The sequence below is a fragment of the Mobula hypostoma genome, chromosome 2 (assembly GCF_963921235.1).
Source record: "Mobula hypostoma chromosome 2, sMobHyp1.1, whole genome shotgun sequence".
Taxonomy (NCBI): domain Eukaryota; kingdom Metazoa; phylum Chordata; class Chondrichthyes; order Myliobatiformes; family Myliobatidae; genus Mobula; species Mobula hypostoma.
The window spans coordinates 167,165,315-167,309,493 of record NC_086098.1 but is presented as its reverse complement, the minus strand read 5'-3'; the positions used below and the strand labels follow the sequence as shown (position 1 = coordinate 167,309,493).

The 144,179-nt window shown below is 43.6% G+C and overlaps 1 protein-coding gene across 1 annotated transcript; it reads right to left on the bottom strand.

The window, feature by feature from the left end:
- Positions 1-57,195: 57,195 nt before the first annotated feature.
- psmf1 (proteasome inhibitor subunit 1) lies at positions 57,196-139,655 on the bottom strand. The gene is made up of 7 exons (XM_063041027.1): positions 139,480-139,655; positions 134,012-134,164; positions 131,259-131,341; positions 123,076-123,273; positions 87,320-87,373; positions 62,544-62,702; positions 57,196-57,608 (listed from the first exon to the last, which is right to left on the bottom strand). Exons 1-7 carry the CDS (start codon positions 139,606-139,608, stop codon positions 57,557-57,559), a joined length of 828 nt encoding a protein of 275 aa, XP_062897097.1. The 5' UTR covers positions 139,609-139,655; the 3' UTR covers positions 57,196-57,556.
- Positions 139,656-144,179: the final 4,524 nt, after the last annotated feature.

Below are 144,179 nucleotides of genomic sequence, written 5' to 3'. Positions count from 1 at the left end.
ATAATTTTGGACTTAAACGTTGATGCATTATATGCACTTTCAGTATAATGGACAGACAGCTCAACATAATCTAAACAATTCTCTTAATTAAAAACTGAAACAATGACATTTTTTGTTTTGGAGTGAGAAGCCTCACCTTTTTCAGCAGCTAGTCTGCATTGAATGGCACTATGTGTTAGGTATCAGCTCACATAAGAACAGCTTAAACAATTTCCCTCTAATTAAATTAGTAACAAAATCAATGTCATATTTAATGAAAATTCACACTTTATTTATTCAAGGAACATGGTCTGAAAGTTAACTACTGGAAGTTTACAACAAACTGCGCCTCGCGCTCTTTCAGCACCACGGACAGCTCACGTAAGGCCTGGAGAGCGAACAGGAGAGTAAGAGAGAGAGGGGACCCAAGCGGGAGAGAGAAATTACGATTTGTGGAAACACCACCTAATCGCCTGTACACATTTTGAGTGAAATATGTGGTCTATTTTATTATTTTAATTATAAACTTTATTTCTGCTAAAAATGTGTTAAAAGACTTACCACTAGAACTTCACCACCCTCCTATGCTTGAGTGCTGAGAATGCTTTAATGAGCTCATCTTTGTCCAGCGATCTTGTTATTTCATGCTCAATTGATATCTGAGCCAGAGCTGACAGATGCTCCTGAAGCGTGGTTGTCCTCAGATGCGTTTTGATGAGCTTTAGCCTCAAGAAACTTCTCTCTCCACTCGCTACAGTCAAAGGCACTGTCAGCATGAGTCTTAGAGCAGTGGTGAGGTTAGGATACAGTTCAACCAGATTGTTGCTGTAAATGTAGCTCAGAATCTGCAGGCCAGTGGTTTCTTTTGCAGGCACGGCACTGACAGCAGCCGACACCTGGCGCAAAAGGTCCTCAGCATCCACATCACCAAGTGTCCTCTCCATGTTTACGCAGCTGTCTTTCAGTATGCCACTTTGGGTGGCTTTTTTCATTCCCTCTCTTCCATAAATGAAGCCAAACAGACCGCAAAATGACTCCATCAGCTTGAAGCGCTCACTAATGCCTGTGATGGCAGAGTCTAGTGAAAGGAAAACTTCTTTCTTGTACCGTTCCTTGGGTGCCATTGTCAGGGAAGGATCTGCACTTTGGCTCTCGTACTGGAACTGGCGTTTTGGTTTTCTGATTCGTGCAGTAGGAAAGACTATAGGCATCCCTATCTCTTCAGCTATGTCCCTGGCATCTGTTTGGGTGGATGAAAGGCCATTTCCTCTGTATTCCTTGAGGAATTTCGGAACATATTCCACCTCGCGCTGTAGCACATCGATTCCCACGTGGGCTCCGGAGCAGCTTGCTGACACGATTCACCTCATGTAAAACGTTGTACCAGATGATAACAGTCAGCAGGAATTTCCATGACATGATCTCCTGTTCTAGGCCTCTGGCTGCAGATGTGGTTTCACTGTCAGCTTTTTGTGTGGCATGTTCAGTCAGTGACAGGAGCGCATTGCCAACATCGGGAAGCTGGTAGTGCAGGACTTTCACACTTTCCACGCGGCACTCCCATCGCGTGTTGGATACGGCCTTGAGGGTCATCTGTGGCATGTTCTCCTTGAAAAGCTCCCATCTCTGTGTCAATGAGCTGAATAGTGAATATAGATGTTGCAGCACCCCAAAGAAGCTCACAGACTCCACTGTTGATTTTCCAGCATCGACAATGACTAGGTTTAGGCTGTGTCTGGCCAATGGCATGAACAGTGCTTTTTTGTATATCTACTACCCTCTTCTGCACCCTGCTATTTTCCTCCCGCATATTGCTCCTATTATCATATACCTGCCCCCTGCATTTTGAGATACCTAATCCTAACTTCTCCATGTGCGTTAAGAAAACGTTGGTTAGGCCTGCATCTGTTGTGTCAAGCACTGGTAGGAAACCGACAAAATGCTCACTAACGGTAGCTCCACCATTTACTTGGCATGTGACAATGCGCAGTGTCACAGAGAGCTGCTCTCTGTGTGCAGCGTCAGTGGTGCAGTCCATTATCACCGAGTAGTAATGTGATTGTTTTGCTCTCTCTGTTATCGCTTCTAGTGTCTTGTCTCCAATAAGTGTGATTAACTCATTTTGTATGGTTTTCCCCATGTAGTGGTCAGCAATCTCTTTTTTCTCTGCTCGTCTGACATGTTCGCTCATCACTGGGTCGAACTCAGCAAGCAGCTCCACCAGACCTAGAAAGTTTCCATTGTTTGGTTCATGTAGGGTGGAATTGTGGCCACGGAAAGCAAGGTTTCATTCTGCAAGGTGACAGACTATGGCAATGAACCTCTTCATGACATCATTCCAGTGTTTTTTTCCAACATTTGCATTTCTTGGTACGTGCTGTCAATGGCACTGTGCGTTCTTAAGCACGTTTCCAGCTCACGCCAGCTATCCATGTTGGAATGGTGCGCATTTGACTTCTCATGATCCTGGAGTGTGAGAGTCAGTCACTCTCACACTCTGAAACCTCCACAAGTGAGACTGTAATTTCGCTTACCAAATAGGATACAGCAGAAACAGAAGATTGAATCAGATGATTCTGAGTACACTAACCATGACCTACGAATGGTTTCGCAATTTTTCATCTTCATAAGATATCTGTCCTTGGTAAAACAACGGCATGATCGGCTCTGTGGAAAGTTAATGTTCTCTAACTGAACGGGACCTTTCCTAACAATGTCGATCCGTTGGTCACTGGTAATATGCGTTGGCCAATGTGCCGGATCGGTCTCTATGAACGTTAGTGGGGCTTTCTCTCTGTCTGGTCTGCTGGCGGCATCATCTCCTTCACCTGTCTCAGTTGTAGAACTTTCATCATGCTGTGTTGCTTGTTCATCAAACGAAGTTTGGTCATCATTATCACCATCTGTTTGAGTAGCATTGTTCTTCTCATTTTCATTGCTCTGATTATCAACATCTCCCGTACTGCTTACACTGTCACTTGGCACTGCAGCCCCATGCTGTGATGATGGTGCAGCAGCAACTGCAGTCGGGGGGCCTTTTACAGATGCTGAACCAAAGAAAGATGTAACTTTTGGGAGACTATTTAGATGTTTTGTTTTGTTGTCTAATATCTTCTGTTTTTCAGCACCACTAGGATAGGAGTGTTTCATTTTCCTCTCATTGAAAAGTAGCCTTCTTTGCTAAAGCAATGTTTACAAGTGAAGTAAATATTTTAATGTATTTTCTCAGATGTCAGTCAGCGAGCACCCACTGGTGGTTCGGCTAGCAATGGCAGGAGAATATTGTGGCATATGGGAGCTGTGCATTAAATTTTTGCATGTCAGTCGGGGGCCCCTGGGAGGGCAGGACCTGTTTCAGTTGAAGTGGGTGAAACATAGCTAAGGCCGCCTATGGCAAGAAGGCAGGTGTATGGGGTTGTGTGGGATTTGGGATCAGCCATGATGGAATGGCAGAGCAGACTCGATGGGCTGAGTGGCCTAATTCTGCTCCTATGTTTTATGGCCATATGATCTTAAGATTCAAGATTGTTTATATTCAATCTTCAGTACACAAATGTAAAGGAGAATGAAATGATCAGTACTCCAAATCCAATGCAGCATTTAAAACACAATGAGTATAAAGAGCATAATTAAAAACACACTAAATATAAATACATAAGATAGCTTATATACATAGATTGATTGTATGTCCACAGAGTGATGTTGGGGACAGGAATATATGTACATAAGGTGACTCTGACAGGAAATGATACAGTAGTGGGGGCTGGGGGTGTAGAGGGGTGGGTCAGTGGGTGAAGGTGTTGATCAGGCTTACTGCTTGGGGAAAGTCACTGTTTATGAGTCCAGAGGTCCTGGTGTGGATGCCTCATAGGCTCCTCCCTGATGGAAGTGGGATAAACAATCTGTGAGCAGGGTGGGTGGGATGTTCCTGGCCATTTTCTGGTACACTTCTGTATAAATGTTGATGGCTGGTAGGCTGTGGTCAGTGATGCGCTGGGCAATTTTAACTACCATTGTAGAGCTCTTCTGTCTGCTGCAGTGTGGTTTCTATACAGTTGTTTTACCAGAGCAGCTGAACAAATACAGTACTATTTGTGAAAGGCTTCAAATATTCATCCAGCTTTAATTGACCCATAACTCCAATTTGATATGATTGACCCAAACCCTTCCCGCCTGAAGCCTAATTAAACCATCACAATAGCAATCTTCATTCAATTTTAAAATATTACTAGATGGCAAAGATTAAAAACTGTAGTGCAGTTTCTCACCTCCCTGGGGCCTGTTAATACACATCTCATTGTGAAGGCCTGGTTCATTTCTAGTACATCATAAATTACTAACAAGAACTTCATGCAATGAAATAGTCACAGCATTATTAAGTCAGAAAGGGCCCTACTGCTGGTTCCTCCACCTACTGAAAAGTCAGATGATGCTCCAAACTCTCATTAAAATTATGAATATTTAACAACCAGAAGCAGGAAATTAATCATTGAAGTAATAATTCGGAAGGCAACACGTTAAATGCAGACAACAGCATTTACATCAGTGGATAAAGAAGTGAAGAATAATGAGAGGCAGACTGAGGCTGAGATTTAAAATTGTCACAAATTTAAAGATTAACCGTTCTGCTCAGAGGATTGCTTTCGGAACTTGGAATATTTTGCCTTGGGGAGCAGTCAAGGCAGCAGTTGTTTTAAGTGTTAATATCAGCGACTATGAGAGGGGTAATTGGCCAGAGTTTTTTAATGCCAGGGTAGACAGCTGGCACAGACAGAATGGATTAGATGGCCATAAGAGATTCTGCAGATGCTGAAGTTCCAGAGTAACACACACAAATTGCAGGAGGAACTCAGCAGGTCAGGCAGCATCTATGGAGAGCCCCTTTACTCCCAACCTCAACCGGCAGAATTTCTCAGTGAGCAATCATTTTAATTCTACTCCCCATTCCCATCACGACATATTGGTTCATCAGTTCCTCTACTGCCACGATGAGGCCATTCTCAGGTTGAAGGAGCAACATCTCATATTTTGGCTGGGGAGCCTCCAACCTGATGGCATGAACATTGATTTCTCTAACTTCAGGAAAATTCTCCCTTTCCCTCTTCTCTCTTTTTCCATTCCCCATTCTGGCTCCCTTCTTACCCCTCTCTTCTTACCAGCCCATCACCACCCTCTGGTCTCCCTCTTCCTTCTCTTGCTCCCATGGTCCACTGTCCTCTCCTATCAGGTTCCTTCCTCTTCAGCCCTTTACCTTTCCCACCTATTTCCACTCCCAGTTTCCCATTTTGTAACCACCCCCCCCCCAACCCCAGCATCCTATTCTGGCTTCTTCCTCCTTCCTTTCCAATCCTGATGAAGAGTCTCAGTCCAAAACATCAACTGCTAATTCCCCTCCATAGCTGCTGCCTGACCTGCTGAGTTTCACCAGCATTTTGTATGTGCATTAGATGGCCTTCTTCAATCCTATAGGTTTCACTGTTCAATGTGCTCATTTTGTTATCAAGACCAGATGTTTTTAGAGTCATAGAGCAATACAACATCAATACAGGCCCCTCGGCCCAACTAGACTACGCTGGTCACTACGTCCACCCAGCTGATCCCAATTTCCTGTATTTGGTCCATGTCCCTCCATGAAACATAGAAACATAGAAACATAGAAAATAGGTGCAGGAGTAGGCCATTCGGCCCTTCGAGCCTGCACCGCCATTTATTATGATCATGGCTGATCATCCAACTCAGAACCCAGCCTTCCCTCCATACCCCCTGACCCCTGTAGCCACAAGGGCCATATCTAACTTCCTTTTAAACATAGCTAATGAACTGGCCTCAACAGTTTGCTGTGGCAGAGAATTCCACAGATTCACCACTCTCTGTGTGAAGAAGTTTTTCCTAACCTCGGTCCTAAAAGGCTTCCCCTCTATCCTCAAACTGTGACCCCTCGTTCTAGACCTCCCCAACATCGGGAACAATCTTCCTGCATCTAGCCTGTCCAATCCCTTTAGGATCTTATACGTTTCAATCAGATCCCCCCTCAATCTTCTAAATTCCAACGAGTACAAGCCCAGTTCATCCAGTCTTTCTTCATATGAAAGACCTGCCATCCCAGGAATCAATCTGGTGAACCTTCTTTGTACTCCCTCTATGGCAAAGATGTCTTTCCTCAGATTAGGGGACCAAAACTGCACACAATACTCCAGGTGTGGTCTCACCAAGGCCTTGTACAACTGCAGTAGAACCTCCCTGCTCCTGTACTCGAATCCTCTCGCTATAAATGCCAGCATACCGTTCGCCTTTTCACCGCCTGCTGTACCTGCATGCCCACTTTCAATGACTGGTGTATAATGACACCCAGGTCTCGTTGCACCTCCCCTTTTCCTAATCGGCCACCATTCAGATAATAATCTGTTTTCCTATTTTTGCCACCAAAGTGGATAACTTCACATTTATCCACATTAAATTGCATCTGCCATGAGTTTGCCCACTCACCCAACCTATCCAAGTCACCCTGCATCCTCTTAGCATCCTCCTCACTGCTAACACTGCCACCCAGCTTCGTGTCATCCGCAAACTTGGAGATGCTGCATTTAATTCCCTCATCCAAGTCATTAATATATATTGTAAACAACTGGGGTCCCAGCACTGAGCCTTGCGGTACCCCACTAGTCACCGCCTGCCATTCTGAAAAGGTCCCGTTTATTCCCACTCTTTGCTTCCTGTCTGCTAACCAATTCTCCACCCACACCAATACCTTACCCCCAATACCGTGTGCTTTAAGTTTGCACACTAATCTCCTATGTGGGACCTTGTCAAAAGCCTTTTGAAAATCCAAATATACCACATCCACTGGTTCTCCCCTATCCACTCTACTAGTTACATCCTCAAAAAATTCTATGAGATTCGTCAGACATGATTTTCCTTTCACAAATCCATGCTGACTTTGTCCGATCATTTCACCGCTTTCCAAATGTGCTGTTATCACATCCTTGATAACTGACTCCAGCAGTTTCCCCACCACCGACGTTAGGCTAACCGGCCTATAATTCCCCGGTTTCTCTCTCCCTCCTTTTTTAAAAAGTGGGGTTACATTAGCCACCCTCCAATCCTCAGGAACTAGTCCAGAATCTAACGAGTTTTGAAAAATTATCACTAATGCATCCACTATTTCTTGGGCCACTTCCTTAAGCACTCTGGGATGCAGACCATCTGGCCCTGGGGATTTATCTGCCTTCAATCCCTTCAATTTACCTAACACCACTTCCCTACTAACATGTATTTCGCTCAGTTCCTCCATCTCACTGGACCCTCTGTCCCTTACTATTTCTGGAAGATTATTTATGTCCTCCTTAGTGAAGACAGAACCAAAGTAATTATTCAATTGGTCTGCCATGTCCTTGCTCCCCATAATCAATTCACCTGTTTCTGTTTGCAGGGGACCTACATTTGTCTTTATCAGTCTTTTCCTTTTTACATATCTATAAAAGCTTTTACAGTCCGTTTTTATGTTCTCTGCCAGTTTTCTCTCATAATCTTTTTTCCCCTTCCTAATTAAGCCCTTTGTCCTCCTCTGCTGAACTCTGAATTTCTCCCAGTCCTCAGGTGAGCCACTTTCTCTGGCTAATTTGTATGCTACTTCTTTGGAATTGATACTATCCCTAATTTCTCTTGTCAGCCACGGGTGCACTACCTTCCTTGATTTATTCTTTTGCCAAACTGGGATGAACAATTGTTGTAGTTCATCCATGCAACCTTTAAATGCCTGCCATTGCATATCCACCGTCAATCCTTGAAGTGTCATTTGCCAGTCTATCTTAGCTAATTCATGTCTCATACCTTCAAAGTTACCCCTCTTTAAGTTCAGAACCTTTGTTTCTGAATTAACTACGTCACTCTCCATGTTAATGAAGAATTCCACCATATTATGGTCACTCTTACCCAAGGGGCCTCTCACGACAAGATCGCTAATTAACCCTTCCTCATTGCTCAAAACCCAGTCCAGAATAGCCTGCTCTCTAGTCGGTTCCTCGACATGTTGGTTCAAAAAACCATCCCGCATACATTCCAAGAAATCCTCTTCCTCAGCACCTTTACCAATTTGGTTCACCCAGTCTACATGTAGATTGAAGTCACCCATTATAACTGCTGTTCCTTTATTGCACACATTTCTAATTTCCTGTTTAATACCATCTCCGACCTCACTACTACTGTTAGGTGGCCTGTACACAACTCCCACCAGCGTCTTCTGCCCCTTAGTGTTACGCAGCTCTACCCATATCGATTCCACATCTTCCCGGCTTATGTCCTTCCTTTCTATTGCGTTAATCTCTTTTTTAACCAGCAACGCCACCCCACCTCCCCTTCCTTCGTGTCTATCCCTCCTGAATATTGAATATCCCTGAACGTTGAGCTCCCATCCCTGGTCACCCTGGAGCCATGTCTCTGTGATCCCAACTATATCATAATCATTAATAACAATCTGCACTTTCAATTCATCCACCTTATTACGAATGCTCCTTGCATTGACACATAAAGCCTTCAGGCACTCTTTTACAACTCTCTTAGCCCTTTTTAATGCTTGCCCTGGATTTGTCGGCCTGCCACTTTTACTTTTCCCCTTTGTACTTTTTGCTTCTACGCTCACTTTACACCCCTCTGTCTCTCTGCACTGGTTCCCATCCCTCTGTTGTGAACTAACCTCCTCACACCTAGCCGCTTTAATTTGATTCCCACCCCCCAACCATTCTAGTTTAAAGTCACCTCAGTAGCCCCCGCTAATCTCCCTGCCAGGATATTGGTCCCCCGAGGATTTAAGTGTAACCCGTCCTTTTTGTACAGGTCACACCTGCGCCAAAAGAGGTCCCAATGATCCAAAAACTTGAATCCCTGCCCCCTGCTCCAATCCCTCAGCCACGCATTTATCCTCCACCTCATCGCATTCCTACTCTCACTGTCGCGTGGCACAGGCAGTAATCCCGAGATTACTACCTTTGCGGTCCTTTTTCTCAACTCCCTTCCTAGCTCCCTATATTCTTCTTTCAGGACCTCATCCCTTTTCCTACCTATGTCATTGGTACCTATATGTACCAGGACCTCTGGCTCTTCACCCTCCCACTTCAGGATATCTTGGACACGATCAGAAATATCCCGGACCCTGGCACCAGGGAGGCAAACTACCATCCGAGTCTCTGGACTGCGTCCACAGAATCGCCTATCTGACCCCCTTACTATCGAGTCCCCTATCACAACTGCCCTCCTCTTCCTTGCCCTACCCTTCTGAGCTACAGGGCCAGACTCTGTGCCGGAGGCAGGGCCACTGTCGCTTCCCCCGGGTAAGCTGTCCCCCCCAACAGTACTCAAACAGGAGTACCTGTTGTTAAGGGGCACAGCCGCCGGGGTACTCCCCATCACCTTCCTTTTCCCCTTCCCCCTCCTAACCGTGACCCACTTGTCTGCCTCCCGTGGCCCCGGCGTGACCACATCCAAGTGCTTCTTAAATGATACAACTGTACCTGCCTGAACCACTTCCACTGGCAGTTCACTCCATATACTGACAACCCTTTTGGTGAAAAGGCTGCCCTTCAGGTCTATTTTGAATCTTTCCCCTCTCTTCCTAGACCTATGCCCCCTATATTTGGACTCTCCTACCCAGGAGAATAGACTCTTACCATTCATCTTAACTATGGCTCTCATTATTTTAAACATTTCCATGTGGTCACCCCTCACTCTTCTACGTTCCAGGGAATAAAGCCCTAGCCTGGCAATGTCATGTCCTCTCATGTTCTGGCAATATCATTCTCTGCATGTTCATGATCATTTCCATAAGAACAACGCCACTTATATTTTATATCTATTATTAGACAACGTTGATTCCCACAATTATCATTTTTGTAACTATGCAATTTTGAAAGCCCAAGGTATTACAGAAAAGATTCTAGCATGGATAGAGCATTGGCTGATTGGCAGGGGGCAGCAAGTGGGAATAAAAGGAGTCTTTTCTGGCCGGCTTCTGGTGACTAGTGGTGTTCCAAAAGGGTCTGTGTTGGAACCGATTCTTTTTACACTATATGTCAATGATTTGGATCATTGAATTGATGGCTTTGTGGCCAAGTTTGCAGACAATATGAAGACAGGTATAGAGGCATGTAGATCTGAGGCAGCTGGGAGGCTACAGAATGACTTAGACTGATTAGGAGAATGGGCAAAGAGGTGTCAGATGGAATACAATGTTGAGGAGTGTACGGTCATGCACTTTGGTAAAAGAGGGCCTTGGAGGGGGTTCAGAGGAGGTTCACAAGAATGATTCCAAGTATGAGGTATTCAACATTTCAGAAACGGTTGGTGTCTCTGAGTCTGCACTTGCTGGAGTTCAGAAGGATGAAGGGAGATACATTGAAACTTACTTGATACTGAAATGCCTAGAAAAAGTGGATATGGAGAGGATGTTTTCATTAGCTGGAGAGTCTACAATCCATGGATACAGCCTCAGAATAGAGGCATGTCCATTTAGAATGGAGATGAGGAGAAATTTCTTTATCCAGAGGGTGGTGAATTTGTGGAGTTCATTTCCACATACAGTGGTGGAGGAAAAGTCATTGGGTGGTATTTAAGGCAGAGGTTGATATGTCCATGATTGGTGAGGGGCTAAGGATTACAGGGAGAATTTTGATTTATTATTGTCATATGTACTGAGGTATCATAAAAAAACTTTGTTTTGTATACTACCTGACAGATTTTTCATTATGGAGTTGTGCTTTGAGTTTAGTACAAGGGAAAAGCAATACTGTAACAGAATGCAGAATAAGCTGTTTCAGTTGTAGAGAAAGTGCAGAGCAGGCAGACATTCAGGCCCAAGGTCATAACAAGGTAGACTGAACCCAAGAGTCCATTTATCATACTAGCGACCATTCAATAGTCATATAGGTATGCTAATGCTCCAGAGGCAGAACGTTGACCTCACTGCTGAAAAGCAGCACCTCTGGCTGTGATCCCTTGTTTTACACTGCTTACACCTCAATGATCTGTTCCAGTGTCTGGAATGAGGCTGAAACCCAGCACCTCTTGTCTCACAGGCAAGGTGATGAACACTGATCACAAGACCATTGGACAACCGTTCCTGTGTCCGGCAGTGGCGAGGTGGAGAAAGGTCTCTATCGAGGAAGGTCTGAGGTGCTCCTTCCCTCCACAGGTCACCCTTGGGCAAGGTGTAGCACCAGCTTACACCACCCCCCCACCCCCCGGATCAGGGTCACGTGAAGCCATGGGAGCAGGTGGTGGATGGTCATACGAGCAGCTGGTGCATATCACAAGTCCTGGTTATGTGACCACTGACTCCAGGCAGGCAATCTCTGATAAGTAGTCATAATGGCTGGGGTCACCCGTCTTGTAAAGACTCTGCCCAGAAGAAGGCAATGGCAAATTGTTTCTGTGGTAAAATTTGCCAAGAACAATCATGATTGCCCACATCATATGCCATGGCACATAATGATGGTGATGTTTGGCAGTTAGCTGAAAGATATTAGAGCATAAGATAGGAGCAGAATTAGGCCATTTGGCCCATTGAGTCTCCTGTACCTCTCGATCAAGGCTGATTTATTATCACTCTCAACCCCATTTTCCTGTCTTCCTGTAACCTTTGATGCCCTTACTAATCAAGAAACTATCAGCCTCCACTTTAAATATACCCAATGACTTGGCCTCCATTGTGGCAATGAATCCCATAGGTTTACCACCCTCTAGCTAAAGAAATTCTTCATCCCCTCCATTTTAAATGGACATCACTCTATGCTCTCTGGTCCTAGACCCTCCCACTATAAGAAATATCCTCTCCATGTCCACTGTACCTAGACCTTTCAATATTTACAAATGTATCTTAGATTAGATTATGAGAACACTCAGTCCTCTTTTATTGTCATTTAGAAATGCATATATGCATTAAGAAATGATACAATGTTTCTCCGGAGTGATATCACAGAAAACAGGACAGACCAAAGACTAACACTGACAGAACCACATAATTATAACATATAGTTACAGCAGTGAAAAGCAATACCATAATTTGATAAAGAACAGACCATGGGCACAGTAAAAAAAAATCTCAAAGTCCCCGAGTCGATCGACTCCCGAGTCCCCGATAGCAAGCGGCAAAAGGGAGAAACTCCCTACCGTAAACCTCCAGGCACCGTCAACTTGCTGATACCTTGGAAGCAGCTGACCCCAGGCGACACTGAGTCCATCTGTCCGAAAACTTCGAGCTTCCGACCAGCCTCTGTGATACAGCCTCCTGAGCGCCATCCTCTGCCGAGCGCCTTCGACCTCTCCCCGGCCACTGAAACATGCAAAGCCGAGAATTTCGGGGCCTTCAGCTCCAGAGATTCCGGTTACTACACAGTAGCAGTGGCAGCAAAGCGGACATTTCTGAAGTTTTCCAGATGTTCTGCATTGCTCTCACGTCCGTCTCCATCAAATCAGAATTGTGCACGGTCCCCTACTTGATAGATAACAGATATTCATCACTGAAGTGGCCGTGCGCGCTGCCGTCGCGCCACCATCTTCCCCCCCTCCCAGGAGGATTTTTGATGGGTTTCAATAAGATCCCCTCTCATGAATCTCCAGTGAATACAGACCCAGAGACATCAAACACTCCTCGTATGCTCATCTTTCTCATACCTCAAGTGTACAGTGAAATCTCAGAATAGACTTGTCCAAACATATTTTCCCAGTCAGTGAATTTTTTGACTGTATTGATATTACAGTGGTGTTATTAGCAATAAAAATATCTGCACTCTCATCGCCAGTGTCAAGTACATTGAAATGAACAGCGGATGGATGATAAATTATCAGCACCAGCTAAGGGTCATTACTCTGATGCCTAAGTGTGCATGGAATTCATAAACATAAAAACTTTAAATGTCAATTATGCTCAATATCCATTTAGTGAACTGAAAAGTGAATCAAAAAATACTAACTTTAAAAGAGATATTAATTAAAGAATATTGTGATTTGTATCAATGGGATGAAGGATACTCTTAAATTATATTTGAATTTAAATACACACAGTTGAAAGATTAAACGTGCATTGGCTAACACCTCAGTAATAAATGAGCTCTAAAATCCTAATTACTGCATGGATTGTGACGCCTGATCTACAGTACATTGTTTTGAAGGCTAATATTCTATTGGTTACTGCAGCCGTGAGCTACACAGAACAAACATCTGTGGAAGAACTACCAAGCTTCCATTGCCATGGAGATATCATCCCAAGAGAACTACCTTCAAATTTTAATAACCATGATACCCTTAGGAGGGCACACCAAGTGCTCTCAAAGGACAAATAAATATAACGGATACCGAGAATACCCAAAATGACCGACAGTATCTGTAGAGAAGGAAATTGGGCTCACTTTTCAATTCAAGGACTTGTTTTCAGAAATGGAAGGGATTCAAATTTCAAAGTAAATTTATTATCTCTTTCAGTTCGGATTGGCAACAACATCTCCACAATCTCCATCGGCACAGGTGCACCACAAGGCTGTGTGCTCAGCCCCCTGCTCTACTCACTTTATACATGACTGTGAGGCTAAGTACATCTTCAATGCCATATTATAAACACAAGAAATGCTGCAGGTGCTGGAATCCGGAGCAACCCACACAAAATGCTGGAGGAACTCAGCAGGCCGGGCAGCATCTAGGGAAATGAATAAACAGTCGATGTTTCCGGCTGAGACCCTTCATCAGGATATAAAGAATCCTGAAGGCAGCTCTCAGCCTGAAACATCAACTGTTTCCATAGATGCTGGCTGACCTGCTGAGTTCCTCTAGCATTTTGTGTGTATTGATCCATTGCCATATTTAAGTTTGCTAACAACACTACTGTTGTAGGCCAAATCAACGGTGGTGATGAATCAGCATATAGGAGGGAGATTAAAAATCTGGCAGAGTGGTGCCACAACAACCTCTCACTCAGTGTCAAAACCAGCAAAGTGATTATTGACTGCAGGAGGAGGAACCTGGGGGTTCATGAGCCAGTCCGTGTTAGAGGATTGGAGGTAAAGAGGATGAGTAATTTTAAATTCCTTTCTTCATGAGGCCCAGAGCCATCTAATGCTCTTCATATGACAAGCTGTTGAATCTTTGAATCATTTTTGTGAACCTCCCTTGAATCCTATCCAGAGTCAGCAAAACTTTCTAAGATAAGGGGCCCAAAACTGCTCACAATACTCGCCAGTCTACACTGATCCCACTTTTCGACTCATAACCCTGCAGGTGAGACATTTCAAATGTTCATCCTGGTACATTTACCCGCAATGTTCCGGCCTTCCCCACACCCAGACCCTCACACCCAAAATGCTGGAGGAATCCAGCAGATCAGGCAGCGTCTAAGGAGAGGAATAAACAGTTTCGGGCTGAGACCCTTCATCAGGACTCATTTTGTGAGCTGCCCTAGATTTCTAGTATCTGCAGAATCTTTTGACATAGTCGCTGACCTCCCTGGTAGCCTATTAAGGCCTTTCATAATCTCGCACCAGGGGGTGGCACAATAGTGTAGCAGTAATCACAATCATGTTACTGCATCGGTCATCACCGATCAGGGTTCATTTCCTGCTGATGTCTGTAAGAAGATCATACGTTCTCCCCAAAACCATAGGTTACCTGTGGATATTCCAGATACCTCCCTCATTCCAAAAATGGACAGCTTAGCGTAAGGAAGTTGCAGCCGTCCTATGCTAGTGCCAGAAGCATGGTGACACTTGCAGGCAGTCTCCAGAACAATCTTCTTTTCACTGTACATTTTGATTACATGTGACAAATTGTGGTAAACCATATGTATATATATGTTGTAACTGGGTTACCTCTCTGGACACACCCCTCTGCTGACTGCTCCTGTGGCTCCTCCCACAGACCCCTGAATAAAGGCGATTTCCAATGCTTCACCTCGCAGTCCAGGACAGATACTCAGCATGGACGAGGTCCCATTTTACTGCTAATAAAAGCCTTTCAGTATTTACTCTACTTCCAGTCTTTTGGAGTAATTGATAGTGCATCAATTTTATTAACAGTAATTTTAAAGTATGGAACACGTCCTGAGACCCGACAAGCTAGACCTCGACCTGCAAACTCCTGAAGCCGGAAACACTTTCGAACTCTGGCTGGCCTACTTCGAATCACACCTGGAGGAGATTGAAGTGACCGAGTCCACCGCGAAGCGCAGAGTTCTCCTCTCCAGGGTCAGTCCACGGGTCTACTCAATGATTAGAGACCAGCCGAGCTACGACGGCGCGATAAGTGCCCTCAAAAAACAATATCTGCGGCCAGTAAACACTGTCTATGCGCAACATCGCTTAGCGACGCGGCAGCAGCGGCCCGGAGAGTCGAGCGCTGAGTTTGTCCGGACCCTACAGACACTCGTGCGGACCTGTGACTGCCGAGAACTGATAGCTGAACAGCATGTGGAGCTCCTAGTGAGAGACGCCTTCGCCACGGGGACCAGGTCAGTGTATGTGCGCCAGCGGCTGCTGGAACACGCCGATCTTACCTTATGTTCGGCGATTGAGCTGGCCAACACACTGGAGGCCGCTCTGCACAACTCTGATGCTCTCCAGGCATGCGATCTCCTGACAGCCTCATGGACGCCATAGACCCCGCAACCTGCCAGCGAATCGACCATGGCTGCTGCCAGTCGCGAGTCCGCGAAGTGCTATTTCTGCGGACTCAAGAAGCACCCCCGGAAGTGCTGCCCGGCCCAAGAAGCTACCTGCTCCAGCTGCGGAAAGAAGGGCCACTTCGCCATGGTCTGTAAGTCCAAACCGCGAGCGGGATTGAGCAGCGCCGCGTGCGAGGCATGAGCGTCGCCATCTTGCCTGCACACAGCCACCCAGTGCGAGACATGAGGGCGGCCATCTTGGGTGGTGCCACCTCGCACCGCCTACGACCCACGGCTGCTCACGGGGCACCCCACCGAGCCGGACCAAGACAATGACTCAACTCTGGCCTCCGTGACCCTCGACCAAAGCGCTCCCCCCAGCTCGCAAGGTCAATGATGGGCATCCTGGTGGAGGGACGCAGGACAAGCTGCCTGTTTGACACGGGTAGCACGGAGAGTTTTATCCACCCGGGCACGGTACAGCGTTGCGGACTCGTGATACGGCCGGTAAGACAGAAGGTCACCATGGCTTTTGGGTGGCATACAACAGACATCCGGGGTGGGGGGTTGTGCAGCGATGCTAGTGGTGCAGGGCACGGAATATCGAGACTTTACATTACTGGTCATGCCTCAACTGTGTGCCCCTGTGCTATTGGGGCTCGACTTCCAGAGCCACCTGAAAAGCGTGACAATGGAGTATGATGGGCCCCTCCCACCAATCACTGTCAGAAATCCCCAGTTTTGTAGGAATACGTCACGTACCCCGCTACTTACCACACCCACACTCCGACCCGCATATCCCACCCACCACCATGCCAACAGCTGCACTACGGACTCCACCCTTAAGATCCCTCCCCACCGCTGTTCGCCAACCTGACCCCCGACTGTAAACCTGTGGCAACTAAAAGCAGGAGGTACAGCGCGGGGGACAGAGCTTTCATTAAGTCGGAGGTGCAGCAGCTGCTCAGGGAGGGGGTCATTGAGGCAAGCACAAGCCCTTGGAGGACCCAGGGGGTCATTATTCGGAACAGGGAGTAAAATAGGATGGTCGTGGACTATAGTCAGAGCATCAATAGGTTCACACAACTCGACGCCTACCCTCTACCCCGCATCGCGGATAGGGTCAATCAGAGAGCACAGTACAAGGTGTACTCAACCATAGACCTAAAATCCGCTTACCATCAGCTCCCCATCCGCCGGGAGGACCGCCCTTACACTGCCTTCGAGGCGGACGGCAGGCTTTATCAATTCCTACGCGTCCCCTTCGGTGTCACGAATGGTGTATCTGTCTTCCAGAAGGCAATGGACCGGATGGTGGACCAGTGCCAACTGAAGGCCACGTTCCCATATCTGGATAACATCACCATCTGTGGTCACGACCGGCAGGATCACGACAACAACCTCCAAAAATTTCTCCAAGCGGCCAAAGCTTTCAACCTCACCTATAACAAAGACAAGTGTGTGTTGGGAACCACCCGACTTGCTATCCTTGGGTGTGTCGTGGAGAATGGAGTCATTGGCCCTGACCCCGACGGTATGTGCCCCCTGTTGGAACTCCCTCTTCCCAACACCCTCAGAGCCCTCAAAAGGTGCCTGGGCTTCTTTTCATATTACGCCCAATGGGTCTCTAACTACGCAGACAAGGCCCGCCCCCGGTCAAGTCCACCACATTTCCCCTCTCAGCCGAGACCCACACAGCCTTCAGCTGCATTAAAGGGGACATTACCAAAGCAGTAATGCATGTGGTGGACGAGGCCATTCCCTTCCAAGTAGAGAGTGATGCCTCCGACTTCGTGCTGGCTGCTACCCTCAACCAGGCAGGAAGACCAGTGGCGTTCTTCTCCCGTACCCTTCAAGGCTCTGAAATTCGGCACTCGATGGTGAAGAAAGAGGCCCGGGCCATAGTGGAAGCTATTAGGCACTGGAGGTACTATCTCGCCGGCAAAAAGTTCACCCTGCTGACTGACCAGCGCTCAGTCGCACTCATGTTTAATAATCAGCAGCGGAGCAAAATCAAAAATGATAAAATTCTGAGGTGGAGAATCGAACTCTCCACCTACAACTATGACATCATGTACAGGCCTGGGAAGCTCAACGAACCCTCCGATGCCCTATCCCGGGGAACATGCGCCAGCGCGCAGATCGACCGGCTATACGCCCTACATGTAGATCTTTGCCACCCGGGGGTCACCCGGCTTTTCCACTTCGTGAAAGCCCAGAACCTGCCTTACTCCCTTGAGGAGATCAGGACGATGGCCAGGGACTGCCAAGTCTGCGCAGAGCGCAAACCACACTTCTACCAACCTGAAAACGCACAACTCATCAAGGCCACCCACCCCATTGAGCGACTGAGTGTCGACTTTAGGGCCCCCTTCCCTCCACCGACCGCAATGTGTACTTTTTTAATGTTATCGACGAGTACTTGCGGTTCCCCTTCGCCATCCCCTGCCCCGACACCACTACCACGTCAGTTATAAAAGCCCTGCGCAAGCTCTTCACTCTGTTCGGATACCCATGTTATATTCACAGTGACAGAGGGTCACCGTTTATGAGTGATGAGCTGTGCTAATACCTACTGGCTCGGGGAATTGCAACTAGCAGGACCACGAGCTATAATCCCCGGGGGAATGGACAGGTGGAGAAGGAGAATACCACCGTGTGGAAAGCCACACTCTTAGCCCTCAGGTCAAAGGGACTGCCGGTCTCCCGCTGGCAGGAGGTCCTTCCTGAGGCACTCCACTCCATCCGCTCCCTGTTATGCACGGCCACCAATGCCATTCCTCATGAGCGACTCCTTTCCCAGAAAGTCAACCACTGGGACCACCCTACCAACTGAGCTGACGTCCCCGGGGCCAGTGCTGTTCCGGAAACATGCGAGGAGCAATAAATACTCCCCGATGGTCGAGAAGGTTCACTTACTTCATGCGAACCCCCAGTATGCCTATGTGGTTTTACCTGGTGGGCGGGAGGACACAGTCTCCATCCGCGACTTGGTGCCTGCAGGAGCTCCAGGCCCCTACCCTGAACACTCCATGGTGACTATTAACCCCGTACCCACTGATACACATACCCACGAGACACCGCACACTCCAAGCCCTACACAGACACCACATGACACTCCCATACCAGTTGCGACACATACGCACAAGGGATTACCGACGCCTAACGTGCTGACACCTCAGTCAGGCCGGAGCCAGCACAACCACCGTCGCCGGTGCAATCACCACCGGTGCTACGTAGATCACAGCGACGGACTCGACCACCTGATAGACTTAACCTGTAAATATACTTGTTTTAAATATTGTCAGTCACTTCACCCCTGTCTGGACACGCCCCTTTGCTGACTGCTCCTGTGGCTCCTCCCACAGACCCTGAACAAAGGCGATTGTGTCACTGCTCCTCCACTCAGTCCAGGGCAGATACTCAGCGTGGTCGAAGTCACATTTTACTGCTAATAAAATCCTTTCAGTATTTACTGTACTTCCAGTCTTTTGGAGTAATTAACAGTGCATCACAAATAAAGCTAATCTTTATTTTTACTCACCAATTAAATCTTCCCTCCGGCGCCTTCATTGCAAAGACAACAATACCCGACGAGGTCTGCCCTACGTATTGTACATTTCTAACACACTTCCCTGCTTTTGTATTCTAAGTTTTGGCCAATAATGACAACTGCCCTGTCTGCCTTTTTTTAAACCACCTTATTTACCTGACCTGCTTTCTTAAAGGAATCACAATGGAAGGAGATCATTTGGCCTATCAAAACCTTGTCAGTTATTTGCAAAATTGACTTTGTTGGTCCCACTCTCCTACCCTCTCCCCAAAGCCCGCCAATTTTCTTCCTCTTCAGGTTGTTACGTAACCGGCAACAATGAATATTAATCGAGACAAGTTTTATGAAAACAATCAAACATGTATTAAACACATATAAACTTTAAGGGAAAAAAAAAACAGAGGAAAACTTTAACCGGAGGTTAAACAGGTACGCAGCCATTCATCAACTCCACTCGGCTCTGGTTCTTAAAGTGTTAAATGCGAAAACAGTTCTTAAAGCGATACAACAGGAATTCTGCAGATGCAATACAGTCAGATATAGTTCTTAAAGCGATAACTTCGAAAGTCCAACAGTTTTACACATTCAATCGGGAGAGACTTCTCTGGAGAAGGATTTCTTCACTGACGCACCTTTACTGCTGGTTCTGTCCACAGGATTCCCAATGCCGAAAATAAACAGTTTAAATCGAATGACCTTAAATTCCTTTAGAAAGAGAGAGCCTTTTTGCATAAACTCATTGCGCTATTGCAAGAGTTATCTCAATGCAGATTCTCTTCAACAAAGACTCAATAAGGTCGATCCTTTATTAAACTGCCAAACAATGCCAACTTCTCTCGATCCTTCACTTCGATGAATTCTTCACTCTCCCTTCAAAACTGTCGGAATTGATTAAATTGGCACTTCCAGCCACAAATTTCCAGTCCAAATGCAATATCTTGTAAGAGAACGCACCTTCCGTTTTAAAAATGAAACTGTGTCACAAAAACAAACACGCAACAAAAACGGAGGCACAACACGTTCTACCTGGAAATCTACAAACTCAAAAAACCTACTGCGTCACCTGGGTTGACCCTTATATAGTCACGGGGGCACATGTCATCATGTGACCTCACATCGGCGGGAAAATCACATCAGGTGACCTCTAAAAGACCATTACATCATTCTCACAAAAAAAACGGATCTCCTTGAGCATGTAACAAAGTATTTATTCAGTTTCACTGCTTTAACCAGATTCTATGACTGAATCTGCCACCGCTCTCTCCATCAATCCATGTCCATTCCACATCCTAACTACTGACTGAAGTTCCTCCCTGTGTCACTTACGGCTCTTTAGCCTGTCAGCTTCACCCATCCTCTGATTATTTAGCCTTTCACCAATCTATCTCCTCTCCAGTACATCTCCTCACAGATTCAAAATCATGTTCTTCGAAACATACAGTGAAATGCATTCATTGCCTCAACAACTACCACACCCAGGGGTGTGTTGGGGAAAGCCCACGTCACCATCCATCCTGGCACTAATATTACATGCCCACAATGCTCGGCAGAACAACACAGGACGGAGCCAAGCAGAACATACCAAGCAACTAAGAAACAAGAGCAAAACAAGCCAATTCCTCTCTCCCTCCCACCCACGCTCACACACAGTCTTCTCACCCCAGCACAGACCATCGTCATCCTCCAGTCTCCAGAAGACTCAAATTTGCAGATATTGGGTCTTCACCTTCCCCAGTGGATTTGCAGAGATTTGCAGACTTTGGGCTCAGTCATCGGGTCTTGACTTCTGGACTACTGATTGACCTTCAGGCTTTGATCTTCGATATCAATCCAGCAATCACCTATGATAATGAATGAAGTCCCTGGATGAGGACCCAAACTTGAGTTCTTGTTCCAAGAACAAGCACAGCTTCTCCATTCTGTCCAGGTTACTGAAGTCCCTCATACCTGGAGTCATTCTAGTGAAACTTCCCTGCAATCTTCCCAGGGCTGTAACATCTTTTCTCATGCTCTGGGCTGGACACGATACAGAAGAGACAACAGAGATGGCAGATACTGGAACCTGGAGCAACAAACAATCTGCTGGAGGAACTCAGCGGATTAGGCAGCATCAGTGGGAGGAACTGAATTGTTGATATTTAGGTCAGAGTCCTGAATCAGGACCTTACAACCATCAGGCTCCTGAACTGGAGTGTTTAACTTCACTCACCACAACTCTGAACTGATTCCACAACCTACAGACTCACTTTCAAGGACTCTACAACTCATGTTGGGGAGGAGCCAAGATGATGCCAGAGGGCAATTTCTTCAAGGTCATCTGCGAAACAGTTTAAATTCCTTCCTTTTTCATTTCCTAGGTGGCTGGGGTTCTGTCAGAGTCCATGATCTACAGCTGCACTCAAACAGCATTTCTTCATGGTGCTGGGAACCTATTCTCAGTGCTCACCAGCTGGCAGTTTTCGATATCTCCAGGAGCTGCCTGGAAGGTGTGTGCCTTCAGGGTTCAGGGTGCGGCCCCTGTGGACCTGATTTCTCGCCAGTGTCGCCAACTGAAGCATCGTGTGAGATTGGAACGTCAAGACAGCAGTTGTGGCTGTTGGAGGTCTGTGCACTCAAGTGATCTCTCTCTCTCTCCCCCTCTCCCTCTCTCCCCCTCTCTCTCCCGCCCCTTCAATAGGGGTGGGGGAAGAATCAGCTGGATCTTGAGCTGGGAGAGCTTGAATAGTCTCATTTCAGACTGCAACATCGATCTATTTGTCTTCCCTCTTGCTGTAGAAGGAGCAATCTATTTGTCTCCCCCTTGTTAGTGAGAGAGAGAGCCTGTGGCATCTCGAACTGTTGGGTAAAAATTGTTTTTTGTTGTACTACAGATCATCGTATCTTTTTGAGGGCTTTGCTTGGTAGGTGGTGGGTGTTAATGTTTCCTACTGGAACAAGTGAGGGGTGGAGTGGGGAGGGGGCAAGGTTGATGCTATTTTTGCTGCAAAAGTGGGGAGAGGGACTTTGGGGTCCTAATGTTATTCTGTCATTCTTTCTTTGGTGGTTTCTCTTCTGTTTTGTGGATGTCTGTGAAGAGTAAGAATTTCAAGTTGTATTTAGTATACATTCTCTGATATCAAATGGAACCATTGAACCAAAGAACCATGTTCTTAGAGTTATTTATTGACTGATTTATTGTTATTATTTGTTTTGTTTTTGTATTTTCAGTTTGTCTTTTTTATGCATTGGTTGTCAGTCTTTGTGTATAGTATTTCATTGATTATACTGTATTTCTTTGTTCTACTATGAATGCTTGCAAGAAAATGAATCTCAGGGTAGTATCTGGTGGCAAAACTGTACGTACTTTAATAATAAGTTTACTTTGAACATTGGAATGAACACAATACTCCAGCTGTGCAGTAATTCAGATTAAACATGGGTTACTTGGTTTTGTTGTGTATGTAATATTATGGGTTATATAAATATATGAACTGCATACGTCATCAAACTAGCAAATGATACTTGGTCTGGAATTGGGTGGCATGGTAGCATAGTAGCTAGTACAATACTTCGCACTGCTGCCTGTAAGGAATTTGTATTTTCTCTCTGTGACTGCATGGGTTTCCCCCGGCTGCCGCAATTTCCTCCCAAATTTCAAAGGCCTACAGGTTGGTAGGTTAGAAACATAGAAACAGAGAAAACCTACAGCCCAATACAGGCCCTTCGGCCCACAATGCTGTGCTGAACATGTACTTACTTTAGAAATTACCTAGGATTACCCATAGGGCTCTATTTTTCCAAGCTCTACGTAGCTATCCAGGAGTCTCTTAAAAGACCCTATCGTATCCGCCTCCACCACCGTCACCGGCAGCCCATTCCACGCACTCACCACTCTCTGCGTAAAAAAAAAACTTACCCCTGACATCTCCTCTGTACCTACTTCCAAGCACCTTAAAACTGTGCCCCCATGTGCTAGCCATTTCAGCCCTGGGGAAAAGCCTCTGACTATCCACACGATCAATGCCTCTCATCATCTTATACACCTCTATCAGGTCACCTCTCACCCTCCGTTGCTCCAAGGAGAAAAGGCCAAGTTCACTCAATCTATTCTCATAAGGCATGCTCCCCAATCCGGGCAACATCCTCGTAAATCTCCTCTGCACCCTTTCTATGGTTTCCACATCCTTCCTGTAGTGAGGTGACCAGAATTGAGCACAGTACTCCAAGTGGGGTCTGACCAGGGTCCTATATAGCTGTAACATTACCTCTCAGCACTTAAACTCAATCCCATAGTTGATGAAGGCCAATGCACTGTATGCCTTCTTAACCACAGAGTCAACCTGTGCAGCAGCTTTGAGTGTTCTATGGACTCGGACCCCAAGATCCCTCTGATCCTCCACACTGCCAAGAGTCTTACCATTAATACTATATTCTGCCATCATGTTTGACCTACCAAAATGAATCACCTCACACTTATTTGGTCCATCTGCAACTTCTCAGCCTGGTTTTGCATCCTATCGATGTCTCGCTGTAACCTCAGACAGCCCTCCACACTATCCACAACAACCCCACCCTTTGTGTCATCACAAATTTACTAACCCGTCCCTCCACTTCCTCAGCCAGGTCTTATAAAAATCACGAAGAGTAGGGGTCCCGGAACAGATCCCTGAGGCACACCACTGGTCACCAACCTCCATGCAGAATATGACCTGTCTACAACCACTCTTTGCCTTCTGTGGGCAAGGCAGTTTTGAATCCACAAAACAAGGTCCCCTTGGATCCCATGTCTCCTTACTTTCTCAATAAGCCTTGCATGAGGCACCTTATCAAATGCCTTGCTGAAATCCATATACACTACATCTACTACTTTACCTTTATCAACGTGTTTGTTACATCCTCAAAAAATTCAATCAGGCTCATAAGGCACGACCTGCCTTTGACAAAGGCATGCTGACTATTCCTAATCATATTATGCCTCTCCAAATGTTCATGAATTCTGCCTCTCAGGATCTTCCCCATCAACTTACCAACCACTGAAGTAAGGCTCACTGGTCTATAATTTCCTGGGCAATTTCTACTCCCTTTCTTTTTTTTTATTAAGTGCCATCGTGAACAACAGCCGGATCAGAAATGCTGATCAAGTCAACTAGTTCCCAAAGAGAACTCTGATAGGCCAATCAAATGGGTCACTGCTGCTCAGCACAGATAATAAAATAACAGGCACAAGGGTCACTAGCCCCTGAAACACACCTGAGCAGGGCGGCAGAGGTATGTGCTATGCATGACCTGATCTGAAAGCATCATGTTGACTCATGACAGATCGTGTTCACGGTGGAACAGTTTAGTCCCAGAATGTGTTATTTCACTTGATGCCGAGAAGGCGTTTGATAGAGTTGAATGGGAATATTTATTTAACTTCCTTGAGAAATTTAATTTTAGCCCAAAATTCATATCTTGGATTAAATTGATATATCATATACCTTTGGCTTCTGTACTTACTAATAATCAGAGATCCCCCTTTTTTAGGCTTTTTCGAGGTACTAGACAGGGCTGGCCTTTAAGCCCTTTACTATTTGATATTGCCTTGGAACCCTTGGCAATCACTCTTTGTGATTCACCCAATATATTTGGCATTATTCGTGGGAATGAGACGCATAAGGTATCATTATATGCAGATGACCGGTTACTATATACCTCTAATCCAGAGGAATCCATCCCTGCAGTAATATTACCACTTGCTCAGTTTAGTAGTTTTTCTGGTTATAAATTGAATCTTAATAAGAGTGAGCTTTCTCCATTAAATATGCAAGTTCCAATCTATAGACAATTACCATTTAGAAAGGTTACTGATTATTTTACTTATTTGGGTGTTAAAATTACTAAGAAGCATAAGGCTCTATTTAAAGTTAACTTTTTACCCTTAATTGATCATGTTAAACAACTGCTTAATAAATGGTCCCCATTGTCCCTATCATTGATTGGTCGAATCAATGCTACTAAGATGATTATTTTACCTAAATTTCTGTATCTATTTTAGGGATGGTACCAATCTTCATCTCTAAATCCTTTTTTGATATTATTGATTCTAAAGTTTCTTCATATGTATGGCAGAATAAAAATCCTAGATTAAGTAAGAAATATTTACAGAAATCAATAAAGGATGGCAATTTGGCTTTGCCGAACTTTAGATTCTATTATTGGGCAATTAATATTCAATACCTAATGTTCTGGACGCAAGATTTGGATGAAATTCAATGTCCACGATGGGTGAACCTTGAGAGTGAGTCTGTACAGGGTTTCTCATTGGCTTCTATTTTAGGGGCTTCTCTTCCCTTTGCACTTTCTAAACTGAATAAACAAACGATTAATCCAATAATTAAACATACAATACAAATATGGTTTCAATTTTGTAAATTTTTTGGATTGAATAAATTTATCCTATCAAGTCCTATTATATCCAATTTTTTTTCTTCCAACCACCCAGAACTGATCAAGCTTTTCTTTTACAGAAAATGAAGGGAATAATATGCTTTCGTGATTTATTCATGGATAATTGTCTCATGTCCTTTAAACAGTTGTCTAATAAATACAATTTGCCTAGATCACATTTTTTTCAGATACTTACAGATTAGAAACTTTTTGAAGGTTATTTTACCTACTTTTCTGATATCACATCAAACTGAAATTACAGAAATATTTTTAGGTTTCAACCCCTATCAGAAGAGTTTAATAGCAATTGTTTATGATTTAATTACAAGAATACGTTTAGGTATGTCTGATAAAAATAAAAACGAATGGGAAAGAGAACTTCAGGTATCTTTACCCATAGAGAAATGGGAGAAAATTCTCCAACTAGTTAACACTTCTTCAATGTGTGCTGGACACGCTTTGATACAAGTTAAGGTGGTTCATAGGGCCCATATGTCTAAGGAGAAGTTAGCTCGTTTTTATGGTCATATAAATCCTGTCTGTGACAGATGTAATTCTGAGGTAGCTTCCTTGACGCATATGTTCTGGTCTTGCCCTCTTTTGGAAAAATATTGGAAAGACATTTCTGATATTATTTCAGTAGTTTTACGTATTGATTTACAACCTCATCCTATTACTGCAATTTTTGGATTACCAATGATAGACTTTATTCATTTATCCCCTTCAACTTGTCATTTGATTGCATTTGTTACATTAATAGCCAGAAGATCCATTTTATTTAAATGGAAAGATTCTAATCCCTCCTACTACATTTCAATGGTTTTCCCAAACTATAACATGTTTACATTTGGAAAAAATTAGGAGTAGTACCACTGATTCTTCGGTTAAATTTGAAGAAACTTGGAGGCCATTTATTCAACATTTTCATATGATGTAAGTAGACCTTTTCCGAATCCTTTTTAATAACTTTTTGTTTGTATATAGAGGAGCGGAGTTAATGACAAATAATTATTTCAACGGATGAAATATGGCAGCCCAGTTTCTGTTCTGTTTTGTTTAGTTTTTTTTTAGTGCAGGGGGTAAAAACTTTTTTTGAATCTTTTTCATGTTCAGTTATTAAGAGATTGGGAGATTTAAGTTAAATATGTTACTCGGGAGTCTGTGTCTATATAGGTTAACCGTTATTAATGTAATCCCGATCTCTTTGTATCATTATCATTGTTAAGTTTATCAATTTGAAACTCAATAAAAAAGATTGAAAAAGTAAGGAACAGCTTAGTCAAGGATGGGGTGATCAGCACAGATGGACAGATGGACAAATTATACTTCCACTACCCCAAAATAAGGGAACAACATCCGCAACTCTCCAATCCTCCAGAACCTCTCCTGTCCCCATTGATGATGCAAAGATCATTGCCAGAGACTTAGGAATCTCCTCCCTCACCTCCCACAGTAGCCGGGGTATATCTCATCTGGTCTCGGTGACTCATCCAACTTGATGCTTTCCAAAAGCTCTAGCACATCCTTTTTCTTAATGTCTATATGCTCAAGCTTTTCAGTGTGTAAGTCATCCCTACAATCTCCAAGATCCTTTTCCATAGTGAATATTGAAGCAAAGTATTCATTAAGTGCCTTCACTATCTCCTCTGGTTCCATGCAAACATTTCCATTGTCACACTTGATTGGTCCTATTCTCTCATGTCTTATCCTCTTGCTCTTCACATACTTGTAGAATGCCTTGGGGTTTTCTTTAATCCTGCTCACCATGGCCTTCCCATGGCCCCTACTGGCTTTCCTAATTTCATTCTTAAGCTCCTTCCTGCTAGCCTTGTAATTTTCTAGATCTCTGTCATTACCTAGTTTTTTGAAACTGTCATAAGCTTTTCTTTTCTTTTTGACAAGATTTTCAACCGCCTTTGTACACCAAGGTTCCTGTACCCTACCACCCTTTCCTTGTCTCATTAGAACATACCTATGCAGAACACCATGCAAATATCCCTTGAACATTTGCCACATTTCTGCCGTAAATTTCCCTGAGAACATCTGTTCCCAATTTATGCTTCCAAGTTCCTGCCTGATAGCCTCATATTTCCCCTTACTCCAATTAAACACTTTCTTAACTTGTCTGTTCCTATCCCTCTCCAATGCTATGGCAAAGAAGATGGAATTATGATCACTCTCTCCAAAATGCTCTCCCACTGAGAGACCTCTACAACCCACACCTCCAATCTTATCTCATTGAGTGGAACGCATGACTCCAAATAACTTTTGTAGAAGACATTACCCCAGAGGTTCACTTTCTTGTTCCAATAAATACATTTAATATTGGATAATTTTTCTTAATAAGTAAATGAACAAGTATGCTTTTTTAGATATTTATTTAATTGGGTTCTCTTATCTAGTTTTAGGACCTATTAGAAGATCTGATCACATTTTTGTTTATATTATAGAGAAAATTGTACAGGACTCACAAACTTCCTAGCATCACTGTATCCCATTAATCGATAAATAAATAAATAATCGTGCACACCGCACTTAAAGTAAAAACACGGTTAGACTCCCTTTTCCCGCTCTCTGTTTTCCTTTGAATTAGTTTTATGTTTTGAAATTACAAACCGTAACAGCATATGAAGCACAGAATTCAGAACTTTTACCTTGAACCACTTCTTCAATCTTCCCTGCCAATTTCAATGAGTTATGCACATTTACTATGTGATCTCTGCCTGGCAATCTTTTAGAATGAATATTATCTCGTTTTCCCTATCAAAATCTCACAATTAGCATGTTTCTACCTTGGTTAACCTACCCTGTGTAAATCCATTCACATGGTCGGTGAAATAATGTAGAAAAACCAACACGTCCATCATCTTGTTGAGGTCTATTACTGTCCCGGGATCAGAATCAGATTTATTAACACTGACATATAAGACCACAAGACCATAAGATACAGGAGCAGAATTAGGCCATTTGCTCTATCAAGTCTGCTCCATCATTTCACCAATTTCACCACTAATCCAATTTTCCTCTCAGCCCCAATCTCCTGCCTTCTCCCTGTATCCCTTCATGCCCCGACCAATCAAGAACCTATGAACCTTTGCCTTAAATATACATAAAAACTTTGCCTCCACAGCTGCCTGTGGCAAAGAATTCCACAGATTCACCACTCACTGGCTAAAGAAATTCCTCCTCATATCTGTTCTAAAAGGACACCCCTCTATTCTGAGGCTGTGTCCTCTGGTCTTAGACTCTTCCACCATAGGAAACATCCCCTCCACGTCCACTCTAAAGCCTTTTAGCATTTGACAGGTTTCAATGAGGTCACCCTTCATTCTTCTGAATTCTAGTGCATACAGGCCCAGAGCCTTCAGGCACTCTTCATATGATAAGCCATGCAATCCTGGAATCATTTTTGTGAACTTCCTTGCAACCCTCTCCAGTTTCAGAACACCTCTTTCTAAGATAAAGGGCTCAAACCTGCTCACAATACTCCAAGTGAGGCCTCACCAGTGCTTTATATAGTTTCAACATTACCATAAGACCATAACGCACAGGAGCAGAATTAGGCCATCTGGCCCGTCGACTCTGCTCCGCATTCAATCATGGCTGATCCTCTTTTTGTCTCCTCCTCAACCACAGTTCCCGGCCTACCCCCCGTAATCTTTGATGCCATGTCCAATCAAGAATCTATCAATCTCTGCCTTAATATACCCAACAACTTAGCCTCCACAGCTGCATGTGGCAACAAATTCCACAATTTCACCACCCTATGGCTAAAGAAATTTCTCCGCATCTCTGTTTTGAAAGGATGCCCCTCTATCCTGAGGCTGTGCCCTTTTGTCCTAGACTCTCCCACTATGGGAAACATCCTTTCCACATCTACTCTGTCTAGGCCTTTCAATATTCAAAAGGTTTCAATGAGATCCCTCCTTCTGAATTCCAGCGAGTACAGACCCAGAGCCATCAAACATTCCTCGTATGATAACCCTTTCATTCCGGGAAGCATCCTTGTGAACCTCCTCTGGATTCTCTCCAATGCCAGCACATCTTTTCTAAGATGAGGGGCCCAAAACTGTTCACAATACTCAAGGTGAGGCCTCACCAGTGCTTTTGAAGCCTCAGCATCACATCCCTGCTCTTGTCAAGACCTCCTGAAATGAATGCTAACATGGCATTTGCCTTCCTCACCAATAACTCAACCTGCAAGTTAACCTTCAGGGTGTTCTGCACAAGGACTCCCAGATCCCTCTGCATCTTAGATTTTTGGATTTTCTTCCTGTTTAGAAAATAGTCCACACATTTATTTTTACTACCAAAGTGCATGATCGTGCATTTTCCAACCTTGTATTTCATTTGCCACTTTCTTGCCCATTCTCTTAATCTGTCTAAGTCCTTCTGCATCCTATCTGTTTCCTCAACACTACCTGTCCCTCCACCAATCTTCATATCATCTGCAAACTTGGCAACAAAGCCATCTATTCCATCATCTAAATCATTTATGCACAGCATAAAAAGAAGTGGTCCCAACACCGACCCCCGCCGAACACAACCAGTCCACTAGTGTTCCTTCCTTACATCCTTGCTTTTATATTCTAGTCCTAACATTGCATTGCCTTCATCACCACAGACTGAACCTGCAAATAACCTTTAAGAAATCCTGCACAAGGACTCCCAAGTCCCAAGTCCCTTTGTGCCTCAGTTTTTTGCATTTTCTGTCCATTTAGTAAACAGTCAACCCTTTAATTTTTTCTATCAAAGTGCATGACCATACACTTCCTGACACTGCATTCCATCTGTCATTTCTTTGCCCATTTTCCTAATGTGTTTTGATGTCCTTCTGTAGCCTCTTTGCTTCCTCAAAACTACCTGTTCCTCCACCTATCTTCATACCATCTGCAAACTTTGCAACAAACTCATCAATTCCATTATCCAAATCATTGACATACAAACGTTTGTATAATGAAAAAAAATCAGTCCCAACACCTCTAGTCGCCACAATCAGTCAGAAAATGCTCCCTTTATTGCTTCCTGGCAATCAGCCACTGTTTTATCTATGCTAGAATCTTTCCAGTAATACCATGGGTTCGTAACTTGTTAAGCAGCCTCATGTGTGGAAATTCTGAAAATCCAATTACACAACATCAACCAATTCTCCTCTGTCTATCCTGCTTGTTACTTCTTCAAAGTATTCCAACAGATTTGTCAGGAAAGATTTTCTCTTCAGGAAACTATACGGACTACGGCCTATTTTATCATGTACCTCATAGTACCCTGAGACCTCATCCTTAATAATCAACTCCAACATCTTCCCAAACACATAGCTCAGACTAACTGGCCTATAGTTTCCTTTCTTCTTTCTCTCTCCCTTCTTGAAGAGTGGAGTGACATTTGCAATTTTCCAGTCTTCCGGAACCATTCCAGAATCTAGTGATTTTTGAAAGATCATTACTGATGCCTCCACAATCTCTTCAGCCACCTCCTTCAGAACTCTGGGGTGTACACCGTCTGGTCCAGGTGACTTATTACCTTCAGACCTCCCGGGTTCCCAAGAACCTTCTCTCTAATTATGGTAACTTTACACACTTCATGACCCCCGACACCTGCTAGTTTCTTCCATAGTAAAGACTGATGCAAAATACTTATTCAGTTCGTCAGCTATTTCATGGTCCTGCATTACTACTTCTCCAGCATCGCTTTCCAGTGCTCTCATATCTACCCTCAAGCTCTTTTACTCTTTATGTATCTGAAGAAACTTTTGGTATTCTCTTTAATAATATTCGCCAGCTTACTTTCGTAATCCACCTTTACCTTCTTAATGACTTTTTTACTTGCTGTCTTTTGGCTTTAATAGCTTCCCAATCCTCTAACTTCTCACTCATTTTTGCTCTATTATATGCCCTTTATTTGGCTTTTATGTTGGCTTTGACTTCTTTTGTTAGCCACAGTTGTGTCATCTTTCCTTTAGAATACTTCTTCCTCTTTGGGATGTATATATCCTGTGCCTTCCAAATTGCTTCCAGAAATTCCAGCCATTGCTGCTCTGTCATCATCCCTGCCAATGTTCTTTTCCAATCAATTCTGGCCAGCTCCCCTCTCATGCCTCTCTAATATCCTGTACTTCACTGTAATACTGATACATCTGACTTTAGCTTCTCCTTCTCAAATTTCTGGGTGAATCCGATCATAATGTGTTAACTTGGCCCTAAGGGTTCTTTTACCTGAAGCTCGCTAATGAATTCTGGTTCACTGCACAACACCAATCCAGAATACCTGACCCCCTAGCTCAACCATGAGCTACTCTAAAAAGCCATTTTGTAGGCACTCTAGAAATTTCCCCTCCTGTAATCCAGCATCAATCTGATTTTCTGATCTACCTGCATATTGAAATCCCCCATGACTGTTGTAACTTTGTCCTTTTGGTATGCATTTTCTCTCTCCCATTGTAATTTGTATGCCACATCCTTACTACTGTTTGAGGGTCTGTATACAACTCCCATAGCGTCTTTTTGCCCTTGCAGTCCCTTAGCTCTATCCACAATGATTCAACACCTTCCAACTCCATTTGTTCCTCTTTCTAATAATTTGGTTTCATTTTTTTACCAACAGAGCAATACCATCCCCTCTGACTTCCTGCCTGTCCTTTTGATACAATGTGTATCCTTGGACATTAATCTCCCAGCTATAATCTTCTTTCAGCCATGATTCCATGATGCCTACAACATCATACATGCCAATCCGTAACTGTGCTGTGTTCATCTACCTTATTCCATACACTGTGCAGATACACCTTCAGTCCTGTATTCACCCTTTTTGATTTTGTCCATCTTTTATGTTGCAATTCATCATGTCGACTGCAATTTTGCCCTATCAACAGCCTCTCTTCACTACACATTTCTTCGGTAGGTAAACCAGCGGCTTCGTTTTCAGCACGATTATTTGCCTTTCCTATAATACTTCTTGCACTGAAATATATGCAGCTCAGGAGAGCTTCAGCACCACGCTCAGCCTTTTGATTGTTAACTTTGTCTGATGTCTAACCAATTTCCCTCTGGATCAATAAAGTATGACTATGACTATGACTATGACTACCAACATCTGCCTCCACAACCTCTCCAATAACTGTTCTGGCATTCAGGTTCCCATTCCCCGACAGCATCCAAAGTGATATACCTGTTGTTGAGGGGGATGGCCACAGGAGTACTCTACACTGGCTCCTTAACCCTTTTCCTGTTCCTGACTGTCACCCAGTTTCCTGTGTCCTGCCCCTCGGGTGTAACTACCTCTCTACATGTTGGATCTGTCACCCCTTCAGCCTCCTGAATGATCTGGAGTTCATCCAGTTCCAGCTCCAACTCCTCAACATAGTTTGTTAGAAGCTGCAGCTGGATGCACTTCTCTCAAATGTAGTCGTCAGGGACACTGGAGGCCTTCCCACATCCCACAAGAGGAGTATTTCACTCTCCTGTCTGGCATCATCACTGACCTAGCTGAGCAGATATAAAGAAGAGAATGAAGAAACTTGAGCTTTTCTTTCCTTTGCTTTCTCTGACTGAAGCCTGTCTTTGATGAAGCCCTGAAGAGTTAGAGCCTTAAGATCACCACTCTGACTTTGCCCACTCAGATGATGGCCACTGTGCTTGCCCCTGCCTTCCTTTAATTTGCTCTTACTAATCAGTTCCAAACGCTGGTCAAAGCACCACTACACTGCCGCAGCCCTTTGTCCTTGAATAGTGGACTTGATTGAAGTTCCCTTCTCTCCAGCTTCCGAAGTCCAGATTGGCCACTGGTCAAAGCTCTGTTACGGTGCTGCAACCTGCTCCTGCTGTTTATCCTCAGGCAGTGGACCATATTGAGGTCCCCTCCTTTCCAAGCTTCTGATGTCCGGATTGGCTGCTGGTCAAAGCTCTATATATCGTGCAATTTGTTGTTTTGCGGCAGCAGTACAGTGCAATACCTAAAAATTACTATGACTTACAATACAAAATATAATAAACAAACAAATAAATAAATAATGCAAAAAGAGAGTAAAATAGTGAGGTTTTCATGGGTTCATGGACCATTCAGAAAGATGATGACAGAGGGGAAGAAGCTGTTTCTAAGTACTGTGCTCCTGAACTAGGGGCCGTGTACAATCTGGATTTGATGGAGAAAGCTGTGAGAAGCACGGAGGAACACCTGGAGAAACTTCTGAAATGCCCGCTTCGCTGCCGTTGCTACTGTGCGATCGAGAATCTCCGGAGGGGAAGGCCCCAAATCCTCAGCTTTGCCTATTGCCTGTTGCCGGGGCTGGGGTCGAAGCACTCGGCAGAGATGGTGCTCGGTGCTCGGTGTCGGAGAGCTGGTTGGAGGCTCGGAGTTTTCGGACGGACTCAGAGTTGGACTGTGGTCGGATGCTTCCAGGATGCTGCATCGGCAAGTTGGCGGCGCTGGAGGTTCACCGTCTGCGTGAGATGATGGGACTTCCGAGAGACTTTGAGACTTTACCGTGCCCATGGTCTGTTCTTATCAAATTACCGTGTTGCTTTGCACTGTTGTAACTATATGTTATAATTACGGGGTTTTTGTCAGTTTTTAAGTCGGTTTGTCATGTGTTTCTGTGATATCATTCTGGAAAAACATTGTATCATTTCTTAATGCATGCATTACTAAATGACAATAAAAGAGGACTGCGTGTCCTCATAATCTAATCTAATCCTGTGCCTCCTTGCTGATGGTGGCTATGAAAAGAGGGCATTTGCTGGATGATGGAGCTCCTTAATGATTTCTATCTAATTATCTATCCATCTATTTATTTACTTAGCGATACCGTGTGGAGTAGGCTTATTTGGATCTTCAAGCCACGCCACTCCAGCTACCCCACAAACCTGATTAACCTTAACCTAATCATGGGACAATTTACATCGGCAAATTAACCCACCCGGTACATCTTTGGACTGAGGGAGGAAACCAGAGCAGCCGGGGAAAACCCGAGTATTCCACATGGAGGACATACAGAGACTCCTTACAGAACTGTGTGGGAATTGAACTTCCATCTCCAGCGGCTGAAGCAATAATAGTATCACATGATCAGCTATGCCACTGCGGCATCTGATGGGTGCCACCTTTTTGAGGCATCGCCTTTTGAAGATGTCCTCAGTGCTGGGGAGTGTAGTGTCCATGATGGAGCTATCTGAGTTTACATCCCTCTGCAGCTTTTTCCAATCATGTGCTTTGGCCCCTCCGCACCAGATAATGATGCAACCAGTCAGAATGCTCTCCATGGTACATCTATAAAATATGCTAGAGTCTCTGGTGACATGCAAAATCTCCTCAAACTCCTAACAAAGTATAGCCACTGGAGTGCCTTCTTTGTGATTGCATCAATATGTTGGGCCCAGGATAGATCTTCAAAGATGTTGACGCCTATGAATTTCAGCAGGGTGGTATTTTCATCAGGTTTCAGGTTTGTAACATTGCAACATTTGGAAATGGTGCCCTGTAGACTTATGTCTAAAAATGACGTCCCTAGGTACTGACGCTGGGATCCTCCACTGTGTACTCCTTCCAGTCTGAAAAGCCTTTTATTATGGCTATTTTGTGTCACTGAGCCTATTTTCTATATATGGGCTTCCAGTCTCTTTTCTACCATGGACTTCAGTTTTGACACCGCTTAGCATCACTTCAAACAACATCTTTTTGAAAATTTGTAGATGCTACATCAACAGGGGAAAAAAAACTGTCAAATTAACTGGCTTCCCTTAATGAATCTCCATGTCTGTCAAAGTGACTGCAAATCCTGCACCTGTAAATTTCTCCCATGAACAAAGTTCATCTGGCTTACAATGTTGGACTTATCTTTAAACCCAATTTTGAACACTGAAGTAACATCGGTAGATAGCTAGGGATCATTTCCATAATTACATGCTTCAAAGATTACAACCAATTAACTCTGCAATTTCTATCCTTGTTTCCCTAAACTTTCTCTATGAAATCATGTTCTTGGAAAATAAATTGGGTGTTACGGCAATGTAGTGGCTAGCATAACACTATTACAGTGCCAGTGACCAGGGTTCAATTACTTCATTGTCTAAGGAGTTTGTACATTTTTCCCGTTACGCCGTGATCCTTTGGGTGCTCTGGTTTCCTCCTATATTTCAAAGACATCCAGGTTAGAGTTAGAAGGTTTTGGGCCATACTTCACCAGACTCAAAAATAATTACTTTTCTCAAGCAGTCCCCCAAGAAGACCACAACTTTGTCGTAGGGTTTGGAATGCTTGCCTGCTTCATTGACCCAGAGAGCTAGGGTTGGCTAGAGTAAGGGCCTTGTGCTTTGGCTCTTGATAGGTTGCCATGCCAAATAGATCAAAGGGTAGAGGCCAGACTAAGAGTGGTCCACCAGACCTCTAGGTTTGGGGGTTCAGCTCAGGGCTAACAACCCTGATTTCAGGCGTGGAAAATGACAGATGCATTGGTGGTAGCGGAAGGCAAGCAGAGCACCACCAAATGCGTTGAGTTCTTTCCCCTTGTCGGGGTTTTTTTCTTATTTTTTAAACCATAAAAGAGAGACAGGGTCCAGTGGAGTGGTCATCGTCAAAGTGGAGGCTAGAGTCAGAATGGGAACTTAGAGGTTTTGACTCAAGAGGCTTCAAAGAGAAGAGGCTGAGGCCAAAGAAACAGGTAAAAAGGGTAGGTTTTTCCTTTTGTTATTGCTGATTTGGTCTTGGTTGCCCATTGGACAGTGCAGGCAGGATGGCAGGATGGCAGTGGAATGCTCCTCCTGTAGGATGTGAGAATTCATGGAACCTGATGGTCTCCCTGATGACTACACCTGCGGGTAGTGCAGGCAACTCCAGCTTAGACCGCATTAAGGAGCTGGAGCTGGAGTTGGATGAACTTAGGATCATCCAGCAGGCAGATCAATTGATAGATATGATGTTTGAGCAGGTGGTTACACCCAGAGTGCAGAATTCAGGGAGGAGATGGGTGAACAATGAGAGAGGTAAAGGGAGAAGGAAGTCAGTGCAGGGTCCCTCTGTGGCCATTCCCCTCAGCAACAGGTATACCCCTTTGAATACTGCTGTGGGGGATGACCTATCTGGGCAAAGCAGCAGCAGCCACACCAATAGCACTGTGGTCAGCTCTGAGCCTCAGAAGGGTAGGGTGAAGTTAGGCGGAGCAATAGGGAACTCGATAGATAGGGGGACAGACAGGGGATTCTGTGATAGCAAAAGAGATGCCAAGATAGTGTGTTGCCTTCCAGATGCTAGGGGCCCGGATGTCTCTGAGCATTTGCAGAATATTCTCGAAGGGGAGGTGAGCAGTCAGAGGTTGTGGTACATATTGGTATCAATGACAGACGGGAGAGGGGTAGAGGTTCCTGTGCAGTAAGTTTAGGGATTTAGGAAGGAGGTTTTCGATGATTTTAAGTTCCCTGGCCCCCACCGCTTTATTTTCACCATGGATGTCCAGTCCTTATATACTTCCATCCCCCATCAGGAAGGTCTCAAAGCTCTACGCTTCTTTTTGGATTCCAGACCTAATCAGTTCCCCTCTACCACCACTCTGCTCCGTCTAGCGGAATTAGTCCTTACTCTTAATAATTTCTCCTTTTGCTCCTCCCATTTCCTCCAAACTAAAGGTGTAGCTATGGGCACCCGTATGGGTCCTAGCTATGCCTGCCTTTTTGTTGGGTTTGTGGAACAATCTATGTTCCGTGCCTATTCTGGTATCTGTCCCCCACTTTTCCTTCGCTACATCGACGACTGCATTGGCGCTGCTTCCTGCACGCATGCAGAACTCGTTGACTTTATTAACTTTGCCTCCAACTTTCACCCTGCCCTCAAGTTTACCTGGTCCATTTCCGACACCTCCCTCCCCTTTCTAGATCTTTCTGTCTCTGTCTCTGGAGACAGCTTATCCACTGATGTCTACTATAAGCCTACTGACTCTCACAGCTATCTGGACTATTCCTCTTCTCACCCTGTCTCTTGCAAAAACGCCATCCCCTTCTCGCAATTCCTCCGTCTCCGCCGCATCTGCTCTCAGGATGAGGCTTTTCATTCTAGGACGAGGGAGATGTCTTCATTTTTTAAAGAAAGGGGCTTCCCTTCCTCCACTATCAACTCTGCTCTTAAACGCATCTCCCCCATTTCACGTACATCTGCTCTCACTCCATCCTCCCACCACCCCACTAGGAATAGGGTTCCCCTGGTCCTCACCTACCACCCCACCAGCCTCCGGGTCCAACATATTATTCTCCGTAACTTCCGCCACCTCCAACGGGATCCCACCACTAAGCACATCTTTCCCTCTCCCCCTCTCTCTGCATTCCGCAGGGATCGCTCCCTACACAACTCCCTTGTCCATTCGTCCCCCCCATCCCTCCCCACTGATCTCCCTCCTGGCACTTATCCCTGTAAGCGGAACAAGTGCTACACATGCCCTTACACTTCCTCCCTTACCACCATTCAGGGCCCCAAACAGTCCTTCCAGGTGAGGCATCACTTCACCTGTGAGTCGACTGGGGTGATATACTGCGTCCGGTGCTCCCGATGTGGCCTTCTATATATTGGCAAGACCCGACGCAGACTGGGAGACCGCTTTGCTGAACACCTACGCTCTGTCCGCCAGAGAAAGCAGGAGCTCCCAGTGGCCACACATTTTAATTCCACATCCCATTCCCATTCTGACATGTCTATCCACGGCCTCCTCTACTGTAAAGATGAAGCCACACTCAGGTTGGAGGAACAACACCTTATATTCCGTCTGGGTAGCCTCCAACCTGATGGCATGAACATCGACTTCTCTAACTTCCGCTAAGGCCCCACCTCCCCCTCGTACCCCATCTGTTACTCATTTTTATGCACACATTCTTTCTCTCACTCTCCTTTTTCTCCCTCTGTCCCTCTGAATATACCTCTTGCCCATCCTCTGGGTCACCCCCCCCTTGTCTTTCTTCCCGGACCTCCTGTCCCATGATCCTGTCATATCCCCTTTTGCCTATCACCTGTCCAGCTCTCGGCTCCATCCCTCCCCCTCCTGTCTTCTCCTATCATTTTGCATCTCCCCCTCCCCCTCCAGCTTTCAAATCCCTTACTCACTCTTCCTTCAGTTAGTCCTGACGAAGGGTCTCGGCCTGAAACGTCGACTGCGCCTCTTCCTATAGATGCTGCTTGGCCTGCTGCGTTCACCAGCAACTTTGATGTATGTTGCTTAATCTATATATAAGCTGTCTTATGTATTGATATTAATTATATATTTTTATTATTGAGCTCCTTATCTTATTGTTTTATTTTGGGGCTGCATTGGATCGGGAGTAACAATTATTGCATTCTCCTTTACACCTGGGCACTGGAAATTGCATTAAACAATCTGGAATCGTAAGTGTTGCCTCGGGAAGTATGGTGACACTTGCGAGCTGCCCCCAGCACATTCTCCGACTGTGTTGGTCGACACAAATGACACATTTCACTGTGTGATTTGACGTTTCAATGCACAGGTGAGAAATAAAGCTAATCTTTATTTATTAATTTAAATATATTCCTGGGCAGCTGCATTTCGGACTTACAGACTGTTTGGGCAGCAAAATGGCTCTCAGGATTGGAGCCCTGTTGTAACCGACCCAGATCTGAGCTGTAGGAGTGTGTGACTCATCTTGACGCCAGCCCAACAGTAAACACTTGCTGCCTGCCCCGGCAGATCACTCAGACTGATGGTTGTTAGCACAAACGATGCATTTCACCGTATGTTTCCATGTACATGTGACCAAGAAAGCTAATCTTTAAATCTATTTTCTTTCATTTATAAATATAAACACATAATTTATGGAAGAAATCAGCACACAAGGCCACTTGCAGTTTGTACTTGTGCATCCTCTCTCTGAGAGCTCCCTGAATCTCCTACTTTTTCAGCAAAAAAAAAGTACACTCACTGGCCATTTTATTAGGTACTGTACCTCCTGTATCTAATAAAGTGGCCACTAGGTGTATGTTCGTGGTCTTCTGCTGCTGTAGCCCATCCACTTCAAGGTTCGATGTGTTGTGCGTTCAGATGCTGATCTGCACACCATTGTACAGTAATGTGGTTACTTGAGTTACTGTCACCTTCCGGTCAGCTTAACCAGTCTGGTCATTCTCCTCTGACCTCTCTCATTCACGAGGCGTTTTCACTCACAGACCTACCGCTCACAGGATGTGACTTTGATTTTCCACCAACCTCTGTGCATGAAAATCCCAGGAGATCCGCAGTTTCTGTGAAACTCAACTATCCCATCTGGCACCAACAATCATTCCATGGTCAAAGTCACTTAGATCACATTTTTCACCATTTTGATGTTTGATCTGAGCAATAATTGAATCTCTTGACCATGTCTGCATGCTTTTATGCATTGAGTTGCTGCCACATGATTGGCTGATTAGATATTTGTATTAACGAACAAGTATACAGGTGTACCTAATGAAGTATACCCACTTGTGTTTCAGACGTACCAATGAATTTCTTAATTACTCTGCTTTTGTTTTCTAAAAGGTCATCCTCTAAACGGAGGTCTTTCTTTGGTTGGCATTGACCATGGATGTTGTGTCCTTGCTGTATATGCATGCCAGGGCAGTATGATTTTGAGAGCAAGCTGTTACCCGTGCATCTGATGAATCCAAAGGAACGGCAGAAACCAATACAGTTTGGCACCAGCAGCGTTGCAGGAGTTGCCAGTCGGCATTGAACTCAATGTAGGACTGACTTAGAGACCCAGCTCCTGATGTCTCCTCGAGATTTACTCCCAAAGTCTTCCCCGTGAGTGGATATAGCTGCAAGGCGGTGGAGATTTGAGATCAGAAATTTTCCTTCTCTTACAGAAAGCGCTAACCACGGCTGATAAGCCCCAACTGCACGAAGCGGCCGGTTTTAAGGTGCCAGTAACCCACCTTTGCCCCTTCGCCTGTCAATAGAAATGGTTCCACTAGGGTTAGTAGCTAAACCACACATGAAGGCCAGGTGCTGGACTTGGTTGTCAGAGGCTATTTGAGATGCATGCCATTGGGCACATTTAACCAAAAGGGGGAGGTTATCCCCATCACCATCCCTGTCTATAACAACCTTAAAGAACCATTCTCTGAACACTAAAACAATTATCCCAGAAATGTGACATGAGATTTATGAAACGTTTTCACTTGTAACCAACAAAAGCAATTTTCTGGTGTTTTGTAGTTAGCGGCGTCCCTGCCAAGATGCAGAGAACCTGCCATTCATGGGCACGTTACTGAAAGAATGTTGCAGTATTCAAATCTTAATCCAATTAAGCTTGAAGTTAGTTCCGAACTAATCTCAGAATATTGTACCTATCAATCACTTCCTACTTAATGCCTTAACCAGCCTTTTACTAGGGGCAACATGCAGCCTCCTCTTTATCAGTAAGACTAATAATGATTGGCACCTGATTCGTTCCAGTGGTTTAGATGGGGCAGAGTTTGTTAAGTGTGTCCAGGACGGATTCCTGTCACAATATGTGGACAGGCCGACCAGGGGGAATGCCATACTAGATCTAGTACTAGGTAATGAACCAGGTCAGGTCACAGATTTCTCAGTGAGTGAGTGTCTGGGGCACAGCGACCACTGCTCCCTGGCCTTTAACATTATCATGGAAAAGGATAGAATCAGAGAGGACAGGAAAATTTTTAATTGGGGAAGGGCAAATTATGAGGCTATAAAGCTAGAACTTGCGGGTGTGAATTGGGATGAAGTATTTGCAGGGAAATGTACTATGGACATGTGGTCGATGTTTAGGGATCTCTTTCAGGATGTTAGGGATAAATAATGTATCATTTCTTAATGCATGCATTACTAAATGACAATTAAAAAGAGGACTACGTGTTCTCATAATCTATAATCTAATCTAAATTTATCCCGGTGAGGAAGATAAAGAATGGTAGGGTGAAGGAACCATGGGTGACAAGTGAGGTGGAGAATCTAGTCAGGTGGAAGAAAGCATCATACATGAGGTTTAGGAAGCAAGGATCAGATGGGTCTATTGAGGAATATAGGGTAGCAAGAAAGGAGCTTAAGAAGGGGCTGAGGAGAGCAAGAAGGGGGTGTTACGAGAATACACATAAAATTAAGATGTTTGCTGGCCTGGGCTAGCATCAGTGGCATCAGCAGTTGGTCTGCCACCTGCCCTCAGGGGAAGGAGAGATAAGGAACAATGGAGCAGCGTCTGGAGATGTGTAATGAAGGGATGTGGGAGGAAGAGCTGTCTGGAGCGGCTCCCCCCTTTGAGCCCTGAACTGTTTGAAGTGATGGACAGGCGATACCCCAGCAGGGGGATAAAAAGGGACAGGTTCGCTAAGACAGACACACACGCCACCCGAGGTAACGAGACCCTGGAAGCGGTGCGCTTCTCACGAGTGGGTGAGAAGTCCCAGACAACGACAAGGGTGGAAAGGTACGATCAGCGGGAACCCGGTGTGTGTCCGCCCTTGCCTGGGTGCCGGGTTCACTGCAGAGGATCGACCGCATCTGGAGGAGGGGTCACAGTCGGTGACCTCAGGTGACATCACCAAGGACCCGCCCAAAAGCTGTTTGTGAGCCATCTCGCTGGTCTGTGAGCCATCTTGCTGGTCTGTGAGTGAAGCCGTTCTGAATGATGAGTTGTTCCTATTCTATCTCTCTCTCCCCCCACATTGTCCACCGCCATGGCAACGATTACTGCGAACTGAACTACTAAACTGGACTGAACTTTGAGTCATTTTGAAATTGGTCATTTACCCCTAGACAACGATAGAGCTTGATTGATGCTGTTATCTTAATTCTGTGCACATGTGCGTTTATCATCGCTGAACTGTTGCATTTATTATCCTTTCGATTAATGTGTTGCTTGTTTCTTTAATAAAACTTTCTTAGTTCTAGTACTCCAGACTCCAACTGAGTGATCCATTTCTGCTGGTTTGGCAACCCAGTTACGGGGTACGTAACATAAGTGGGGTTCTCGTCCGCGATTTTGAACGCTAAATTTGGGACGGAGTAAATTGATTGGGTTAAAATTCCCGAAAGAAAGAAAAGACAAACAGCAGAAATGGAGGTTGAGGAATTTATAAAGGCGCCGACCTTGGAGGCATTAGAGGATGCCAGGAAATCGGAATTGATAGCTGTGGCAAAACGGGTGAATCTTGCTAAGGTGAAGTCGACAATGAGGAGAGAGGAGATACACAGAGCTATTGTAGAGCACTATGTATCTAAAGGTGTGTTTCCCCAAGGTGAGCTGGGGGAGGTGTCTATTGAAAAACCTGCTGGAGACGCGGTACAGGTACAGCTTGAAAAACTGAGACTCGAGCACGAGTTCCGGGTACGGCAGTTAGAAAGGCAGGAGAAAGAGAGAGAGTTAGAAAGGCAGGAGAAAGAGAGAGAGTTAGAAAGGCGGGAGAGAGAGAAAGAGGTAGAAAGGCAAGAGAGAGAAAGACAGTTGGAGAGAGAAGAGAGAGAGAGGGACAGACAGTTGGAGAGAGAGGAGAAACAGAGGGAAAGGGAATTTGAGCTGGAGAAGTTAAAGATAAGGGCCGAGCAGGGGCTCGTGCCGAACCAAGGTGGAGGGTTCCGGGCGACCCAGGAGGTTAGGCTGGTTCCCCCATTTGACGATACCGATGTGGATCGGTACTTTCTCCACTTCGAAAAAGTAGCTATAAGTCAGGAATGGCCGAGGGATAAGTGGGTTGTCTTACTTCAGAGTGTACTGAAAGGGAAAGCCCAACAAGCTTACTCCGCTTTATCCCCGGAAGATGCCCAGAAGTATGAGGTGGTGAAGGAGGCCATCCTCAGGACTTATGAGTTGGTCCCGGAGGCATACCGGCAGAGGTTCCGGAATGCGAGGAAGCGGTGGGACCGCACGTATTTGGAGTTTGCTCGTGAGATGCAAACATATTGTGAGCGTTGGTGCGCCTCGAAAGGGGTAGAGGGGGATTACGACAGACTGCTGCAACTGGTTCTGATTGAGCAGTTTAAAGGTTGTGTCCCTGAGGGTATGAGACCCTACCTCGATGAGAAAGAGGCAGCCACGTTAGCCGCAACTGCTAAGTTAGCGGATGAGTATGCGTTGACGCATAAAATGAAGGTTGCCCCGAGTAAAGGCTACCAGAAGGGTAGTCAGGACGGCGGGGAGAGTCCACCGGAAAAGTCAGAAAGTAAGCCGGGGACTAGTGAAAAGGATAAGGTAGACCGGGAGCAGTCTGGTAGGAAGTCTCCTGGAGTCGTCTGTTATAATTGTGGGAAAGTCGGACACTTTGCGTCCAGGTGCTTTGCCCCAAGGAAGGAGACGGGGAAAGGAAAAGCGGAAATTTTGAATGGCTGTATTGAGCTGTTAAGCGAACCGCTAGGGAAGGACAGGTCTGAAAAAGTCCAGGAAGGGCGCGAGAGGTTTATCTCGGCCGGACTGGTGTCAGTGAAGGAGAGGTTAAAACCAGTTCCAGTGCGGATCTGGAGAGACACGGGAGCGTGTCAGTCACTAATACTGAAGAGTGTATTAGAGTTTAGCTCAGAGACCCAGACTGGGGAGGTAGAGGTCAAAGGTGTTGGGGAAGGGACAGAGTCAGTCCCTTTGCACCAGATACATTTACAGAGCAACCTGGTCTCTGGACTAGTCACGATTGGGGTGAGGTCCGAATTACCGATGAAAGACGTGGAAGTCTTGCTCGGTAATGACATCGCCGGAGGGATCGTGTTCCCAGTCGTGAGATTGACGGGTCAGCCTGCCAGCATGGAGGCCCCGCCCGCGATGGTGAATTTGGCTGAAACATTTCTGCCAACCTTGTATGAGACAGGGTGTAGTGAGGGAGCTGGGACGGACGTAGCAGTAGCCAGGAAAGAATTTGTGCAGACGCAGGAGCGAGACGAGGGGCTGATGGTTTTGGCCGAGACAGCTCTCTCTGACACAGCCTTGACAAGGGAACTAGTAGGCTATTGTGCGGATGAGGAAGTGCTAAGGAAGAAAGGGAAATCAAGTACAGCATCCGCAGATGAGGAGTGGGGGGTGGTGCAAAAGAGTTATGGGGATGAGGTTTTTAACATGGCCCACGAGGTACCCCCCGGTGGACATTTTGCGGTGCTGGAGGAAACAGTTGGTGGAATCATGAAAGAGAGTTACCGGCTGCCCAGGGGGAAAAATGTTATTGATCATGACCGACGCGAACTGAGACGGTCACCGGCTTTTGATATGCTAACAAACCTAGTCGGTGTTAGCGTGGAAATCAATGAAGCTAGGGGCCCCTTGATAAGAGAAAAAAACCATTTTGAAAAGATTAGGATGGGATCGGTCAGATGGGAGAAGGCTATTGTTTTGGCCAGGTCTACTGATAAGGTCTCTCCCTTAATCCCCGAAGGAGTAATTAAACGACTCGCACCCATGTGTTTGATTGTCCCGAGGAAATGCAAAGAACTGGGACGTTGGGTTATGTCGGTTACAATAGGGCGGCCAAGTAAACAACACCCATATTTTTTGAGTAATTCAGTGACTAAAGGGCTGATGAACACAGAGGTGTGTATTGGCAATTTAACACGGCTGTCTGAAGCCAGCTTGATAGTGAACCTTGAAAAAAATGAATTCGGCCACGCGAATGTCACTTACCTGGGAATTGTGGTGACACAGGGGCAGCTGGCAGTGATGCAAGCTACAGTGCAGGCTATCGCTGACCTCCCAACCCCGACAGACAAGAGGGCCCTCAGAAGGCTTTTGGAGATGGTGGGGTACTGCAGGAAGTTTTGCAATAACTCTGCGGTCAATACCCGTCCCCCTCCTACTAAGCCCTTGCGAGGGAAAATTGAGTCGGAATGGGACGACCCTTGTTGTTGTGGTCCGGGACAAAACCAAATGAGAGGTTACATTGGTCGCAATTCATCAGTGTTTTTGGCCACTATGAAGTTTGCTGAGTTGGAGCCTGGTCTAAGGGATTATTAATAACACGTGTAAAAGGAACAGAAAATGTGATGACTGTCTGTCAAGGTGTTGACAATTTCAAATTCTCTGTATTAGCTAAATAACTGTTAAAGATGTATATTGTGTATGTATCAGATAATGTAGTCATGTTTGTAATTTTTACCTCCCGGTAAAAATCCTTAAAGGGGGGAAGTGTTACGAGAATACACATAAAATTAAGATGTTTGCTGGCCTGGGCTAGCATCAGTGGCATCAGCAGTTGGTCTGCCACCTGCCCTCAGGGGAAGGAGAGATAAGGAACAATGGAGCAGCGTCTGGAGATGTGTAATGAAGGGATGTGGGAGGAAGAGCTGTCTGGAGCGGCTCCCCCCTTTGAACCCTGAACTGTTTGAAGTGATGGACAGGCGATACCCCAGCAGGGGGATAAAAAGGGACAGGTTCGCTAAGACAGACACACACGCCACCCGAGGTAACGAGACCCTGGAAGCGGTGCGCTTCTCACGAGTGGGTGAGAAGTCCCAGACAACGACAAGGGTGGAAAGGTACGATCAGCGGGAACCCGGTGTGTGTCCGCCCTTGCCTGGGTGCCGGGTTCACTGCAGAGGATCGACCGCATCTGGAGGAGGGGTCACAGTCGGTGACCTCAGGTGACATCACCAAGGACCCGCCCAAAAGCTGTTTGTGAGCCATCTCGCTGGTCTGTGAGTGAAGCCGTTCTGAATGATGAGTTGTTCCTATTCTATCTCTCTCTCCCCCCACATTGTCCACCGCCATGGCAACGATTACTGCGAACTGAACTACTAAACTGGACTGAACTTTGAGTCATTTTGAAATTGGTCATTTACCCCTAGACAACGATAGAGCTTGATTGATGCTGTTATCTTAATTCTGTGCACATGTGCGTTTATCATCGCTGAACTGTTGCATTTATTATCCTTTCGATTAATGTGTTGCTTGTTTCTTTAATAAAACTTTCTTAGTTCTAGTACTCCAGACTCCAACTGAGTGATCCATTTCTGCTGGTTTGGCAACCCAGTTACGGGGTACGTAACAGGGGCATGAGAAGGCCTTGGTGAGTAGGGTAAAGGAAAACCCCAAGGCATTCTTCAATTATGTGAAGAACAAAAGGATGACAAGAATGAAGGTAGGACCAATTAGAGATAAAGGTGGGAAGATTTGCCTGGAGGCAGTGGAAGTGAACGAGGTCCTCAATGAATACTTCTGTTCGGTATTCACCAATGAGAGGGAACTTGATGATGGTGAGGACAATATGAGTGAGGTTGATGTTCTGGAGCATGTTGATATTAAGGGAGAGGAGGTATTGGATTTGTTAAAATACATTAGGATGGATAAGTCCCCGGGGCCTGACGGAATATTCCCCAGGCTGCTCCACGAGGTGAGGGAAGAGATTGCTGAGCCTCTGGCTAGGATCTTTATGTCCTCTTTGTCCACAGGAATGGTACCGGAGGATTGGAGGGAGGCGAATATTGTCTCCTTGTTCAAAAAAGGTAGTAGGGGTAGTCCGGGTAATTATACACCAGTGAGCCTTACGTCTGTGGTGGGAAGGCTGTTGGAAAAAATTCTTAGAGATAGGATCTATGGGCATTTAGAGAATCATGGTCTGATCGGGGACAGTCAGCATGGCTTTGTGAAGGGCAGATCGTGTCTAACAAGCCTGATAGAGTTCTTTGAGGAGGTGTCCAGGCATATGGATAAGGGTAGTGCAGTGGATGTAATCTACATGGACCTTAGTAAGGCATTTGACAAGGTTCCACACTGTAGGTTCATTCAGAAAGTCAGAAGGCATGGGATCCAGGGAAATTTGGCCAGGTTAATTCAGAATTGGCTTGCCTGCAGAAAGCAGAGGGTCGTAGTGGAGGGAGTACATTCGGATTGGAGGGTTGTGACTAGTGGTATCCCACAAGGATCGGTTCAGGGACCTCTACTTTTCGTGATTTTTATTAACGACCTGGATGTGGGGGTAGACAGGTGGGTTGGCAAGTTTGCAGATGACACAAAGGTTGGTGGTGTTGTAGATAGTGTAGAGGATTGTTGAAGATTGCAGAGAGACATTGATAGGATGCAGAAGTGGGCTGAGAAGTGGCAGATGGAGTTCAACCCAGAAAAGTGTGAGGTGGTACACTTTGGAAGGACAAACTCCAGGGCAGAGTACAAAGTAAATGGTAGGATACTTGGAAGTGTGGACGAGCAGAGAGATATGGGGGTACATGTTTGTCATAGTCCGGTCCGTGAAGTCCGTGTTTTGGTTCACGGTCCAGTCCATGGTTCCTTGTTCCGGGGTTTCTGGTTTTCCCCAGTTTCTGTTGTGGGCACATTTCTCGTTTTGGGGCTGAGACATAAATACCTCTGCAAACCAGGGATTCCCTGCTGAATTGTTCTGTCCCCCTCCCTGTCTTTTTCCCCCCTTGTCTGACTCTGCCTGCTCACCTAGCCTGGATACTCTGCCTGTATTGCTGAGTCTTTCCACGGGAGCTAGACTGGAGCTTTGTTAGGTCAAGGTAAGGAACTGTCTTTTGTTGTGTGGAATTGTCTCTCTGTGTCCATGCCTTTGCTAGGTGGGTCTGGCCATTTGCCACCACCTTGTGCGAGGATCTGTCTCTTCATGTTCAGTGTTCTGTGTATGAGTCCCGGCCCTACGTCCTGTTCCCAAGGAGGGTTCCTGGCTTTGTGTTCCGTGCTCATATCTCTTCTAGTCCAAGGCTCTGTGCTCTTGAAGGCCCTCGTCCAGTCTGTGCCTAGTCCAGTCCTATCCGAGTCCTGTCCATGTGCCTTTACCTGTCCTTGTGTCTCGCCCTACCCAGGAGTTCCACACCCAAGCCACATCCAGTCCTGTAGCCTCGTCTTGTCCTCGCCTAGTTCTGGAGTCTGAGCCCGAGTCAAGTTCCAGGTTATGGTTCCTTGCCCAGTCTCTGTCTTGGAGTCCATACTCAAGCCTCGAAGTACCCTAGACCCAAGACCAAGACCCCAAGCCTGTCTCCAAGCCTCAAGCCTCAAGCCTCAAGACCCCAAGCCTGTCTCCAAGCCTCAAGCCTCAAGACCCCAAGCCAGTCTCCGAGCCTCAAGGCTCAAGACCCCAAGCCTGTCTCCAAGCCTCAAGCCTCAATACCCCAAGCCTGTCTCCAAACCTCAAGGCTCAAGACCCCAAGCCTGTCTCCAAGCCTCAAGGCTCAATACCCCACCTCCAGTCCTGCAGTCATGTCATGTCCATGCCTGGCTCTGGGGCCCAAGCCGGAGGCAAGACCCTGGTTCTGGGTCTTTGTCCAGTCTCTGGCTCGGGGTCCAAGCTCTAGTCTGCGTACTTGTCCCTGCTCCTTGTCTGTATCCTGTCACGTCCCTACTCCAGTCAAGTCCTGTTCCTTGTACTTCAGTGTCTGTGTCTCGCATTTGGATCCATTCCCAATGCCCTCAGTGTGACAGAACAGCCCTGCCAGACTTGGACCCAGTGACACAGACACTGTTGTTTTACTCTTGCCTTCCTGGTTCTCTCCTGTTCAATGCCCCCCGCCCGCTGCACCCGCCCATTTCTTCCTTAGTCTGTGAAAGCTTTTTGGGTTGCCAAGAGGCTCCCGGGGTGGGGGTGGGGGTGGGGGGGTTGCTGTCATAGTCTGGTCCGTGAAGTCCATGTTCTGGTTCACAGTCCAGTCCATGGTTCCTTGTTTCGGGGTTTCTGGTTTTCCCCAGTTTCTGTTGTGGTCACACGTTTCTCGTTTTGGGGCTGAGACATAAATACCTCTGCAAACCAGGGATTCCCTGCTGGACTGTCCTGTTCCCCTCCCTGTCTTCCCTCCCCCCTCGCCTGACTCTCTGCCTGGATACCCCGCCTGTATCGCTGAAGTCTTTCCGCCGGAGCTAGACTGGAGCCTTGATAGGTCAAGATAAGGAACTGTCTTTCATTGTGTGGAATTGTTTCTGTGTCCACGCCTTCACTAGATGGGTCTGGCTGTTTGCTGCCACCTAGTGTTGGGATCTGTCTCTGTGTCCTCGCCTTCGCAAGGTGGGTCCGGCCATTTGCCACCACCTTGTGTTAGGATCTGTCTCTTCATGTTCAGTGTTCTGTGTATGAGTCCCGGCCCTATGTCCTGTTCCCAAGGAGGGGTCCCAGCCCTGTGTTATGTGTGTGAGTCCCAGCCCTACATCCTGTTCCCAAGGAGGGGTCCCGGCTCTGTGTTCCGTGCTCCTGTCTCTCCTAGTCCAAGGCTCCGTGCTCCTGAGGGCCCTCGTCCAGTCCTATCCGAGTCCTGTCCATGTGCCTTTACCTGTCCTTGTGTCTCGCCCTACCCAGGAGTTCCACGTCCAAGCCACGTCCAGTCCTGTAGCCTCGTTTTGTCCTCGTCTAGTTCTGGAGTCCGAGCCCGAGTCAAGTCCCAGGTTCTGGGTCCTTGCCCAGTCTCTTGCTCGGAGTCCATACCCAAGCCTCGAAGTACCCTAGACCCAAGACCAAGACCCCAGCCTGTCTCCAAGCTCAAGCCTCAAGACCAAGACCCCAGCCTGTCTCCAAGCTCAAGCCTCGACTAAGACCCCAGTCTGTTTCCAAGCCTCAAGCCTCAAGACCCCAAGCCTGTCTCCAAGCCTCAAGCCTCAAGACCCCAAGCCTGTCTCCAAGCCTCAAGCCTCAAGACCCCAGCCTCCAGTCCTGCAGTCATGTCATGTCCATGCCTGGTTCTGGGGCCCGAGCCCGAGGCAAGAGCCAGGTTCTGGGTCCTTGTCCAGACTCTGGCTCGGGGTCCAAGCCCTAGTCTGCGTTCTTGTCCCTGCTCCTTGTCTGTATCCTGCAACGTCCCTACTCTAATCAAGTCCTGTTCCTTGTACTTCAGTGTCTGTTCCCAACGCCCTTAGTGTGACAATGTTCACAGATCCCTGAAAGTTGCCTCACAGGTAGATAGGGTAGTTAAGAAAGCCTATGGAGGGTTAGCTTTCATAAGTGGAGGGATAGAGTTTAGGAGTCACGGGATAATAACGCAGCCACACTTGGAGTACTGTGTCCAGTTCTAGTTGCCTCACTATAGGAAGGATGTGGAAGCATTGGAAAGGGTACAGAGGAGATTTACCAGGATGCTGCCTGGTTTAGAGAGTATGCATTATGATCAGAGATTAAGGGAGTTAGGGCTTTCCTCTCTGGAGAGAAGGAGAATGAGAGGAGACATGATAGAGGTATACAAGATATTAAGAGGCATAGATAGAGTGAATGGCCAGCACCTCTTCCCCAGGGCACCACTGCTCAATACAAGAGCGCATGGCTTTAAGATAAGGGGTGGGAAGTTCAAGGGGGATATTAGAGGAAGGTTTTTTTACTCAGAGTGGTTGGTGCGTAGAATGCACTGCCTGAGTCAGTGGTGGAGGCAGATACACTAGTGAAATTTAAGGGACTATTAGACAGGTATATGGAGGAATTTAAGGTGGGTGGTTATATGGGAGGCAGGGTTTAAGGGTCAGCACAACATTGTGGGCTGAAGGGCCTGTACTATGCTGTATTGTTCTATGTACCCAATGCAGACTGGTGACCGCTCCGTCAAGCACCTTCAATCTGTCCACCACAGTGGCCACCTATTTCAATTCGACTTTCCATTCCCATTTCAACCTGACAGTCCATTGCTTCCTCAAGTCTTAATGAGGACAACCTAGGTTGGAGAAGCAACACTTCATATTCCATCTGGGTGGTCTCCAGCCTGATGGCATAAACATCACTTCCCCAACTTTCAGCAATTTCTACCACTCCCCTTAAACTCTTTTTCCCATTCTGGTTCCCTCCCTATCCATTCTCCTCACCTGCCTGTCACCTCCCTAGAGTACCCCTCCTTCTTCTTTCTCCTATGGTCAAATCTCTATTATTCTTCCTTTTTAACATAAGATTTAGGAGTAGGAGTAGGCCATCTGTCCCATCAAGCCTGCTCCATCATTCAATAAAATAATGGCTGATCTGGCCATGGACTCATCTCCACCAACCTGCCTTTTCCCCACAACCCTTAATTCCTCTACTCTTCCACCTATTCCCTCCAGCTCCTTACTTCACCCTTCACCCACCAATCTTCCCGTCCCCCACACCATCTTATTCTGGCTTCTTCTCCCTTCCTCGGCCTGAAACATCAACTGTTTATTCCCCCAACATAAATGCTGCCTGACCTGTTGAGTTCCTCCAGCATTTTAGAGACATAGAAAACCTACAGCACAATATAGGCCCTTCGGCCCACAATGCTGTGCCAAACATGTACTTACTTTAGAAATTACCTAGGGTTACCAATAGCCCTCTAATTTTTCTAAGCTCCATGTACCTATCCAGGAGTCTCTTAAAAGACCTTATCATATCCGCCTCCACCACTGTCACCGGCAGCTCATTCAACTCACTCACCACACTCTGTGTTTATAATTAATTAATAAATAAATACATACATACATACATACATACCCCTGACATCTCCTCTGTACCTACTTCCAAGCACCTTAAACCTGTGCCCTCTCATGTTAGCCATTTCAGCCCTGGGAGAAAAGCCTCTGACTATCTACATGATCAATGCCTCTCACCATCTTATACACCTCTGTCAGGTCACCTCTCATCCTCCATCATTCCAAGGAGGAAAGGCCGAGTTCACTCAACCTATTCTGATAAAGCATGCTCCCCAATCCAGGCAACATCCTTGTAAATCTCCTCTGCACCCTTTCTATGGTTTCTGCATCCTTTCTGTAGTGAGGTGACCAGAACTGAACGGAGTACTCCAAGTGGGTCTGACCAGGGTCCTATATAGCTGTAACATTACCTCTCGGGTCTTAAACTCAATCCCACGGTTGATGAAGGCCAATGCACCATATGCTTTCTTAACCACAGAGTCAACCTGCGCAGCAACTTTGAATATCCTATGGACTCGGACCCCAAGATCCCTCTGACACTGCCAAGAGTCTTACCATTAATATTATATTCTGCCATCATATTTAACCTACCAAAATGAGCCACCTCACACTTATCTGGGTTAAACTCCATCTGCCACTTCTCAGCCCAGTTTTTCATCCTATCGATGTCCCGCTGTAACCTCTGACAGCTCTCCACACTATCCAAATCACCCACAACCTTTGTGTCATCAGCAAACTTACTAACCCATCACTCCACTTCTTCATCCAGGTCACTTATAAAAATCACAAAGAGAAGGCATCCCAGAACAGATCCTGAGGCACACCACTGATCACTGACCTCGATGCAGAATATGACTCATCTACAACCACTCTTTGCCTTCTGTGGCCAAGCCAGTTCTGGATCCACAAAGCAAGCTCCCCTTGGATCCAATGCCTTCTTACTTTCTCAATAAGCCTTGCATGGGGTATTGTATCAAATGCCTTGCTGAAATCCATATACACTACATCTACTGCTCTATCTTCATCAATGTGTTTAGTCACATCCTCAAAAAATTCAATCAGGCTCATAAGGCACGACCTGCCTTTGACAAAGCCATGCTGACTATTCCTAATCATATTATACCTCTCCAAATGTTCAAAAATCCTGCCTCTCAGGATCTTTTCCATTAACTTACCAAACACTGAAGTAAGTGTCTTTGTGTGTGTTTAATAAAACAAGTATCAAAATACCTTTTATATTGAAAATTAAATTTAAAAAGCTCAGAGAAATCATACCTCTGAATACCAGGTCAGACTCATCAGGCAGAACCGTCTAATACAGGAAGTCAATTGATTCACTGAATCAATTTAACACAGTGGATTTAACAGTAAAGAAAGAGAAACTGTTTGGCTGTGGCAGGATGGGTCAGCAGCCAGAGGACATCTGTTCGTGATAGACAGCAAAAGAAAGCGGAGATGAGCAGAATCTTGATGGGGAACATACTCTTAGAGTCAGTAATCCAGCAGACATGTGCCCTTTTGCCAACCATTACCTACCCAAATACCAGCACTCACAGCAGAATCAGAATCAGGTTTAATATCTCTGGCACATGTCCTGAAATTTGTTGACAATGCAATACATAATAATAGAGAAAAAACTGAATTACAGTAAGTATATATACATGTATATTAAATAATTTAATATAGTAGTGCAAAAACAGAAATAAATAAATGAATGGGTTCATTCAGAAATCCGATGTCAGAGAGGAAGAAGCTATTCCTGAATCGTCGAGTGTGTGTCTTCATGTTTCTGTACCTCCTTCCTGATGAACAGGGCATGACCTGGGTGATGAGGATGCTTATGATGGACACCGCTTTTTTTTAGGCATTGCTCCTTGAAGATGTCCTAGATACTGCAAAGGTGAGTGTTCATGATGGAGCTGACTAAGTTTACAACTCTCTGCAGCTTACTTTGATCCGGTGCAGTGGCCTCCCCATACGAGACGGCTATAAGAACATAAGAAATAGGAACAGAAGTAGGCCATCGAGCCTGCTCCACCAGTCAGTAAGATCATGGCTTATCTGACAATGGACTCATCTCCACCTACCCGCCTTTTCCCCATGACCCTTAATTACCATACTATGCAAAATTCTATCCAACCTTGTCTTAAATATATTTACTGAGGTAGCCTCCACTGCTTCATTGGGCAGAGAATTCCAGATTCATCACTCTTTGGGAAAAGCAGCTCCTCCTCATCTCCACCCTAAAAGTATTCCCCTGAATCTTGAGCCTATGTCCTTTAGCTCTAGTCTCATTATCAGTGGAAATAACTTTCCTGCCTCTATCTTATCTATCCCTTTCATAATTTTATCTTTCTATAAGATCTCTCATTCTTCTGAATTCCAGCAAGTACAATCCCAGGTGACTCAATCTCTCCTCATAGTCTAACCCCTCATCTCTGGAATCAATCTGGTGGACCTCACCTCCACTGCCTCCAAAGCCAGGATATCCTTCCTCAAGCAAGGAGACCAGAACTGCACACAGTACTCCAAGTGCGGCCTCACCTGTACCTTACAGTTGCAGCATAACCTCCCTGATCTTAAATTCAATCTCTCTTGCAATGAAAGCCAACATTTCATTTGCCTTCTTGACAGCCTGCTACACCTGCAAACCAACCTTTTGTGATTCATGCACAAGCATTCCCAACTCCCTCTGCACAGCCGCATGCTGCAATTATTTTTTACCATTTAAATACTAATCTGCTCTTCCATTTTTTCTTTCAAAGTGGATGAACTGGCCTTTACCAACATTGTACTCCATCTGCCAGACCCTTGCCCACTCACTTAACCTATCATATGACTTTCATATGAAGAAAGACTGGATGAACTGGACTTGTACTCGTTGGAATTTAGAAGATTGAGGGGGGATCTGATTGAAACGTATAAGATCCTGCACCTATTTTCTGTGTTTCTATGTTTCTATCTATATCTCTCTGCTGATTCTCTGTATCTTCTGCGCATTTGATTTTCCACTCAATTTAGTATCAACAAACTTAGATACAATACACTCGGTCCCCTCTTCCGGATCGCTAATGTCTATCGTGAACAGTTGCAGGCCCAGCACTGACCCCTGAGGCACACCACTCACCACTGATTGCTAACCTGAGTAACACCCATGTATCCCCAACTCTGTACATCCTTATCTTGTGGATAAGTCTTTTATGCAGCATATTATTGAACGCCTTCTGGAAATCCAAGTAAATAATGTCCATCTGTTCCCTTCTATCCACTGTGTTTGTTATACCCTCAAAGAACGCCAGTAATTTTGTCAAACAAGACCTGCATTTCCTGAATCCATGCTGCATCTGCCTGATGGATCCATTTCTTTCCAGATGCCTCGCTATTTCTTCAATGATAGCTTCAAGAATTTTTCCAATTACAGATGTTAAACTAACTGGCCTATAGTTATTCTGATCCACTGGGACCTGCCCAGAGTCCAGAGGATTTTGGTAAATTATCACCAAAGCCGCTACTATGACTTCTGCCATTTCTTTCAGTACCCTATGATGCATTCCATCAGGACCAGGGGACTTATCTATCTTCAGACCCACAAGTTTGCTCAGCACTACCTCCTTGGTGATAGCTATTGTATCAAGGTCCTCACCTCCTATCGCATCCATAACATCTCTTTTTGGTATGTTAGATGTGTCCTCCACTATGAAGACTGACACAAAGTAGTCATTCAAAGGCTCTGCCATTTCTTCATTACCCAATATCAATTCCTCCTTCTCGTCCTCCAAGGGAGCTACGTTCATTTTAAGCACCCATTTCCACTTTATATAATTATAAAAACTTTTACTATGTTTTTATTTTTGTGCTAGTTTATTTTCATAATCCTGCTTCCCTTTCTTTATTGCTCACTTTGTGGTTCTTTGTTGCTTTTTAAAGTCTTCCCAATCTTCCAGTTTCCCACGACTCTTATGCATCCAGTTAGAATGCTCTCCACAGTACATCTGTAGAAATTTTCTGAGTGTCTTTGGAGACATACCAATCTTCTCAATCTCCTAATGCCTTCTTTGTAGTTGCATCAATATGTCAGATCCAGGTTAGATCCTCAGCGATATTTACACCCGGAAATTTGAAATTTCTCACTCTTTCCACTTCTGATCCCTCTGAAGACTGGTGTGTGTTCCCTCACCTTACCCTTTCTCATGACCACAATCAGTTCTTTGGTCTTACTGATGTTGACTGCAAGGTTGTTGCTACGACACCACTCAACTAGCTGATATATCTCACTCCTGTACCCCATCTCATCACCATCTGAAGTTTGCCAATAATTCTAAACCACGAAGTTCAGGAACAGTTATTACCCCTCAACCATCATGCTCTTGAACCAGAGGGGATGATTTCACTTGCCCCATCACTGAACCTTTCTCTCAACCAATGGACTCACTTTCAAGGACTCTTATCACTTTTTATTTATTACTATTACTACTTTTGTATTTGCAGTTTGTTGTCTTTTGCACATTGGTTGGTTGTCCGCCCTGTTGGTGCAGTCTTTTATTGATTCTAATATGGTTCTTGGATTTACTGAGTATGCCCACGAGAAAATAAATCTCAGGGTTGTACAGTATATGGTGACATATGTACTTTTATGATACATTTACTTTGAACTTTAAGTGGGCTGCTAGAGTGGTTAGTGGAGGTAGAATGCACTGCCAGGGCGGTGGTAGAGCTAATATGATAGAGGTGTTAAAAATGCTTTTATTTAGATTGTTGAACATGCAGAGAATGGAGGGATATGGACATTGTGCAGCCAGAGTGGATTAGAACATAGAATATTATAACAAAGCACAGTACAGGCCAGTTGGCCCATGATATTGTGCTGACCTTTTAACCTACACAAAGGTCAATCTAATCCTTCCCTCCCACATAGCCCCCATTTTCCTTTCATCCATGTGCCTATCTAAATCCCTTAAATAACCCTAATGTATCTGCCTCTACCATCACCCCTGACAGCATGCTCCGTGCACCCACCAATCTCTGTGTTTAAAAAAAACTTATCTGACACCCCCTAAACTTTCTTCCAATTACTTTAAAAGTATGATCACATTTTAAACTTGGTACTTCCCCCCACAAGTAACTGTTCCAGCAATCTCAAACTCTGCATAAAGTTAGGCACTTAATTTCTAGTTTAATAAACACAAAATGCTGGAGAAACTCAGCAGGTCAGGCAGCATCTATGGAGACAAATAAAGAGCCAATATTTCAGGCCAAGACCCTTCATCAGCTGAGTTCCTCCAGCATTTGTGTGTGTTACTCTGGATGTTCTTTACGTGAGAAATTACAGACAGTTCTCCACAAAATAATCAACACAACAGATTGGACTCAAACAGCATTCTTGTTTGTCCAGCAGTTTATTATGTTCAGGATCACTGAAACCCAAATTCTTATGCATTAAACGTCACCTGCCTTTCAAAAGAGAATCACACGCTGACAACTGATGTTTGGGTTGTTTGTAACACATCAGCAGCTAAGGGTTTTGGCTGTGCCTAGGAGCTTCACTTGTTGAGTTCATCAGCTACACTGGTTCAGCTGAAGCTGTTGTTCTTCAGAGAGAGACACACATAGAAGAGCAGGTAGCAGATTGTAAAATATTCAATTAACGTTCGCAAAAGCTACAGGATTTCCCAAATTGTGATTGACACTAGAGGTTTCCAGATGCATAAAAGGAGAGGTTGAATATCACATGAATAAATCATCGTATCCTGGAGGAGGAAGGTGGTCGGGGTCAGGGCTGAAAGAGAAAAACGTTTTGTGATCATTCAAAAATTAGAGAACAAGAACCACACATAATATATCTGAAGACACAAGGACATGAGGATGGGACTGATGGGATTGATCTATGAAAATAAACAGACTTCATGAGCAAATGGCCTCTTTCTGATTCTGTACGTATTGGATTACCGACCTTTCAAGATTATCCTGGAGACTACAGGCAATAAAATATTAACCACCTGGAGCCAAACAAACATCTCTGGGAGAAAATATAGGGAGGAAATCTCAGAGGCAAGCTTTTTTTTAAACAGAGTGTGGTGGTAGAGGCAGATACATTAGGGACATTTAAGAGACTCTTAAATTCATTGCCGCAAACAGCTGTGGAGGCCAAGTCAGTGGGTATATTTAAAGTGGAGGTTGATAGGTTCTTGACTAGAAGGCATGTCAACAGTCATGGGGAGAAGACAGGAGAATGGGTTGAGAGAGATAATAAATCAGCCATGATGGAATGGTGGAGAAGAATCGAGGGCCCAAATAATCCAATTCTGCTCCTATCCCTTGTAAAAGAAAAATGGAGGGCTATGTGGGAGAGAAGGGTTAGACTGATCTTGGAATAGGTTAAAAGATCGGCACAAAATCATGGGCCAAAGGGTCTGTACTACATTGCGATGTTCTATGTTTTAATTGTTTTTTTTTATTCGAAAATTAAGAAAAAATCTACAGATGCTGGAAATCTAAAATACAAACTGAAGGTTCTGCAAATACTCAAGCAGGTCAGGCAGCTTTGGTAGGAAGAGAAACAGAGCCAACATTTCTGGATGAAGACCCTTTACAGAACTAGGAAGGAGACAAAGGAATCTTGCTAAGTTACAGAAGCAGGAGGTTGGCAGGGGACTGTCACTGATGGGGCAGGCAGGAAGGCTCTACAGCTGGTTAACAAAACTGCCCAATAAATGTGGAAAGCCACATACACCCTTTCTGCTCCCACCTCTGATCTCATTGTTCCCTCTCCCTCTTCATTACCTAGATTTTTATCAGATCCTTCCCAGGGCAGAGGAAACAGAGACAATACAGCAATGGAGGGGGCCACGTAACCCACGATGCTGTGCCGATCTCTGTCAATTTATACTAAATGTCCGTCTTGTCTATATCCCTCCATATTCATGTGTCTCTCTAATAATACCCCGGTAACCCAGTCCAATCACCTGCCACTCTCTGCGGAAAGCTTGACCTTCACATCGTCTTTAAACTTCCCTGTCTAACCTTCAAAGCATCTTCTCCAGTTGGTTGATATTTCTATCCCAGGGAAAAAGATTTGACTGTGTACATTATCTATACTCATAATTTTAAAGACTTGTCAGGTCTCCCCTTAGCCTCTGACACTTTAGGGAGAAGAACCAAAATTTGTCCAACTTTCCCTTGTAGCTCATTCCCTCGAATCCAGTCAGCATCCTGATAAACCTAACACTCACAGCACGCTGGAGGAACTCAGCAGGTCGGGCAGCATCAGTGGAAATGATGAGGTGACGTTTCGGGCTGGAACCCTTCGTCAGGACTGAAGAAAGAAGGAGGGGGAAGGATTTGAAGAATGCTTGTAGGTACAGTTGAAAAACCAGTAATTTGAAAGATGAAGGGGTGGGGGAGGGGAAGCAGGGACGTCATAGGCAGGAAAACAATGGGTAGTAGAAGAAGGAAGCGGAACCATGAGGGAGGTGATAGGTAGCTGGGGGAGGGGGCAGAGTGAAATAGGGATAGAGGAAGGGAGAGGGAGGGAATTACCGGAAGTTGGAGAATTCTATGTTCATACCAAGGGGCTGGAGACTACCTAGATGGTATATGAGGTGTTGCTCCTCCACCCCTCTCTGCTTTCCTCAGGGATCGGTCCCTCCGTGACTCCCTTATCCGCACGTCCATCCCCACGGATCTCCCAACCGGCACTTAACCCTGTAAGCGTAAGTGCTACACCTGTCCCTATACCTCCTCTCTTGCCACCATTCAGCGCCCCAAACAGTCCTTCCAGGTGAGGCAACACTTCACTTGTGAGTCTGTTGGGGTCATCTATTGCATCCGGTGCTCCCGGTATGGCCTCCTCTACATCGGTGAAACCTGACGCAGATTGGGGGACCGCTTCGTCGAGCACCTCCACTCCGTCCGCCACAACAGACAGGATCTCCCAGTAGCCACCCACCTCAACTCTGCTTCCCATTCTCATTCAGATATGTCCATACATGGCCTCCTCTACTGCCATGATGAGGCTAAACTCAGGTTGGAGGAGCAACACCTCATATACCGTCTACGTAGTCTCCAGCCCCTTGGCATGAACATAGAATTCTCCAACTTCCGGTAATTCCCTCCCCCTCCCTTCCTCTATCCCTATTTCACTCTGCCCCTCCCCCAGCTGCCTATAACCTCCCTCATGTTTCCGCGTCCTTCTACTACCCATTGTTTTCCTGCCTATGACGTACCCGCTTCCCCTCCCCCACCCCTTTGTCTTTCAAATTACTGGTTTTTCAACTGAACCTACAAGCATTCTTCAAATCCTTCCCCCTCCTTCTTTCTTCAGTCCTGACGAAGGGTTCCGACCCGAAACGTCAACTCATCGTTTCCACTGATGCTGCCCGACCTGCTGAGTTCCTCCAGCGTGCTGTGAGTGTTGCTTTGATTCCAGCATCTGCAGATTATTTTGTGTATCCTGATAAACCTCTTCTGTGTCCTTTCCATAGTCTCCACATCCTTTCTATAATGGGTCGACCAATAAGAATATACGTGTATTCACAAGAGATTCTGCAAAAGTTGGAAATTCAGATTCATCATCATCATTATGTTGCATGTTGTACGACGTAATGATCTTCCTCCATCCCTAATCTGTGAGGGATCGCCAGTTGTGGGGAAGAACCCCTCACACTGCCATCCCATTCCTTTCTCTTTCCCTGACCATGATTGTTCTTGGCAAATTTTTCTACAGAAGTGGTGTGCCATTGCTTTCTTCTGGGCAATAGACAATAGGTGCAGGAGTAGGCCATTCGGCCCTTCAAGCCAGCACCGCCATTCACTGTGATCATGGCTGATCATCCACAATCAGTACTCCATTCCTGCCCTCTCCCCATATCCCCCGACTCTGCTATCTTTAAGAGCTCTATCTAACTCTTTCTTGAAAGAATCCAGAGAATTGGCCTCCACTGCCCTCCTAGGCAGAGCATTCCACAGATCCACAACCCTGTGTGAAAACGTTTTTCCTCAACTCCGTTCTAAATGGTCTACCTCTTATTCTTAAACTGTGGCCTCTGGTTCTGGACTCCCCCAACATCGGGAACATGTTTCCTGCCTCTAGCGTGTCCAAACCCTTAATAATCTTATATGTTCAATCAGATCCCCTCTCATCCTTCTAAATTCCAGCGTATACAAGCCCAGTTGCTCCAATCTTTCAACATATGACATTCCCGCCATCCCTGGAATTAACCCAGTGAACCTACGCTGCACTCCCTCCATAGCAAGAATGTCCTTCCTCAAATTTGGAGACCAAAACTGCACACGATACTCCAGGTGGGGTCTCACCAGGGCCTTGTACAACCGCAGAAGGACCTCTTTGCTCCTATACTCAACTCCCCTTGTTATGAAGGTCAACATGCCATTAGCTTTCTTCACTGCCTGCTGTACCTGTATGCTACTTTCAGTGGCTGATGAACAAGTACACCCAGATCTCATTGTACTTCCCCTTTTCCTAACTCGACACCATTCAGATAGTAATTTGCCTTCCTCTTCTTACCGCCAAAGTGGATAACCTCACATTTATCCACATTAAACTGCATCTGCCCACTCACCCAACCTGTCCAAGTCACCCTGTATTCTCATAACATCCTCCTCATATTTCACACTGTCACCCAGCTTTGTGTCATCTGCAAATCTGCTAATGTTACTTTTAATCCCTTCATCTAAATCATTAATGTATATTGTAAATAGCTGCGGTCCCAGCACTGAGCCTTGCGGTACCCCACTTGTCACTGCCTGCCATTCTGAAAAGGACCTGTTAATCCCTACTCTTTGTTTCCCGTCTGCCAACCAATTTTCTATCCATGTCAGTACCCTACCCCCAATACCATGTCCGCTAATTTTGCCCACTAACCTCCTATGTGGGACCTTATCAAAGGCTTTCTGAAAGTGCAGGTACACTACATCCACTGGCTTTCCCATACCCATTTTCATTTCCAGTGTCTTTACAAGACAAGTGACCCCAGCCATTATCAATACTCTTCAAAGATTGTCTGCCTGGTGTCATGGTCACATAACCAGGACTTGTGACATGCACCAGCTGCTCATACGACCATCCACCACCTGCTCCCATAGCTTCACGTGACCCTGATCGGGGTGGGGGAGGGGCTCAGCAGGTACTACACCTTGCCCAAGCATGACACACAGACTAGCAGAGGGAATGAGCACCTTTAGTGGAGATGTACCTCCACCCTACTACCCAGGAAATTCAGAATAACACACGCAAAATGCTAAAAGAACTCAGGAGATCAGGTAGCATCTACGGAAGGGAATAAACTGTTGATGATCTGGTTGAGACCCTTCGCCAGGACAATATATTTAAGTTTTTTTAAAAACTTCTCTTATTTTGTTCTTTCTCTATTTATTCTTTCATATTCTGCCTTCACTTTATCTTCCCCTTCTATCTCTCTCTCCTTCAGTTTCCATCTGACCTTCACCTGACTATTCCTTGTGTAATCTTTTGTGCCATGTGATGTTCTGTACCTGGGGAAAAAAAAACACTTTGAAATTATGTATGTGGAAGTGATGAGTGTGATACTGAACTGTGAATATTCCTCAGTGAAGGACACTGATTCAGAAATGAACGTTCCACTGGTGTAGAAGCACCTGTTCAATTAGACAACCATGTGGTAATGTGGCATTTATAAAGCTTCTGCTGAATTTTGATATAAAACATCAGACATACCCAGCACGGCCACGTCCAATTGGTCCAAACGGATCAAACCTGGCTCCAGGAGGCACGGATCCAGGAGGAAGCTGTCCTGGTATTCCCGATGATGGATCAAAGCCAGATCTTGGCATTCCGGACCTTAAAGGATCTACAATCATCCCACCTCTTCGGTCGCTGGTGAACAAAAGCAGAAACAGAGAAGCACATTGAGACCACTATTTAAAAACTTCACCTGAAACTCAGTGGAGTGGAGCTGGGAGTAAAAATATTCTACAGTCTGGGAACGGAGACTGATCCAGTAATGACTCTACTGAATATATACGCACCCCCAGGAAGTGATATTAGTTTCTTCCAGAAAATTACTAATATTATGATAACAGAAACAGAAGGTCTCTTGGTATGTGGGGGAGACTTAAATTTACAATTACAACCAAAGTTAGACTCTTCCAAAAGAAAAACCTATGAAACAAAGTCCTTACATAACAAAGTTAACACTCTTTTTGAGGATGTTGGTCTAACTGATATATGGAGGGACCTTTTCTCCGACAGAAGGGATTACACTCATTATTCTGTCCACCATTCTGTATATACAAGAATAGACTGTTTTGTAACATTTGGAAAAGATAAAGACAAAATAATCACCTGTGGAATTGGGACAATAGATGTAAGTTACCATGCACCTATATATTTATTTGCTGATTTTGACCTACAACCAAAGAATACTATATGGAAACTAAATTCAAGTCTGCTCAATGATCCCTATTTTAAGGAACAAATTAAAAAATAGATTGGTCTTTACTTAGAATTCAATGATAATGGGGAGGTTTCACCTCCCATTCTATGGGATACTCTGAAGGCTGTCTTGAGGGAAAATTATAGCGATATCTTTATATAAGAAAAAAAATAAGGAATAAAACATTAGAGGAATTACAGAATAAGCTGAAGAAACTATATAAAAAACACAAATTGAGTTTGGCACAGGATATATTAGAGGAAATTTTAAAAATTAGGAATGAAATTAATAGTTTGCCTACACAAGAAATCAGGAAAAATTTAATGTTTCTGAAACAGAGACACTATGAAAGTGGATCTAAATCTATGAAAATACTGGTGTGGAAACTGAAAAAAAAAGATAGCAGAAAATACAATTCATAGAAGTAGGGATCCAAGAACAAAAATGATAAAAAATAAGCTAAGTGAAATTCAAGAAGCTTTTGAAGTGTTTTACAAAACTCTATATTCGAAAGTTCCAGGGGGAAGCACAACCCAAATTGACACCTTCCTGAATTCTCTGGAGTTACCCACTATAAGTGAAGAACAAAATCAAACGATGACTGCAGACATAACTGAAGCTGAATTAAAAACTACAATTAGTAGTCTTAAATTAAGCAAGTCACCAGGATCAGATGGATATTAAGCAGAGTAGTATAAAGAATTTAAAAATGAGTTAATTCTTGTTTTATTCTCCATGCTGAACTGGGCTGTAAAAAAGGCGCAAATGCCACCCAGCTGGAAGGAGGCGATAATCTCAGCTATACCGAAAGAAGGCAAGGATAAAATGGAATGTGAGTCATTTACACCAATACCTATTCTTAATGTGGATTATAGATCATTTACCTTCATCATGGCCAAACGATTAGAAGAGTTTATACCCACACTGATACACAATGATCAGACAAGTTTTATACAACAACGCCAAACACGACAATATACGAAGGACAATTCACATTATAGATTATGTACAAAAAAAATAAAATTGAAGCATTAGTGATAAGCGTGGATGCTGAAAAGGCATTTGATTCAGTTAACTGGAATTTTCTTTACAGAGTTTTACATAGACTTGGTTTACATGACCCAATTATTAAAACTATACAGGCACTATATGACAATCCTATTGCTAGGATTAAAATCAATGGATATTTATCAAATAGTTTTACCTTAGAAAGGGGCATGAGACAGGGGTGTGCATGGTCACCGCTACTCTTCGCATTATATCTGGAACCATTAGCTCAATACATCGGACAAAATGAAGATATCAGGGGAATTACTATTTAAGGGACAGAGCATAAAGTGGCCTGTTACGCGGATGACATTTTGATCTATCTAGGGCAACCAACATACTCTTTACCTAAATTGATGCAATCCTTTGAACAATATGGTCAATTATCAGGATACAAGATCAACATAGATAAAACCCAATTACTTTCATATAATTATAGCCCACCAAGAGAAATTGAAAGTAGATATCCCTGGGCATGGCATACAGAGAGTCTTTCAAATATTTGGGCATCATTATGCCAAAAGATTTGACAAAATTATTAGAATGCAATTATCCAGCTATATATATATAAAAATTAAGGAAGATCTAACAAGATGGAACCTAATTCCTTTCTTAAGTCTCAGTTCAAGGATTGAATCCATTAAAGTGAATATATTGCCCAGAATATTATATCTCTTTCAGACCCTACCAATAGAGATTAACCAAAATCAATTCAATGAATGGAACAAAATGTTGTCAAGATATATATGGCAAGAAAAAAGGCCTAGAGTTCGTCTCAAAACTTTGCAGTTAGCCAAGGAAAGGGGGGGGGGGGGAGAGAAGCCTACCTTCTCTTAGAGATGATTATTTTTCAGCACAGTTGAGAGCTGTGATATGCTGGTGTAACCCGTCATATGCTGCTCAATGGAAAAACATTGAAGAGAGGATACTTTCCATCCTCATACAGGCATTTTTGGCTGATAACAACCTACAAAGTTACATAAATACTATTGATAACCCATGGGTGAAATGGACTCCTAAAATATGGAAAACTATTATAAAAGAATATAAACTCGAGGGAGGTATTGTAATTCTTAAATGGTGTGCATATGTCTCGGATTTTACGCTGAATAAACTGGATACTAGATTTAAGGACTGGACAGCTAAAGGAATAACAGTTCTTTAAAATATAATGAAAGAAGGAACACTGTTCAGTTTTGAAATGCTCAAAGAGAAATACTTATTAAAAAAAGCAAGACTTTTATCGGTATTTATAGATGCGACAGTATGTTAATAGGAAGGTTAAAAATGTAACCAAGGCAAGTACATGTTTGATAGAGCTACTTAGAAAAGCATATAATTCAGGTAACGGTAGTAGAATCATTTCAAACGTGTATAAGGGTTTGTCAAATCTTAAAACACCTTCGACTTCATACATTAAAACAAAATGGGAGAAGGGAGGAGGGATAATTATATCTGAGGAAGAATGGACAATAATATGGAGGTATCAATGGAAGTGTACCAGTTCACAGAAATGGAAGGAATTTGGATGGAAAAAATTGATATTTTATTACACCCTCTCAGAAATCCCATTATGATACTAACCTCCTTGTTTGCTGGAGAAATTGTGGAAATCAAAATGCAAACCATTATATTTTCTGGGATTGCCCCATTATCAAAGACCATTGGAGTGGGATTCGCAATGCCCTACAAGACATCTTTAAACGTGAAATACCCTTAGAAAGTAAGACCATATATTTTGGGTATATATCTCAAGAATGGTTGAAAGAGATAAATATTTAATGAATATACTGCTGGTGGTTGGTAAATAGACTCTAACCAGGAAGTGGTTATCACAGGAGAGTCCAACTTTAAACGCATGGATGGATATTACAATGGACATTTACAAAATGAAGAAGATAACAGCATCTGTTAATCATAAGTTGGAACAATTTGACTCATACTGGGGAAAAATGGTTTAACTATATAACACCTCACAGGCCTGATTTTATTCTCACAAATCAATGATTCTGTTGTAAAAAAAAGAGATCACTCCCTACTCGTACAGTTTTCTTCTTTTGCTTGTTCTTTTTTTCCCCTCTCTTTTCTATAAGTGTATACCTCAGATAAATATTGTGATTTGTGGCAAATATGAATATATGATATATATGTACAGTATCTGAAATACATCTTATGGAAATGTTTGTTTGATGATGAACTTCAATAAAAAATAAAAGGCATCAGTTAGTCTTGCGAGACCATGGATCTGTGCCTGGAAAGTCTTCACTCTCCAGGGCGCAGACCTGGGCAAGGTTGTATGGAAGACCCATGCTGCAAGTCTCCCCCCTCCACGACACCGATGTTGTCCAAGGGAAGGGCAAGAGCCAATACAGCTTGGCACCAGTGTCGTCACAGAGCAATGTGTGGTTAAGTGCCTTGCTCAAGGACACAACACACTGCCTCGGCTGGGGCTTAAACTCACAACCTTCAGGTCGCTAGTCAAATGCCTTAACCACTTGGCCACGTGCCCACAAAATAAAAATTAAATTACAAAAAAAATGCAGGAAGAAAGATAAACAAGAGAACGTTACTGAGTCTAACCCTGTAAAATCTCCAGACTGTTATGAGCATCTTCACAGGATTACGCACAACTGACAGCTGAGAGCAACAAAACCTCTAAAACAACTGCAACCCAGCAGGTTCATGTAATAGTGTGGAATACCGCACCACTGACAACTCTATCCAGTGGAAGACAATGGGATGGGGAACCCTGTGATTCAATCATACTGCGTTAGTTAGAAAGCAGAGCAAAGATTCTGAAGCAATTTATACTTGCTTTGTTTTTTTGACTAATTAATTGGCATCATGACTGGAAATTTATTTTATTTAGAGATGCAGGCTGGAACAGGACGAACTGGAGCACCTGGAGGAAACCCATGCACACAAGGGTAGGAATGTACAAACTTGCTTACAGAAGATGCTGGAATTCTAACACGCTGAGCTGCAATAGCATTGTATGAAGTCAACTTCATAACAAGGGAAGAATTCTCCTTGTGTGCTGAGGAATTGGAATCAGAATCAGTTGTTCTTTTAGAACAAGGCTGAGGAGGATTTTTTTTAGCCAGAGAGTGATGAATTTATGGAATTCCTTGCCACAGACAGCTGTGGAGGCCCAGTCATTGGGTATATTTAAAGCAGAGTTTGATAGGTTCTTGATTAATCAAGGTGTCGAAGGTTATGGGGAGAAGGCAGGAGAATGGGGTTGAAAGGGATAATAAAGCAGCCATAATTAAATGGTGAAGGCTCAATGGGCCGAATGACCTAATGCTGCTCCTATGTCTTATGGTCTTATGTTTTGAAATTTGTTGTTTTGCAGCAACAGTACAGTGCAACACATTAAAAAAAATCCCTTGAAATTACAATGAGATTACAATACATCCAAACAGTGGCCTATTTTGTCCCAATTAAGCAGCTGCCCCAATTAGCCAACGTTTCATGAATATAGTTAAAAAGGCATACAGATGACAAACTACCATTTAACTGAGTAACAAATTATGTATTAAAATGAAATACAGAACAAATTAGAACTCTGTCAATACTATTACAGTACTATAAAACTGTCCATTAGTTCCCAATAGTTATCAGAGGAGGATTTTCCAGTGTACGATGCCTTGTTGTTGTTCTGATTGACTGTAAATGAACAAAATCAGCAGAGACACAGTGTAGATAATGGACTGCCTTCATATAATGCCATCAACAATTGCATCCTCCAAGTCTTCATTGTAATACTCAAGATGATTGTCTCTAGAAACCTTCAAGTTCTTCATAGTTCCTAACTTCTTATAGTAGTGAAATCGTTTCATTTTCACTTGCGGCCATTTCTGGCATCTCCAAACCTGAATGCTGGAAACCACAGTGAGCAAAACAGTTCTGAGTTGACTTGATGCTTATTTCTTGCCAACTATCTGTGACAAAAATCACTTCTTTTTGAACGGAAGGACATGTAAATGACACTATTTAAGCACAGTACAGCCACACAAGTACACGCATCCGACACTAGTAGGAAACTGTTCATCAATAGTCTCCTGTCCCAATTAAGTGGATTAGTGTCCCAAATAAATAAAGGGAATCCTGGCTATTTTCCCAATTAGCTTTTGTTTTTTTTTGAAAGGGTTGTCATAAATAAATGGCAACCCTGATTAACTAATAACCCAGTTAACCGGAATCTACTGTATATGTACTGTAAGTTGTCCAAAAGGTGAGGTGGTGTTCAAGGAAACTCATGGCAGAGGAGAAGCAGCTGTTCATGCTCCTGCACCTTCTCCCTGATGACAGCAGTGAGAAGGGTTGTCCTGCATGGTGCCTTTTAGAAAATAGACCATCAGATATAGAAGCAGAATTAGGTTATTTGGCCCATTGAGTCTGCTCCATCATTTCATCATGGCTGATCCAATTTTCCTCTCAGCCCAATCTCCTGCCTTCTCCCTATATCCCTTCATGCCCTGACCAATCAAGAACTTTATCAACCACTGTCTTAAATATACATAAAGACATAGCCTGCACAGCTGCCTGTGGCAAAGAATTCCACAGATCCACCACTCTCTGGCTAAAGAAATTCCACCTCAAAGGATGTCCCTCTGGTCTGAGGCCATATCCTCTGGTCTAAGACTCTCCCAACATAGGAAACATCCTCTTCACGTCCACTCTATCAAGGTCATCACACCATTCGATAGGTTTCAATGACCGCTTTTACCGCTGTACCATTGAGAGCATACTCACCAACTGCATCTCAGTGCAGTATGGCAATTGTCCTGTATCGGACTGCAAAGCACTCCAGCGTGTGGTGAAAACTGCCCAGCAGATTATTGGCGCCCAATTGCCCACCATTGAGAACATCTACCATAAATGTTGCCTGGGCAGGGCGAAAACCATTACCAAGGATGCATGTCACCCTAACCATGGACTTTTTACTCTCCTCCCATCCGGTAGGTGCTACAGGAGCCTCCGCTCCCACACCAGTAGGCACAGGAAGAGCTTCTTCCCTGAGACTGTGACACTGCTGAACCTCACATCACAGCGCTAAGCAGTATTGCACCCATATTGTTCTGTCTCAGTATGTTTATATTTGTGTGCTGTAGTACTTCTTATTCGCAGTTATTTTGTAAATAACACTATTCTTTGCATTTCTGGTCAGATGCTAACTGCATTTCATTGGCTTTGTATCTGTACTCGGCACAATGACAATAAAGTTGAATCTAATCTAAATGAGGTCACCCCTCATTCTGAATTCTAGTGAATACAGTCCCAGAGCCATCAAACATTCTTAATCTGACAAGCCATTCAATTCTGGAATCATTTTCGTGAACCTCCTTTAAACCATCTCCAGTTTCAGCACATCCTTTCTAAGATAAGAGACCCAAACCTGTTCACGTTACTCCATGTGAGGCCTCACCAGTGCTTTATAACTTTTCAACAATACATCCTTGCTTTTATATTGTAGTCCTCTTGAAATGAATTCTAACATTGCGTTTGCCTTCCTCACCACAACCTGCAAATTAACCTTTAGGGAATCCTGTGCAAGGGCTCCCAAGTCCCTTTGCGTCAAGGAAGATAAGAGGTGAGTTGATAGTCAACTGTTACATTTCTTCTACCAAAATGCATGACCATAAACTTCCTGACTCTGTATTTCATCTGCCATTTTTTTGCCCATTCTCCTAATCTAAGTCCTCTCTACTTCCTCAAAGCTACCTGTCCCTCCAGCTATTTTTATATTGTCTGCAAACTTTACAAAAAAGCCATCAATTCCATCACCCAAATCATTGACACACAACATAAAAAGAATCGGTCCCAACACAGACCCCTGTGGAACACCACTAGTCACCAGTAGCCAACCAAAAAAGCTTCTTTAATTCCCACTCTGTGCCTTCTGCCATTCAGCCACTGCTTTATCCATGCTAGAATCTTTCCTGTAATACCATGGGCTCGTAGCTTGTTAAGCAGCTTCATGTGTGGCACCTTGTCAAATGCCTTCTGAAGATCCAAGTGCACAACATCAACTGATTCTCCTTTATCTATCCTGCTTGTTACTTCTTCAATTAATTCCAATAGATTTCTCTGGCAAGATTTTCCCTTGAGGAAACCATGCTGACTATGGTCTATTTTAACATGTGTCTCCAAGTACCCTCAGACCTCATCCTTAATAATTGACTCCAACATCTTCACAACCACTCAGGTCAGACTAAATGGCCTATAGCTTCCTTTCTTCTGCCTCTCTCCCTTCTTGAAAGTGGAGTGACAGTTGCAATTTTCCAGTCTTCCAGAACCACCTCCAGTTTAAATTCCATGCGGAATATTTTTGAGGATCAAGAACCAAGAACCATTCCAGAATCTAGTGATTATTGACCGATAATTACTAATGCTTCCATGAACCCCTCAGCACCTCTTTTAGAACTCTGGGGTGTACACCATGTGGTCCAGGTGATTTATCTACCTACAGACCTTTCAGTTTCCCCAAGAATCTCCTATCTAGTTATGGTAACATCACACACTTCATGCCTCCTGACACCAGGAACTTCCACCATACTTCTGGTGTCTTCCACAGTGAAGAATGATGAAAAATACTTTTTTAGTTTGTCCATTAATTCGTTGTTCCCCATTACTACCTCCCCAGCATCATTTTCCAGTGGTCCAATATCCAGTCTCACCTCTCTTTTACACTTTATGTATCTGAAGAAACTTTTGGTATCCTCTTTAATATTACTGGCTAGTTTACTTTCGTATTCCATCTTTACCTTAATGACTTTTTTAGTTGCCTTCTGTTGGTTTTTAAAAGCTTCTCCATCCTCTAACTTCCCACTAGTCTTTGCTCTATTAGATGCCCTCTCTTTGGCTTTTTTTTGGCTTTGACTTCTCTTGTTATCCACGGTTGTGTCATCTTGCCTTTAGAATACTTCTTCCTCTTTGGGATGTATATATCTTGTGCCTTCCGAGTTACTTCCAGGAATTCCAGCCATTGCTGCTCTGCCATCATCCCTGCCGGTGTACTTTTCCAATGAATCCTAGCCAACTCCTCACTCATGTCTCTATAATTCCTTCTACTCCACTGTAATACTTCAGCTTTTCATTCTCAAATTTCAGGGTGAATTCGATCATATTATGATCACTTTCCCCTAAGGACTCTTTTAACTTGAGTTCTCTAATCAATTCTGGTTCATTGCACATGAAGATGTTCTCAGCGGTGGGGAAGCTACTGCCTATGATGGAACCGTCTGAGTCTAAAAACCAATGCAGCTTTTCCCGATTCTTTGCAGTGGCACCTCCAAATCAGATAGTGATTCAAACAATCAGAATGCTCTCGGTGGTACATCTGTAGAAATCTGCTAGAATCTTTGGTGACATACCAAATCTCAAACTGCTAAGGAAGCATAGCCACTGGTGCCCCTGCTTGTGTTGAATCCTTCAGTACGTTCAGGACTGAGACTGATAGATTTTTGGACCATTGTGAATCATGGAAGTGGAGAAAGGAAGGGGAAGTGGGAGCCAGGAAGTTGTTTTGTCTAATGGCACAACTAGATTGAAATTACAATTGGCTTATTGGGACTTCTGGTAAGATGGCGATAGGTTAATCGCTTAAAATTGTTGCTTTGTTTCATTTCTTACCTCTGCACTTCTCATCTTCCTTTTTCTATTCTAGACTGCTAATTTTTTTTTGTTCTCCTACCTGCCTGCGAATACATCTATCTTACAATGGCTTTCAAGCCCTCTGAAGCTGGGAAAAGTATCTGCGACTGCCTCCGGCTTCTCTGCCGACATTATCGCCATTTTGGATCAGCACTGACAAGAGATTATATCTGAATGTAAGTCTTCCTTCAGGTCGTTGGAGTCAAAATTGGATCAAATCAGTTCCAAAGTGGAGGAACTTGCCGTTCGTCTCTCATCTTGCCTCAGAAACCAGAGATTTAAAATGTCACGTTCAGCAGCTGAAAGCTGTCTGTTCTAATTTGAGTGAGAATAACACCAAGTTCTCATCGAAAATAGCTGACCTCGAAGGTCGGAGCAGAAGGCACAACTATGTATCCTCAGTCTGCCAGGGGTTATCGAAAGCAGAGTTCCTGTTGATTTTTTTTCCTCTTTACTTTGTGAGATTTTTGGGAAAGATACTCTTCTGAATTTACCTGAGTTAGACAGAGCCCACTGTAAACAGGTATTTCGTTCTAAGCCCGAATTGGGCTCCCAGCCACGCCCAGTTATGGTTTGTTTTCATCGCTATCAGGTGAAAAATCTTCTGATTATGGCAGCTCATTGGAGAGGAAAATTGCATTACCAGGGCCATCCCATTTGTATTGTTGAAGATAATGCTCAAGTTTTCTGGTTGTGCGCCGAATACAAAGGTGTAATGAAAGAGTTTTACAATTGTGGACTTACGCCCTTGCTACATTACCCCGCCCATCTTCGAATAACTCTTAGTACTGGGGACAAAAAATAGTTCAACTCTGTTACAGAGGCTTAGGAATTCATCGAAAGTCTCCCTGCTGTTAGGACTTATTCAGACTCGATCTGATTATTTAAAATGGCTGATTACTATTTGGTTTTTCCTTTTTTTTTGTTTTCCTTTTAAATTAAATTTTTAAATTACTGAAAATGGTTTATTTCTAGTATAAGTTGTTCAGAAATTTATCGAAGGTCTCCTTGTCATTGTGATTTCTTTAGACTCGATTCGATTATTTAAAATGGCCGATTGCTTTTTTTCTTTGTTTTTTTTAATATTTTTTGTTTTCCTTTTAAATTTAATTTTTAAATGACTGAAAATGGTTTAACTCTGCTATAAGAAACTCAGAAATTTACTGAAAGTCTCCTTGCTCTGGTGACTCCTTAATTAATTTTAAAATTACTGAAATGTTTTAACTTTGCTATAAATTCTGAAATTTATTGTAAGTCTCCTTGCCATTGTGATTTCTTTAGACTCGATTTGATTATTTAAAATGGCCAATTGCTTTTTTTTCTCTTTTTTTTATATTTCTTGTTTTCCTTTTAAATTTAATTTTTAAATTACTGAAAATGGTTTAACTCTGCTATAAGTTCAGAAATTTACTGAAAGTCTCCTTGCTATGGGGACTCCTAAATTAATTTTTAAATTACTGAAAATGGTTTAACTCTTGCTATAAGTTCAGAAATTTTTCGTAAGTCTCCTTGCTATGGTATCTCCTTCAGACTTGATTTGATTATTTAAAATGGCCGATTAGTACTTTTTTCCCCCGTTTTCTTTTTAAATTTTAGTTTTTTTTAATTACTGTATTTTTTTTCTTTGCAGGTATGGTAATCTGGATTATTATTTCAAGTTAAGTCTAATACTTTTTGATAGCACTGTTTTCTTTTTTTTGTGTACAATTTTTATTCCAAGTGCATAAGCTCTGTTTTTTTTTCAAACTGTTAATTAAACGGAGCTCATGAAGCTACACAGAAACTGGAAGCTGGGGTTAGGGGAAGTTTTCTTCTGAAGAGCTTGCCGCTGTTCTTTGGTAGCCTTCTTGCTTTGGGTTCTGAGCGGGGGTGGGGGGGCTTCCTAGTGCCAACACTATTTAAACAACCCTTAGTTATTCTTTGTTATTGAGGACTTTTTTTTGTCCTGATTTTCTCATTTTTCACTTCTGCCCCAGAGCTGTTATTAGAATGTTTGTTCATATTTATGCCTACTACTCTATATTTTTTATATATGACAATGGTTAGCCTGTTGAATCCTATAAGCTAGAATGTTAAGGGACTGAACCATCCTGTTAAAAGAAGGAAGGTGTTTTCACATCTCAAGGAGCTCAAAGCTGACATTGTTTTTTTTGCAAGAAACACATATTCGTAGTTTTGATAACTCTCGCCTTATGTCTAGGTGGGTGGGACAGCACTTCCATTCTGCTTTTCCGGCTAAAGCTGAGGGGTGGGGGGGGGGTTTCAATTCTTATTAACCAGAATGTTCCCTTTGAGCTTCACTATAAAATTTCGGATACAAATGGTCATTTTATTATTGTCTCTGGCTAATTGTATAATAATAGGGTAGTCTTGGCTCTATGCTCCCAACTGAGATGATGTGGATTTTTTCTGTTTTTTTTTCCCTTTATTGCCTGACTTGAGTTTATATTCCCTCATATTGGGTGGTGATTTTAATTGTTGGTTAGATACCCAGTTACCCTGTCCATAAATTTCCCTGGTTTTCCTCAAATGAACAAACATTGGCGTTTTAATCCGACCCTGTTGTCGGATAATGAGTTTGTAAAGTTTATGAAGGACCAGATAACATTTTTTTAAAGTACTAACATGTCATCTGAAATCTCATCCCAGGTTGTCTGGGATGCCATGAAAGCATATTTGAGGGGTCAAATAATTTCATATACTGTGAATCTGAAAAGAAAGACCTACTTACAGCGTTTAGACTTGATTGGTCAAATTAAAGCAACAGACCAATTATATGCCCAGACCAAAAATCCTGAATTGTATAAGAGAGTAGAACTTCAAACTAAGTTTGATCTCATCTCCACTCGGCCAGTTGAACGCCAACTTCTTGAAATTAAGAGCCGATTTTGTATTCATGGGAGTAAGTCCGGTTAGTTTTTAGTTAACCAACTAAGGCGCTCTGAAGCTAAACAACAAATCACAAAAATTCAAATGGGAAATGGGAACATTACTTCGAATCATTCTGATATCAATGACACATTTAAGAACTATTATTCTCGACTTTATACTTCTAAATCTTTAAATGAGAATATCTCGGTTGAGCATTTTTTAAATAGTTTAAATATTCCTTCGCTCTCTCCTGACTTTAAAGCAAAACTCAATGAACCATTATCATTAGAGGAAATATCATCTGCCATCTCTATATTACAGTCGGTTAAATCTCCCGGACCTGATGGCTTTTCAGCAGAATTTTATAAATCATTTTCTTCACTGCTTTCGTCTCAATTATTTTTAGTTCTATCCGATTCGTTTAAGCATGGTAAATTGCCTGCATCATTTAACGAGGCATGTAGCATTCTTTTAGCCAAAAAAGGTAAAGATCCGACAGAGTGTTCTTCGTATAGGCTGATTTCTTTATTAAATGTCGATGTTAAAATTTTGGCTAGTAGATTAGAAAACATTATACCCTCTATTATTTCTGAAGATCAGAGTGGTTTTATCAAAAATCGTCTTCCCTTTTTTAATATACGGCGCTTATTTAATATCTTATATTCACCCTCACCTGGGATTCCTGAATGTGCTATTTCTCTTGATGCGGAGAAAGCGCTCGATCGCGTCCAGTGGAATTACCTTTTTGCGGTTTTAGAAAAATTTGATTTTGGACAAAGTTTTACTACATGGATTAAATTGCTATATTCACGTCCCAACTCTTCTGTTTTGACCAACTCTCAGCTATCCCAGTCTTTCAGTCTTAAACGTGGCACTCGTCAAGGTCGCCCTTTAAGTCCCTTACTCTTCGATTTGGCTATGGAGCCACTTGCTATTGCGCTTCACAGCTGTGCTGAAGTGATGGGGATCTGAAGGGGAAGTGTTGAGCATGAAGTTTCCCTTTATGCTGACGATCTTTTACTTTTTATATCAAACCCGACTACCTCCTTACCCTCAATGTTTTCACTTCTTAATAGATTTAGCTAACTTTCTGGTTATAAACTTAATTTACATAAGAGTGAACCCTTTCCAATTAATAGAGAAGCACAAGCTTTAGTATTCCATGACCCCCCTTTTAAAGTAGTTAACAATCAATTCACTTATCTTGGTATTACAGTAACAAGGAACTTTAAGAATCTTTTTCGAGAAAATCTTACCAATCTTCTAAACTCTACAAAACTCTACAATACTTGTCTATGCCTCTCGTAGGTCCTATTAATGTTATTAAAACGTATATCCTTCCTAAATTTTTGTATCTATTTCAGTCTTTACCAATTTTTATTTCTAAAGCTTTTTTTGATGGGTGATATTCTACGATTTCGTCTTATCTATGGAAGGGTAAATGCCCTAGACTTAATAAAGCTCATCTTCAAAAATCTAAAGGAAGGTGGTATGGCCTTGCCTAATTTTCATTTATATTATTGGGCAGCCAATATTCGTTGTCTTATTTTTTGGTCTTTCTTCCATAATAAGTCTGACTGCCCAAAATGGGTGGCAATGGAGTTGAACTCTACTAAGGATCTTTCAATTTCTGCACTTCTCGGTTCCGCACTTCCTTGTCATTTCCTAGACTTACTGTTAATCCTCTTATCAGACATACTTTAAGAAGATGGGCTCAGTTCAGAAAATTTAACGGTCTTCATTCTCTCTCTAGCCCTATTTTAAACAATCATCTTTTCCAACCTTCTATGCCGGATTCAACATTTTACGACTGGCATAGAAAGGGTATTAGGCACTTTGAAGATGTTTTCATAGATAATCGCTTTGCAACTTTTCAACAATTGTCTGTAAAGTTTAGTCTACCTAATACTCATTTCTTTAGATATCTTCAAATTAGACATTTCATTAACCCTTTGATATCAAACTTTCCTGAGACGCCTGAGAAAAATGTTCTGGACTTGTTTCTTTGTACCAATCCATTGGGTAAAGGTTTAATTTCTGCTATTCGGGATAAGTTAGTGATTTTCAGGCGTGCCCCTTTCGATAAAATGAGAACTGCCTGGGAACAAGATCTAAATATCTCCTTATCTGATGCGGTTTGGGATTTAATTCTTAAGTCAGTCAACTCAACCTCTCTATGTGCTCGCCACTGCCTTTTGCAGTTTAAGGTTGTACACAGGGCTCACATATCTAAAACTGTCCTATCTGTGATAAGTGTAAAGGGGCTGAGGCTTCCCTTATTCATATGTATCGGACCTGTCCTAGTCTAGAGAAATTCTGGAGAGAAGTTTTTTCAACCCTATCTCATATTCTTAATTGGCATTTAGAACCCAACCCTCTGGTTGCTCTTTTTGGCACCTTGGGTAATATAAATTTGCACTTATCCAACTAAATGCCAAACATTATCTTTTGCCTCTCTCTTGGCTATACAGTTGGTTCTTCTTAGGTGGAAAGTTGCTGCCCCACTCACTCATGCTCAATGGCTTAGCGACAGTATGCCCTGTTTAGACCTCGAAAAAATTATTCACTTCTTAATTCAAACATAAAGTTTCATAAGGTGTGAGGAACTTTTCTTGAATATTTTCATAATTCTTCTTTAGGGCAAGTTTATCCTTTTTTTGTATGCTACAATCCCTTACTTTCAGCCTTTTTTTTTGTAAGTTATACGTTTTTTTTTGTTGTGAATTACATTATACTTTTGGTAGTCGGCATTATACTTTCTTTTTTCCTATATATATTTACAGTTCTCTGGGGTTGAATGCTCCGATTGATTCTTTTTTCTTTTATATGCAAATGGTTAGCCTGGGTTTTCCTTTTTCAGAGGGAGGTTGGGGTGGATACCAATTTTAAATAACTTACTTTTTTTCTTATTGTTATGAATTACATATTGGATGCTTGTTTCGTACTGTATAAATCTCCATTTTGTTATTGGGTTTTCTCTCTGTAGTTTCTTGTAGAAAGGCATAAAAAAATTAATTAAAAAATTGGTTTATTATTATCACCTGTATCGAGATAAAGTGAAATGTTTTTGTTTGTGCACCATCCAGACAGATAGTTTCATAGACAGGTGCACACAGATGGTAACACAGCAAACAGAATGTACAATGTAATGTTACACAGAAAGTGCAAGGAGATTGAGGAGTCATCTGACTCACTCTAAACAGCTTTTGTCCCACCGCTGTCAGATTTCTGAATGGACAATGAATCCATGAACTCTACCTCACTATATTTGTTCTCTTTTTTTCCTCATCTACATTAAACCTGATTCTGACTCTTTTCACTGCAAAGCAACACACATTTGCAAGGCCATTTTGGGGCCCCATGGTAGAGAAGGAGTTAGCGCAACACTATTACAGCTTGGGACATTGGAGTTTGGGATTTAATTCCGGCATCCTCTGTGAGAAGCTCATATGTCCTTCCTGTGAGTGCATGCAATTCCTCCAGGTGCTCTGGTTTCCTCCCATGGTCCAAAGACATACTGGTTAGTAGGTTAATTGGTCTTGTAAATTGTCCCGTGATTAGGCTAGAGTTAAATCAGTGGGTTGCTGGGCAGAAAGAGCCTGTTTCATGCTGTATCTCTAGATTAAAAAAAAAGTCTGTGCTTTCCTTTATTTTCAGCCGGAGTCTTGTACGTTATGTCCTAGTAAAACAATCTTCTTTAAATGCAAGCGTTTTATGAATTATATTGTTTATGAAGGAATACAAGATTATATAGAACTATCCCTGTGATAACTATAAGATTGTCCCCTCACCACTTCAAATAACTACTCCATGGTATGACATTTCTTGAATCAATTGAGTTTGAAATGAACTATAAAAATCCGTGGACAGCTATTGTTAGCAGATATCAACACAACCTTGGGAAACCGAAGAAATTGTTGGGTTCAGGAACTGAAAGAACTGATTGCTTTGAAATGCAATAATGTTCACGGACTGAGATTTCAAACAAGAAATCGTAAACACAAGAAATTCTGCAGATGCTGGAAATCCACAGCAATACACACAAAATGCTGGAGGAACTCAGCAGATCAAGCAGCATCTACACAGAGGAATAAGCAGTCAATGTTTCAAGCCAAGGCTCTTCATCAGGACTGAAAAGGAAGGGTGAAAAAGCCAGAATAAAAAGGTGGAGGGAGGGGAAGGAGTACAAACTAGAAGGTAATAGGTGAGACCAGGTGAGAGGGAATGCAGGTCAAACTGTAATAGAATGAAAAGATTGCATAGGTAACTAACATCTATTAATGCATTAACACAGCAGCTAATTGATAATCAACTACTTAATTTTTAAAAAATATTTAAATTTGTTTGTGGGATGTGTAAGTCAGTCTCAATCTGGTGTTTACTGCTCCGGAAATGGAAAATAATTGATAATTAAAATAAAGATTAGTTTTTTTCTATCACATGTATGTTTGTATATCAAAAATGTACATCAAGTGAAATGCATTGTTTGTGTCAAATCAAATCAGTGAGGATTGTGCTGGGCAGCTCACAAATGTTGCCATGCATCCAGCACTCCCACGACTCTACTCACCCTAACTCATACATCTTTTTCATGCATGTATGTATGTAGAAGGAAAGTTGGCACGTGGCCAAGTGGTTAAGGTGTCGGTCTAGTGATCTGAAGGTCACTAGTTCGAGCCTCAGCTGAGGCAGCGTGTTGTGTCCTTGAGCAACAATTTCTTAACCACACATTGCTCTGCGACAACACCGGTGCCAAGCTGTATCAGCCCTACTGCCCTTCCCTTGGACAACATCGATGGCGTGGAGAGGGGAGACTTGCAGCATGGGCAACTGCCGGTCTTCCATACAACCTTGCCCAGGCCTGTGCCCTGGAAACCTTCCAAGACTCAGATCCATGGTCTAGCAAGACTAATGGATACCTATTATGTAGGAGGAAACCAGAGCAACTGGAGGAATCCCATGCGATCACAGAGAGAATGTAGAAACTTCTTACAGAGAGCGACAGGAATTAAACCCTGGTTAGTGATTGCTGGCTCTGTGAAACAACTGTGCTAAACACTATGCGACCGTGCTGCCTTATGCAAATGAATAATCTTCTGCAGTCCACAGTTAAAAGAATCCAGCTGTGATGATCTTGATTAAAAAGGGAGATGATTTATTGCTCTTGACCTTCTTAAATTACTGAAAAATGATGGATACTTATGACTATACCAGGTCTTACTGCAGTACCACACAGAGGGACTGACTGTGGGAAATTATACCCTCCATCGCACAGCACGTCCTTATTAGAAGCTGCTGTTCAACCAAAAGCTGGCCACAATGCTAAATTGTGGTTTAATCAGGAAACATTTGAAAATGATATAAAACCCAGGGGAAGACATTTCAAGGTGGTGAAATGTCAAGGATAGAGAAGCAGTCTGGGTGCAGCCATTTTAAACTCTGTTACCTTAATAAGAACAGAATCAGCTTTGTTATCGATGTCTGCTATGATGTGAAATTTGTTCTTTTGCAGTAGTATAGTGCAAATACAAAAATTAATATAAATTCCAATATTAATAAGTAGAGTTAAAAAAGGAATAATGAGGTAGTGTTCATGGACCATTGAGAAATCTGATGACAGAGGGGAAGAAATATCTTCTGAATTGCAGAGAGTGGATCTTCAGCCTCCTGTAGTTCCTTCCTGATGGTAGTAATGACAAGAGGGTATGTCCTGTGTAGTTAAAAATCCTCAGCGGTGGATGCAGCCCTCTTGCAATACTGTGCACTGGAGCCTCCATACCAGGCTGTGATGCAATCGTCAGAATACTCTCCATTATACATCTATAAAAATTTGTAACAGTCTTTACAGACATACCAAATCTCCTCAAATTCCTACGTGGAGCCACAACTCTGCCTTCTTCATGTTATAGTTGGAAGGGAAGATTCAAGGAGACACTTGCATCCCATTTCAACAAAACAACTAACACAGCACTGTTCAATACATTTTAAGCAGATTGCACTTGACCTGCAAGACCTATGAACTGATATATGCAAATCCCGATTGCCCTGTCAAACATATAGGTTTTTAACAATCTGAAGGTACTCAGAATCCATGGGGAGAGAGAAAATGTCTGGGTTTTGAGATGAAACCAAGCATCAAGACTAGGAGTGGAGAGGGGAAGATACCAGCATAAGTTTCAAAGGCTGGAGTTCATAAGAAAATGTCCAGCAATGAATGGACTCTGGTAAAAAAAAATACTGAAAGGCCAAGATAGAATGGACATGAGGGGATGTCTATAGTGGGGGAGTTTAGCGCTAAAGGGCACAGCCTCTGAATAGAAGGACATCTCTTTAGAATAGAGATATGGAAGAATTTCTTTAGTCATAGGGTGAAAGAATGCCATTTGTTGGGAGATTAACATCAAAGGATATACTCTGTACTGAAACAACAGGCAGAAAGGCATAGGCAGTGGTGTGGCTCTGTAGGTAAGAGATGGAATTACATCTTTAGAAAGAGGTGACACTGGGTCAGAGAATGTTGAATCTTAGTGGTTGGAGTTAAGAAACTGCAAGGGTGAAGAAAACATGGGAATCATATATAGGCCTCCAAATAGTAACCAAGATATGGTGTTGAGTTTGCAGAGGGAGCTGGAAAAGGCGTGCAATAAGGGTAGTGATACAATTGTAATGGGGGATTTCAATATGCAAGGGGATTGGGAAAATCGGGTTGATATCAGATCGCAAGAGGGAATTTGTTGAATGCCTACAAGATGGCATTTTAGTGCAACTTGTGCTTGAGCCTACTCAGGGAAAGGCTATCTTAGATTGAGTGTTGTGCAATAACCCAGATCTTATTAGGGAACTTAATGTAAATGAACCCTTAGGAGGCAGTGATCATAACGTGATTGAATTCATACTGCAAATTGAGAAGGAGAAGCATTAAGACACATGAATCATATTGGAAAATGGTATTGACAGCTTTATGGCAAAGTCTGTGAATGATAGGAAGATAAGTGGAGGGGTTGGTAGTGCCGAGGAAGCATTGAGATTCAGGTAGGACTTAGACAAGCTGGAAGAATGGGCAAAAAAGTGGCAGATGGAATAGTGTTGGGAAATGTATGCATTTTGGTAAAAGGAATAATAGTGTGGACTATTATCTAAACGGGGAGAAGGTTCAAACATCAGAGGTGCAGTGGGACTTAGTCTTCATGCAGGACTCTGTGGTTAGAGTCTGTGGTAAAGAAGGCAAAAGCAATGTTGGCGTTCATTTCAAGGGGAACAGAACATAAAAGCACAGAGATAATGCTGAGCCTTTATAAGACACTACTCAGGCCGCACTTGGAGTATTGTCAACAGTTTTGAATCCCATATCTCAGAAAGGATGTGTTGTCATTGGAGAGAGTCTAGAGGAGGTCCATGAGGATGATTCTGGGAATGAAGGGGTTAACATATGAGGAGCATTTGGCAGCTTTGGACCTGTACTCACTGGAATTCAGAAGAATGTGGGGGGGGGGGAATCTCACTGAAACGTACTAAAAGGACTATATAAGGTGGATGTGGAGAGGATGTTTCCTGTACTGGGGGTATCCACAACTAGAGGACACAGTCTCAAAACTGAGGAACAACCTTTCAGAATGGAGGTAAGGAGGATTTTTTTTTGCCAGAGAGTGATGAATACATGGAATGCTCTGCCACAGACTGCAGTGGAGGCCAGGGCTATGGGTATATTTAAGGCGGAGGTTGATCATTTCCTGATTGGTCAGGGTATCAAAGGATATGGCAAGGTGGCAGGTGTATGGGTTCAGTGGGATCCGGGATCAGCCATGATGGAATGGCAGAGCATACTTGATGGGCTGAATAGCCTAATTCTGCTCCAATGTTTGATGGTTAAGTCACTGGGTATATTTAAAGTGGAGGTTGATAGGTTCTTAATTATTTAGGGCATCAAAATTTACAGGGAGAAGGGAGGAGAATGGAGTTTAGGGGATAATAAATCAGCCATGACAGAACGGCGAAACAGACTCAATATGCTGAATAGCCTCATTCTACTCCTCTGCCTAATGCACCCTCTCTACTACCTCCTGAGGTGTTACTTAAAACAGCAGCATTGGAAGTATCTTGGTAATCTTGCTTAATCGATAACCTTCAAATTTATGATCTGGTCATTATCACAGTGCTGCATGGGTAGAAAAGCAGGAGGAGCTTAAGAAAGAAATTAGGAGAGCCAGAAGGGGCCATGAGAAGGCCTTGGCGGACAGGATTAAGGAAAACTCCAAGGCATTCTACAACTATGTGAAGAGCAAGAGGATAAGACGTAACAGAATAGGACCAATCAAGCGTTACAGTGGAAAAGTGTGTATGGAACTGGAGGAGATAGCAGAGATACTTACTGAGTACGTACTTTGCTTTAGTATTCACTACGGAAAAGGATCTTGGCGATTGTAGGGATGACTTACAGCGGACTGAAAAACTTGAGCATGTAGATATTGAGAAAGAGGATGTGCTGGAGCTTTTGGAAAGCATCAAGTTGGATAAGTCACTGGGACCGGATGAGATGTACCCCAGGTTACTGTGGGAGGTGAGGGAGGAGATTGCTGAGCCACTGGTGATGATCTTTGCATCATCAATGGGGATGGGAAAGGTTCCAGAGGATTGGAGAGTTGCAGATGTTGTTCCATTATTCAAGAAAGGGAGCCCAGGAAATTATAGATCAGTGAGTCTTATTTCAATGGTTGGTAAGTTGATGGAGAAGATCTGGAAAGGCAGGATTTATGAAAATTTGGAGAAGCATATTATGATTAGGAATAGTCAGCATGGCTTCGTCAAAGGCATGTCGTGCCTTACGAGGCTGATTGAATTTTTCGACGCAGATTGGGAGACCGCTTCGCTGAACACCTACACTCCAGGATCTCCCAGTGGCCACACATTTTAATTCCACTTCTCATTCCCATTCCAATATGTCAATCCATGGCCTACTCTACCGTCGAGATGAAGCCACACTCAGGTTGGAGGAACAACACCTTATATTCCACCTGGGTAGCCTCCAACCTGATGGCATGAACATTGATTTCTTTAACTTCTGTTATTGCCCCTCCTCCTCTTACCCCAATTTTTATATATATTTTTTTCTCTTTCCCTCTCACAATAACTCCTTGCCTGTTCTCCATATTCCTCTGGTGCTCCCCGCCCCCTTTCTTACTTCCAAGGCCTTCCATTCTATGATACTCCCCCTTCTCCAGCCTTGTATCCCTTTTGCCAATCAACTTCCCAGCTCTTAGCTTCATCCCTGCCCCTCCTGTCTTCTCTTATCATTTTGGGTCTCCCCCTCTCCAATCTCTTTTTCCCATTAGTCCTGACGAATGGTCTCGACCCGAAACGTCAACTGTACTTCTTCCTATAGATGCTGCCTAGTCTGCTGCGTTCCACCAGCATTTGTGTGTGTTGCTTGAATTTTTTGAGGATGTGACTAAACACATTGATGAAGGTAGAGCAGTAGATGTTGTGTATATGGATTTCAGCAAGGCATTTGATAAGGTACCCCACGTAAGGCTTCTGCACAGATCGAAGGGGACATTGCTTTGTGGATCCAGAACTGGCTTGCCCACAGAAGGCAAAAAGTGGTTGTAGACGGGTCATATTCTGCATGGAGGTCGGTCACCAGTGGTGTGCCTCAAGGATCTGTTCTGGGACCCCCACTCTTTGAGATTTTTATAAATGACCTGGACAAAGAAGTGGAGGAATGGGTTAGTAAATTTGCTGATGACACAAAGGTTGGAGGTGATGTGGATAGTGTGGAGGGCTGTCAGAGGTTACAGCAGGACATTGATAGGATGCAAAACTGGGCTGAGAAGTGACAGATTGAGTTCAACCCAGATAGGTGTGAGATGGTTCATTTTGGTAGGTCAAATATGGTGGCGGAATATAGTATTAACGGTAAGACTCTTGGCAGTGTGGAGGATCAGAGGGATCTTGGGGTCCAAGTACATAGGACACTCAAAGCTGCTGCGCAGGTTGACTCTGTGGTTAAGAAAGCAAACGATGCATTGGCCTTCATCAATCGTGAGATTGAGTTTAGGAGCCGAGAGGTAATGTTGCAGCTATACAGGGCACTGGTCAGACCCCACTTGGAATACCGTGCTCAGTTCAGGTTGCCTCACTATAGGAAGGATGTGGAAACCATAGAAAGGGTGCAGAAGAGATTTACAAGGATGTTGCCTGGATTGGGGAGCATGCCTTATGAGAATAGATTGAGTGAACTCAGTCTTTTTTCCTTGGAGTGACAGAGGATGAGAGGTGAGCTGATAGAGGTGTATAAGATGATGAGAGGCATTGATCGTGTGGATAGCCAGAGGCTTTTTCCCAGAGCTGAAATAGCTAGCACCAGAGGGCACAGTTTTAAGGTGCTTGGAAGTAGGTACAGAGGAGACATCAGGTGTAAGTTTTTTTACGCAGAGAGTGGTGAGTGCATGGAATGGGCTGCCAGCGATGGTGGTGGAGGCAGATACAATAGGGTCTTTTAAGAGACTCCTGGATAGGTACATGGAGCTCAGAAAAATAGAGGCCTATGGGTAACCCTAGGTAATTTCTAATGCAAGGACATGTTCGGCACAGCTTTGTGGGCCGAAGGGCCTGTATTGTGCTGCAGGTTTTCTATGTTTTTAAATTAGCTGTCATCTTTAACATTTTACACATATTATATACTTCAGGTAGCTTTTAAAACATAAAGCATTTATATTAATATATTTTTGTAGTGAAGGAGGATGAGAGATGACTTGATAGAGGTATACAAGATGAAAAGAGGCAAAGATAGATTGGACAGTTAGAGAATTTTCCCCCAGGTTAAAATGGTTAACATAAAGGGGTATAATTTTAAGGTGATTGGAGGCAAGTATAAGGGGATGTCAGAGGTAGTTTTTTTTTAAAAACACAGAGAGTGGTGAGTGCATGGAATGCGCTGCCAGTGTGGTGGCAGAGAATCTTAGATAGGGATGTGGATGAAAGAAAAATGGAGGTCTATGGAGAAGGGAAGGATTAGATTGATCTTAGAACATTGGCACAACATTGTAGACTAATGGACCTGTACTGTGCTGTAGTGTTCAATGTTCCATGGAGGGAAAGTGGTGCTGGCAGACACAGGATGATAACATACAGAGGGAAGAGCCTGCTGTTGAGACAGCTCCACAGGAATACACTTCTGGACTATGAATTAAGTTTTGGAGAAATTAAAGCAAAGCTTAGCTTACCCCTCCTCCCAGGACATAATACATATGAAGCTCTTGGATGTAATCAACCCAAACTGGAACATTTTATTACAGAAATACATTGAATAAGGATCTTTTGTGTTTTATGCATTTGGAGTAAGGTAATGGAGAGGATCAAGTGAAGAAATTTACTCCTTACTGGAATATTTCCGGCTAGCTGTTAATGGAAACTGAATGAGACATTGGGACTGCACGGTAGCATAATGGTCAGCACAATGCTTTGCAGTGCAGGCGACCAGGTTCAATTCTCACCACTGCTTGTAAGGAGTTTGTATGTTCTCCTGTGACTACGTGGGTTTCCTCCGGGTGCTCAGGTTTCCTCCAAAGACGTACCGGTTGGTGTGTCAATTAGTCATTGTAAATTGTCCCATGATTAGACTAGGATTAAAAATTGGGGATTGCTGTTTCAAAGGGCTGGAATGGCCTATTTCATAATATATGTCAATAAATAAAAAACATTGTGAAACCATTGAACAGAATCAGCATGTTACAGGGTCCCTACAAATCTTGGCATAGAAGCCCCAGTTCTTGTTACATTTTTTTTGACTGCAGCACCTATAAAAGTCCTTAGGATATTTTATCATATTAAAGTTGCTGTGTGGAACAAACTACACACACAAAATGCTGGAGGAACTCAGCAAGCCAGGCAGTATCTATGGAAAAGAGTCCAGTCGATGTTTCGGGCAGAGACCCTTCAGAGAGAGTGAGATAGGGAGCAAAGTGAAGGTGGTGGGAGGAATGGACTTTTGAAGGTAATAATTAATAGGTGGTCATATGTATGTAGAGGTGTCTGTAGCCAGGTAGTCATACCTCAGGGATGGGTTGTTATTTCTGAATTTATATAGCATTTCTAGCTAATCAAATTGCATAAGCTGCTTCACCAGGAAACAAGCAGGTAAAGTTGCTCCGGGACATAATGGCACAAGTGTTTGGGGGGGGACAGGGGAGAGAGTTGTAGGTGGTGGTAGTGGAGGTTGACCATAATAGAAAGCTGCAAAGAGACAGGGCTTCCAATGTTGGAGTCTGATCAAACTTTAAACATTTGTAACACAAATCTCAAAGTGAATTCAATCAGTTTGAGTTATTAATGAGTTTCTTAAATTTCTATATTATATTTGGCTCCAGAGACCCCTACTGTCGAAAACACATTTGCACAGGACCTGCACAAATTTTCCAACCAATCCTGAAACTGTTGTTTTATGTTTTAACATTAAGAGGTGGAACAGGATATAAACCCCTACCTAAATGGATCGAGATCATCTCCTCCTGTTGCAAATGGTGCCATAGGGTTAGACCTGGAGATTGGGAGAGGTGGGTGGTGGAGAGAAAAGGACATTAGTTATCTTTGCAAAAGATCAAATAACACAGAACTTCAATAGTGTCAGCATCAGTGGATTTGTGAAATGCTGGGGTGGCCCTGTTCTTCCAAAGGCACCGAACCCAGATTAATAGTGAGTCATCCAAATGGCCCTCATCAGTGCATAGAGTTTATAATCCAGTGATTGATGGAAGTTTTGAGACCATAAGACATAGGAGCAGAATTACGCCTTTCAGCCCAATAAGTCTGCTCTGCCATTCCATCATGGCTGATTTGTCATTCCTCTCAACCCCATTCTCCTGCCTTCTACCCCGTTAACCTCTGACTTGTTTAATCAGGAACCTATCGTGTACTTTAAATATACCCAATGGTTTGGCCTGTATAGTTGTCTATGGCAATGAATTCTACAGATTCACCACCCTCTGGCTAAAGAAATGTCTCCTCATCTCTGTTCTAAGGGACTCCCTTGTATTCTGAGGTTTAATCCTCTGGTTCTAGGCTCACCCACTGAAGGAAACATCCTCTCTAAACCCACTCTATTCAGGCCTTTCAATATTCAGTAATTTTCAATGAGATCTTCCCTTATTCTTCTAAACTCCAATGATTATGGCCCAGAGCCATTGAATGCTCCTTGAATGTTAACCTTTTCATTCCCAGGATCAATCTCATGAACCTGCTCTGGACCCTCTCCAATGCCAGCACATCCTTTCTTAGACAACGGGCCCAAAACTGCTCACAATACTCAAGTACAGTCTGATGAATGTCTTATAAAAGCCTCAGCATTACATCCTTATAATCTGTGAGCCGTATCATAATGTGGCAAAGACTGGCAAACTCTTGTATCCTACCACCTCCAGAGACCTCAACTACAGACATGCATTCAGATCAGGGAAACCTACAGAATTCATACCATAGGTTAATAAATGTTTCACTCGCAGTTTTTCTGATGCCTCCTTGGCTATGGTTCCTCCTTCCACCCTCAGGGAACCTACACTTTAAAATATTCACTTATTTATTTAGAGATACAGCATAGAACAGACCATTCCAGTCCAACGAGCCGCACTACCCAGCAACCCACTGACTTAAACCTAGCCCAATCACATGACAATTTACAATGACCAATCAACCTACTAACTGGCATGTCTGGACTATGGGGGAAACCCACACAGTTCACATTTAACAGGATCCTCTTCCTGTTGCAACTAATTGCAATGTGTCACATTAACCCAACGTTCTGGACTCCACCTTTCATCTTAAAATACTCATTCAAAGTCAAAGTAAGTTTATTATCAGAGTTTGTATATGTTGCTACGTACCACTTTGAGATTCACTTTCTCGCAGAAAATACAGAGATACACGAAACCCCTTTTTACTGGGTGTCACTAGAGATGCAGCTCGTTAGTCCCTCGTTAACAGCCACTGGACTTGATTGTGAGAAAATCATGTTTGTCAGGCTCCATATGTCTAGGACAGATATGGTATGGGTCCCGCCAAACCCCTAAGGTTGGGATGTCTTGCCCACCCGAACCCCGATTTGTGTGAATGCTGTGTAACTTACTGTTCCCATGCAATTGCCAGGTGGCAGGAAATAACAGACCCTGTTATACAATTATAAAGTATATTAATGTTAACTTAACCAAACATTTATTAAAGAAAGAAAAAAAACAAGATTTCCCATCATAATTAAACAGTCAAATGCGCACATAAATTGGAGTTCATCTTGAAGTTGTCTTTAACTCACACTGGACCCTTGGTCTACATGAAACTACACACAACCTTCCAAGTGTCGCTCGAAATCTATCTCGAACAAACAGGCTCTCCCACTGGAGTATTGGTGCTTTCTCCTTGAAGCTATTCGTCTGCACAAAGCACCTTGTGCAACAGGGACGGCATCCTCAGCCATCTTCCTTCCTGTCTTCTCCCAGCTGCCCCCAAAAAGACCTCAACCCACAGCAGTGTCCGTCACAAAAACCTCTCCACCCAGCATTCACTAGAACCTTCTCCCAATTCACCTTAACAGGCTGACACAACATACCCGAGTTGAACAACAAAGCCCCTTATCTTAGCTCAAACCCAAACAGGCTGAAAGCAGAACAGACTGCTCTTACAGAACTGCTAAAATGAAATACCTACAGCATAGCAGTAAAAATCTTAATCAGGGCGTTACATACAATAGAATTTATGAAACACTATACAAAAAGAAAGACTGACAAACAGCCAATCTGCAAAAGAGGGCAAAATGTGCAAATAATTAAGAAAATAACACTGAGAACACGAGTTGTGAAGAATACTTGAAAGTAACAGTTTGGTGTGTTACAGAGCTTGGAAATCAATCCAGCAATGTTCTGTAAGGTGTCTCTGTATGTCCTTCCCGTTGAATGCATTAATTTTCTTTGGGTCCTCTGGTTTACTCCCACAGTCCAAAGAGGTACCAGGTTAATTAGTCATGGTAAACTGTCCCATGATTAGATTGTCAAAGGTTGCTAGAACGGCGTGGCTTGAAGGGCCGACTCCGCGCTTTATCGCCAAATAAACACATTTCGGGCTGAAACCCTTCATCAGGGCAATTCTGGTGCCACCTGTAAGGAGTTTGAATGTTCCTCCCCATGAATATGTGTGTTTCTTCTGGGTGTTCTGGTTTCCTCCCACATTCCAAAGACGTACCAATTAGTACGGTAAATGGTCACTGTAAGTTGCCCTGTGATTAAACAGGTGTGCTTCTGGGTGATGTGGCTCATTTGGGCTGGGTGGGCCTGTTCCACATTGTATCTCTAAATAAATAATGTGGACTTGCTGGGCTGAAGGCCTTGTTCCTCTGCTGGATGACACTGTTTGAAAATAATCTCTCATTCCCTTTACTAAAATGTGTATTGAATTTTATTGACTTATTTCATCAGCCTCCATTCAGAGAATGATTGTAGACATCCCACCTCTCCCAGAAGTTCCAGGAGTCTCCCGCATATTAATAGTGGCTCCCTGATGTCCTCAAATTATACACAATGTCCCGGAAATCAATTTTTTTGAGAGAGAGAGAGAGAGAGAGAGAGACAGACAGAGACAGAGACAGAGAAAGAGAATGAACACATGCCATGGCAGAGTGTTCCAAAAAATATATAAAACGTACGTCACCCCAGACTGCCCTAAAGTGTACCCCTGCCTAATAGGGGTCAAAAATATTGACAGTGTTGCTCGCTGCACTGTTTGCAACAGTGACTTTTCTATTGCCCATGGTGGGTTAAGACTGTAAAAGACATGTTGAGGTGAGTTTAACAGGTGTCATTCGTTCATTAGCATAGCTAACGCTATTTAAACTAGCTGGCTAGCTGCTAAGGAGCTACTCTATTGCAGACATCCCACCTCTCCCGGAAGTTCCCAGAGTCTCCCGCAAATTGATGGTGCTACCTCCCTGAAGTTAGTTTTTTCAGGGTGGGATGTCTGTGATTGCTAACATTTGAACCACAGTTGCCTGTCAGAAATGTGTTTCAAATTGATAACAGCATTAGTGCCCTCACCCCATCTCCAACCACACATGCTGAAATTCTACACCCGATCTTCTGCAGATTGCTGCTAACAGGTGGATACTAACAGAGACAAAGAGATGTCAGTCTGGGCACCAGAAAGAGAAGAATAAAAGAGCAGAAATCCCTCATTGATGCAGAACGTGGCACTGCTACCTGAACCCCAGGCACAGATTTAAGGGGAGATGTAAAATTTACTCATATTGATGAACAAATTGTAGAAACATGGCTCCAGGACAACATCCATGCACCATCAGTCTCCAAGACACGCATCCACTCAGGGACATGCTTATCTTATTTTGTGACAGTATGTGCTCCGTAGCTATGTGTGCCTTGTGCTGTGTGACAGTTTTTAATGTGTTTTGTACCTTGGCCCCAGAGGAACACTGTTTTGTTTAGCTGTATATGTGTGTATGGTTGAATGACAATTACACTTGAACGTGGGGGGGGGGGGGGGTAGAAATCGGTTTTCAGGGCCTGACAGTGGACATCTTTAAAAACAGAGGAGAAATGAGCAGATTTTGCCACAAGGTCATTGTGTCCTGTGAAGTGCTGCCTGAGTATGTGCTGATGGTTGATTCAAGATTGTTTTATGTCATTTCCAGTAGACAAGTGTAAAGGAGAATGAAATAATTTCTACTCCAGATCCGATCCAGCACAAAAAAAACAAGATAAAGAACACAGTAATAAAAAACATAATAAATATAAATACATAAGATAGCTTATTTTCATAGATTGATTGTATGTCCATAAAGTGACTCAATGCATAGGAGTACCTGTCCATAAGAGACTTCCAAAAGGGGGACTGGATTTGAAGGGGGAAAAAGATCTGCAGGGCTGTGAGGAATAAACAAGAGGTGGGTTTAATTAGAACTTTCAAGAAGCCAGCACACACATGAAAGACTGACTGCCTTATTTCTGTGCTGATTACACAGGGAGATTATTCTCTAGTGCAGTCAGTGTATGATTGCCCAGAGAGATAAATGACGACGCCTTTTTTTATGATTACATTACATGCATCTTTGAGGGGCGCTAAAAAAGAGTAAAATAGATTGAATATCACCCAGTACATGTCCTTAGGCTGCCTAATATACACTTGCCCACCATTCCAGTAAGTGCACGAGAGTAATCGCCTGTTTCAGTTTCAATGACAGCGAGATGATAATCTGCCAAGAATGTTATTCACATCTGACATTTTCAGCCATCTTAAACGCAAACATCTTTACAGCATCAAAGCAAAATGATTTTAAAGCTATTTAAGACATTAAATTAGAAGGTATAAACGGTTGCTGAAGCGTACAGTATCAATCTTGTATAAAACAAGACTTGTAATCTGTAAAAACTGGCAATTTGAACACATCTATGTACTACTTCTCTCCAAAGCCTCTAATTATCACATCAAATTTTTAAAGAAAGGATCAGCACTCTTATAAATTCAAAATATTTTGAAGTATTTTGATGGAGTGAAAAGCTACTTTGATTAGCAGGAGAGATGGCAACGAGATGACTGCCAATGGAGACAAGGTGGTTGTGGAGAGTTTACTTTAACGGACATTGTTAAATTGAAAAAGTACATTTCTGATTGATCTGTTGAAGATGTATAAGATATTGGCGAGGCTTAATTTGCAGCACTGTGTGCAGTTCTCGTCACTTACCTACAGGAAAGATATCAATAAGATTGAAAGAGTACACAGGCAGTTTACAAAGAAGTTGCCAGGACTTGAGGATCTGGGTTATTGGGAAAGGTTCATTAGGCCTTCATCCTCTGAGGTGTAAGGAAATGAGTGGAGATTTGCTAGAGACATACAAAATTATGAGAGGTATAGATAGGGTAAATACAGTCTTTTGCCACCGGGGTTGGGTGAGACTAGAGGGTGAAAAGTAAAATATTTAAAGAGAACATGATGAGGACACTTCACTCAGAGGGTGGTGAGAGTGTGGAACGAACTGCCAGCATTAAGTGGTGGATGTAGGGTCAATTTCAACATTTAAGATAAGTTTCAACAGATACATGGATGGCAGGAGTGTAGATGGCTATGGTCCAGGTGGGACTAGCAGAATAATAGTTCTAGATAGGCCAAAGGGCCTGTTTCTGCGCTTTCGTGCTCTATGACTGTGCCTATATGGCTTTTGAAAGGTGGCTGGATACATTCATACAGCTACAAGAGATGGACAGTGGAATAAACAGGAGAGCATAGTAGGTACAGCTGCTCACAGGTCTAACAACCTGGGTTTAATCCTGGCATCAGGTGCTATCACTGTGGTGTTTGTATACTCTCTTTGAGACTGTGAGGGCTTCTCCCACATTCCCAAAGTTTCTTCCCGTATCCCAAACATGTGTAGGTTGACTATTGCAAATGACTTGGACAAGAACAAAGAAATGAAAATTAGACAAGTTGTACAGTAAATAGCAAACAAGACTTTTCCTTATCATCAAAGAATGCACCTGCTTTTAAAACTTGTGACCATCACAAGTAGAACCTTAGGACTGAAGATTTCACATATCCATCACACACAGAAAAATGTCAGATCCAATTTTCAGTCTACGCTTATCATACACAGGAAAGCTTCACGAATCTAATGAAAGATTAGTACTGACCAGAGGCAAAGGAAAGAAATAACCAGGATTGCTGAGAGCTAGCATAGAGTCAGTGGGCCAAATAGCCTCCTCTTATGTCACAGTAAGGCATGAAATGTAATATGAAAGTGAATCTGAAAAATATACTCTGGTTTGAATATTTAAATATTGATAACAATGACAATGGATAAACTGACAAATTTTTGACATATTTTCTGAATGAATAAACTTAAAGTTCAAAGTAAATTTATTACCGAAGTACATACTATACATGTCACCATATACTACCTTGAGATTCCTTTCTTGCAGGCATTCACAGGAAAGTAAAGAGATACAACAGAATTTAAGAAAAATTATAAAGACAAACAAGCAATATACAAAAGACAAATGCAATAATAAAAGTAAATAATAATAGTTCAAGTTATTCTATTAAAAAAACTCTTCCAAAGTTTAAAAGATTGCAACTATATAAAAACTTAAAGTGCTGCGAAGTATTTAATTTTCACAGAAATTTAACTGTAAGCAGCTTTTAAATGCAATGGGAAAATCAAAGACTCTCTCACCCCCATTGTGTAGAAAACACTTTCATTTTAGTCTGTTTGCAGAGAAAGAGAAAATAATGAGGCTTTTTCAAAGAACATTTCATGGATAGTCAAGATCTGTGAAATGGAAATATGTGAAATCAAATTTATTAAGTAAAAAATGGAAAATGTTCTAGATTAAAAAAACAGACAAAATAGGCAATATGTCAGCCGCCTGTTATGCAGTATATCCTGAAGGTTTTTTGTTTCAATGGCGGCGGGTATAATTGCAGGCAGTTCTCCATTACTTGTGTAAGGGGGTTTCGACTTTTATGTTGCTGCAGAGGCTAATTAAAATGGCGTCTTTGTTATGTTAATCTGGGGAATGCGGCTTTGTTGTGTTAAACGCTGAGAAAGTTTGCGTTAGCAGTTTGTTTATGCTTTAGAGTGTGATAAGAGAGTGCTATCAACCAATTGGGATAGTTGTTATGGTTTTGGTGTATTTGAAGATACTGTATGCGCAGGGTTTTGGGGCAGAAGGCGGGAGAGTGAGACAGAGGATGGACCAGGTGCTGTGATGTCCGTTAACGGCGTCGGACCCCGAGCTGGACGTTCGGCGAGGAGACGGAGACGGAGACGGACTCGTGTGGAGCGTCTGGTCGACCACCATTGTTGGTCCCAGGCGGCCGGTCGAGATGGTTCCGGGGGTCGCAGGGTGAAGAAGAAGGTCCTTGAGCTCCAACGGTTTTTGTGCACGAAGAGATTGAACTTTGATAAGTGTGGTGCCTTTTATTTTCCATTTATATTTTATTCTCTTTTAATTATATAGTTCCAGTAATATCCATAAACTGTAAACCATTTAATTGCATCTGGTGTATTATCTGTTATTTGGGCGGGGTGGGGTACCTCACACAGCATCCACACAAACGAATTACCCAGTTTGCCGGGGCCGAGGCTGTTTCCCTAGACGACAGCGAGCCGAGCGACCCTGAGGGTGGCCGGGGGGGGGGGGGGCTACACTTGCATTCAGCTGTTTTTAAACACTTCATCAATTCCAATACTGTATTTAAACCAAGTTAAATAACTCACTAATGTAGTGCATCTTTATTCTGTATGATTACAGAGACGTACATAACTTGAACACAGTGATACAGCTGAGCATACCAGGGAAACCAGCCTTCCCTCCATGAACTCTGTCTACACTTCTCACTGCCTTGGTAAAACAACCAACATCAAAGACCTGACTCACCCAAGACATTCTCTCTTCTCCCCTCCCCCATCAGACAGAAGATACAAAATCAATATTGAGCATTCCCAGGGTTGTTCCCTCCATCGTGACTCTGGGCTGCCACAGCAGTGTAGAAGTTCGTATAATGCTACCACAGCACCAGCAATCACCAACTGGGTCCAATTCTCGCAGCCGTCTGCAAGGAGCTTGTATGTTCTCCTTATAACCATGTGGATTTCCTCCCAATGCTGTTTCCTGCCACATTCCAAACTCATACAAGCCTGGGTTAGAAAATTGAGGGCATGTTATGTTGGAGACAGAAGCATAGTGGTACTTGCGGGCTGCCTCCAGCACATCTCTGACTGCATTGGTTGTTGATGCAAATGATGTATTTCACTGTATTGCAGTACATATGTGACAAATACCGCTCATCTTTATCTAATCTGTTGTTCACCATGGGTGAGCGGAGATTCAACAGCAGAGAGAAGGCAGGGTAACAGTCTGGAGAAAGTTTCTATCCCGTGTTTGACCTGATGTCAGGAAACTTCAGTGTGTGGACTTAATATTGACGATTCCCAGGGATAATTCCTCCACCTTTTATTACTACTGTCTCTAGTGGTCTGTCTGGAAGATATGATACTGTTTGATTGCTCTCAGATAGAACAACCGAAAGACCCAAACACTAACCACAGCCTCCGCTTACTCTTGCCCACACTGCACCAGAATATGTGGATTCTGGATTGAGCTCTATAGCCACCTGAGGACTCACCAACAGACAACCCCTTAGAACATCGTACTTGAATTGAGTGATTGCACTAACTACTAGTACTGCTGTCATAATGAAGGCACTAGTCCCCAGAAGTTTGTGTGGCAAACTGCATGATCAATTGGGTGCAACCTTGCTGTGTCCAGATTTGGGTGGTTTGTCTGTCTTCATTCTTTTTGCTGTGGTACAGTGGCCATTTGAAATTTAACCACATTAATAGGTCTGAACTCACACAGACTAGAATGTCAGATTTTCTCTACCAAAGGACATCAAGAAACCAATATTTTTAAAAACAATCTTTTTTTGGTGGTCAGCATTATTAAAGACTAGTCTCTCTTCCACTCATCCAAGATATTTATCAGGAGCACTGCATATGCAGGGCCATTAGAATTGTCAAGGATCCCTTCCATCCATCCCACAATCTCTTTAATCCTCTACCATCGAGCAGGAGGTACCATGGCATTAGGACAAGAACTCTCCAAAAGAAAAACTACTTCTTTCCCCCAGGCCTTCAGACGACTGAACTCCCTGCCACCACCCAGGTCTCACCACATATGAAGCACCAGTAGTGCTAAATTGTTTACTTTTAACTTATGTTGTAAATGCACATTATACTAAAGTCAATCTTGGGGAATACAGTACAGTGCAAAAGCCTTGGGCACATATATAGATCTAAGGTGCCTAAAAGACTTTTGCACAGTACAGTATTTGTCAACGTGAAGCAGAGGGAGAATTTGTAAATCTGGCTGGAGCAAAGGATGTTGGGAATGGTGAGGGTGGAGTGCCACCGGTGCGGGACAGATGGTAGAGGAGGAGTGTCGGGGTGGGGGGAGGTGGGTGGCATGGATGTAGACATATCCAGCCCCGTCACATTAGTTGAGGTCATTTGATTCCAAATGTCTCTCTGCTGCTTCCTGTTTCCCGCCCTCTCCCTTCCTATTTTCCCAACCATGGTTCCCCTCTCCCTGCCCTCTTCCCACTTTTAGTCCACAACAGAGACCCCTATTGGAATCAGGCTTATCATCACTCACATGTCATGAAATTAGTTTTTTCTTGCGACAGCAATACAGTGCAATACATAAAATTAGTAGGGTGCAAAAGATTTAGACATCCTAACTACATATATGTGGCGATGACTTTTGCACAGGAATGCAGCAATTTTATTATTCATTAATTTATTTGTGGTAATATTACTTTATGTGCTGAGGTGTGTTATGCCCCATGGTCCAGAGAAGCATTGTTTTGTTTGGCGAAGTTAGGTTTCTGGATTACTAGGCAACACACACAAAATACTAGAGGAATTCAGGTGGTCAGGTAGCATCTATGGAAAACAATAAACAGTCAATGTTCCGGGCCAAGATTACTAACCCAGTATCTTAACTTGGGCGCCACCACTATATACATGTGAACACAAAGGAAAGCTTGGAGTTTGAATGGATGCAGTTTTTGGATCATGGGCTTTCTCAAAGCATTTTGCTCTGTTTGAGTGGGTGGGTGGAATGAGAAAGGGGTTTGTTTTGCTGTTGACTTGTTTTGTAGTAGTGGTTATTGTTGCTGCTTGGGTTGTTCTGTGGAATAATGCAGGCATTGCAATGGGTGATGACACCTGCGATCTGCTCTTAGCACATCCTTGGGTGTGCTGGTTGCTAACGCAAATAATGCATTTCACTGTATGTTTCAATATACAAGTGATAAATAAATCAATCTGAATCTGCAAGGATTGATAAAATTCTGAAGCATGGTTACTGCAATAGTAGGCTCCCCCGAGGTGAGGCTTGACCTAGATTGGGAGACCACTTCACTCCATCCACCACAATAAGCAGAATATACCAGCGGCCACACATTTAAATTCAACTTCCCATTCCAACATGGCCTCCTCTACTGTAATGATGAGATCTTTCTCAGGGTAGAGGACCAACACCTCTATTCTGTGGGGGTAGCTATCAACACGATGGCATGAATATCAATTTCTCTACTTCTTGTAATATCTTCCCTTCTCCCCTTTTTCTCTTTTTCCATTCTCCATTCTGACTCCCTTCTCTTCCCCCTCAGCTGCCCATCATCTCTTTGGTTCCCCTCCTCCTTCCCTTTCTCCAATTATCCACTCTCCTTTCCTATCTCCTACTACCTTCTTTAAACCTTTACCTTTTCCACCCATCACCTTCCAGCTTCCTACTTTGTCTCCCCTCCCCCACACACCTTCCCCTTCACCTGCTCTCACCTATCATCTGCCTGTATGTATTCCTTCCTCTCCCCCCACCTTATTCTGGCTTCTACCCCCTTGTTTTCCAGTCCTGATAAAGGGTCTCAGCTCAAAATGTTGAGTGTTTATTCCTCTCCATAGATGCAACCTGACTTGCTGAGTTCCTGCAGTATTTTGTGTGTGTTGCTCAAGATTTCTGCCACCTGCAAAATCTCACGTCCTCTCCAAGTACTCCAGTGTCCACCCAACATGTGCAAACCATCAACAATGCATCGATTCCAGTTGAGGAATTTTTATTCATCACAAGATGTTTTATAATTACCCAAGAGGGGAGACAATATTTCATCCAAAAGATTTCATTTTGTTCTGGGAGAGAATGAGTCTTGACCTCAGGTCCCAAGGGTGGGAATTGAATCTGAAGCTTCCACCAATACCCCCTCAGTCATCTGTATCTCAGCTTCCATTTGGAGAATTTATGGAGCTTGTACAAAAGGAACCTTTGGAGATGGCTTAATATCTAAGTCACAAGATTCAAAATTGCTTGATGTCATTTTCAGTACACAAGTGTAAAGCAGATACAATAAATATAAATACGTAAGATAGCTTACATACATAGATTGATTTTATGTACATAAAGTGATGCTAAGCACTGGAATGTCTGTACATAAAGTGACTGACACAGAATTGAAAATGAGGGTTCAGAAGGACTCTAGAAAGCACGGCTTAAAACATCACACTCCAAAGCAAATTTAAATAAGGATGCTGGCGATAATTTTCAAGTCAAAGCCCGAGGCCAGCTGTGTGTACAATTCATCACAGCAGAGGCCACATGCTAAACACACTTGAGTTTACTCAATGATTCTAATTAATTAGGTCTGTACATAAACTTACTTTTATTAAACAGCAGAGGCTGAATTGCCAGAGAAATGTTATAGAAGCCCATTAAAAAGAAATCAATTCACCGAAGCACGGTCTGTGGAATTTAAATCACATCAATGCCAATAAAAATGAAAACTGGTTTGTTTAATCTCCATACATTTGATTTAAACGCTGAAAAAATACAATTTGCTACCATCCACAAGAATTACACGCTCCCATTAAACTGCCAGCAGCAGGCTCACTAAACCACAGATTAGATCAGACATTAAGCTGCTGGAAAATAACTTGCAAGTTGAGCTATGGTACTCATTGGTGGCCATCATTGTATGAACATTTAAGAGAGTAGTTTATGCATAGCGGCTCACACAGTTCTTCAAATTTACTGGGTGTGATAGATGTGCACTCTGATACATCAGCAAGTGCCCATTCAATCCAACATCAGGCAATCAAGCAACAGACACAATCCAGCATCAGCCTTCATCCAGCATTAGACTTTATAGGACATAGAACATAGAAATCTACAGCACATTATAGGCCCTTCAGCCCACAATGTTGTGCCAACCAAGGAACCTACTCTAGAAACTGCCCAGATTTACCCTACCATATAGCCCTCTATTTTTCTAAGCTCCATGCACCTCTCTGAGTCTCTTAAAAGACGCTTTTGTATCCACCTCTACCACCGTCACTGGCAGTGCATTCCATGCACCCACCACTCAGAACTTACTCCTGACATCCCCTCTGTACCTACTTCCAAGCACCTTAAAACTATGCCTCCTCGTGTTAGCCATTTCAGCCCTGGGAAAAGCCTCTGGCTAGCCACACAATCAATGCCGCTCGTCGTCTTATAGACCTCTATCAGGTCACCTTCTCATCCTCCATTGCTCCAAGGGGAAAAGGCCAAGTTCACTCAATCTATTCTCATAAGGCATGCAGGATCCAGGCAACATCCTTGTAAATCTCCTCTGCACTCTCTCTATAGTATTCACATCCTTCATGTAGTGAGGTGACCAGAACTGAACACAGTACTTCAAGTGGGATCTGAACAAGGTCTTGTATAGCTGTAACATTACCTCACGGCTCTTGAACTCAATCCCACAGCTGATGAATGCCAACACACCATACACCTTCTTAACAACACTGTCAACCTGTGCAGCAGCTTTGAGCGTCGTATGGACATGGACCCCAAGATCTCTCTGATCCTCCACAGTGCCAAGAGTCTTACGATTAATGCAATACTGTCTTCAAATTTGACTTACCAAAATGAACCACTTCACACTTATCTGTGTTGAACTCTATCTGCCACTTCTCAGCTCAGTTCTGCAGCCTATTGATGTCTCACTGTAGCCTCTGACAACTCTCCAGACCATCCACAACACCCCCAGCCTTTGTGTCATCAGCAAACTTACTAACCCACCCTTCTGCTTCTTCATCCACGTCATTTATAAAAATCACAAAGAGGAGGGGTCCCAGAACTGATCCCTGTGGAACACCACTGGTCACTGACTTCCATGCAGAAATCAAACCATCTACAACCACCCTTTGCCTTCTGTGGGCAGTCAATCTGGATCCACAAAGCAAGGTTTTCTTGGATCCCATGCCTCTGAGTGATCCTTGCATGGAGAACCTTATCAAATGCCTTACTGAAATCCATTAACACTACATCCACTGCTCTACCTTCATCAGCATCAGACTTCATCCAGCACCAGCACCCTTCTTTTTGCCTCTGGTTCAGGTTTGTTCAAAGTTCAAAGTCAATTCAATTATCAAAGTTGTTTATGTCACCATATACTACCCTGAGATTCATTTTCCTGCAGGCATTCGTAGGAGAATAAAGAAATACAACAGAATTTACGAATAACTATTCACAACCAATGTGCAAAAGGCAAATTGTTCAAATAATAAAAAATAGGGAGAACACCAGTCATATAATCCTTGAAAGTGAGTGTGTTTGTTGTAGAATCAGTTCAGAGTTGAAGTCAATAAAATTATCCACACTAGTTTAGGAGCCTCAAACATACATTCGCCTGTATTAAACTGAATTGACCACATTACTGCCTATCGTCTGACCTTGAGAATCACTCTTTAGAATTTGTGTGTATTACCATTCTATTATAATTCAGATTAATTTATTCATCACACATTGAAACTTACAGTGAAATGTGCTGTTTGTATTAACAACCAGCACAACCTAATCCGCAGGTGCCGCTACACCTTCCGGCGCCAACAAAGCATGTCCACATCAGAACAACATGAGCAAAAACAACAACAGCAAAACAAACTACTTTCACACTCTCCTCGAACCCACCCACTCCCTCAAAGTCAAAAATCAAAGTAAATTTATCGAACTACTTATGTGTTACCAGTAAGATGGCGGCCCGCTTGATCGCAGCGGTTTCTATGGGGCCAACCAAAGGCATTATTGTCTTTTTTAAGCATATGATCGCAAGACCCTGCTGGACATTAACAACTTAAAGTACAGCAGATCTACCCCAACAGCGAGTTACTCATTGGTGGAGAAATTGAACGAGCTGATCATGCCTGTGTCAGGAGTTCGTGAAGGTGGTATGCAGTCTAACAGCGAGTGATCGTCCCAGTCACTTTTCTTGTGATCACAAGACCCTGTTTGGACACTGTTAATGTGTTAATATGGAATGTTGTAAATCTGATTCACTGATTTATTGGCAGATGTGTCAGTGCACTCCACTGGAGCCAGTGTGGTGCGGTGTCCAAATTGGAGTCGATGCTACCCCCCAGTGTTCGCTCAGACAAGCCATATTGTGTGCATGGACTCAGGGTCTTGGACTTAATTTTCTTGTGTGACTGTGTTTTACTGACAACTTGTATGTGCTTGCTGTATTATAAGTGCTATATGGCCTTGGGTGTGTGACTGTTGGTATTGTGCTTTGCACCTTGGCCCTGGAGTATAGCTGTTCCACTTGGTTGTATTCATGGGTATTCATCTATGGTTGAACGACAAACTTGAACTTGAATTTGAATTTGAGGTTTATTTTCTTGCAGGCACTTACAGGAAAATAAATATAGAATTTATGAAAAACTATACACAAAGACTAAATATAGAATTTATGAAAAACTACACACAAACAACCAACATGCAACACACACCCAACCACCACCCCCCAGGCCTCCAAACCCAGGACAGGTCATCTCCAGAGCTCCAGTCCTTGGCCCCAGACTCACATGCATTAACTTTTTATTTACATTTTGCAACTTTGGCAACCTTGGATGCAATGAAGCGCTCACAGCAAGCTGTCACACACACAGCAAAATTACACTGACTGAGAGATATATAACTGTCAGAATAATTCTGCCATTTGCTGGATCATGTTCTTTGGTCTTTGCATTAATCAGTAGATGGTCAAATGTTCAGGTCAACTGAAAGACGGCACCTTCACTGGAATAGCGAACTCGCATTAGATGCTCACATTTCTGGATCGGGTCTGAATGTTGCTCTGAAATTCCAGCATCTGCAGAATCTTGCGTTTAAGACTGGTCATTGATGAAGGGACTTGACCAAAAACATCAACTGTTTAGTTCTTTCCAAACATACTGCCTGTTCTGCTGAGTTCCTCCAACATTTTGTGTGCATTGCTCTGCAGAATCTCATGTTTACCTCATTATTTATGGGTTATTGCCCTATTTATTTGGTAATTTATAGTAATACTTGCACTGTACTGCTGCTACAGAACAACAAATTTTATGTCATGCAAGTCAGTAATTAAAAAATCTTGCTTCTGATTGTAGAATGTTTAAATCATTTATGATTGGGAACCAACACAGGCTGCGCCACCCCGTGGTAGACACAGGCCATTACAGCTACACTGCAATCCTAATTCCAACAATGCAGGCTGCAATGCACGCACTAGAATTTACTGCAGTAGTCAGAAGGTGACATTAACTTGCCTCCAAGTGATCGTAAAGGAGGTGAAAAACAGAAAGAGACAGATTAATTAATTACATAAGTGTGATAATTAACAAGCTTAAGAATCACTGGATTTTTGCATGAGGCTCTCTTTTGGTCAGGGCTGACCTTGGATGTTACATCCTAGCTGTCTACATGATATGCAAGTCAGGGCAGTACAATATGGAGAGCAAGCTGTCGCCCGTGCAGCAGGCTCTTCCTTTCCACACAGTTGATGAATCCAAAGGAATAGCCAAGACTGATACAGTTTGGCACCAGTGGCATCACAGCAGTTGTTAGTCAGCACTGAACTCAATGTAGGACTGCTTAAGGGAATCCAGCTCCGGATTTTCCCTTGGGGTTTACTCCCGAAGCCTTCCCCATGAGGGGGTATAGCCGCAAAGCTGTGGAGGTTTGAGGTCAGAGCTTTCCTTCTCCTATACGAGCTGTCAACCACAGCAGACGAGCTCCAGCTGCCTGAAGTGGCTGGTTTTAAGGCGCCAATAACTCACCTTTGCCCCTTCTGATTTTTGCACTAGTGAAATTGTTACTTTGGCTGCAAAGCTCCCACTCTCTGATCAGATTCCTTCTTCCTTAGCCCTTTATTTCTTCCATCTATCACCTCCCAGTTTCTCACTTCATCCCCCCCCTCCCCTGCCCACCTGCCCACCTACCTGATCTCACCCATCAGCTTGTACTCCTTCCTCTCCTCTACCTTCTTATGCTGGCTTCTTCCCCCTTCTGGGCACCATGGTGGCATAGCGGTTAGCATGACTCTGTTACAGATTGGGGCATTAAATTCCTACATCCTCTGTAAGGAGTCTCTGTACATACTCCCCGTGGAATGTGTGGGTTTCCTCCCACACTCCAAAGATGTAGCAGTTAGTAAGTTAGTCAATGTAAATTGTCCTGTAATTAGGTGAAGTTCAATCGGAGTTGTTGAAGGTTGCTAGGGTGGCACGGCTCAAAGGGACGGAAGGGCCTATTCCTCGCAGTATCTCCAAATAAATAATAAATCCCAATGAAGGGTCTCAGCCTGCAACATCGATTGTTTATTTTTCTCCATAGATGCTGCCTGACCTGCTGAGTTCCTCCAGCATGTTGTTTCCAGCATCTGCAGAACCTCTTGTGTTTGCATTCTATTTAGTTGTATAGTTCTATTCAGATACCAGCCATTTAACAGCTAGCTCTCTTAAAAGGCACATAATAAAATATATTCACAATAGAAATTCGAGCACCAGATGCCTGTTCTGCCAGGGGTGTAAAAGTCACATTCAACAGGATTAGTTACAATGCTCAGGATGGAGATTGTGGCCTTAAGAACCTGCTTAAGTGCTGTACATTCTATAACTATGTCTCATACCTTATTCCACCCTTCCCCTCCTTGACATTTCTTCTGTTCAGCCCATACAACACAACTTGTCCTTAAATTGCAGAACAACAAGGTGCTGGAGAAGGCAAGATTAATATACACGCAAGTACAGCCATCCGAAACAGCATTCCTCTGGGGCCAAGGTGCAAAGACAATACCAACAACCACACATAGCACATATAATTATGATAGCAGAAAACCAGTCACAAAAAAATATATGATTAATAATATAGCCCAAGTCCCTGAGTGTCATGATCTATAGATTGACAGTGCATAGAAGCTGTCCTGGAACCTCGTTCTGTAAGAACAAACCCCCACAGAATTCTAATCTCATGCAAGTGCAGCTGTAGACGAGAGCAATTCAGTTTGTCTTCCACCAAGTGAACACTGGAGAGCAGCCCTGAGCCCAGCGTGGAATCCAGTGGCACACAGCCAGCTTCAGTCTTTTCTTTCCTGGCTTCCGCAAAAAGCAACCCCAAGACATCAAGGCCTTGTCCATGCTACAACCGAGGCAAAGCAGCTCACGTGCAGTCAGTCTCGCCAATAAACCAGGGAATCAGACTTACAGTTTTCAACATTACCAATATCCAACCAGGTCTTGCAATCACCACAAAAATGTCCAAGATAATCACCTCCACCACCTGTTGGACTGCGCTCAGAGGTTTGCAGAAAGGTTAAAGAGATAAAGAGGGGTGAAGGCAAGGAAAAAATCACGCTGGTAATTCCTCATCCAGTGAGTGGTGAATCTTCAGAAACTCAGTTGTGAGTTTATTCAAAACAAAGTTTGAAAGATTTCCAGATTTTAAGGGAATCAGGGGATATGATTCAATGCAGGACGGTGGAGCAAGATCTTGGTTAACCTATGACATTTAAAAAAACTCTTAGATAGGTACATGGATGATAGGAAAATGGAGGGCTATGTAGAAGGAAGAGTTAGATTGATCTTAAGAGTAGGTTAAAAGGTCGGCACAACATCATAGCCCAAAATGCCTGCACTGTGCTGTAATGTCCTATGTTCAATGAAACTGAATCAGTGTTAGAGGAAAGGAATTCTGAAGAGCTGTAGGAACACTTCACACACAGTAATCTGCAGGGAAATGGATGGTCAGGAACATGTAAGAATGTAAGAATCAGGAGCGGGAGGAGGTGAACACATCATGCACTGTGCCCATATATGAAATAAACTCAGAATCCAGTCAAAGTGTGGATATAGAAATTTGGCGATGACTGCAAGTGAAAAGGAACATGCACAGAGGGGGAAATGGGGAAAATTAATACCATTCCAGTTCTGAGCTGAATCTTCAGTACCAAGGGAGTGAGTCGCTATTGCAAGAGCTGTATTTTAGGAGAAACTTTAAACTGAACCTCAGTCCCTTTCTCTCAAGGGAATATAAAAGATCACATGATGTTGGCCTGGAGAATCAGGGAGGGTTCTCCTGGTAACATATAACCATATAACAATTACAGCATGGAAACAGGCCATCTCAGCCCTTCTAGTCCATGCCGAACTCTTAGGCTACATCCACACTACGCCAGATAATTTTGAAAACGAAGCTTTTTCTCTTCGTTTTGACCCTCCGTCCACACTGAAACGGCGTTTTCATACCCTGAAAACAAAGATTTTCTAAAACACTCTCTAGAGTGTGTAAATTTGAAAACGATTGTTCAGCGTTGCAGTGTAGACGGGGTAAACGGAAATATCTGAAAACACTGTCATGACAACATCACAACAACAATGCTTTTTCTGCTTCTGCTTGGTACTGCGCAAGCACCGTTATAACGCACAGTCGGTGTGAACGGCGTGAGGGTTAAATTGTAAGGTGAGCTTTTTTGACTAGATCCCCTAACTTGATTTGATTGAGTCTATCTTTAAAAATATTAATGTCAGAAATACTGCATAGGTCTGGCGGCAGAAGATTCCACTCTCTTGTTGATATTGGGTAGAGGACAGCTTCATGCATGTGTTGTTTACTTTATTATCTACGTTAATAGTTTGTTTGGAATTAAACATCTCCACTGCTCTGCTGACGTTGTAGTTGTTTGTAACTCGCAGAAACAGCTCGACTTCATTGTCTGTCTAAACGAAGAAGTCCGGTCTGATTTTTCCAACCGAGGTTTTCTTTGTATTCCTTGAAGACATTGTTGAAAACTTTCTTTCGCTGTTGTTGTTGGTACTTTAGTTTTTGACCAATGGCAATAGCACAACGCCGCCACGGAAATGTAAATATTATACCATTTCCTCTTTGCTCGTTTTCTGTAGATGTGTCTGCGCATGCCCAGTAGGAGTAGATTCGCCCAAATATCCGTTTTAGTGTGGACAGAGATATTTTGAAAAACGCGTAGTGTGGACGCCTGTCGTTTTTACTCAAAACCAGCGTTTTCAAAATTATCCAGTCTAGTGTGGACGTAGCCTTACTCTCACCTAGTGCTACCGACCTGCACTCAGCCCATAACCCTCCATTCCTTTCCTGTCCATATAGCTATCCAATTTAACTTTAAATGACAACATCGAACCTGCCTCAACCACTTCTGCTGGAATCTCATTCCACACAGCTACCACTCTCTGTGTAAAGAAGTTCCCCTTCGTGTTACCCCTAAACTTTTGCCCTTTAACTCTCAACTCATGTCCTCTTGTTTGAATCTCCCCCACTCTCAATGGAAAAAGCAATGTCTGATATTGTCCCCTCAGCCAGCATCACAAAAGCAGATTACCTGGTCGTTATCATAGTTGTAGTCCCATGCCTGCCAAATGCAATTGGTTGCTACAGTTCATTCAACAGAGGCTACATTTCTAAAGTCTTTCAGTGTAAACGCTTGATGATGGTCTGAGGTGGTGAAAGGGATACAAGAAATGATATCCTTCTGAGACAGCAATTTTTGATTTCAACAAATCTGTAGAAGTATTTAATTATTTAGAGATGCAGCTCTACTAGCCCTACGACCAATTAACCTACTAACTGGTACATCTTTGGAATGTGGGAGGAAACTGAACACCTGGAAGAAACCTATGTGCTCACAGGAAGGACGTACAAGCGGGCAGGTTTGCTAGAGCTGTTGGGAGTGATTTAAAATAATATGGCTGGAGATGGGAACCAGTATGATAGAGCTGAGGATGAGACAGCAAGTTTACAAGTAGACGATGTAATATGCAATATGAATAGGTACAACTGCAGACAGAGGAAAGAGTTAAATTGTACCACAGAGGCAAAATTCATAAGGGCGAAGAATGCCAGATTGAAGGCGCTGTATTTAAATGCACATAGCATTCAGAATAAGGTTGACGGAACTTGTGGTGCAGTTAGAGATTGGTTGGTATGTGGGCATCACTGAGTTGTGGCTGAAAGAATGCCATAGTTGGGAGTTTAACATCAAAGGATTAACATCAAAGTTGTATCAAAAGGACAGGCAGGAAGGCATAGGTGGTGTGGCTCTATTGGTAAGAGATGAAACTACACCTTTAGAAAGAACACAGAAATCTACAGCACATTACAGTTTTATCGGCCACAATATTGTGCCAACCTTGTTACCTACTCTAGAAAATGCCTAGAATTTCCCTAGTGCATAGCCCTCCATTTTTCTAAGTTCGATGTACTTATCTAAGAGTCTCTTAAAAGAGCCTAAAGTATCCGCTTGCACCACTGCCACCGGCAGTGCATTCCACGCATCCACCAGTCTGTGTGTGGAAAAACTTACCCCTGACAACCCCTCAGTACCTATTGCTAAGCACCTTAAAACTACGGCCCCTCGTCATTAGCCATTTCAGCTCTGGGAAGAAGTGTCTGGCTATCTACACGATCAATGTCCCTCATCATCTTGTACACCTTTATCAGGTCACCTCTTATCCTCCGTCGCTCCAAGGAGAAAAGGCCAAGTACACTCAACCTATTCTTATACGGTACATCCTCCAATCCAGGCAACATCCTTGTAACTCTCTCTATAGTATCCACATCCTTCCTGTAGTGAGGTGACCAGAACTGAGCACAGTACTCCAAGTGGGGACTGAACAAGGTCCTATATAACATTACCTCATAGCTCTTGAACTGGATCCCATGGTTGATGAATGCCAAAACATCATATGCCTTCTTAACAACACTATCAACTCAGAAGGAGGTGACATAGGGTTAGAGAATGTCGAATCTTTATGAGTCAAGCTAAGAAACTGCAAGAGTGAAAAAACCATTATGGAATCATATATAGGCCTCCAAATAGTAACCAAGATGTGGGGTTGAGACTGCAAAGGGAGCTGGAAAAGGAATGTAACAAGGGTAATGTAACAATTGTAATGGGGGAGTTGAAAATTCGAGATTGATCGTCACTGAGGAGGATGTTAGAAGGGCCTTCCTGAAGATAAATCCAAGGAAGGCGACAGGCCCAGATGGCGTCTTGGGATGGGTTCTCCGGGCCTGTACAAGCGAGTTAGCTGGAGTGTTTGCTGACATCATCAACTGCTCCTTGCTTCAGTCTAAGATCCCTTCGTGTTTTAAGAAGGTAACGATAATCCCAGTGCCGAAGAAGAACAAGGTGGCATGCCTGAATGACTATTGACCTGTGGCTCTGACATCAATTGCTATGAAGTGCTTCGAGAGATTGGTTATGGCACACATCAACCACAGCCTACCAGTCAACCTCAACGCTTTGCAATTCGCCTACCGGAGCAACAGGTCAACGGCAGATGCCATCTCTCTGGCCCTACATTCTTCCTTAGAACATCTGAGAATAAAGATGCATATGTGAGGCTCCTTTTCATTAACTACAGCTCTGCCTTTAATACCATCATTCCAAATAAACTGATTCCTAAGCTCCGGAACCCGGGGCGTAGCACTCAGATCTGCAGCTGGATCTTCAACTTCCTCACAGACAGGACCCAGGCTGTAAGAATAGGGGACAAGCTCTCCTCTACAATCACTCTGAGCACCGGTGCCCCACAAGGCTGTGTACTCAGCCCCCTGCTGTACTCACTGTACACCCATGATTGTGTAGCCAAATTTCCATCGAATTCAATATATAAGTTTGCTGATGACACCACAATTATAGGCCATATCTCGGGGAATGATGAGTTTGAGTACAGAGAGGAAATTAAGAACCTGGTGGCATGGTGCGAAGATAATAACCTATCTCTCAACGTCAGCAAGACGAAGGAATTGGTTGTTGACTTCAGAAGGAGTAGCACAAGTGGAACACGTCAAAAGCTTTAAGTTCCTCCGGGTCAATATTACAAATGACCTGACTTGGTCCAGCCAAGCAGAGTCCACTGCCAAGAAGGCCCACCAGTGCCTTTACTTCCTGAGAAAGCTAAAGAAATTTCACCTGTCCCCTAAAACCCTCACTAATTTTTATAGATGCACCGTCGAAAGCATTCTTCTCGGGTGCATCACAACCTGGTATGGAAGTTGTCCTGTCCAAGACCGAAAGAAGCTGCAGAAGATCGTGAACACAGCCCAGCACATCACACAAACCAATCTTCCGTCCTTGGACTCACTTTACACCGCACGCTGTCAGAGCAGTGCTGCCAGGATAATCAAGGACTCGACCCACCCAGCCAACACACTTTTCATCCCGCTTCCCTCCGAGAAAAGGCTCAGGAGCTTGAAGACTTGTACGGCCAGATTTGGGACAGCTTCTTTCCAACTGTGATAAGACTGCTGAACGGATCCTGACCCAGATCTAGGCCGTACCCTCCAAATATCTGGATCTGCCTCTCGGTTTTTTTTTGCACTATCTTACTTCCCCTTTTCTATTTTCTATTTATGATTTATAATTTAAATTTTTAATATTTACTACTGATTTGTACTCCAGGGAGCGTGAAGCGCAGAATCAAATATCGCTGTGATGATTGTACACTTTAGTATCAATTGTTTGGCGAGAATAAAGTAAAGTAAAATGCAAGGGGATCAGGTTGGTGTCAGACCACAATAGAGAAAACTTGTTGAATGCATACGAGATGGACTTTCAGAACAGTGTTCTCAGGGAAAGGCTACCTTAGATGGGCTGTTGTGTAATAACCCAGATCTTATTAGGGAGCTTAATGTAAAAGTGATAATAATATGATTGAATTCATGCTGTAATTTGAGAGGGAGAAGCACAAGTCACATGTATCAGTACTGCAATGGAATAAAGGGGATTACAGAGACATGAGAGAGGTGCTTCCCCAGGTGGATTGGAGGAGGATACTGGTGGGGATGATGGCAGAACAGAGGTGGCTGAAGTTTCTGGGAATAGTTTCACAAGGCGCAGGATAGATATGTCCCACAGTAGTTCTCAAATGGCAGAGGTAGGGAGCCGTGGCTGACAAGGGAAGTCAAGGACTGCAAAAAAGCCAAGGAAACGGCATATAGAACATAGAATAGTACAGCACAGTACAGGCCCTTTGGCCCACATTGTTGTGCCAACCCTCAAACCCTGGCTCCCATATAACCCCCCACTTTAAATTCCTCCATACACCTGTCGAGTAGTCTCTTAAACTTCACTAGTGTATCTGCCTCCACCACTGACTCAGGCAGTGCATTCCACGCACCAACCACTCTAGTAAAAAACCTTCCTCTAATATCCCCCTTGAACTTCCCACCCCTTACCTTAAAGCCATGTCCTCTTGTATTGAGCAGTGGTGCCCTGGGGAAGAGGCGCTGGCTATCCACTCTATCTATTCCTCTTAATATCTTGTACACCTCTATCATGTCTCCTCTCATCTTCCTTCTCTCCAAAGAGTAAAGCTCTAGCTCCCTTAATCTCTGATCACAATGCATACTCTCTAAACCAGGCAGCATCCTGGTAAATCTCCTCTGTAGCCTTTCCAATACTTCCACATCCTTCCTATAGTGAGGCGACCAGAACTGGACACAGTACTCCAAGTGTGGCCTAACCAGAGTTTTATAGAGCTGCATCATTACATCGCGACTCTTAAACTCTAGCCCTCAACTTATGAAAGCCAACACCCCATAAGCTTTCTTAACTAGCCTATCCACCTGTGAGGCAACTTTCAGGGATCTGTGGACATGTACCCCGAGATCCCCCTGCTCCTCTACACTACCAAGTATCCTGCCATTTACTTTGTACTCTGCCTTGGAGTTTGTCCTTCCAAAGTGTACCACCTCACACTACTCCAGGCTGAACTCCATCTGCCACTTCTCAGCCCACTTCTGCATCCTATCAATGCCCCTCTGCAATCTTTGACAATCCTCTACACTATCTACAACACCACCAACCTTTGTGTCATCTGCAAACTTGCCAACCCACCCTTCTACCCCCACATCCAGGTCGTTAATAAAAATCACAAAAAGTAGAGGTCCCAGAACAAATCCTTGTGGGATACCACTAGTCACAACCCTCCAATCCGAATGTCCTCCCTCCACTACGACCCCCTGCTTTCTGCAGGTAAGCCAATTCTGAATCCACCTGGCCAAATTTCCCTGGATCCCATGCCTTCTGACTTTCTGAATAAGCCTACTGTGTGGAACCTTGTCAAATGCCTTACTAAAATCCATATAGGTCACATCCACTACACTACCCTCATCTATATGCCTGGTCACCTCCTCAAAGAACTCTATCAGGCTTGTTAGACACGATCTGCCCTTCATAAAGCCATGCTGACTGTCCCTGATCAGACTATTATTCTCTAAATGCCCATAGATCCTATCTCTAAGAATCTTTTCCAACAGCTTTCCCAGCACAGATGTAAGGCTCACTGGTCTATAATTACCCGGACTATCCCTACTACCATTTTTGAACAAGGGGACAACATTCGCCTCCCTCCAATCCTCCGGTACCATTCCTGTGGACAACGAGGACATAAAGCTCCTAGCCAGAGGCTCAGCAATCTCTTCTCTCGCCTCGTGGAGTGAGCTGGGGAATATTCCGTCAGGCCCCGGGGACTTATCCATCCTAATGTATTTAACAACTCCAACACCTCCTCTCCCTTAATATCAACATGCTCCAGAACATCAACCTCACTCATATTGTCCTCACCATCCTCTCATTGGTGAATACCGAAGAGAAGTATTCATTGAGGACCTCGCTCACTTCCACAGCCTCCAGGCACATCTTCCCACCTTTATCTCTAATTGGTCCTACCTTCACTCCTGTCATCCTTTTGTTCTTCACATAATTGAAGAATGCCTTGAGGTTTTCCTTTACCCTACTCTCCACGGCCTTCTCATGCCCCCTTCTTGCTCTCCTCAGCCCCTTCTTAAGCTCCTTTTTTGCTTCCCTATATTTCTCAATAGACCCATCTGATCCTTGCTTCCTAAACCTCAAGTATGCTGCCTTCTTCCACCTGACGAGATTTTCCACCTCACTTGTCACCCATGGTTCCTTCACCCTACCATTCTTTATCTTCCTCACTGGGACAAATTTATCCCTAACAACCTGCAAGAGATCTCTGAACATCGACCACATGTCCATAGTACATTTCCCTGCAAAAGCAATATCCCAATTCACACCCGCAAGTTCTAGCCTTATAGCCTCATAGTTTGCCCTTCCCCAATTAAAAATTTTCCTGTCCTCTCTGATTCTACCCTTTTCCATGATAATGCTAAAGGCCAGGGAGCGGTGGTCACTGTCCCCCAGATGCTCACCCACTGAGAGATCTGTGACCTGACCCGGTTCATTACCTAGTACTAGATCTAGTATGGCATTCCTCCTAGTCGGCCTGTCAACATACTGTGACAGAAATCCATCCTGGACACACTTAAACTCTGCCCCATCTAAACCCTTGGAACTAATCAGGTGCCAATCAATATTAGGGAAGTTAAAGTCACCTATCATAACAACCCTGTTATTTTTGCACCTTTCTAAAATCTGCCTCCCAATCTGCTTCTCGGTATCTCTGCTGCTACCAGGGGGCCTACAGAATACTCCCAATGGAGTAACTGCTCCCTTCCTGTTCCTGACTTCCACCCATACTGACTCAAAAGAGGATCCTGCTACATTACCCACCCTTTCTGTAGCTGTAATAGTATCCCTGACCAGTAATGCCACCCCTCCCCCCCTTTTTCTGCCTTCGCTATCCCTTTTAAAGCACTGAAATCCAGGAATATTGAGAATCCATTCCTACCCTGGTGCCAGCCCAGTCTCTGTAATGGCCACTACCTCATAATTCCATGTATGTATCCAAGCTCTCAGTTCATCACCTTTGTTCCTGATGCTTCTTGGCATTGAGGTACACACACCTCAGCCCTTCCACCTTATTATCTTTACACTGTTTATTCTGCTTCTCTTTCCTCAAAGCCTCTCTATTGGAAGGTGGGAATCAAATTAAAGCGGCTAGGTGTGAGGAGGTTAGTTCACAACAGAGGGATGGGAACCAGTGCAGAGAGACAGAGGGGTGTAAAGTGAGCGTAGAAGCAAAAAGTACAAAGGGGAAAAGTAAAAGTGGCAGGCCGACAAATCCAGGGCAAGCATTAAAAAGGGCTAAGAGAGTTGTAAAAGAGTGCCTGAAGGCTTTATGTGTCAATGCAAGGAGCATTCGTAATAAGGTGGATGAATTGAAAGTGCAGATTGTTATTAATGATTATGATATAGTTGGGATCACAGAGACATGGCTCCAGGGTGACCAGGGATGGGAGCTCAACGTTCAGGGATATTCAATATTCAGGAGGGATAGACACGAAGGAAGGGGAGGTGGGGTGGCGTTGCTGGTTAAAAAAGAGATTAACGCAATAGAAAGGAAGGACATAAGCCGGGAAGATGTGGAATCGATATGGGTAGAGCTGCGTAACACTAAGGGGCAGAAGACGCTGGTGGGAGTTGTGTACAGGCCACCTAACAGTAGTAGTGAGGTCGGAGATGGTATTAAACAGGAAATTAGAAATGTGTGCAATAAAGGAACAGCAGTTATAATGGGTGACTTCAATCTACATGTAGACTGGGTGAACCAAATTGGTAAAGGTGCTGAGGAAGAGGATTTCTTGGAATGTATGCGGGATGGTTTTTTGAACCAACATGTCGAGGAACCGACTAGAGAGCAGGCTATTCTGGACTGGGTTTTGAGCAATGAGGAAGGGTTAATTAGCGATCTTGTCGTGAGAGGCCCCTTGGGTAAGAGTGACCATAATATGGTGGAATTCTTCATTAACATGGAGAGTGACGTAGTTAATTCAGAAACAAAGGTTCTGAACTTAAAGAGGGGTAACTTTGAAGGTATGAGACATGAATTAGCTAAGATAGACTGGCAAATGACACTTCAAGGATTGACGGTGGATATGCAATGGCAGGCATTTAAAGGTTGCATGGATGAACTACAACAATTGTTCATCCCAGTTTGGCAAAAGAATAAATCAAGGAAGGTAGTGCACCCGTGGCTGACAAGAGAAATTAGGGATAGTATCAATTCCAAAGAAGTAGCATACAAATTAGCCAGAGAAAGTGGCTCACCTGAGGACTGGGAGAAATTCAGAGTTCAGCAGAGGAGGACAAAGGGCTTAATTAGGAAGGGGAAAAAAGATTATGAGAGAAAACTGGCAGAGAACATAAAAACGGACTGTAAAAGCTTTTATAGATATGTAAAAAGGAAAAGACTGATAAAGACAAATGTAGGTCCCCTGCAAACAGAAACAGGTGAATTGATTATGGGGAGCAAGGACATGGCAGACCAATTGAATAATTACTTTGGTTCTGTCTTCACTAAGGAGGACATAAATAATCTTCCAGAAATAGTAAGGGACAGAGGGTCCAGTGAGATGGAGGAACTGAGCGAAATACATGTTAGTAGGGAAGTGGTGTTAGGTAAATTGAAGGGATTGAAGGCAGATAAATCCCCAGGGCCAGATGGTCTGCATCCCAGAGTGCTTAAGGAAGTGGCCCAAGAAATAGTGGATGCATTAGTGATAATTTTTCAAAACTCGTTAGATTCTGGACTAGTTCCTGAGGATTGGAGGGTGGCTAATGTAACCCCACTTTTTAAAAAAGGAGGGAGAGAGAAACCGGGGAATTATAGGCCGGTTAGCCTAACGTCGGTGGTGGGGAAACTGCTGGAGTCAGTTATCAAGGATGTGATAACAGCACATTTGGAAAGCGGTGAAATGATCGGACAAAGTCAGCATGGATTTGTGAAAGGAAAATCATGTCTGACGAATCTCATAGAATTTTTTGAGGATGTAACTAGTAGAGTGGATAGGGGAGAACCAGTGGATGTGGTATATTTGGATTTTCAAAAGGCTTTTGACAAGGTCCCACATAGGAGATTAGTGTGCAAACTTAAAGCACACGGTATTGGGGGTAAGGTATTGGTGTGGGTGGAGAATTGGTTAGCAGACAGGAAGCAAAGAGTGGGAATAAACGGGACCTTTTCAGAATGGCAGGCGGTGACTAGTGGGGTACCGCAAGGCTCAGTGCTGGGACCCCAGTTGTTTACAATATATATTAATGACTTGGATGAGGGAATTAAATGCAGCATCTCCAAGTTTGCGGATGACACGAAGCTGGGTGGCAGTGTTAGCAGTGAGGAGGATGCTAAGAGGATGCAGGGTGACTTGGATAGGTTGGGTGAGTGGGCAAACTCATGGCAGATGCAATTTAATGTGGATAAATGTGAAGTTATCCACTTTGGTGGCAAAAATAGGAAAACAGATTATTATCTGAATGGTGGCCGATTAGGAAAAGGGGAGGTGCAACGAGACCTGGGTGTCATTATACACCAGTCATTGAAAGTGGGCATGCAGGTACAGCAGGCGGTGAAAAAGGCGAACGGTATGCTGGCATTTATAGCGAGAGGATTCGAGTACAGGAGCAGGGAGGTACTACTGCAGTTGTACAAGGCCTTGGTGAGACCACACCTGGAGTATTGTGTGCAGTTTTGGTCCCCTAATCTGAGGAAAGACATCTTTGCCATAGAGGGAGTACAAAGAAGGTTCACCAGATTGATTCCTGGGATGGCAGGTCTTTCATATGAAGAAAGACTGGATGAACTGGGCTTGTACTCGTTGGAATTTAGAAGATTGAGGGGGGATCTGATTGAAACGTATAAGATCCTAAAGGGATTGGACAGGCTAGATGCGGGAAGATTGTTCCCGATGTTGGGGAGGTCTAGAACGAGGGGTCACAGTTTGAGGATAGAGGGGAAGCCTTTTAGGACCGAGGTTAGGAAAAACTTCTTCACACAGAGAGTGGTGAATCTGTGGAATTCTCTGCCACAGCAAACTGTTGAGGCCAGTTCATTAGCTATGTTTAAAAGGAAGTTAGATATGGCCCTTGTGGCTATAGGGGTCAGGGGGTATGGAGGGAAGGCTGGGTTCTGAGTTGGATGATCAGCCATGATCATAATAAATGGCGGTGCAGGCTCGAAGGGCCGAATGGCCTACTCCTGCACCTATTTTCTATGTTTCTATGTTTCTATGTTTCTATATGTCAGATCTGGCTTTACTCCATGCACTTCTTTCACTGCTCTATCGCTCTGGGTCCCATCCCCCTTGCAACTTAGTTTAAACCCTCCCAAACCATGTTAGCAAACCTACCTGCAAGGATATTGCTCCCCTTCGAATTCAGGTGCAACCCATCCAATCTGTACAGGTCCCACCTTCCCCAGAAGAGATCCCAATGGTCCAAAAATCTAAAACCCTGCTCCCTACACCAACTCCTCAGCCACGCATTCAACTGCCATCTCCTCCAATTCTTACCATCACTGTCACGTAGCACTGGCAGCAATCCTGAGAACGCCACCATTGAGGTCCTGTTCTTCAGCCTTCTGCCTAGTTCCCCAAATTCACACTTCAGGACCTCATCCCTCTTCCTGCCTATGTCGTTGGTACCAATATGTATCACGACTTCTGGTTGCTTTCCCTCTCGTACCAGGATGTCGTGCACCCAGTCAGAGACATCCTGGACCCTGGCACCCGGGAGGCAACAAACCATGCGGGTGTCCTTCTCATGTCCACAAAAACTCCTGTCTGCTCCCCGACTACAGAGTCTCCCATGACGACAGCTCCTCTCTTCTCCGTCCCACCCTTCTGTACCACAGGGTCAGACTCAGTGCCGGAGGCCCTGCCACCGTGGCTCACACCTGGTCGGTCATCCCCGTCAACAGTATCCAGGACGGTAAACTTAATATTCAGGGGAATGGCTACAGGGGTGCTCTGCACTCCCTGTCTGCTCACCTTCGCTTTCCCTTCTCTGACTGTCACCCAACGACCTGCTTCCGACAGCCTAGGTGTGACTACCTCCCTGTAACTCTCATCTATGACTGTCTCATTCTCCCTTATGAGTCGAAGGTCATCCAGCTGCTGCTCCAGATTCCTTACATGGTCTTCCAGATCGTCCAGCCGTATGCACTTCTGGTAGATGTGACTCTGCAGGAGAGGGGCGTTCCCCCAAGACTGCCACATCTCACATGAGAGGCACATCACCGTCTCAGGAGGCATTGTAAAGACTAACTACGAGCAAGCTCGTCCTCCGCCTCTTCTCGTCGAAGCCTCTCGAGTCAAAGCCTCAAAGCTCCACTCCTTCACTGACCCACTCACTCACTGGCCGCTTTCCACAGCAAAAGGGAGCAAAAGTGAGTGGGAAGTTGGATGATTAGGAAGCTTTTAAAATTAACAGAAAGCAACTAAAAAAGCTACAAGGGAAAAGGAAAAGATTAAATATGAGGGCAAACTAGTTGATAATATAAAGCAGGATTCTAAAGGTCTTTTGTTCTATAAAGAATAAAAGGGAGGTGAGAGTTGATATTGGGCTACTGGAAAATGAAGCTGGTGTGGTAGTAATGAGGGACAAAGAAGTGGCAGATGACTTAATAAGTACTTTGCTTCAGTTTTCACTGTGAAAGACACTAGCAGTGTGCCAGAGGTCCGTGAGTGTTAGGGAGCAGGAGTGAGTGCCACTGCTATTACAAAGTAAAAAGTGCTGGGCAAGGTGGATAAAGCACCCGAACCAGATGGACTACATCCTGAAAGAGGTTGCTGAAGAGATAATGGATACATTGGTCATGATCTTTCAAGAATCACTTGACTCTGGCATGGTCCCGGAGGACTGGAAAATTGCAAATGTCACTCCTTTCTTTAAGAAGGGAGGAAGACAAAAGAGGAAATTTTTAGGCCACTCAGTGATTGGCAAAGTGTTGGGAGTCTATTTTTCAGGATAAGGTTTCGAGGTACTTGGAGACTAATGATAAAATAAGTCAAAGTCAGCATGGTTTCTGTGAAAGGAAATCTTTCATGACAAATTTGTTAGTGTTCTTTGAGGAAGTAACAAGCATGATGGAAAAGGAGAGGCAGTGGATGTCGTTTACTTCGATTTTCAGAAGTTGTTTAAGGTGCCACACATGAGGCTGCCTAACAAGATAAAATCTTATGGCATTACAAGAAATATACTGACAAGGGTAGAGAAATGGCTGACAGACAGAAGGAAGCAAGTGGGAATAAAAGAGGCCTTTTCTGGTTGGCTGCCAGTGACTAGTGGTGCTCCTCAGGGGTCAGTATTGGGACAACTAATTTTCACATTGTTTGTCAATGATCTGGAAAATGGAATTGATGGCTTTGTGGCAAAATTTGCAGATAAACTGAAAATAAGTGAAGGGGTAGGTAGTGCTGAGGAAGCAATGCAATTGCAGCAGATGGAATACAGTGTTGGGAAATGAGAATGCACTTTGGTGAAAGGTACAATAGTGCAGACTATTATCTAAAAGGGGAGAAGGTTCAAACTTCAGAGGTGCAGAGGGACTTAGGAGTCCTTGTGCAACACTCCCAGCAGATTAATTCACAGGTTGAATCTGTGGTAAAGAAAGCAAATACAATGTTGGCATTTATTTTAAAGGGAATATAATAGAAAAACAAGGAGATAATGCTGAAGCTTTATAAGACACTAATCAGGCCACACTTGGAGTATTGTTAACAGTTTTGGGCACCTTATCTCAAACAGGATGTATTGTCATCGGAGAGAGTCCAGAGGAGGACCACGAGGATGATTTTGGGAATGAAGGGGTTAACATGTGAGGACCATTTGGCAGCTTTGGGCCTATATTCACTGGAGTTCAGAAGAATGTATGGGGATCTCTTTGAAACCTACCAAATGTTGAAAGGACTAGATAAGGTGGAGGTGGAGAGATGTTTCCGGTGGTAGACGTATCCAGAACTAAAGGGCACAGCCTCAAAGTTGAGGGGTGACTTCTTAAGAACAAAAGTAAGGAAGAATTTTTTTAGCCAAAGAGTAGAATTTTTTTTAGCCAAAGAGTTGTGAATCTGTGGAGTGATCTGCCACAGACTGCAGTGGCGGCCAAGTCCGTGGGTATATTTATAGCAGAAGTTGATAGATTCCCGACTGGTTGGAGAATAAAGGGATATGGTGAGAGGTACGAGGTTGAATGGGATCTCAGTTCAGCCATGATGAAATGGCAGAGTGGACTCGATGGGCCTAATTCTGCTCCTATGTTTTGTGGTCTTACCTAGCTGATGCTCATCTCAAAGCGTTCTCGAAACTGGATCAGTCTTGTCACTGATGTCCTTGTGTTAATTGTTAACACCCCACATATTTTCACCCACCTAACTTGATTTTGCATCACTAACAGAAACAACACTGCACCTCCTGCTAGCCGTTCCTTTGCCTGCTGTTTAGATGCCCCAACTCAATCACTCTTTTGACTCATTAGTGTCTCTGGACACCAAATTTTAATCAAGTCCACAATGAGCCCAACAAGATGTAATGAATTTCTGGTTGGCAGCACAGGATGTGTTCAGCATTGGAGTGAACACCAATGCTGTGGAGCCTTAATTACCAACTCATTGTCTGCTTACGTCAAAAGCAATAGTATTCATCTCTTTCAAAAGAACCAGAAGAAGCATCTTAAGACCATAAAACATATGAGCAGAATTTAGCCATTCAGCCCAATGAGTGCTCTGCCCTTCCATCACTGCTGATTTATTATCCTCCTCAACCCCTTTCCTGTCTTTGCTTTCTCTCCGTAACTTTCGACCCTTTTACTAATCAAGCACCTACAAACATCTGCATTAAATATACCCAATGACTTGGCCTCCACAGTCACCTGTGACAACGAATCCCACAGTGTCACCACTCTGGCTATATAAATTCTTCATCTTTGTTCTAAATGGGTATCCCTCTATTTTGAAGCTGTGCCAAATGGGCTCGAGCACAAAGGCATTTATTTCACCATCATATATTCTCCTTTTTGAAATATTGTGGTAACAAGTGTCACAGATTAAGAATGAATCATGGAGCACTAAACACAAAGAGGCCTTTTGGCCCATCCAGTCTGTGCCAGCCTGGTCTTCTTCCTGGTTCCATCGACACACACCAGGACTATAGCCCTCCATGTATCTATCCAAACTTCTCTCAAACTGCAATTGAACCTGCACCCTCCACTTCCACTGACTGCTCCATCCACGTGTTCACAATGCTCTGTGAAGAAGTTCCCACTCAGTAGCTCAAGGGTGAAAAGTGAAATATGTAAATACAAACACAAACATAGAAAACCTACAGCACAATACAGGCCCTTCGGCCCACAATGCTGTGCCAAACATCTACTTACTTTGGAAGTTACCTAGGGTTATCCATAACCCTCTATTTTTCTAAGCTTCATGTACCTATCCAGGAGTCTCTTAAAAGACACTATTGAATTCGCCTCCAGCACCGTCGCCGGCAGCCCATTCCACGCACTTACTACATCCCTGCGTAAGAAACTTACCCAACATCTCCTCTGCACCTTCTTCCAAGCACCTTAAAACTGTGCTCCCTCGTGTTAGTCATTTCAGCCCTGGGAAAAAGTGTCTGGCTATCCACACAATCAATGTCCCTCATCATCTTATACACCTCTATCAGATCACCTCTAATCCTCCATTGCTCCAAGGAGAAAAAGCCAAGTTCATGCAACCTATTCTCATATGGTACGGCCCCCAATCCAGGCAACATCCTTGTAATTCTATAGTATCCACATCTGTAGTGAGATGACCAGAACTGAGCACAGTGCTCCAAGTGGGGTCTGATCAGGGTAGGATGCTTGTAAATTTTTTCTGTACTCTTTCAATCTTATTGACATCTTTCCTGCAGGTAGGTGATCAGAACTGCACACAATACTCCAAATTCAGCCTCAGTAACATCTTATACAACTTCCACATAACATTCCAACTCTGGTATAAATATCCTGATTTATGAAGGCCAATCTGTTCAGAGCTCTCTTTACCACCATATCTATTTCTGACACTCTTACCTTCAATGAATTATAGATCTGTATTCTCAGATCCTTTTGTTCTACTGAAAACCTCAGTGCCCCATCATTCACTGTGTAAATCTTACACTGGTTTGCCTGCCCAAAGTGCAACACCTTGCACATGTCTGCATTAAATTCCATCTGCTATTTTTAAGCCCCTTTTCTCAGCTGGACTAGATCCCACTGCAGGCAATGACAGTCTTTCTCATTGTCCACTACACCCCCAGTCTTGATGTCATCTGCAAATTTGCTGATCCAGTTTACTACATCATCTAAATCATTAGCAAAGATGATAAACAACAATGGACCCAGCACTGATTCATGTGACACACCATATCGTCATAGACTATGTATTGCTTCCAGGGTGTAAGGGGTGTCCAAGGAAGGGTAACACCTCTGGTGAAAGGGCTTGATGTGCCCATTCTGGTGCGGCTCACTCACCTCTGGTCCCACTGGACACTCAGTTCTCACCTGTGGCTCCAAGAAACTGCATGTGACAGCAGCCACATCATGGTACACCATTTTGACAAGGGGGCTAAACCAGGTGAGGGTAGCCAGCAAGTCTCATACCCCAGTGCTACCATACAAACTCAGCTCCAATGGACTAGGCAGATGAGATCTGCAGTGTGATCCAGTGGCCAGGGAGACAGCTCTGCAACACTTTGTGGCAACCGAAGGACATGATTAAGCACAGGCCATGACGTGGTCATACACTGCAACCAAGGAAAACCCCATTTTGCAACGCTTACTGGACCTGAACCTTCAAGGTCGAGAGAGTGGAACTAGCCCAGTGGAACAGGCTTCCCACTTTAAAAACTCTCCCACACAGATTTCCTGCCATCGTCGGACACGATGGACAACCATCACCATGCAAGAGCCTTATTTTTATCATTCTCTCTTAGAGGGAGCGGGTCCTGGTGGAAGCCACAACTCAGTGGGCTTCATACAAAAAACACTGCATTAATGCATTTCATTTCTTTATCTAACTATATCTTAATCCAAGACCATGTTTGCCCTATAAATGGAAGGAAAGATCTCACTGCACAATTTGAAGATGTGCAAGGGATTTATTCCTCAAGGACAAACATACACTACCACAGTGACTGCACTTCAAAGATATTATAGTGTAGTGGCTAGCACAACGCTTTACAGTATCAGCGACCTGGGTTCATTTCTTGCTGCTGCCTGTAAAGCGCTCATACATTCTCCCTGCGACCACATGGGTTTCCTCTGCATGCTCCGTTTTAGTGTCCACAGTCCAAAGACGTACTGGTTGGTAGGTTAATTAGTTATTGTAAATTGTCCCGTGATTAGGCTAGAGTTATTGCTGGGCAGCATGGCTCGAAGGGCCTGTTCTTTACCGTATCTCAACGATATACGTAGATAAATAAATATCTAGTTGTCTGTAAGATGCATCGTTATCATGACAAACACTACTAAAAACTCAGTGAAGTGTACTGAAGTTTTGCACCCAAACTCACTTTGTCAGGTAAAAGGATTAAATCAAAGACAGGCACCTTTTAAATACAGTCATGGGCTTGTCACTCACCAAGGAGGTTGCCTCTCTGGGACACGAGGAGGGATGAAGAGTGGGCTGGTGTTTGTGCGCTGTTCAGCACTTGATGCAGGCTGGACTGACTTCTTTTCTCTCTGAGACCCTCCTGCTGTCCTCTGTTTCGACCCAAGTAAAGGTGAAATGATTGTGGATTCAACAAGGTGCCGTAACTCGTCCTTCTTTTTGAAAACTCTGGAGGAACGGTCAGAAAATGTTTGCATTAGAGTTTCTAAAAAAGGGTTCTGGATAAATTAATGTCCTACTACAATCATGAAAACAGCAAAAGAGATGGGTATTTTAGACCACTGTTTGGTGCTGTCATCCAAATAAATTTCTGATCACTCTCCTTTTCCCCTTAAAGTATTTGTCCAATTCCCTCCAGAATTTGCTTTCATTACCCTTTCATGAAGCACATTAAAAATCAAAGCAACTCATTTTGAAAAATATATTAGACTATAAGGCATAGGAGCAGAATCACCCATTTGGCCCATCGAGTCTATTTTGCCATTCCATCATGGATGATTTAGACCACAAGACCTTAAGATATAGGAGCATAAGTAGGCCATTCGGCTCATTTATTATACCTCTCAAACCTATTCTACGCCTCCTCCCTGTAACTTTTGAGTACCTTACTAATCAAGAATCTATCAGCCTCTGCTTTAAATATACCCAATGACTTGGCTTCTACAGCCACCTATGGCAATGAATTCCACAGATTCGCCACCCTCTAGCTAAAAAAATTCAGCTTCATCTCTGTTCTACAGGGATGTCCCTCTGTTTTGAGACTGTGCCCTCTGGTCCTACTATAGGAAGCATCCTCTCCATGTCCACTTTATCTAGGCCTTTCAAAATTTGTTAGGTTTCAATGAGATCCCCTCTCATTCTTCTAAACTCCAGCAAGTACAGGCCTAGCGGCATCAAACGCTTCTTATATGTTAACCCCTTCATTCACGGGATAATTTTCGCGCCTTCTCTAGACCCTCTCCAATGCCGCACAACTTTCTTAGAAAAAGGGTTTAATTCTGCTCACCACAATTCCAAGTGCAAAGTGTGGTCTAACCACCACTTAATAAGGACTTAGCATATAGTATCTTCCTTGTTTTTGTATTCAATGCCTGTTTATAGTGCTAATGATCGAATGTGCCTTTGTAACAACCTTTTAGATTCGTATGACAACCTTAAAATATTACACTCTTGTTAAGCATTTTTGTCTTATCAAGAGGAAAGAGACCAATTCTGTGTAACACACACAAAATGCTGAAGGAACTCAGCAGGTCAGGCACCATCTATGGAGTGTAATAAACAGTCGACACTTCAGATCAAGACCTTTCACCAGGATTGAAAAGGAAGGGGGAAGAAGCCAGAATAAGGTGGTGAAGGGGTAGGTGGGTGGGAGGGGAAGAAGGGGGTGATGTGCAAGCTGATAGATGGAAGACGTACAGGACTGAAGAAAGAATCAGATAGGAGAGGAGACTGGACTACCAAAGAAAGGGAAGGAGGTGGGGAGCTAGAGGGAGGTAACTTTCCTTAGATATCCTTGTATGTCTTATATCATTCTTGTTAATCTTTTCTACAACCTCTGCAACGGCATGTGCTGGCGGCAGCCTGCAAGTGTTGTTTTTCATTGCACGTTGCACCAATACACCACAGCAACTTCCTAATACTTGTAAACGTATTTGGGGAATAAAGTTGATCCTTGATCTCCCAACCATCCATTCATTCTTCAAATCTATTGATGTGCTCAAGTACCTGAAGTTAGTCTCCTCAGTATTGACAAACCCTCTCACACAGTTTGGTATCATCTGCAAATTAAAGCCCAAAGGTAATCTGCGGAAAAAAGTTTCCTTACACAGCAGACTACCGTGACCTGGAAAGAGGTGCCTGAGAGGAGAATGGTAGCAGGCTCAATGTCAGCTTTCAAAAGGAAACTGGGTCTATACTTAGTAAGGACATATTTTGAGGGATATGTGGTAAGAGCAGTAAACTGGATTAACACACTTCAAATGCTGGAGGAGCTCAGAAGGTGAGGCAGCAACCATGGAGAGGAATAAAGAGTCGAGGACAATCCTGACAAAGGGTCTTGGCCTGTAACATCAACCCTTTATTCCTCTCCATAGATGCTGCTTGACCTGCTGAGTTCCTCCAGCATTTTGTGTGTGTTGCTCTGCATTTCCAGCATCTGCAGAACTTCTTGTGTTTGTAATAAATTAATTCTTATGAGCTTACACCAAATGGTTCTCTGTGTTATGATTCAAAATTCAAAGTAAATTTATTATCAAAGTATGTATATGTCACCATATACAACCCTGAGATTCATTTTCTTGCAGCCATTTACAGGAAAATAAAGAAATACAATAGGATTTAAGAAAAACTATAAATAACAACGACTAGCAAACAATGTGCAAAAGAAGTCAAATCGTGCAAATAACAGAAAAACAAATAAATAATACTAAGAACATGAGTTATGGAGTCCTTGAAAGTGAGTCTATCAGTTTTGGAGTCAGTTCAGTATTGAGGCAAATGAAATTATCCACGTTGGTTCCAGAGTCTCATGATCGCAGTTCTAACACACACAATTAATACCAAATTCTCTGCAGCCACAGATGCAATACCCTAGTGCAAATTCTCATAAACACTATAAGATACTAACTATGTGCTGAGCTTAATAGCTCTGATGCACTGGAGGAACTCATGAGAATAGTCAAGTTGCTTGTTTCCTCAAATAGTTGAATTCCTTCTCAGCTTTTGAAAAACTGGATCAATCCCTTGTCTATTCAAAGGAGACAAGTGTCTTATCTACATATTCCATATCATCAATCAAGACTTTTAGCCAAAAGAGGATATTTTCAGCTGGCTGAAGGTACGGTTGGCAATAGCATTGGTGTGGAAGAAGTGGGGGAGGCAGGGGACACCAAATACAAGAAGCATTTTTTGTCCCCTGTGTTGCCGGTGCTGTAAAAAATGTTGCACTAATTGCTATGCTACTATGCCACCCCTATCAAATTAACTTAAGAGAAAAAAAACTACTTTCAATATCTTTCATTTGTCTATTCCCCAGAGTTTTCAGAAAAACTCTGTTTTGAGTAGTGAAAACAAAAACGTAACTTCATATTGATCAGGTAGATCTCAAACCTTCCTGGCCAGTTGGGTTGTACTGGCATCACAGTGGATTTTATGACACACAAAATGCTGCAGGAACTCAGCAGGTCAGGCAGCATCTATGGAGGGGAATAAACAGTCAATGTTTCAGGCCAAGAACATTCATCAGGATTTAAAAGGAAAAGGGAAGAAGACAGAATAAGGTGGGGGGAGGGGGAGGACTACAAGCTGGCAAGTGATAGGTGAGACCCGGTGATGTGTGTGGGAGGATGAATTAAGAGAGGAGTACGTGAAAAGCTGTGGAAGAGGTAAAGGGCGGAAGAAGGAGGAATCTGATGGGAGAGGAGGATAGGCCATGCACTAGGGAAGGATGAGGAGAACTGCTTGCTATTCCTGTCCCAACTGCCAGAATGAACAGATGAGCACAGGACTGGGTTTCAGTCAAGACACCTCAGCCTACAGTCTAGGCTTGCAATTCAAGGAGTGCCATTTGGGATGAGGTACAAATGGGAGAGGCTACAGAGATGTAGAACTCAAAGAACAGTCTTTCATTGAGTTTACCCTCTTACATAGCATCCTTTTAAAGCAGTAAACAGTGTGATCAAGCATCACCATATGCACTTACATGTATTAGGAATTTGCTGTTGTGTGCTGGCATGACACGTAACAAAAAACATTCAACAATTAAAAGAACACAGAATTATATAAAATATAAAGTTAGAGGTTAAAGTTCAAATATGGAATCAAATGTGCATAAATATATCACTATTTATTTACAATGTAAACAGCAACATAAAGAGTCTTTAAGTGTTTACCGTACAGTGCAGTGATGGAGGGTGGGGGTAACTAGATGGTTGATCAGGTTAACTGCCTGGGGGAAGAAACTTTTTAGGTGGTGTTAAGTTTTTGTTTTAATAACCCTATAGCGCTTTCTAGAAGGGAGCTTTTGGAAAAGACAGTTTGCTGGCTGGATAGCGTCTACAATGATAATCATGCCAGCATTGTACCAACAGCTGCCCAGCAGACAGCACTCTCTTCTGAGTCAGGTCTTACTCCAGGAACCAGTTGGAGCTACTACTTCTTGAATTGGACGGCAGGGTGAAGATACATCTCTACCAAAGGAGGTATAAGGTGCTCCTTCCCTCCACTAGCCTGCAGATCACCCTTGGGCAAGGTGTAGCACTGCATAGCCCCTTGATCAGGGTCACGTGAAGCTATGGAAGCGGGTAGTGGATGGTCATATGAGCAGCTGATGAATATCATAAGTCCTGGTTATGCGTCCACTGACGCCAGGCGGACAGTCTCTGAAGAGTATGAATGGCTGGGGTCACCCGTCTTGTCCTCTCACGGGTGTAAAAGATCTCTAGCTGCACAATTTAAGGCAGGGTAGATCTTCCTGACATCCTCCCAATATTTATTCCCCCAATTCCCCTCTGTCCATCGGTCGAGATGCAGAGTTGGTAGGTCAAAGCAGAATACAGGGTAAATAGTAGGATTCTTAGCAGTGTTGGGGAGTGTAGACTTTGGTGTCCATGTTCATAGATTCCTCAAAGCTGCCAGCAAGTTGATAAGGTTAAGGCATATGGTATTGTAGCCTTCATTGGTCGGGGGATTGAGTTCATGATCTGTGAGGTAATGTTGCAGATCTATAAAACCTTGGTTGGACTACACTTGGAATACTGTACTCAGTTATGGTTGTCTTGTTTATAGGATGGATGCAGAAGCTTGAGAGAGGGCGTGCAGGAGATTTACCAGGATGCTGCCTGGAGTAGAGCACATGACTTATAAGGCTGAATGAACTAGGGTCTTTCTCTCCGGAGAGGAGGAAAAAGAGAGGTAACTTGATAGAGGTGTACCAGATGGTAAGAGACACAGATCAAGTAGATAGCCAGACCTTTTCCAGAGAGGAAACGGCTATAACAAGGGGGTATAATTTATAATTTTAAGGTGATTGGAGAAAAGTATAGGGTGGATGTCAGAGGTAGCTATTTTTATATGCATAGCAAGTACGTGGAATGCTCCATCAGGGGTGGTGGTAGAGGCAGATACACAAGGGGCATTTGAGAAACTCTTAGATGGGAACATGGGTGTTAGAAAAATGGAGGGCTGTGTAGGAGGGAAGGGATGGCTTCATCTTAGAGTAGGTTACAAGGCTCATACATCGTGGGCTGAAGGACTTACACCATGTGGTAATGTTGTATGAATCAGCCCAAAATGTTGACTGTCTATTTCTCTCCATCAATGCTGCCTGACCCACTGAGTTCCTCCAGCTGTTTGGTTTTTGTGTCTCACAATGGTGTGGTTTTCTTTAGTTTAATTGGCATGTTTCCCATATTAAAATAGCAATCACAATTACACCTCATTGACTGTGAAGAATTTTGTTTAATCCCCGGATGGCATGAAAACTGCCAGTCCTTTCTTTAGTTCAGATTACAACTATCTGAACTTGTTCTTCTGCTACAGACCGGTAAAAAGTTGAATCACATAGGCGCCATGGTAGCATGGCAGTTAACAAGATGCTATTACAGCTCAGGGCCTTCCAAAGGTCAGAGTTCAATTCCAGCTCTATCTGTAAGGAGTTTGTACGTTCTCTCTGTGAACCACATGGGTTTCCTCTGGGTGCTTCAGTTCCCTCCTACAGTCTAAAGATGTACTGGTTGCTAGGTTAATTGATCATTGGAAACTGTCCTGTGATTAGACTACTGTTAAATTGGTGGGTTGCTGGTGGCATGACTCGTTGGGCAAAAAAATGTATTTCCCTTTTGCTGAATGAACGCCAAAGTCAATTTTGATCCTTCCTGAAAAAAAAACAGCATTCTTGGCCTGTTGGGTAATCTGAGCCATAAATGTGGGGTCAGTGTGAAGAAGTCTGCACTGGGAGTGGAATTATTCTCACACACAACAGCACTGAATGACTAACAAAACTTGGCTAATTACAGTTACACAGAATAGGTGTAGAGATTTCCTGACGGTACAGCTTTCCCTTCCTGTCTTCCTCAGAAAGTCTTTGACTACAAGTACCTCAGGTCAAGAATGATGAGTTCGGAGAAGGACATAAAGATACAGAAGGCACTGGTGTGTAGGGCTATGAATGACGTGAAGGAAATCTGGAAGTCGAACCTGACCAGAGGGCTTAAGAAGAGGATTTTCATAGCAGTCATAGAGTCCATTCTCACATACGGATGCAAGACATGGACACTCACCAAGACAATGCGAAAGTCTCTAGATGGTTGCTGTACCTGAATGCTCCAGATGGCTCTTGATGTGAGTTGGCAATAGCACATGAAAAACGTTGAACTCTATAACAACCTACCGATGCTCTCCACTAAAATCGAGGAGAGAAGACTGAAACTAGCGGGGCACTGTCTACGCCACCCCGAGCTACCTGCCAGCATAGTCATCATATGGGAGCCCAAGCACGGGAGGATGAACCCTGGGCACCCTCCCAAGACTATGGTCAACACGCTCCTAGAAGATAGCGGCGCAGCTAATGTAGATGAACTGAACAGACTGATGAGGGAGAGGGAGAAGTGATGAGTCCGTCATCGTGCCCGATGCCGGCCCCCTAGGCCTGAGTCGGAGTTGGAGTCGGAGTACTTCTTCCTCAGAAACTATGAAATCTCCCAAGTTACACCTTCCCAGAGAAGCCCATCCTCCTGGGCTTTAGTTAGTCCTTGCAATGCAGAACGAAGTGCAAACATTTTATAAAAGTTAATTTCTTCAGAATAATAAACCAAGTACTGGAAATATTCAAGTAGTGTTTGCGAGAAAAAAAAGGTGTTAGCATTTTAGACCAAAGTTATTTTGACAGAGCTAGGAGAGAGAGAAAATGAATTTAAATGAATTTACAATAAAGGATAAATACAAGAGATTCTGCAGCTGCAGGACATCCAAAGCACACCAATGCACACACGCACAGACAATACTGGAGGAACTCAGCAGGGCAGGCAGCATCTATGGAAAGGCATTTTGAGTCGAGGCCCTTCATCAGGACTCAATGAAAGACCCTCAATCTAAAACATTAATTCTGTTTCTCTTTCCACAGATGCTTGCAGATGTACTGGGAGGTCCATTTTTTGGGTTTTTTTAAACTGCAGATTTCCAGCTTCTGCAGGTGTTTTGATGTTCCTCACATGCCAGCTAAAATGTACTGAAGATCAAACAAAAATCGGTCACTGAAATCAGACACCCTAGTTGGTGGAAAGAGGATTAAAACATGTGTGATGAAGCTCACACTTTTAAAACAGTTTGACAGACCAACTAGTATAGATTTGCAAAGCCCATTTATATTTACAGATACAGCACAGTAACAGCACCTTTCTGCTTAATGAGCCCGAACTGGCGATTAGACCCTCGTGAACAATAAAACCATTAACCCGTACATCTTTGGAAAGTGGGAGGAAACTGGAGCACCTTAAGGAAAGTCACACTGTCATAGGGAGAGCAAAGAAACTCTTTACAGACAGCAGCAGGGATTGATCCTTGTAACCGGCACTGTAATAGGGTTATACTAACTGTTACGCTATCACGTCACCATAGTAGCATGGAAGTTAACATGATGCTATTACAGCTTGAGCGCCGAAGTTTACAGTTCAATTCCGATGCCGTCCGTAAGAAGTTTGTACGTTCTTCCTGTGGGCTTGTGCCAGGTACTCCGGTTTCCTCGCACAGTCCAAAGGTGTACCAGTTCATCAGTTAATTAGTCATTGTAAGTTGTCCCGTCATTAGCCCAGGGTTAAATAAATGGGGTGTTGGGCAGTTCACAGGGTCACTAAATGAGAGGTTCCAAACTGGGGTCTACGGACCCATCAGTTAATAGTAAGGGTCCATGGCATAAAAAAGGTTGGGGACCCCAGCTCTAAATAAATAAACAAACATGTAATACATTTTAGATTAGCTGCCCCACTGTAGAAAATCTAAACTAATAACTGTACTTTAGGGTAGCAAGAAGCAAAAAGTTATGAGGAAAACTGAGACCCCGGTTCTTATCGACAATTCAACCCACTAATATTTTATATGTTACACTTCATATAGTGTGTAGTACTAGCATCAGAAACAAGCTCTTCTTGTATATTTACCTGTCATATTGCTGCAGGTGCTCTGAGCTGATATAGTCATCTAAATTCACTGTTAAATCTACAACCTGTTCAGACTGGCAATTCTGAAAAGCGAGAAAAAAATTAGCAATAGAATGAATTGATCAACAGACAGTTAGAGATGGATGAGAAAGACCACTTGGTCCAGCTATTCATCCATCCAGCTTTCCAACACATCTAACTGCCTTTATTACATTGGCCAATCTTCAAATGAAGTATTTGTTATGTATCTGCGCAACAACAATGACAACCGAGTAGTAGTATTAAATGTTAGCCACGGTTGTTGAGTCCACATTTTAGCTCGGCAGGCCTGGTTTGGCACTCCCCAACAGTGTGTACCGTGGCCAACATATCTCAGGAAAAATGTATAGTACCACTGCTTCGTTATCATTCTTGCTCCACAGGTATGTTACCATATTCGTTAGTCCTCTCAGGAAAAACTATTTTCTGGCACCTACTCTATTTTTTTTAAATTAATTGCTCCTTTGTATTTACTATGGGCTAACTTGACTGCCATCCTAATTTGTTGTTGTTTGGATTGACCATTTCTACACATACAGGTAGCACTAGATCACTCCAGTTGAGTATGATGTCCTCCTAAGGGGTTGTCTATTAGTTGGTCTTCGTGTGGCTGCAGAGGCTGATCAAGGATCCGCATATTCTGGTGCAGTGTGGGCAAGAGTAAGCGGTGGCTGTGGTTAGTAGTTGGGTCTTTTGTTTGTACATACAAGTACCTCAATGAGGAAAATTAAAACATTCAATTGCCTTTCTTCACAAATTAGGTCTTTGGCACAACAATAACCTGCATTTATGTAGCTGCATATAACATAACACAACACTCCTGTATACTTAGGAAGGATATCAGACAAACATTGGCACTGAGCCACTTAAGGTGACTTCAATCAAAATATCAAAGCAGGTTTCAACTAGTAAAAATGCAAAATAGATAGAAAAGTTAAGAGATATACAACTCTAACTAGGAGCCTCATTAGCTGAAGGGATAACGAGTAGTACAGGGTGATAAAAATTCAGACAGGTGCAAAGGACCAGAATTTTAGAGCTAAACTGGGAAATAGACGGGAAAACACAAGACCACCATGGGCTTTGAAAACAAAAGAAAAAATTGAAATTACAAATTCATCCTTGTACTCTGTATATATTCTACAGAACCCAAAGGTCTCCAAGACTAAAACTTCATTCAGCCTTTGTCATCATCAGAAACCTACTGCTTTGGCTATAGACTAAATGTTTGTTTTGTTGGTTTGCACTTGGTGTGACTGAATCTCGGATGCTACAGATCTCTTCATATTTAAACACCTCAGTACTCCATGTTCCAATAATACCCAGAATACAGTAGTGACCACTTCAACAGTCTTCATCAGCTGCAAGGCACATTGGGCACCCTTAGGTCACAAAAAACAATTCTAGACTCCTGCACATACGTGAATTTTAACAAGTTGGCACAGGCAGTTATGGCTTCAGCAGTCACGCCTCACATCTACCATTTCTCAACTGAACCCTCACTTTCTCTATTAATCTGCTTCCCTCCTACGTGCTTCTGAAAACATATTTCTATTTCGTCCCCTTTACAATCTGAATTCTGTCAATGGTAAGCCCACTATTTTCGAAGAATTTCTCCATTCAGCTCATTCCCTATGCCCATTACTGAACTATTATCACCAAATAATCAGAGTAACATCCAGATTGCTTCTTAATCCAGAACTGGTAATGACTACTGAGAGTATTTGTAGCTCCAGTTCTAAGCAACAACCATCACTGACATAGCATATTTAGACAAAAAAATTGTCTTACACATCCACATTTAGCTCTCCCACAACTCATAAAATAGTACAGGCCCTTCAGCTTACAATGTTGTACTGATCTTTCAACCAATTCTGAGATCAATCTAACCCTTCCCTCCTACATAACCCTCCATTCTTCTACCATCCATGTGTCTACCTAAGTTTCTTAAAATGCCCATAATAAGACCATAAGATACAGGAGCAGAATTAGGCCATTTGGCCCACTGAGTCTGCTCCACATTAGTATCTGCTCTACCACCATCCTGGGCAGCATATTACATGCACCCACCATTCTCTGTGAAAATAACTTACTTCTGACATCTCCTCTATGCTTTCCTCCAATCATGAGCCCTTATATTAGCCATTTCCACTCGGAGAAACGTCCTTGGCTGTCCAATCGATCTATGCTTCTTATCACCTCATACACCTTATATCAAGTCATCTCTCATCCTCCTTCGCTCCAAAGAGAAAAGCCCTAGCTTGTTCAACCTATCTTCATAAGGCATGCGCTCTAATCCAGAGCATCCTGGTAAATCTCCTCTGTACCCTCTCTAAAAGCCTCAACATTCTTCCTATGAAGCGACCACAACTGAACACAATTTTCCAAGCATATTCAGCTCTCTAACAACTCAATCTGAACCTTTTCAACAACTAATTAAATTCACAAATAGTACTGCCCCAAATGGCAACAATCCATCTTTGTCCATGATTTCTCTGCAGACTTTGACATCATCCTCCACCAAAGCTTCAACTCCATTGGATCAGTTCTGCATGACACCACCTTGATTGTTCAAGAATCGTTTGCAATGGTCTCCTCTTCCCTCTCCTGCACATTAACCAATGGAGTTCCATATGTTGGCAACTCAAGCTTCTGGTCAGAGATCACCCTTCTAATAAATATTAGACACTAGATTAATTATATACTGCACTTACCATAACATTAATGATCAGACTGGTATCTACAGAGACTGCCTTTAGCAGGAGCTCTTTCTGATCATTGTCGGAACGATAACGCAGTGCGTACAGTTCCTGAGTTGCATTCCAGCCCATGGGTAACAGCTCCTTCTTCTTATCATCAGCTGAGGCCTGTGGAGGGTTGCCACATACAGTTCTGTAAAATCCTTTTCCTTTTTCAATCTTTTTATTAGTTTCATAAAATATAAACATAACATAATAATAGTACAAAGTTATTGGAAATACATTGTTGTACTTAACATGAGTAATTATAGAACCAAATAGTACTTAATTAACAAAACTCCCAATCATATAGGATACCGATGAATAATACAGAACAAAAAAAATCTAGACAAAAATCATGAGAAAAGAAAAAAAAACAAAGAAAAACCCTCAAAAAAAAACTAATCTAAACAGAATTAATCAACTAAACTAAAAAAAAGACCTGGGCTATTTTAACAGCGCAAGAAATGGGAGAAAAGAAAACCTTAGTGTCGACGACTCCGTTCCTCTCAACCAACACTACAGAGAAGTAAAATAAGTTTGGAAATGGTCAAACTACATCATATGAAAATGCTGAATAAATTGCCTCCAAGGTTTTTCAAATTTAATGGAAGGGTTGTAAACCACACATTTAATTGTGGCATGGTCGAGCAGTGGAGGTTTGTTTGGAAATATTGAGCTGAACGTATCCTTTAAAAGTTGAGCAAAGGATATTGAAGGGTCTCTATCCTCAACATCCTCGGGTAGACCAATTATACGTAAGTTCTGTCTTCTCGATTGATTTTCAAGATCGATGACTTTGGATTTAAAATGTTGCAGTTGTTTAATAGTTGAAGCTAAATTCTGCTCCAAGTTCTTGACTTTTGAATCCGTCCTCAGAGATTATACTTCGATGTTTCTGAACTTCACAATCCAGGGATTTCAGAGGTTCCGTGATTGATTTTAAGTCTTCATTAAGACTTTGACGTTGTTTCTTGAATTTTTCTTCTAAAAACTTCATCATAGCATCATAGGGTAGCTCCATTTGTTTAGAGTCACCTTTTCTTTTTCCTCCGTTCCCGTTGGAATCTTTCCCGTCTTTGGCTCTGGATCTTGTACTCATTTCTTTAGATTCCAGAGTTGCAGTTCAAGAAAAAAACAGTAAGATAAAATAAATCTTCTGGTGTAGGTAAAAATTGGTAAGCAAGGGAAATCATAGGTTTAAAAAAAATAACAGGAATGGAGCGAAGCCAGAAGCGACCTCACTCCATGAGCGCTCCCTGCAGAATCTCCAGTTCTGTAAAATCAATCGCATCCCAAGGCAAACTATCTTCCCATTAAAAGGTGATGGTTAATTCTCCTCCTAGTTATTTAAAGAGAGCTTTTAATTGTGTGTCTATTTCAGACTGAGAAAGGAACTAAATAGAGATAAAGATTAGCTTTATTCGTACATTGAAACATATAATGAAATGTGTTGTTAGTGTCAAAACAAATCAGTGAGGATTGTGCTGGGTAGCCCATGTGTCGCCGAACTTCCTGAGGTAAGACAACATGCCCAAAGCTCACAAACCCTAACCGCATGTCTTTAGAATGTAGGAGCAAACCAGAACACCCGGAAGAAATTCACACAGTCACGGGCAAAACATACAAATTCCTCATAGACAGTGGTGGATATTGCATTCCAATCCTACAGTTTGCAGTGTGGAGTGATGCATTAACCACCACAGGGATAAAAGCAGTAAGGGAATGGAAAAGACTTTTTGGGATGGATGGCCAGCCACTCTGCTAGGACAGTAGAATTGGCTTTAAGTAGTTTTGTCGAAATATTGGAATTAAGTAGATTCTACAGCACAGGAAAAATAGTAGTGGTTGTTGAATATCCTGATAGTACCCTACAGCCAGTCATCTCCAGCTGCTTCATCAATGAAGGCCAGAGTGGCATGGTAGCATAGCTGTTAGTGTAACACTTAACAGCACCTGTGAGTTAGGTTCAATTCCTGCCACTGTCTGTAAGCTTGTACAGACTGTGGGTTTCCTCCGGGTGCTCCAGTTTCCTCCCACATTCCAAAGACATAAGAATTAGTAGGTCAATTAGTCACATGGTGTAACTGGATGGAGCAGACTTGTTGAGCCATAAGGTCCTGTTACCATGCTGTTATTTCTTAAAATGACCTTACTTCCACCATTATGTCAGCTGTGTGCACAATGTTGATTCTGTTCTCAGCTCTTCAGAAAAATGGTGCACCCCACGTTTTCACATGTAAGCTTAAAAGTATGAAGGGAGAAGCCTAAAGGATTCCTCCACTTTTGGGAAGAAAACGAGTTTAGGTATTGGCTGGGAAAAGCTCAAAATTGCAGCAATTTTAGACAAGCAGTCCTATTGATTTGTTGTGCTGACCAATCCTGATGGTACTTAATTCGTAACCTTATCTCAGTTTTAAGAGAACACACACAAAATGCTGGAGGAATTCAGCAGGTTAGGCAACATCTATGGAAAGGAAGTCGACGTTTCCCTCCACAAATGCTGCCTGACCTGCTGAGTATTTCTAGCAGCGTTCTACTTCACATTTCCAGATCTGCAGTATTTTCTATCTTAAAGTTCCTATTTAAGAGAAGTTTGGGTAGATATGAGGGGCTAGGAGGGAATATGGTCTGGGTGCGCGTAGATGGGACGAAACAGAAGATCAGATCATATGGACCGAATTGGCTGAAGGGTCTGTTTCTATGCTATAATACTCCATAACCTCCACACTGCTGTTTGTATTTCAGGATTCCAGTATCATCAACTTAATTTTAATTTTGAAATACTGTGATTGGGATGGGTGTCCTGTACTGCATGACTATCTTTCAGCTAATCAAGGCTGTTCCACCATCTACAAAGCACAAGTCCAGACCATGAGGATATATTCTCCATTTGCTGGACGAGTGCAATGCCAATTAAGTTCAAGAAGCTTAACACCATCTAGGAAAAGGCAGCCATCTTAATTGGTACATCATTCTCTCTACAACTGGCAATTGTAGTATATACCAGGCTAGTCATACCTGATGGAAAGTTTTGTAAACACTTCTCAAGTAATGTGCAGAGGACTGAGAATACAAGGGTTATTTAAAGAAAGTTGCTAAGGATGTTGCAAATGTTTTAGTTGCAATCTTCTGAAATTATTTTATTCAGTTAGAGCTAAGCCACAGTAACAAGCCTTTCCAGCCCAATGAGCTCACACCACCCATGTGACCAATTAACCTATTAACCCTGTAAGTCATTGGAATGTGGGAGGAAACGAGAGCATAGGGAAGAAACATGAGGTTAAGGGCAGAACATACAAACTGCTTACAGATGGTGGTGGAAATTGAACCCAGATAGCTGGTGCTATTGTAGCATTTCACTAGACATCTAAACATCAGAAAATTGTATCTGTTACTCAGCAATAAATTTCACTTAGAATCAGAATCAAATTTATTATATGTCATCAAATTCGTCAGAAAGTACCTCAAAAGCACTTATGGGATATTTGGCGGAAAGCATTTAAAAGAAACTGTTGGCCAGAGTTATAAAAAGTACAGCACAGAAACATCTAGTCTGTACCGAACTATTTAAACTGCCTACTCCCATCGACCTGCATCTGGACCAAAGACCTCCATGTACCTATCCTAACTTCTCAAACCCTGGAATCGAGCTTGCACGCACCACTTGCACTGGCAGCTCGTTTGACACTCTCACTCTGTATGAAGAATTTAAGCTTGTGAAATTGAAGGAAGTTTATTAACTCAGCTAGGAGATTAGATTTGTAGCAAGCAGCAGAAATTTAAAAAAATAAACCACAATATTGCAAGAGTTCGAGCAATTGCTTTACAGTGTGAGTGATCCGAAATCAGGATTTGATTCCCTCTATCTGTACAGAATTTGGTTTTTCTGCCTGTGACTGCGTGGGTTTCCTCCTGGTGCTTTGGTTTTCTTCCACACTCCAAAGGCATATGGGTCAATGAATCATGGGCACGCTATGTTGGCACTGGAAGCGAAGCGACACCCAAGCACAGTCCTTAGACCAGGTTGGCCGCTGACACAAAATGACACATTTCACTGTACACTGCAACGTGCATGGGACAACTTTATAGGTGTTAAGTAAGAATCAGTGTTAGGACCGTAACTGTTCAGCATGTCTATTAAAAGACTTAAAATGAAGGGATGGAGTTTGTGAACAATACTAAGGTCACATTGTAATCAGCGCAGATAAAGGCATTAAAATCACAAAGAAACAAACATTACCATGATGGACAGTCCATCACAGGTAAAGCCCTCCGCACCATTTAGCACATCTACACAGAGCATTATCTCAGGAAAGCAGCATCCATCACCCACTCTCTTCTCACTATTGCCACCAATAAAGAGGTACAGGAGTACAAGAGGTACACGAGGTTCACGAATAATTACTAACCTCCCAACCATCAGGTTCCTGAACCAGAGGGGATAACTTCACTTGCCCCATTCAACTGTTCCCACAACTTAGACTCATTTTCAATGAATCTTCATCTCATATTCTCAATATTTATTATTATTTCTTTTATGTATTTGGACAGTTTGTTTTTTATACATTGGTTGTCTGTCCACCCAGTTCGTGCGGTCTTTCATTGATTCTATTACAGTTATTGGATTTATTGAGTAAACTACAAATACATAATCTACATAAAAGTTGCTGGTGAACACAGCAGGTCAGGCAGCATCTCTAGGAAGAGGTACAGTTGACGTTTCGGGCCGAGACCCTTCGTCAGGACTCACTGAAAGAAAAGCTAGTAAGAGATTTGAAAGTGGGGGGGGGGGGAGGAGATCCGAAATGATAGGAGAAGACAGGAGGGGGAGGGATGGAGCCAAGAGCTGTACAGTTGATTGGCAAAAGGGTTATGGGAGGATCATAGGACAGGAGGCCTAGGGAGAAAGAAAGGGGGAGGGGGAAAACCCAGAGGATGGGCCAGGGGGTATAGTGAGAGGGACAGATGGTCCCAAATAGTCCGTGCTAAATTCTTATTCTGTCTAGCTCCATCGACCCGCACCTGGACCATAGCCCTCTATACTCCCATCCATGTACTTAATCCAATTTATATTATGAGTAGATAATCCTTCAGTAAATTTGGGGACATTCTCTGAAATTAAGCCAGCTCCATAAACATAATAGTCTTGTTTTGGATATTCTGCAGCCGCCAGTATCAATATACTAAGGTACCCTTCATTCTAGCTCAGGGCCCCTACTCCCTCATTACCCTCGTCCAGGAGGGCTCGGTTCCTTAGCTCCCTCCGGACCCGGGAAGTTGTCTTACCCTGCTGGCCCACCCTCTGTTATGTGGGGTAAGGGAAGAGGGGTCGGGCTGCGGCCAACGAACGGTACGCCAGCCAACCAAGCCGCACTTTTGGTTTTGTTTTCCCGTGAGCCGAGAGCCCAGGCCCGCCACCGGGGCCTCAGCCTCCCTCTCACCTGGTCCCCGGTCCCCAGGCACTTGAAGCCGGCCCGTACGATCTCCCAGTGAACGAAGCAGACCAGCGCGTCCCGCGAAGAAACGAGGTCGCGGGCAACCGAGTGGTAAAGCAGCTCCAAGCCGGCCATGGTGTCGGGAACGCGGCAGTGCGCGTGCGCACTCAAGCTCAGAGGCGGGGACGCTGCGTAGTGGAGGTTAGAAGCGCAGGTGCGCGCTCTGGGATAAAGGCGTGGGTGCGCGCGCTTTAAAGGGCAGGGGTTGACGTGCCCTCGAAGTCAGATGCGCGTGCACGCGTTGGAGGCGCGCACATGAGAATCAGAGGCCGGGGAGCGTGCGCTGACTCTATCCAAGCCATTTACCAACCCCGGGGAGCTACAAACAGTGACCTTTCCCTCAGTAATATTATTCTCGATTGGGGATTTATTGTCAGTGGCTCGTTTCGCGATGAACCACAGAAAATGTAGGGTAGAACGAGGCCGTTCGGCCCATCCTGCCCAAGCCAGTAGTGAAAGAGCTGCCCGGCTTAATGCCCCTTCCTGGTCCTACAGTCAAACTTTTCAACTGTACGTACAGGTTCGGCTTAAACGTAAGCAACACACACACACAATACTCGAGAAACTCTGCCGGTCAGACAGCATCTATGGACATGAATAAACTGTCGATGTTTTGTTTCGAGACCCTCCTTCAGGAGGAAGACACCCAAAAAAAAGATGGGGAAGGGGAAGGAAGATAGCTAGAAAGTAAAGTCGGGTGGGTGGGAAAGGTAAAGGGCTGGAAGAAAGGAATCTGATAGGAGAGGAGAGTGGACCATAGGAGGGAAAAAAAGGAGGAGAGGTGGGAGGGAGGGAGGGGGGCGGGGGTGATAGGCAGGTGAGAAGAGGTAAGAGGCCAGAGTAGGGAATGGAAGAGGGAGGGAAAAATATTTTTACTGGAAGGAGAAACCGATATTCATGCCATCAGGTTGGAGGCTAACCAGACAAAATATGAAGTGTTGCTTCTCCACCTTGAGGGTGGCCTCATTTTGGCTCAAGAGGAGGCCATAGACCAACATGTCGGAACGGGGATGAGAAGGGGAATTAAAATATTTGGTCACCAAAAGGTTCCGCTTTTCGCAGATGGAGCAGAGGAGCTTCACGAAGTGGTCACCCAAATTACGATAGATTGACCAATGTAAAGGAGGCCTTATCGGGATCACCGGCCACAATAGACGGCCTCAACAGAGTCATAGGTGAAGTGTTGCCACAACTGGAAGGAATGTTTAGGGCCCTGAATGCAAGTTGGGGAGGAGGTGTATGGGCAGGTGTAGCACTTTGGCCACTTGCAGGGACATGTGCCATGAGGGAGACTAATGGGGAGGGACGAATGGACAAGGGAATCACAAAAGGAGAGATCGTTGCAGAAAGTGGCGGGGGGGGGGATGTAAAGATATGTTTTTGTGGTCACAACACACACAAAGTGCTGTTGGAACTCAGCAGGCCAGGCAGCATCTAGGACAAGAGTACCATCGACGTTTTGGGTCGAAACCTTTTGGCAAGACTGGAGAAAAAAGCTGAGGAATAGATTTATCAGGTGGGGCAAGGGGAGAAACACCAGGCAATAGGTGAAACTCAGAGGGGGAGGTTGAAGTAAAGAGCTGGGAAGTTGATTGGTGAAAGGGACAGAAGGCCATGGAAGAAAGAAAAGGGGGAGGGAGGAGTACCAGAGTGAGGCGATGGGTGGGTAAGGAGATGAGGTGAGAGAGAGTAAAGAGGATGGGAAATGGTGAAGGAGGGGGTTGGGGGGCATCACTGGAAGTTTGAGAAATCGATGTTCATGCCATCAGATTGGAGGCTACCCAAACGGAATATAAGGTGTTGTTCCTCCAACCTAAGTGTGGCCTCGTCATGACAGTGGAGAAGGCCATGGATGGACATAACAGAATGGGAATAGGAAGTGGAATTAAAATGGCTGGCTACTGGGAGATCCCATAGAGATCGGATGGAGAGTAGATGCTCGGCAAAATGGTCTCCAAATCTATGTCGGGTCTCATCGATATACAGGAGGCCACACCGGGAGAACCAGACACAGTATATCACCCCAACAGACTCACAGGTGAAGTGTCGCCTCACCTGGAAGGACTGTTTAGGGCCCTGAATGGTAGTGAGGTGTAGCACTTGTGCCAGGAGCAAGATCAGTGGGGAGGGAGGAATGGACAAGGGAGTCGCGTAGGGAGTGATCCCTGCAGGAAGCAGAACGTGGGGTGAGGGAAAGATGTGCTTGGTGGTGGGATCCCACTGGAGGTGGCAGAAGTTTTGGAGAATTATGTGCTGGACGTGGAGGCTGGTGGGGTGGTAGGTGAGGACTAGAGGAACCCTATCCCTGGTAGTGTAGCTGGAGGATGGGGTAAGAGCAGATGTGCATGAAATGGAAGAGATATGGTTGAGAGCACCGCTGATGGTGGAGGAAGGCAAGCCCCTTTCTTTGAAGAAGGAGGATATCTCCTTCATTCTAGAATGAAAAGCCTCATCCTGAGAAAAGATGCGGTGGAAACAGAGAAATTGAGAGAAGGGGATGGCGTTTTTTTCAAGTAACAGGGTGGGATGAAGTATAGTCCAGGTATCTGTGAGAGTCTGAGGATTTACAATAGACATCAGTGAATAAGCTGTCTCTGGAGTTAGAGACAGTGAGATCGAGAAAGGGGCGGGAGGTGTCAGAAATGGACCAGGTAAATTTGAGGTCAGGGTGGAAGTTGGAGGCAAAGTGGATGAAGTCAACGAGTTCAGCATGGGTGCAGAAAGCAGCCCCAATGCAGTCGTCGATGTAGCATAGGAAAAGTGCAGGACAGTCACCAATGTAGGCTTGGAACATAGACTGTTCCATATAGCTACCCCTTTTGTTTGAAGGAAGTGGGAGGAGCTAAAGGAGAAATTATTAAGAGTGAGGACAAGTTCCGCTAGACAGAGGAGAGTGGTGGTGGTGGTGGGGAACTGGTTGGGTCTGGTGTCCAGAAAGAAACAAAGAGCTTTGAGGCCTTCTTGGTGGGGAATGGAGGTGTATAGGGACTGGACATGCATTGTGAAAGTAAGACGATGGGGGCCAGTGAACCCGAAATCATCGAAAAGATCCTGAGCGCGTGAAGTGTCTTGGATGTAGGTAGGGTTTGTTTTCGTGGTTGGATCTTTTGGAGATGGTGGAAGTTACAGAGAATGATGTGTTGGATGCGGAGGCTCATGGGGTGGTAGGGAAGGGAAAGATGAGCTCTATCACTGTTAAGGCAGCGGGAAAATTGGGTGAGTGTGGATGTTGGGAAATGGAGGGGATGCGGGTGAGGGCAGCATCAATGGTGGAGGAAGGCAAAACCTCGTTCTTTGAAGAAGGAGGACATTTCTGATGTCCTGGAAAGGAAAGCCACATCCTTAGAATAGATACAGCAGAGATGAAGGAACGGAGAAAAGGGAATAACATTTTTACAGGAGACAGGGTGGGGAGAGGTATAGTCAAGGTAACAGTGGGAATCAGTAGGTGTCTGAAAGATGTCGGTCGACAGTTTGTTTCTAGAGATGCAGACAGATCAAGAAAGGGGAGAGACATGTGACCAACCAAGTGAATTTAAGGGCAGGGTGGAAGTTAGAGGCAAAGTTGGTAAAATTGATGAACTCAGCATGGATGCATGAAGCAGCACCAAAGCTGTTGTCAATGTAGCGGAGGAAGAGGTGGGGAGTATCACTGGGGAAGGCTTGGAACATGGACTGTTCTACACAGCCAATGATAAGGCAGACACATGTGGGTGCCCACAGCTACCGCTCGAGTCTGGAGGAAGTGGGAGGAGCTGAAGGAAAAATAGTTGAGACAGAGAAGGGTGGTGGTGGGGGGGATTTTGTTGGTTCTTTTATCGAGAAAAAAGTGCAGAGCTTTAAGGCCTTCTTGATGGGGGATAGAATTATATAGGGATTGGACATCCATGGTGAAACTGTTTAAATGTTTTTACCTTTCTCACCCTTTCAGACAATGAGTCCTAACTCACCACCCTCTAGATGAAAAGATTTTTCAGTAATGATCTTTTTATCAATTGCATTACATCTCTATACTGTGGTTTTTGATGCCTGTACTTGGTTAAATAGTTTCTTTCTATTTTATCCATGACCCCCGTAATTTTATACACCTTACTTTAATCTGACCTCTGCCCCAAAGACAAGAATCTAAATCAGGTTTATTATCACTGACATTTGTTGGTTTATTGGCAGCAGTACAGCGCAAGACATAAATAATACTATAAGTTACAAAAATAAATAATTCGTTCAATAAAAAGGGTTCACAGACTGTTCAGGAATCTGATGGTGGAGGGGAAGAAGCTGTCCCACAACACCGAGTGTGTGTCTTCAGCTTCATGTACCTCCTCCCTGACGATCGTAACCATAAGACCATAATACACAGGAGCAGAATCAGGCCGCTCCTCCATTCCATTATGGATGGTCCCAGATCCTATTCAACCCAATACACCTGCCCTCTCACTATATCCCTTGATGTTCCGACTAATCAAGAATCCATCTAATTCTGCCTTAAATGTACACATGGACTTGGCCTCCACCGCAGTCTGTGGCAGAGCATTCCACAGATTCACCACACTTTGTCTAAAAAATTCTTCCTTACTTCTGTTCTAAAAGGTCGTCCCTCAATTTTGAGGCTGTACACTCAATTTTGAGTGTATTTGTTGAGGCAT

Coding starts and splice junctions, on each gene's coding strand:
- psmf1 (XM_063041027.1), bottom strand. CDS start 139,608: ATGGCCGGCTTGGAGCTGCTTTACCACTCGGTTGCCCGCGACCTCGTT. Junction 62,703..87,319: donor GATGATCTCGATCCATTTAG/GTAGGGGTTTAT, acceptor TTTGTTCACCAG/CGACCGAAGAGGTGGGATGA. Junction 57,609..62,543: donor ATTGGACGTGGCCGTGCTGG/GTATGTCTGATG, acceptor TTTCTCTTTCAG/CCCTGACCCCGACCACCTTC.